Genomic DNA, 144,179 nt, shown 5'->3' with positions numbered 1-144,179 from the left:
ATACCTAAAGTACAAGAACTTATTATAGAAAATGTAAGCTTTGTTGACAGAAAATGTTCAAACAAATTCTTAAGAGACTGTTTAATACATCAATGTTTCCCAGGACCAGTATTAAGAAATTACATTTTTCGTCATTATGAGAAGAAAGAAGTGTGTAAAATTAGGACCAATTTTCTTTCATTTCCTGTTAATCCTAAATGTAAAGAGGTGCACTTTAAAATTCTGAATCATATATATCCAACAACAAAGAATTTTTAAGAACGAGATTTAATGTTGGGGATTCAAATTTATGTCAAATATGTAAGGTAGAGATAGAAACGGTTGAACACTTGTTTTTTCAATGCAGTTTGGTAAAACAAATTTTGGAATGATGCATTGAGATGGATGCAACAAAGAATACCTGTAAGGTTGATACTGTCGTGGGGAATTTATTAAATTTGGGCTATTAATAAAGGATAAAAAGGTATCCTATGTAATTAATAATGTGTTGCTTTTGCTGAAATTTTATATACACAAATGTAAATTTTTCAAAATCCCTCCAAAATTAGTGGTTTTTAAGGAGGAGTTGTAAAGTATATTTGGAGACCGTGAGAAGGATGAAAAGTCCTAAAGCAGTGTATTTGTACTCCTTATTGGAAGACTTTGATTTTTATAAATTGAATATTGTCCAACTCCCCTACTTTATATATTTATTTGTTCATTTAATTTTATTTGTATTTTATTTTAAATTTTTTCTTTTTCTTTTAGTTTTATTTTCACCTAGGCTTCAACTTTTCTTGCCTGCTGATGTGAATATGTATATTGTTTTGTAATATTTGTATGTACGCTCAGGTTTGATTGTAAATCTGAAACTTCGAATGACTTTTTTTTTGTTAAGGTTCAATAAATGTTAAAAAAAAAAAAAAAAAAAAAAAAAAAAAAAAAAAAACAATGTTTAAATCCATTAAATTTAAATATATGGGCACATGCAAACTCAGAAACATTTATCTTGAAATTGCGATGTACAATAAACGGCATATTTAGAAATATGATGCATTCTCCTGTGTTGGCAAAGGTTTATAAATGATTTATGTTACAAATCTATTGAGAAAATGCAGTTTTCCAATTCCATTTTTCCACAGTTAAGCAATTCAAATTCAATGCATATGCAGAGGAAGAGTTTAGCCACTTTCACATATACAGTCTTCACTGGTAAATTGCCAGTAAATTACCATTAAGAGATCATGTGTGAACAGGACCTTTTAAAAAATCCCTGTAAATTTGTTCTGGCGATCATATCGCTCTTAAGGAGATGACATGATTACTCTGAGCTGTTTACAAAGCTCTGCTGTTTTTTAATTAGTTTTTCTATGTAAATATGCGCTAGATGGACATCTTTGACCATTGCACCTTCAACATTGCTTTTTCAACGTGTCACGCTTCTCCATTCATCAGTGCAGCGCGTCTGGCGTTTATAAGAGCAACAAATTCTGATTGGCTAGTAATGTTAGTTTGGTTGAGAGTGAAAGCTGTGCTGCTCTCATACCATTGGTAGGTGAACTCATGGACTCGAAAGTGATATCAACAAGGTTTTTTTAAATGTAGGATTATTTTTTTCTGCAGCCAAACGCTGCACGCCGGAGATCCGCCACAGTGCCGGAGAACTTTAAGCCCTGAAAATGTTTAAATTTGATTAAGGTTCTTTAAAACCTAACAGACGTAGGTACAGAACTCTATAATGGTTAATAGTGTAAGAACGGCTGTCTGTAACGGTTATCACACTTACATTTAGACATTTTGCAGACGCTTTTATCCAAAGCGACTTACAATTGGGGAATACATAAAGCGATTCTTCTTAAAGAGGCAAACAGACACAGGAAGTGCTCATAATACCAAGTTTCAGGAATTGTTCAAATAAGTACAAACTAGAAAGGGAATGAATAATTAAAGAGAAGCATCGAAAGAGATGAGTTTTCAGCTGTTGCTTAAAAAAATTGTTAGGGATTCAGCATTCTGGATAGGGTTTGTGGGAAGATCATTCCACCAGCCAGGAATGGTGAATGAGAATGTTCTGGAAAGTGATTTTGAGCCTCTCTATGATGGTACCACGAGGCGTCGCTCACTAGCGGATCACAGACTTCTGGAGGGGATGTAGATTCGTAGTAGTGAGTGGAAGCTGGCGGGTGCTGAGCCTGTGGCTGTTCTATATGCAAGTATCAATGTCTTGAACTTGAAGTGAGCGGAAACTTGACTTAACTGTTTAAATGAACCATATTAGAGCATGGTTCCCTTAAACAGTTAAGTTCTCTAGCGTTATTATAGTTCACTGAAGCAGTTAATATTATAAGTATGGTTCTTTAATATAACAGTCTCAAGTACACCTCTCTGAAATGGTTAATAGTTTGAATATATGTATGTTTATGTGGTTAACAGTTTGAGTACAGTTCTCTACAATGGTTAAATGTAGAGTATGCCTATATGGTTCATTTAAACAGTTAAGTTCTCTAGCACTTTTACGGTTCTCCAAAGCAGTAAATATTGTAATATAGTTAACAATAGGCTAAATACATCTCTCTAAAACATTTTGTTCTTGTTAACAATAATAATAATAATAATAATAATAATAATAATAATAATAATAATAATAATAATAATAGTTAACAGTATTAAGTTTGGCTGTCTAAAACTGTTCATTGTGTGATAGGCTACAGTTGTCTACAACGGTTGATGAAATAGTTCTCTAACAGTTGCTCTCTAAACAGTTTATAGTGCTAGTATACAGTTCTCTGAAACTGTTAATTATGTGATTAGGTTTCTTTAAATAGTTAACAGTCTTAAGTGTGCATCTCTAAAGGGGTTAGTCTATATGAGTCTTTAAGCAGTGCGAACATGATCTAAAACAGCTGTGCAATTCTGTAAAGTTTAACAGTTTTAGAGAACCATACATTATTGAACAGTTCAGAGTGTGAATCTGCATGTTTCCCTTTAACTCAGTGCAGTAACGCGATACGGTTCTCTAACTAAAACAGTTTAGAGTGTGAGTATGATTCTCCCGTAAAACTTTCCATTACCCCCCTCCGCCTTCACAAACACACATTCCTGACAAATCCTGAACCGAAACTCACCGGAATTCTCGGCCAAACTGGACAAGCCGGACACCGCCAGCAGCAGCAACCCCATGAAGCACATCTGTCCTCCGAACAACTCCTTACGCTTTTTCCTCCGCGCTTTGATCTTCTTCTGCTGGAGCATCACTTGCAGCGGTCGAGTCCACACGCGAACACACGCATCCCCATCCATCACCACAGCTCAACACAGCTACAAATGTCACAGATATGGTGCGATTGAGAGTTTTAAGCCGGAAGATGAAACGCCGAACGACTCTAGTGTGTGTTTGCTGCGTTGACGTGAATTTTTACCCTATATGACTTCAAATTGTAATGTGGTGAAATAAAGATGCAGCGCGCGCCCCATGGATGCGTCAGTTTGGTGCCAGTTCTCTCAGGACACAAACTGCTGCTGCTGAGAGATCGAGGATGTAGAGGAGGAGAGAACTCGAGAGGGAGGGAGGGGTGAAAGTAAGGAAGTGAACGCAGTCAGAGAGAGAGAGAGAGACGGAGAAACTGGAACGCATCTGTTCTAATGGTGCACTAGGATGAAGTCCATGCAATGAGAGAGAAAGAGAGAGAGATAGGTGGGCTGGAACGAGGGGCAGTTGTTGGTGGATTTCAAAGGAGGAGCTATAGTCCGATTTACCGCAAACAAAACCCTCTGCTCATCGCCACCCTCTATTGGTAGCATTTTTGCTGGTTTAATAGCAGACACATGCGATAAGATACGCTGAATTCACATTTGTATTTCTGTCAAAACAAGAATTCTTCAAAAATGTTATTTTGTTGATATGCCCCACAAATAGTAGTATAGGCTATAGTTTATACCGGGCCTAGTTGTCAGTGTTAGTAAATATAAGTTTTTTTTGTCAAATGTCCAAAATATATAAATAACAACAACAACAACAATAATAATACATATTCGATTTTTTTTTTTAAATTCTGTCCTCAAAAAATAATAAAATCAATTGAAATTTTTATTTAATTTATGTCTTGATATAAATTCAAATAAAATTGAAATATTATACTACTATATTTATGCTACAGCTTATATGCATACAGACTTGCCTTTAGTTATTCAGTCAGCTACAGTCAAACCAAACATTATTTAGACACCAGATCTATCTATCTATCTATATATATATATATATATATATATATATATATATATATATATATATATCAAAAATTACATCTGGTGTCTAAATAATATATGTATATGTGTATGTGTATGTATATATATATATATATTTACTAGTGGGTGCAGGACACTATATTTCATTTAAATAAGTGAGGATAGCAAAATAAAGTAAACTCTGACATATTATACTCAAAAATTCTTCATACAGTGGACTACCAGTAAAACTGATACAAATTTGAGACCAAAAATTATTCAGACACTCTGACCTGAGCATGTTTTGCTTAAGTGTTTTTCTTTAATTGCGAATGTGATCTTTTTACACCACAGACTGAACAAAATTAACCATTGCTTGGTAACTGGTTGACCTAAATTTGTATTATCTAACTATGTACTTAAATTTAATAGCTGACAGCTATTCAACCTAATTCATTACCAAAGTTATCTGACATTATCAAGATGAATTTGAACTCACACAGTTTAACTAGAGTTCTTGTCATATTTTTTTACCATTTTTTTTAACAAAAGCAAATAAACTGTGATTATGTGAAAAATGTTGAAGGTGTCCGAATACATTTTGGTTTGACTATATATAATGAAATTAATTTTCATCCAAAAGGTTGAACTGTGCTCCAAGGAGAAGGCTATTTTGCATAAATGTCAGGTTGGGGCAAGTTGTCACAATTTTTTTTTTTCATTGGTCATTTTTGATTCAAATGTTATACATTATACAATTTACTAATAATAGAATAATCAGTACCAGTGAAAATGTTTAATAGCTTTTTACAGCTTATACTTCAAGGTACAGAATACAAAATAAGTTATATGATTAAATATTATATAAATTATTAAATATTCACTATAAAAGGTGTGACAGCTTGACTCAGACTCCCCTATATCTTCTCTCAGCTGTTCAGTTTGAGAATCACAGCAGTTCCATGCACCTGATCAGAATTTTCTCATCATGCACCATGAGTTTGTTTCAAAACCACACAGCTGCAGATCTTGTATATACTTTAAAGGTTCAAATAACAGAAACGTTTTTTTCCCCTCCCTGAAATATGTTAAACACTGCAGGGATAAAGCTGCTTGGTGCTCTGTGTTTCCTTCGTCAAATACTGAGCACTGTTCCAGCCAGCACTGTGTCAGCAGCTGGGTCGGCTCCAACTGACCGCATGGCTTGCTTGCCTAATGCCACTGCTAGGACAACAATGCACTTTTTATGGAGAGAAGCAAAGAGTGGGTGATGAGCCTACTGGATTATACTGGACCGAGTTGCAATGGACACATACTGACAGATTGGGTGTAATCTCTGTCTATAACCCAAGACTTTAGAGTCTCAGATTCTCCAGTGGGAGATGGAGAATGATGAGTTAGCTGTTGAAGTGGGGTTTTTTCAATTTGCTTGCATCAGCAAAGAGGCCTGAGTCAGATTGACAAAGTGTGAAAATATTGTTTGGTTATTTTTACCTAACATTTACACAGGATGGTAGATTAAAACAAGGTAGTGTAAGCTCTTTAGCCACTGTTTACCCAGCCCATGTGACATTGGTCCTTGTCTAGCCCCCCTTCTACTTTCATCTATAGCTTGTGATCTGTGCTTCACCTGTTTCTCTCCCCCTCTCTCTTTCTCTCTGCTATGAATCTATGAGTAATTCAGTTTGTCTTTTGATGTGCTATTAGCCTCATATTGTCTTGATGCTCCATATACATCTGTGTAGTAATTGTTTACCAATAAAATATTTTTTCAACACCTTTGTTCACCACAGTTGGTTCTTTAATATGCATTTTAAAAAAAGGTCTGAATGCAGCAGGCAGAATCACTATGCAAATATCACATGTGTTTCATGTGGAACGTTAGATGCCTTAGGTGAATTTCCATAATGACATGAGTGACTCACCATTTTGATACGTTTCAAGTCATCTGCTCTTGTCAACCTGACTATAATGTCTTTGGTGGAAAACCCCTTGATCAATGGTCATACACTTATTATTATTATTATTATTATTATTTTTTTTACAGTGCAGTGTCATAGTTACCTCCCATGCCCTAAACCAAATTCAAAGTTATAGATGTGCATTTATTCTGCCCATTCATGCTGCCAAGTCACATACTGTATGGTCAGTTTCCTGTTACTTAAAAGAATAGCTCACCCAGAGATTAAAACTTTGCTTAATATTTACTCACCCTCAGGCCATCCAAGATGTAGGTGAGAATGTTTCTTCAGCAGAACAGATTTTGAGAAATTTAACATGATATCACTTGATCCACTGCAGTGAATGGGTGCCGTCAGAATGAGATTTTAAACAGCTGATAAAAACATGAAAATAATCCACAAGTAATCCACACAACTCCAGTCCATCAATCAATGTCTTGTGAAGTGAAAAGCTGTGTGCCTGTAAGAGACAAATCAATCATTAAGGCATTTTAACTTAAAAATGTTGCTTCTGACCAAAAAACAAAACAAAACAAAACAAAAACATAACACTTCAGTGAAAAGTCCATCTTCTGTTGTCCTCTCACATCTAAATCCACCAACATATGTTTAGAACTGTTTACACTTATAAACAGTGTTTGATCTGTGCATATTTCTCACCTGATAACTTTGTCACTGGAGAAATTAATATTATGGATTGAGGAGAGAAGTTAAAAAAAAAAAGTCTTATTAGATTTGTTTATTACAAACACAATGCTTTTATCAGCAGTTTGTAAGCAAATTTTCATTTCTGGGTCAACTATTTCTTTAAGTGTCTAAATACCTCTTAAAGTATTCCAGCATTAATGGAATAAATGGTTCATAGCAGTTTTCCTTTCACCATTAGTTGGCTAGAAAGAGAATGGAAAGAAATGTAAAGAAATTCACAGAGGATGTTAAAATATGAATATAGTGTGAAATGGAGAGTAACAGAAGAACAAAGTATGCCTGGTGAAAGGAGGTTAAAATAAGAGACAGATGAGTGTAGATGTTTTGTGCAGTGGCTCAAACACAGACACACACTTAATGCCATATCTACAATGTGATGGAAGAATAGAAACAGGACACATACTAAATGATGCAAACTGTTGTGAACATGTGGTAACAGACAAGGTGACTGATATGAAAGGTTTTAAGTTTTCACACATGCATTTTGCCATTCATCCAATAGGTGACATCTCTTTCTTTCCTCTCACCTCTTTTCTTATTTATTTTAAATTACTTTGATTTAATAGAAATAAGTGCTTCATTATACAAAATTACTTAAAGCAGTCATTTCAATGAGAATCCTGAATTTTTTTTCTCCCTTCCCAGAAGTTTTTCAATTACTTTCCATCATAGTCAGATGGTGACATCCATTAGAAGTCAACATTATTAATGCATTTAATCATTTCTCTGCTCTCAGTTCAGCGAAATATATCAAACTGTGTGATGTTATAAATACATTTTACAGTTCACTCACATGCTTCAGGTCAGGATTTGGACTTTAACAATTTGCATTGCTTCACAGTAATAAACTCTGCTTAGAGCCTAGCAGCAAATTATATCAATTTGTAGATGCAGCAAAAAAAAAAAAAAAAAAAAAAAAAAAAATATTTCTATCAATAAAACAAGACTATCTTTGTGAATTAGAATTTAAAAGATCTCAGTGACACAGACATTTTTTCACCTGTAGCATTTCACAGCCGTCATTTCATGAAGTTATGCTCATCAATAGCTGAAAAAAAGAGACTGGTTCTCTTAGCCCACATACTTTAACTGAAAACATTGGAACATTAGAACATTAGAATTGGAGTTTAAAAAAAATTAAAATAAAATAAAAAGCCAAGCATATGGCTGTCTTTATCTATATTTCACATGTTCCACTGACAACAACAACAATTAATTTAATTAAAATGTGTTTTAATAAATGATTTATTATTATTATTATTATTATTATTATTATTATTATTATTATTATTATTAGATCCAATGGCAATACATACATTTTTATTATTATTGTTGTCATTTGTAGACCTAATATTGATACGATTCTTCCACACATATGTCCTTCGGCACCGAATGAAGCAGTCGAACAGGAAGTGTGTTTCCTAGGATGAAAGAGATACGGTTGAAAAGGAACCACACATGACTGATCAAGCCCAAAGTGAAACACTATGATTTAGAGCAGGGATAGGCAACTCCGGTCCTGGAGGGCCACTGTCCTGCAGAGTTTAGCTCCAACCCTAATTAAACACACCTGAACAAGGCAATCAGTGTTTTCGGAATTACTAGATATATACAAGCAGGTGAGTTTTTATGAGGGCTGAAGCTAAACTCTGCAGGATAGTGGCCCTCCAGGACCGGAGTTGCCTATCCCTGATTTAGAGGGACCAGAGGCATAATTTAGAGAAGGATTGAATTAAAAATTGTGGCATCCACATAATTGCAAACAAAGAGTTTATTAGTGGTCAAATTTCCAATTTGTATGGCACCTTGCTCTCTGCGTCTAGATAGATACACTCTCAGAAAACAAAAGCTGCAAAAGCTGTCACTGGGGTGGTACCTTTTCAAAAGGGTCACCTTTGTACCTAAACAGTCGATGTTAGTACCTTAAAGGTACACGTTAGTACCTACAGTGTACATATTAGTACCTAAAAGGTACAAAAGTGTGCATTTTGAAAAGGTACTGCCCCAGTCACAGCTTTTGTACCTTTTTTTCTGAGAGTGTATAGACAGACTCAAGCAAAGGCTTTGACTGAGAGCAGGTAATTTTACTCAAGGACAAAGAGGTGCTATGATTTGCCATCGACACTGTTTATTCTCTTAGATATAATTCCATTATCTAACAATGCTTCCAATTAATTGGTACATGTTATTCCAAATATATGCATGGGGGAAATCAAGAAACTGTGTGAAAACTAAATTTAATTCAGCAATCTCCCTCCTTGATGTTCACTCTTAATGTTTTTGCTTTGGCATTTAAAAGAACAAATACTTCAAATAAATTTTATTGATTTCCACTATGATGTCCACAGAAAGTGCCCATTTCTTTTTATCTTTGATGTTGTTTGATAGCCCATCCTTTGATATAACCAGTTACAGATTGCTTCATCTGTGTCTTTACAATTCACATTACGTATTAAACTTATACTTGTGATACGTCAGATCACATTCATCTTAAATTCTATCTTAGTCAATGGCAGATGTTTCTGACTGAGAAAGATGAAAGTTCCCTTCAAATGTTTCAGGAAGCACCTGCCTCTGATCCGATGCCCAGTGGTGGAACTGACTTTTGGTTCATGAAACAAAAACAGCAACCATGCTGATCAAAAACAAGAGGTAAACACAAGGGTATACATATACACGGTTAATGAGGAACTAACTAGACCAGAACCAGGTGTGCACAGTTGAGGACCAGGTGTGCAATATTATCATGAGAAGGAATCAACAAAGAAGGTGTGCAATATCAGGGAGAAACCTTTACATTAGCTTTCCCATTCATCTCAAAAGCAATTGTTCATCTATGGATACTTCAAGGCTTCCTAAAATAAAATCAATCTATCTATCTATCTATCTATCTATCTATCTATCTATCTATCTATCTATCTATCTATCTATCTATCTATCTATCTATCTATCTATCTATCTATCTATCTATCTATCTATCTATCTATCTATCTATCTAAAAATCTATCAAAATCTAACCACAACAAAAACAAATATTATAAATGAAAAGTCAAAAGAATACAGACAAATACTGTTAGCTACAATAATTAAAAAATTTAATTATTGTTGCACATGCAGCATTTTTGTCTGTCTCTATTTCTTCTTTCTTAAAGCTAATCTACTGCTGCTATTTGCACTTGTTCAGAAATGGACACTTTTTGCTCTCCTCCTACTGTGCTGAAATTAGTGAGAGGTGGTTTCTGGGTAGTTGACCTGAGGTTAAAAACATCTCTCTGTAATATGGCGTGATGCTCTCTGGATGCTTAATCCTCCTGGGCTTTGAGGGATTATTCTCTCTTTTTCTCTCTCTGGCGCTTTCTCGTCAACTCAGTCCTCCTGTTATATAGCACATTCATCCTTCCGTTGTCTCACCTCACATGTTTCATTCAAAACATGCAAGCATTATATCCGTTTTTTTGTAAATTTATTGTTAAAAACATCCATTCTCAGACACACACACAATCAAAGCTTTAGCCATTAACAAGCGATTCATTTCGACTTTTCCAAAATGATCAATATTAACCAATCCACACCGATCTTAAAACGGCTCTCATCTCTGTTAAACTTGATCTTAATAGCCCTAATTGAGATCTTATCCTCCCCAGTTCAATCTCAAATACTGTCATCTAAATCCTCTCATCATCTGCCAAACCACTTCAAGTTTTCACTGTCAAGTTTATTTACAATTCTTTTTCTTCAAGAGTGCATTAAAGTATTCTGTTTCGGAAAAAGAGCCCCTTTTTTCTTTTAAACAAGCCTCCATTTTCCACCAGCAAGTTATCAATTCCCTCATCACGTCAAAGATCTGTGGTGATTACTGTAACTCATGCCTGTCTCCCCAGTGGAGGACAAAAGACACCTATTGACACACATCATTCACAATGTCAATATGGATGGAAGGAAAGAAAGAAAGAAAGAAAGAAAGAAAGAAAGAAAGAAAGAAAGAAAGAAAGAAAGCAATTGATGAATCACGGTCTGAATTTAATATTTTAATAATATTTTTACAAATGTACAAATTTTAACTTTAACATTTAAACATTCACTACCGGTTTAAAGTTTGGGGTCAGAAATTTATATTATTGGAAATTAATACTTTTTTTTTTTTTTTAGCAAGGATGCATTAAATTGGTCAAAAGTGGAAGAAAAAGTTTTTTTGATGTTTCCACAAAAATAAGGAGCGTCATCATTATACTAAATTCATTGTTATTCAATATTTATATGAACACTAAAAATTTCAAAAACAAATACCTTATTTAGAAAGTCACAAGTAGTGACTTCAAAACTAATAATAATAATGTATTAAAAAAATAATGATAAAAATAATAATAATAAAAAACTTATTTAAAAAAATAGTAGCAAAACAAAATATTTGTTAGACTGATTATCTAAGCACATTATGCAGTGGTTAGTGGAGTCTATGAAATCAATGAGTAAAATAAAAGCTTTTTTATCATTTGTGGTGAGGGATCGGCAGTTTCTGACCAAAAAATTCTTTTTTTTTTTCTAAAACAAAGCAAACAGCCAAATTTAATGAAAAAGCTCAGACAATTGTGCCATTAAGAAGTCTAACTGCTGTTTAACCGATTGATTGATTGATTGATTGATATGTTTCTTTCTTACTTTTTTGACAATTTTTCTGAGTTATACAAGACATAGCAACTTGTCATTACAACAGGAGATAATGGTTTCACTGTACACCTTTAATACATATAGATGGAAACCACACATGTTATGAGAACATATACAAAGTTACACACAAGAGTTAGTGGAGACACTACTGCACTAAAGTGCTTTTCCACAAACCAGCACAGATACTCGTCCGTGGGGACTCCACAATCCAGGCTCTATTCTAAGAGTGTCTTATTGTCTTTGGTTTCTCTATATTAGGAAAGGATACATTACCTCTGACCAAAGTCAAGCCAAGGACAGACAGCGGGCGGCAGAGGACTAGCAGGAACAGAAACCAGCATTTGCCCCCCAGAAAAGAAAGGGATGGTGGGGGAGCTGCCCCTTGACGGCTCTCAAATAGACAGTTCACCTGGAGGAAAGACAAGTAGGACAGACAGATGGAAATAGAAAGGTAAGGGAAATGCACAGGGGCGATGTCACTTGCTAGAGTCGAATAGGTGACCTGTTTCGGGGAAATACAATAGTGACCGGCATGTGAAGGTTTCTGTATAGAACACTGAGAACAAAATCAATTGCATTAGCACATTTTATGATGACATATCTCTAAAAATACTCCAGATAACTGCAGAGTGAATCATTTTCAATATCTAAATTTGAATGTGACCTTTGTTTTTTTTTTGTTTTTTTTACTGTTCACAGAAAGTTCAGATAATAGGCTGATGATACTAATCTCACGTGACTTCTGCTTTCTTTACACACAGACCTGTGCTATATTGATTTTTCAAAAGTGTACGCTAGTCTATATTTTTATCATTATATCTTGTAGCAGGCAGATTGAGACACTTGTGGCCATTTAAACTTTGCCCTAGGCTCAGACAGAGGACAAACAGCCCTGAAGGAGAGGATGCCGGGGAAGAACAAGTCTAGCATAATAAATTACAGTGAGGTACATTGTGCAGCAAGCACTCTGTCTTAAATATAACACCTCAAAAAGGATATGATTAATAAATGAAGAGCCTGGTGCTGTTTCCATACTTTTTGACATCATTTGACAGAATGATGAACATTACAAGAAGTCTTAGTTGCTAACACACATTTTCCTTATTGTTTTTATACTGAGCCAATGATATTTTCCCACTTAATTTTTAAAACTAAGTTGTACAGAAACCTTTTAGCTTTGTACTTTACATTATGCATTATTTAATCTGTTTAATAGGGACCACAATGTCATCACACAGACAGCTAACAAAATGACAGCTAAAAAATGCCTTACAATATACATTTGCTTAGGCATAAAATAATAAAAATACACCAAATAAATTCATCATAAATAAATATAGTAAAATAAATTATAAACTAACTTTAGACCTTTTTAAACAGATTAAACTTCTATAATTGCTTTCATCATCACATGGTCTTGTAGGAACAAATAATGGTCCAGTTTTCAAAATAACAATAAAAGATGTACGAAGAATGAAAGCAAATGTCATGCAACAGTCTTTTTAGTCTATCACACAAACCAATATCCCTATATTACTCAATTTCATATGCTCTTAAAAAACACAAAGCACTCGCCTAAGGAGAATTCCTGAAATAGAAATAAACATTCACAGAAACACTATGTTCATTTAAATGTTTATATGTATTACAATGACATGCTGTTGTAAAATCCTGGAGGAAGTAATGAATGATAATCTTAATATGCCTGCAATATTCAATCTGCACAATCTGTTTATGTTATTGCATTTTTGGCCAGCATCCTCCTCATGTCAAACTAAAAGTTCAGAGAAACCGAGAGGGATGAACCAGTCCATACGTAACATTTGGGCTGATCTAGTCAGAATTTTCTGAGAATTATTAATCTCTTATTCAGCTCCATTATAAAAAGTAAGCAGAGGATATGTAATATTGTATTGCCTAATGTTACAATCACAAGTTTAAACACACAGTGAAACATTCACACTATTAATGCATCTGATGTATTTACAATTCATACAATACTGCCAGTTCTTTGTGCAATTTATATAGAAATTATATAATAGTTACAATCTCTCAGTCTATTAAATATTCATATTCAGTCACCAATTATATATGTTTCATCTGTACAGCCATTAAAAATTCATTGACAGCTGTCAGGAGTTGGTTTGAATCATAGCACGCCTCCTGTTACCACACTGGCTACATAGGTTTACTGTGTTTTGTTTACTCAGCGACAAGTCTCAAATCCCAGTATTAACCAATCCAATCTATCATAAGTCTTTAATAAAAGTGGCACACTGGAGCACAGCTTTCACAGCCTCAGCATGACTGTTAGTTATGATGGAGCCAGGTGGATACTGGAAGCGGAGTCTGGAGTCTTCTGACATTTGTCCCAAAGTCTCTCTAATCCTCAACCAAGTCACACTATGAGAAAACTCATCATTTAATCCCTGCTGCCGGAAATAACTGTGACCTCACTGCAGAACCTTGCATTATCTGGCAAAAAAATATGAGATGGGTTTCAAAAGTAGCTACATCTCTAAGGGCATCACATCTTTACAGTAGGGTATGCAAATGATTTGGTCTATTGTTTTAATAAAAGGTAATGGATAAAATACACCACATATTTGATTCTTTGGTAACACTTTACAATAGGATTCAATTAATTAACATTATTTACTGAATTAGGCATCATGATTAAACTTTGAGGTGCCTTTCTAGGTTTGTGCAATTGGAAAATCTAAAGCTGAATTCTAGTCTTTAAAAACATGCATGCATCAGCCAAAATGGGCCAGAAACTTGAAATTCAAGCCATGCACCATTGCATCAGTACAATATAGTAAAATGCAATTTCCCTTTAATAAATCCACTGTAAATTGGTTGTGGATTTTTCACTCTGGTCTTAGATACAGCCAGAGTCCAACCAATCAGAAGGACTAGCAAAGCCGGGTGCTGATAAATCCAAAGAATACCTCTCTTCCACCATTGCCACTTTTCTCTACACACCAAACTTGACTGGACAAGTAGAGGCCCTGCAGGCAGACAATGGGTTTTTATGTGTTTGGACAGTCCTCTGTCCTCTAAGAAAATCACTGTACTCTGGAGTTGCATTGGGTGGAAAGAAAGAAAGAGACAGAGAGAGAGAGAAATGTGCCATCATACAAAGTCTGTTTGTAATGCATGCAAACTGAGTGTGCAGTCACAAATAATAATGTGATGTCACAGTAAACACTATTTGTGCACAGGCCTACTGAGGTGACATTCAAAATGCAGTTTTTGCATAAAAAGAAAGAAAGACGGAAAGCATTCACATGACCATGTCTCCAAAACTGATCAACATTTAGCTTACACTGTAAAAAAAATCAGACCTCTCCAACTCAAATTTTTCTTTTGACTGATCACATCTAAATTTTCCAATTGGCCTATCTGAATTTGTGTGAATTAGTGATCACATCTAAATGTTTCAATTGGCCAAAATGAATTAGTGTGAATTTAATTTTATAAATTCAATTAGGCCAATTGAAAATTTTAGATGAAACCAGTGACTATAGAAAATTTTGAGTTGGAGAGGTTTTTATTTTTTACAGTGTAGGGTGAAATACTGAAGAGTAACAATTCAGAGATGTTCTGATGTTGTAAGTATTGTTTTCTCTAAGTGATCTGGGGTTTTTCAGCTGCACACAGATGGTGATGTCAGAATAACAGCCAAACTGATTCAGAATGTCATAAGGTATTGTTTTTTCTATGTTATCTGGGTTTTTAAAAAGAACTTGCAGTCCTAAAAGCACAGGGGATCCATAATTTGTGCAAATAATCTCTTCTAAACCACTTCTAATGCAGGTGATTACACAATTTCAAAATAATTTGAAATATTATTAATATTATCATTAATATATTGATATTAATATTACAAATTTAATAGGTATATTAATGACTACTTGCAATGGCAATCTTTCAAATTTGAATTTTATTGTTTATATGTTTTTTTTTTCATAATATTATACTGTTATGATATGTCATTTTATTAATTTTTTTTTAGAACATTTACAAAAACATTTACAAAACTTCAACAATTTTGAATCCGAAATTTTTATTGAGGTCTCAGATATTGTAAGAAAGAAATAAAATACACTAACATACATTAACATAAATGAAAGTTAATGACGGGACCAATTCTCACTATAAACTGCTTATTAGCATGCAGATTACTAGCATATAGGCTATTATTAGTATTAAAAAGCACATATTCTGCATGACCATATTCTACATCCCTAATCCAAAGCAGTAATACCTTAAGCAGTAATTGGGAGTTTAAGGCAAAAGTTGTAGTTACTGTAATTAATAGCGAGAACTAGACCTTAAATAAAGTGTGACTATGAATCTTTACAAACGACAATAGAAACGTTGAGAGTAGAAAGAGATAGCAATAATAAAGCAAATAAATACATAAGTGACTGTGAACAACTAAAGTACATCACAAGTGGGGGATATTCTGCAGATAAAATATTTATAATTTAAAGATATAATTCATTATTAGTGCTGTCAAATGATTAATCGCGATTAATCACATCCAAAATAAAAGTTTTTGTTTACATACTATATGTATGTGTACTGTGTATATTTATAATGTATATATAAATACATACACATACAGTGAATATTTTGAAAATATTTACATGTATATACATTTATATATTTATATTCTTATATTTTATATTATATATAAATATATTTAATATATAAACATAACATATTTTTCTTAAATGTATACATGCATGTGTTTGTAATTATATATACATAATAAATATACACAGCATACACGCATATATTATGTAAACAAAAACTTTTATTTTGGATGTGATTAATCGTGATTAATCATTTGACAGCACTATTCATTATATTTAAATTGTAAACAAAGTCAAACTTTAAGTGTGACTGGTATTTCAGTGCTCTTGTATTGTGACAAAAGCCTCTGAACATTTTAGGTACAAGTCAAGCAAAAACTCAATTCTTAAATTTTAATGAAAGCTGAGTGCTTACGACCAAAGAAAAAAAAAAAGTTACAATAAATTCCCCAGCATTCTTTTTGGAAAAACTCAAATCTATAATTCATTACCCCAAACTCTGAGATTCACAAATGGGAGAGGCTTCCAAACTTGCTGAGCGATCAAGTTGAGGGGAAAAGATTTAAAAGATTTAAAGCTGTACCTCAGGAGATCCAAGGGTTGCTATGAGCTCTTCTGTCCTACATGATGACATCCATTATGCTGCAGGAGCACAACAGACATAACAGCACTTCCTCTTAAGCACTGTAATAGACGAAGTGTGAGCCTAGTGATCACTTTATCACAAACATCTGACAGCACTTCCAAGAAGCAAGAATGTGACCAGATGAACAGTTCACATACTCAATCACAAACATGCCTTTTCGATTAGTGCCCTAGAATTAGTGCAGATTTTTATACATATATAACAATAATAATAATGCACCGTGTTTTAAATGATATTTTGCTAAAACTTTTATCAAAGATGTGAGTTTGTTTGTTCATCAGAATAGCATTACATGCTCATCAAGCAAATAGCTTTTCACTTAACAAGACATTAACTGATGGACTAGAGTGGATTACTTGTGATGTTTTTATGAGTTATTTAGACTCTCTTTCTGGCAGAACCCATGTACTGCAGCGGATTCACCGGTGAGCAATGTTATACATATATACTCCATATATCACAGGCCAAGCATTATGTATGCTGCATTGACTGTTAAAACTAATTGCAAATCCATCGAGACCAAACTTTAGTAGAAATTTGCTGCTCTCAGCATCTGAGTTTCAGTGACAGCCATGAGTTCTCTTTGTGGTTTGTGTCCTCGTGTTCAGCACATCATCAATTATAAACAGTGTGAGGTAATCTTGAGGGACATTTTAATATGAAACATCATTTAAAGAAAAAAAAAAAAACGTTGTTCTTGGCCACAAAAAATGAAACCAACTCATGGGAGAAGCAGAGAGTAGTTGACAAAGTTTTTTGGACCTCAAAACCGAGTGAAAGCTGACAGATCATGCAACAGATGGACACACATATCACACGGCTCGGCTGGCATAAACATTCTACATGGTTAAAACTCTCTAAAAATGCACAACTGCTCTTGCATTCCTACATTGCCTTATCTGACAGCATAGAGCTCCAGCTATATTGTCAGGAAACTGGCACGTCTCTGATAAGATTAATTCCCATGAGCCAGTCCAAACAGGCTCTTGGCTGGGGCCTCCAAACCAAGAACATCGTCCAAAACAGGGCAGATTAAAACTCACAAACCCGCAAACATATGCTGACATAACCTGCCAAGTCAGACGGGCTTTTATTGGACACTGTGGTGGCACATACGAGCCCAGATAAAATTTCAAAATGAAAATGTGCCGATAAATGAGATAATTAGCTTGTTCCAAGATATCACAACTACACAGTTCTGGTGAATGGCTGAACATCTCCTATCCTCCACAAACACTAGCCGAATATGCGCTAATTTCAGAGCGTACGACCTTATATGACCTAATAAGCTCCCCGTGTTAAATGAACTGCAGAACACAACAGTCCTGAGGCCTGCTGATGAAAATATCACTAGTCACGGCAAGTTGTCTATGACTCATAAAAACACATCTAGGGGTTATTACAGATCTGACTTCATTGAAGCATAATTATGTTTTTGACGAACATGGCTGGCTTCTTGCTATAGAAATGTAACCATGGAAACTGTGAATGTGTGTTGAGGGGCATTGAGTGTCCAGCTTCCCATGGTGAGTGCTGAGGCATGCTGGGTAGCGGGTTTTGTTCCGACATTGCTTGTGATGAACTGCCCACACGTTCTTCTAGCTCAGATTTCTTCAAGATACAACAGCTTATTTAGAGCTAAAGCAAATGGGTTACTAAATTAAATTTTTTTCATGAAAACTGGAGATGCACAATTAGAGTAGACTAATTTGATGCCATATGTGATGTTGAAGAGGATAGAGAAACATCACAAGTCGATGCTGCCACCTAGTGTACAATAACGTAACTTTGAATCTTAGCATGTAGTTATTAAACATGGGAGTGTGTATTTGCTCTCAGTGACCACACTGAGTCAGTATTTTATTACATTTGGACAAGTTTAATCAAAGATGAGATCATTTTTTACTTGCTTTCAATGTTGGTTTGCTAACTGGTGTATGCTATTTAACCAGCAGGGAGAGTTAGTGAGTTAAGACTACAATCAGAGAGACTACAATATTTGCTCTCTCTCAGGTGAGGTTGCTGGCCCATTTTGTGGAGGAACTGTGGCGCAGAACTGCAGAAGTGGGAAAATGCAGCTTCATCACATTTCCTGGCTCTGCTAGAGAAGATGTGACTAATTAGAATGACTCCAGATCAGTCACCATGACAAAATGTCTCAGGTGGGCTGACCCATTTTTCCTCTCAGCTAGTACACTCCCATGTTATACACAAGAGGGAAACCCCCATCAGCAAACAATCACATAGTGCTGCAGGCCTATGAATTCAGCACCATACAACCGTGCTGCGAAACAACTCACTATTTACGTATTTTAAGGCCACTGAATAAGCACCAAACTGCAAATGACAAAAAACATTGTCTGAAGTCACATGCTTTATTACAGATTCAAACTGGAATGACAAGTTGGAAGATTCACAAGCTGGAAGATTCACATTCAACTTCACATTTCTTTAGTATCTATTACTTAATGTTGTGCTATTTTAATCAAATAGTTTCATTAACAGCTTAAGGCAGTAGTTTTCAAACCGGTCCTGCAAGCACCCCCCGCACTGCACATTTTCTGTCTCCCTTATCTAATACACCTGATTCAACTCATCAGCTCATTAGTAGAGACTGCAAGACCTGAAATGAGTGAGACAGATATAAGGAGACATACAAAATGCGAGGTGCTAGGGGTGCTTGCAGGACCGGTTTGAAAACCACTGGCTTAAGGGAAGCTTTAAATCACTAGCTTGACCAGTTTAGTGGGCGAAGCTTCTTGTAACATGAACAAAAGCTGATGAGAAACCTGATAACCTAAAAATCACATTATTCCCATTCAGATCATTCCTAAATCTGTTTCTCCTTTGTATTTTGGAAGCTTGCTGTATTTTGTGTATCAGGTTTCTGTGTCTTTTCTAGGGTTTAATATTTATCTTCTTCTTATTGGAATCCATTAATTTTATGCAGCTTTCAATCATTTGATCAGTTGATAAAAGTGTGTGAATTCATTTCATAGAATGTTTTAGATTGAAAAATAGAATGACTTCCATAGAATGTATAATGAAAAAGAACAACAATTTTTTTTGAATAAAGAGGTCAAATTTTTTGTTGTTAAAGCTATTAGATTTCAGTAGATTTTACTGCATTTTCAGTTGGAATCTATCTGAACCTTCAGAGGTAGATGATAGTCATAACATTCCTAAAACCAGTTTATAACCCTGTCAAGCAACTTCAAAGTACTTCCACATTTGTATTGCACAAAATGAAACATTAATCCAGTGGTTAAGACAGAAACATGAACACTAAACTATTAATCCGTCATATGATTTACATGAAAATCTTCAATAGACTGGAACTTCAAAGTAAAAAGACGTTACACCATAGGAATGAGGAACAGAACTTTCTTGATCTGCGAGTCCTCAGAGTGCACGAACCCAAACTTCATTGTGCCTGTTGAACAAATCCCATGGTGCATCATATCCAGCTGCATCAAACCTGTTTTCAACAAACACCTTTCCTGCAGCTCTGAGGTCCTCCCTAAGCTGCTGCACATTTTCCAAGGCATCTTCATCAGATGCAAAACCACCAAACGACCTGTAATGACCAGCAGACAGAGAATGTTTAAATGAAAAAGAGTCAAAAAGACAGTTTTTGACTGTCATGCTTTCCTGAAATAACTAACCTGATGTAGACAGTACCGCCTTGTATGACTGTTTTTCTGATGGTATTATCATTGGGCTCAGGAATGTCCGTGTCAGACTGAAAGACGGAAATGGACACCTGTTGCTCCCCCGTACCATCAGCTTCCTTCACTGAGACCAGCACAGGCCTGCTCATAGCAATCTCCTTATCTGAGAAGTCACATTATGATACACTATGAGTTTAAAATGACTTGATTGAAATGTGGTAACCATACTTGAATGTTTATAAAAAATCAAATATGATCTGATAAAAACCATGAATTTAAAAATACTTTAAAAATAGGGTTTCATTAGATAACATTAGTTAATATGAACTAACAATGAACAACACTTCTACAGCATCTATTAATCTAAATGTTAATTTTTTACATCTACTTAAACACTTTTAAATCAAAAGTTTAAGTATCTGTTTATGCATTGTGAACTAACATGAAGAAAGGTTAATAAACTCTCTATGAATGTGCAGTATTAACCATAGTTAGTTCATGTTAACTAATGCATTAGCTAGTTTTAACAAATAAGAGCTTATTGCAAAGTGTTACCAGTGTAGCTTACTTACTTTCACTGTTTTGACCATGATTGAAATAATACAGTTTCCAAAATCCATCCTTTAAATCACTCTCACTGGTACTCGCAACATCTGTTGTAATCCAATGGCTCACTTCGTAGTTACGCTCCTCAAATCCCTTTTTATGTATTATTAACACAATGATATAAATATTTTATATAGAAAAGACCATATTTAAAATATCCCAAATGACAAAACAAAAAGCGTTGGCCTACCTCATACTGTTGTACCACAGTATACACGGGACACTCATATCCATGACAGAACCAAGGTGCTTCCCAACATTCTGTACTTGGGAAACATACCAGTCCAATCAGGAGACACGAAGCGGAAAGCAGAGTCCTCGCCATTGCACTGCAAAATGAAAAATGTTGTCACAGCTTGTTTGTGTACGGTGTGCTCCACATCCTGTAGACACACCCATCAACACTTCACAGAACTCTCCCTCCCATCGCCAATAAACTTCCATCTAGTATGACACCAGGAAAACAATTTACCAGCTACATTACAATACAGGTTTTCTTTCTTCCACGAAACACAAAGCAGAAATGTGAAAAAAGATCCAGGGAAGCATTATAAAGCACTATGACAGATATTTAATGAATAATGACTCACATTTGTATGTTTAAACCCAGCAGCACTGATCTATTAACTATCAGCATTGTGTCCTTGAGAAAAGCATTTCATCATTAGTAACACCAGTAATAGAGTACTGTAAATTGCTTTGAATAAAAGTGTCAGTTAAATGACTAATGAGTCATTATTAAATTGATGGCAAAGTTAGGGGTTGCTTAATGTCTGGTGTCCGCTGGAATCACCGGAGTTATATAAATGAAGGAAAAAAGTGGAATATTTGCACATGAATAATTTGGCACTTTAATGCAAAATAAAACTGGTAGGCTGAACAGGAGCTCAACTGGTACAAGCATATAATTCACTTGAAAGTGATCCATGCAGAGTCCCTTCAGAACTAATCATAAAACAACACAGATTTCTAGTGGAAGCAGCTCAGCACACTCACATATCCCTTCATAAATCATAAGCTATCATGACATTTAAATGTTGGCTGCGGCTCAGGTGAGATGTCTAAATTGCTTTCATTTTCACTTTTAGAGGACGCTTTACAAGAAATAGATGTTCAAAATGTGCACGGATGCCATTTATTAACAGGTAAGTAAAGTTTGAGTGAGGTATAAGTAAACGTGAATTGTCCTTACAAAGATGCCTCTGCTTGCAGAACCAATTAATCTGAATTATCTAAGACGACAACCTGTCTTTTGACCCACATCTTAGACAATACCTGTTCAAATTAGCAACTCATTTTCCAAAACAGTGTTATGTTCTGTAAACTGACCTCTTTGTTGTGACACTTGCTTGACAGACCCACCTACACAGATCTTCATAGATGCATACTGTCATTCCAAACAGTTTATCCAAAACTGCTTTTTGCTGTTTCACAAAAAATGAATTGCCAGTGTGCACTACATTAAAGAGTACTATAGTGTACTAAAACATTTTTTTTTAATCAATAATATTATATTATAAATACATAACACATTTTAACAAAGTTTATCCTTAAATTATAACATTTTAATAGCCCTCTTCAGGACTATTCCTCCAGTGTGATATTTCAAATGTAATAATAATAATAATAATAATAATAATAATAATAATAATAATAATAAAGTGACATTTACATGCTTTATGTACCAAAGGCCACCTATGTAACAAATATAATTCACAAATTCATCAATAACACCACATTATCACAGTTGTTTTTCTCTTTTTTTTTTTTAGTTAGTTAAATTTATTTATTTTATATTTATTTATTTTTTTATTTTAATTGGCAGATGACTTACAGTTTTTTCTTACTGGCTTTGGTACATTTCTCAGATCAGAATTGAAATTCTAAAAACTACTTGTTCAACCTCCACATCATCTAGTCATCTAGTGCACGCCATAAAAGCAATTTCTCATTCTTTTGGTAAATTGTGAATGCTTTTGTACGTTCATGCATTTATTTGCCGTTTCCTACATCAGGAGTTGCTTATATCATGTTGATCAAAATATATTATACGGGTCCAGTATTGAATAGTTTTTCTCCTAAAACATCTAGCCATTAGTTCATTGCTTAAGTCATTCAGTGCAAAATGGTTGAGCTAGTTGTCATAATCTGTCAAGTATATTTTCCATACAACCGTGTCCTCAATCAGTCAATGTAATCAAACAATGTGCACTGTACTGTATACTGTAATGCTTCATGTTAAAAATAGTCCACTTGCATTTTACATACAGTAAATATACACATACACATGTATGTATATATATATATATATATATATATACAGAACAGGTCAAAAGTTTGGAAACATTACTATTTTTAATGTTTTTGAAAGAAGTTTCTTCTGCTCATCAAGCCTGCATTTATTTGATCAAAAATACAGAAAAAAAAATAATATTGTGATATATTATTACAATTTAAAATAATTGTTTTTAAATTTATTATACTTTAAATTATCATTTATTTCTGTGATGCAAAGCTGAATTTTTAGGATCATTATCACATGATCCTTTAGAAATCATTCTAATATGATGATTCATTATCAAAGTTGGAACACGGTTCTGCTGCTTAATATTTTTTCAGAACATGTGATACTTTTTTAGGATACTTTGATGAATAAAAAGTAAAAAAAAAAAGAAGAAGCTATGTTTTTAAAATATAAATATTTTGTAATAACAATATACACTACTGGTCAGTAATTTGGGGTCAGTAATTTTTTTTTTCTTTCTTTTTTTAAAATAAAATCAATACTTTTATTCAGCAAGGATATGTTAAATTGATAAAAAGTGATAGTAAAGAAAATATATTATTAGAATATATATTATTAGAATTTTTTATTTTTATTTTGAATAAATGCAAGTTCTTTTTAACCTTTTATTCATCAAAATATATTAGACAGCAGAACTGTTTTTCCAACACTCATAATAAATCAGAATATTAGAATGATTTCTAAATGATCATGTGATAGACTGGATGTTACATGTGACACTGAAGGCTGGAGTAATGATGCTGAAAATTCAGCTTTGCATCACAGGAATAAATTATTTTTTTTTAAAAGTATATTTAAATAGAAAACTATTATTTTAAGTTGTAATATATTTGATCAAATAAATGCAGTTGTAATATATTTGATCAAATAAATGCAGGCTTGATGAGCAGAAGAGACTTCTTTCAAAAACATTAAAAATAGTAATGTTTCCAAACATTATATATATATATATATATATATATATATATATATATATATATATATATATATATATATAGAAAATGTAGTTAGCAGAATTATTTTTCCTGTAAATTGCATAAAACTGATAAAAATATTTTTAAAATACCATTCACTTAAGCATACTGTATTAGTGATTCTTATTTCAAACACAGAAATTAGATATTTTATGTTTAATTTTAAAAATTAAAAATCTATTTAAAAAACCCTTAACTGTCACACACATTTTTGAACATAGACTTGAAAGTGCACTTTCCAAGCTAAAATTTTTATAATTCATGAACAAAAACATTTTATAACATGATATTGATGTACCATTTTCATGGTAATGCAATGTCTGATTTTAAAATGGGTTTTAAATGATGAATTTTGAGATTTTAAGTTTTCAGTTGATATATGATTTCTGATTTTTTCTAAAGTGTGACAGAGAAAAAGGCAACGAAGAAGCCTTTTTTTTTGACAAGGTCAGAACTCCTGTTATGATGCCCTTTTTTGAGGGTGCACTCTTGTCATAAATTAATCTTCCTATTAAAATAGTACTTAAAATAATTAAAGTAATTAAAATTACTTTTCCTACATAATTTTTAACAAAAAACATTGGTAAAATATCTATTTAGGAGTCTTAGACCTTTCCAATGATATATAGTTTGTCATGATTAGATAAGTATTTAGTGACGTAAACGTAGGCGTCCCGTATACGGGACAGGGTGACAGTTAACAGGTTAAAGAGACGTGAGTGAAAAGTGCAGCACATGTATTATCTGCAGGCATTCCTTTAGCCCCAGTTATTTCTGAATCTTGGCTGCTCAATTGACCCTTTGCCGGGAGTTTGATTAACAGGCGATCTGACCAATTACGACACAGAATCCGTAATTTTTTTTGTCAGAAAAACAAACCAGCCAGGAGAGTAGATTAACGTTGTGGACTTGAACTTGAAAAATGGTGTGTATTGATGTCTTTTCATGGTTGAAAAAATATGCATCAAGATATATTATATATATATTATATATGATCAATGACACAAGGACATGTCACTCTGATGGCACTTAAATCTTCACAGGCATAAATAATTACTTTTGAGAGATGAACTAAGGATTTTGTTTTGAGATATGCACATTATTGTTAGCAAATATTAAGATTGTTTAAGAAATGAAATGGTCAGGTTGATGTATGCTTGATACAACACCACCAGGTGGCGCCCAATATCAAAAAGTTAGCCGTCTCAAAGAGAAGGGGGCGTGTGGCGGAACAGAGAGCGAAAGAGAGAGAGAGAGAAATATCACAGCTCAGCCAGTCGAGCAATCTGGGAGGCTACTGTCACGCACCCTGCGCACAGAAGCGACCAGCCGTGCGCCTTCTTCATGCGCGGGTTCAGCACCGCACTGAGCTGGACAGGATACTCACGGACAGATGGAAACACACCGAGTCTCTGCCATAGAGACAGAGGGTCCACCCGTACAGCAAGTGCATAAGGAGGAGAAGTATTCGCCGGTACTCTAGGGCTGCATTCCTATCTTCAGAGGGGACAGCATGGACAGAACAGTTATCGTTAAAATGGTAGTCTCAAAAATTCGATCCTAACAAGAGGGAATTTGCAGGAAAGTGCGAACGAAGGATTTGACCGGCTTGTCGGCGATTTGTATTATAGCCTAGCACTTCAGTAAGTTGCTCGGGAGAATGGAAAAGCCCACCCAGCCTCAGCTGCAGTCGAGCATATCCAAGAGCGCAGAAGGTCCCTCAGAGGACCTTTCCAAACTTACGGATGAGGAGCTTCTGAAATGGAGCAAGGAGGAGCTGGTTCGCCGGCTCCGCAGAGCCGAAGCTGAGAAGATGAGCGTCATAGTGGACCACAGCAATCTTATTCGAGAGGTGAACCGCAGGCTTCAGCAGCATCTCAACGAAATACGGGGGCTGAAGGTAAGGCGAGCCTGTGTTCAGGTGAATGGAAAAATGAGTGCATTAATCCTTCTTCACTTAGTTCACTTTTGATTATAAATACCACATCGCTTTTGGTACCAAACAAACAAAGGTTATTTATTTATTTATTTATTTATTTATTTATTTATTTATTTATTTATTTATTTATTTAAATGTTCGTATAAAATAACTATTTTTAAAGCGTCCTGTGGCCTTGACAGAAGCAGCAGTTAAAGCTTTTCACCTCTGACCTTTCATGTTTTGTAGCACTAGCTTTAAATAGTTTTTCTTTTTATCTCCACATTTTCTTATATGTAGCTCCTTGCACAGTTCTTTATGATGAGGTATAATGGGGCTAAAGGTCCCCAGGGCGCCTCTTAAATGTCATTTTGTGATAGAACAGTATGTGGCAACACTTGTCTTATGGGGGGAAAAAATAAAAAATAATTGTTTGTAGCCAGATGTGTAAAGTAGGCCCTGTGTAAAGTAAAACCTGACAAGTCAAGTTACAGCCATTACAATAGCATTAAAATATATGTAATAATAATAACTAATAGGCTATATTATTTTAATATTAAATTTTAAAAATGCTCCTGTGTGTGTAAACAGAAGCATTTTTAAAATATATATAATAAAAAATATTTATAAATTAACATTTGTATTTAAAATATTAATTCATTTTGAATATTAATTTACATTATTATTATGAATATTATTTGTTATTATTAGTGTTAATACATATATTTTTATTTTTTCATACATTTTTTTCATACTAATATTGAAAAACTTGACTAGAATACTCTACTAGAATATCTGTTGTCTCTGTTCTTCATACTCTGTCTTCTCTTGTGCTGCACTGATGCCAGCATTTGTTTAACTTCACTTTCATCAGTCAAACTGGCTTTGCTTAGACATCAGTGTTGAGTCATAGATTTTATTGTTCCAGGAGGTGAATCAGAAGCTGCAAGAGGACAACCAGGAGCTGCGGGACCTCTGCTGCTTTCTGGATGATGACCGGCAGAAAGGGAAAAAGGTGTCGAGGGAGTGGCAGCGCCTGGGCCGCTACAGCGCAGGGATCATGCGTAAGGAGGTGACGCTTTACCTGCAGAAGCTGAAAGAGCTGGAGCAGAGGCAGGAGGAAGTGGTGAGGGAGAACCTTGAACTGAGAGAGCTGTGCCTCATGTTGGATGAGGAGAAGGGCTCTGGAGGTACCGGCGGGTCAGCGGGTACCGGACCAATCGGCTGCAGGAGTTCAATCGATAGTCAGAGCAGCCTGTCTCATGCTAGTGGCCCTGGGCCTGGCCTACTAAGGGATGTGGGTGACGGGAGCAGTACCTCCAGCGCGGGCAGCACCGACAGCCCTGACCATCTCACACATAAGCAGCAGCTGTTGGGCGGCCCGGTTGGAGGCAGTCCTGACCACCTACATAAGCCAGGCTCAGGGGAGGAGGCAAAGGGTCTTGAGCAAGCAAGCCGAAGACATAGCACCAGCCAGGAGTACACAGCACATACCTTTCCCCAGGTGTGCCGGTCTCGCTGCGGGTCCTTCTCCAGTCCGGACCATAAGGGCCTGCGGGGTCTCAGTCCAGAGAAACTTGCCAAGAGAGGCAGCCCAGAGCAGTTCTCAAAACACTTACTGGTGTCCTCTCAGCCGCCTGGCAGCCCAGACCTTTTCCAGAAGCACAGAGGTAGCATGGGTAGTGTGTGTGGGAGTCCAGAGCCCAAACAGATTCTATCAGGGACACCGGAGCACCTACAGAAGGGCCGTGTCATATCTGGGAGCCCTGAGTTGTTGAGGCATCAGCATGGCAAGTTTGGCAGCCCCGGCCGAGAGGTGGTACAGAAGAGGCCGGGCGTAGAGGAGATGTCCCCTCATCACCGGAGCATCTATAGCGGTATGAACGGTGGGTCCGATTGGAGCCTGCTGTAGCACCCACAATGAGATATACGGAGTCCCATTTGAGTACACCACATGCAGAGGGGATGGTCATTCTTCATCCTGGAGCCAGCAAAGCCCCAATTCCCAGCCAGGCACTAAACCATCCCATTCAGCCAGCCATGATCTGCATTTAGTTTAGTTTTGCTTTGTTCAGTTCAGGAGAGGCCATGGCCAGATAGAGCAGGGGCTTTAGTGTCTGGCTAGAGCAGAACATCTCATCTCTGGTAAAGGTCGGTGGTGTCCAGTCTTGGTCCTCTTGGGCCATGATTTTAGCAGGCTTTAGCTGCTTCCTATCAATCAGCCTCTGTACCTGTGCCTCCGAAGCCATTTTTAATGCTCTGGAACCCAGCTGAGGGAACACTGTAATCAATCAATGAAAGACCAAAAAGCTCAGAGGCCCAACAAAAGCCAGAAGACAGTGCTGCCCAGGAGGACCAGGAGTGGACACCATTGTACTTGCCATATGCATGCAGGTGAGTGGAGTGGCAAAGTATGAGTCAGCAACACTTGAGAAGGAGCAGGATTAAGAAAAGCCCTTTCTTCCCCCCTTTTCTTATGTTCCTACACTTTCCTCTATTGTAACTTCCAAAAAAGGATTTCCTTTTTTCAAAACTTAGTTTTTCTAGTTTAAATAAATCAGAAAAGTTTCTTTCAATTTCAATAAGTTTAAATTTTACTTGAATTCAAATTTGAATTGCAATTCTACCTTCTGTTTGCCATCTCATTTCAAATTTAGGATTTTAATTGGAATTTTAAAGGCATTCTCAGTTATTTTTTTAAATAGTAACCACCCTGGTGCATATGCTGAATGTTGCAACCCACAAATGTTCTTGAATTACACACACAGATATATACTTTGCATATGCACACAACACCCAGAATAGTTTCAACTCCTACAGTATACTACATTCGCCTCCATATACCCAGCATAAGGCTCATAAACACCTCAGCAGTAGAAAAAAAAAAACCTTCACACACACACACCACAAGGTGCTGGTACAGATCTCAGCTGGGTCTTGTCACGCTTGTTCATTTTTGTAGCATCATTTTGATGATCGCGCTTGTAGTTTCTGACTTTATGAGTTCAAATCAATGGCTTTGGGCTACCTAATGCTCATCTAAGTTATTGTATCATGTCAGAATTACACTTTACTGGATTAAAGAAAAAATGGTGTGTATCCTCTTTGAGTGAATTATAAATTAAAAATGAATTTGCTTCGAATAGATACTTCATAACTTTGTGAACAGATGCTGACAAATCAGAAAATCTGCAGTGAACATTTTTGGAGGACAACCCATGTGAATGTGTGCAGAACAAAAGGGAGGAATATCAGACTCTCCTCCTGATGTGTAGCATTCTCTCCAACTATATTCTGCTAATGATTTCTTGGAGGAGAAAAGTGCTGTGTTGTGTGGCTTGCCAAGGCTGTGGGATTCTTCCTGAAGCTGCGTGCTGTTTACCTTGCACTGCATTTAATAGGAAAATAACAGCTGCTAATTAACACCTGAGTTCACTGACCTAAATGGATGCTCTGCAGATCTCAAACTAGAAATATTGTAGTGCTGCTATTCTGATGAAGGATGATTTCAAATGTGATGTTTTGATTTATAGATTGTACATAAACATTATGATGAAATGGTAGGGTTATTGAAGTATCCTTCCTGGCAGATGAATGGTTGATTTAGAAGCTACTTCTATCTTATATCCTGCAGTTTATTTCTTCTTTGAGTGCACAAAGGCCTTGTATGCAAGCTTGGTACCAGACAGTCAGTACTGAGATCCATCTTGCTGCTGATTTATGTCTTTTGACACCACAAGCTAACAGAGAAAGAATTGTTTCCCTTCTTTCAATCATTCACTTTTCTTGAAATACACTTGTGTTCTTATTAATATTATTTCTTCAGACTAAAACTGTTTTTTCCTAATAGTGCAGATCCAATTAAATTTTTCCACTGATGCTCTGGGTTGGTGCAGATCCTCACTTTTCAATCTGCTTACTTCTCCAGATCCCTCAGAACTCGCATTTCAGTATAGACTAACAATCCCCAGTGTGTCTAATTAGTCACAAATACACATAAAAAAAACCCTTAATTTTTTTGGTTAATCAGTAAAAAAATTATTTACACTCTTCATGGAACCACATGCTCACATTCTGAGCAGGGAATTACAGTTTATCCCTGTTGGCCGTGGCCAGCCAGCCTGGATTATCCCTTAAGAAGGTTTTGACAGTCGGATTTCTCTTTTCTCCTCCCTCTCTGGGGTGTGTCTTGCAGTCCACGGTAACTCTGATGGTTTTTGGCTTTGACTAAACCAGCTGCTGTATAGTTGACATGAGGTGGTTAGTATATGTTCATAGAGGTTCTGGTGTAGGCCAGTTTAATATTCTGTGAATTACAGAACAAATAGAACCAAAAGAGTTTTGTGAATGTTTAAAAAGCATATTTTATTTCTCCTGGTGCAATTCAAACCCATAGTTACATAAAAAAAAATTTTTTTTTCCAGATTTACCAAGGAAACTCTTTATATGGTTTGTCATTCTGTCAATTTTTAAACAAGAGTTGTGATGAAAGCAGAAATGAAGGAATGTCATTTCCCTTTTGTCACCTTCTAATGATTTTTTGATAACTAGGCATAATAAACTTATATCAGTAAAATAACAGCTGCAAGCAGTCTGATATAAGGGTTTAAAGAGAAACTTTTAAGTTTTCTGTGAAGGACTTCAAATGTTATTTGCTTTTAAAGATGTTTAGAACTCAGAACTTCAAGTAAAATGTTTGGGGCACTTTGACAGTTACTTAACAAATAATAAATTCTCATAAGAACTATATCTCATAAGAGCCATAATTGCTTAACTTAATTGGATTACAGAAGTTACTTTGAGTTCAGGGAAAGTTATAAACAAGATTTAAAGGTTAGTTTACCCCAAACTGAACCCAAAGTTCTGTCATCATTGACTCACACTTGTGTCGTTCCAAATCTTTATGACTTTCACTGAATGTAGAGAAAAAAAATGTTTTTCCACTGAAGAAAGTCAGGTTTGGACTGACACCATAAATGATTACAGAACTCTCGGTTTTGGGTAAACTGTCCCTTCAAGTTTGTTTTCTGAGCCCTTTCTACTCCAGTAGCATCTTTTCTATGCAGTTTGTAAAGCCTGAAGACTCAAAACAATGAAGTGCATTCAAAAACTTCCCACCCTGACCTGACCCAACCCACAGAAGACCTTGTGTTTGACCTTAACCAACCTCTCCCTAAATATAGCTCTACATCTGCTTTAAATGGGGTCTCCAACTACTGTAAATGTTCCTCAGGGCCCAGTGTTGAGAAATCATACCATCCATCAATCAGATCGTCCGTCAATGCATTGTGTAAATAATGAATAATGCTGTAACTCCGCTGCATTTGCATTGGTAATGTGACACAGAACAAGCACTGCTGGCTGTTCATGCTTCACGCTTTGTGAGCTTTCGTCATAGTTCCAGGCTGATGTGGTGGTACGAGGCTTTGGCCCTTTGCAGTAATTTAATTTGCAATCTGTGGAATACATATCTAATTGCTTGCCTTGACATTTAAGTGGAATTTAATTTCTTTTCCTTTCATTTCTCAAGAGATAAAGGCCTTGGCGATCACGGCTGGCATCAGACGGCTGTTTTTTGCTCTCTTGCTGGGGAGCCAGGGGTTGCATAACAGTTAGGAAACAGTTCTCAGAAGCCTGGTACTAAATTAAATCTACTCAGCTCTTTGCGACCTGGCCAATGACTGATCTTGAATACTCAGCCATAATTAATGACTGTCTGCTTGTTTTATGGTTTAATGAAAAATTCTAATCCTGCTAAGCTGTGTCCTAAACAGACAGCAATTTAGTCCCCCTGTGATCGCAGTGTGCGGTTGCTAATTCCATAATCTATTCGTTGTCATGCAAACTTTGGTACGCAGTTATTTCGATGTGCTACATGTGGTGTAGAAAACAAAGCTGATGAGACGGTTTCTGGGGAAAATAGGTGAACATTCGTGGAAGTGGAGAGCTGCAGTGTTTATTGATCTCTCATTAGCGCACAAGTGAGCAATTGATTTAGGCTTTCTGCTACTGCAACAAAGAGGAGAAACATTGAATTTAAGATATGCAGAATAGACAGTGGAAAGGAATTTAGTACGAAATAAATGCAGCATTGACCACTACAATATTTTAGTTCATAGAAAAGCAATGCAGGTGGTGTTAAACTTTCAATAACTGCTTATCAATGGGTACACAATAATATAGGTTCACTGAAATATCTGCATATTTTTACCCTAAGGAAAAAACTCTGAACCAGTTGGAATGAAGGTTTTCCACTGATGTAAAAAGTGAACAAGTTTGTGTATGCCTCTGTTAATCTGTATGTGGATTGCCATCATAATGCTTGAAATGTCATACCCCTTGACCTAGAAACAATGAATAATTCAAGGGGGCAAAAAATTGTGAAAATATTAGAATCTATCATCCTTAAATCAGCCTTAGCAACAGCCTGATCTGACATGGACTGCCCCTGTATATATATCAATATGTACATGTTCATGTCAAGCAACTCAAAAAGCAGAGCATAACACTAACAATGCTCAGTTCATGGATTTGATTCCAAAGAAATGCATAAACGTATAAAATGTATACCTTGAATGCAAAGTAGCTCGCTTTGGATAAAGGTGTCTGCCAAATGCATAAATGAAACTAAAATGAGTGTTGAATTACTCCTTTTTCATAAACTGCAGCTCACAAAGCAATGCATATACCTCTTACAGTTTGAAAAAACTTCTCGGTTTCTAATAGTTTGGTATTTGCTGCTAGATGAATCATTTGGACATTTTTTTCTTTTTTTTATCAGCAGAGTATTTTTCACATACACAGTGTCCTTCAGGCTTTCCTTTTGTCCATTCCCCTCAAGAATAAGCTAACTTGTGTATTAATCTTAAGATCTGAAAGGAAAAATAAGCTGCCTTCTCATAATGAAATTATAAACCATGTGGAACAATTTTAAAGCAGTAATGAAATCTAAACTCAATGCAGTCATGTATACACAGAATGCTCACTTACTGCTTTGCTGTTATGCAAACAGGGGCCTCTGTAAGAGACAAAGACTGTACAAGACAGTCAGTGTCTTTGTTCAGAATGCTTTGTCAACCCCAATTATTGGCTACTGGCCCATATTTTACAATAATTGTTTATTTAATTTCAGTGAAAATTATACATATTATTCATCTCATATTTAGCCCTTGATCTCTCCAGTTCCCTGGAAGACGTTCAAGTGTGCCAACAAAAGCCCTGTGTTCCTAATGAAACCCAGTGCCATCTCTACCAATACTAGCTTCTGTGCTGTCCGGCAACATGGAGAGATTATGTAAGATATTAGAAATTCATGCTAAGAGGGCCAGAGCCAGCCTGCTCTCTACCTAGAACCCCTGTTTATCTTCCTGCTGGCTCAAGGCGTAAGGTAGAAACCATTGATTGCTACCTCAGAAAGAGGGAACATGAGGGCTTGCAGTGGTCAGGGTCCCTGCAGAGCTGTTACCCAATCTACAGATCTCTTTCAAGGGCTCATACAGTAGCCTGAAGGAGAGTATTTAACCTAACATTATGTGTGTTCTATAGAAGCAGAAGAAAAATATACACAGACATTAAGAGGATTACTTTCATTGGAAAGGCTGAAGATCTCATTCTAGGAAAAATCAATGTCCTGTTAATGGGAAGGAGTTCACACACATCTTTATGAAAGTGTGTTGACCTTTGCTAGTCACAAGTATGTACTAGTGGCTGGTGTTTGTGTGTTGTGGTGAATTAGTGGTTCAAGTCACTGCAAGTATTGAGATTTCAGTTTAAAAGTTTAAGTAGGTTAATAGTTAACCCTGCAAAAAAGCATTCTGACATTATAGTGACTTGATGTTTTTATTGGAAAACAAGACTGTTAAACATTAAAATAAATACTTGAATTATCACAGTTTCCAAATATATTAAACAGCACAACTGCTGGTAAAATTGATAATAATAAGAGTAAATAACAAATGTTTCCTAAGCACCAAATCAGCATATTAGAGTAATTACTTAAGGATCATGTGAAAATTCAGCTTCAAATTCAGCTGCTGAAAATGTTCCAAAATATATAAAAACTGAAAATATTTAATTAAGATTGTAATAATATTTTACAATATTGCTATTAATACCACTAGGTAAGCATAAAAGATTTCTTTTAAAAACATTTAAAAATCATACTGAATCTCAAATCCCAAACTTTTGCTCTACCAGTTAAAAAAAAAAAATGAATAAAGAAACACTGTTCCCCCTGTGAACTGCTCAGAAGGATGAGGCCAGGAGACCAGACGATATAAAATAAACTTTAGTAGGATGGTATTAGCAAACTAGGAAAAAATTACTGTCAACTTATAACTGCATTATGCATGATGACCTGCTCATAGATAGAACCTTTTCAGTTTTCAGTATTAGCATGAATACTTTAGGTGCAAGACAAGGAAGTCTATAACCATTAATTTTAACGGCCAGATACATGCTGAATATCCACTATGTGTGTAGCTGTATATTAGCTCTGTTCTACTCTGCTCTCATTAAATCTTATTCATTGTATCTTGCTGTGTCACCGTGTCGGCAGCTCTCTCCTCACACTGATGGTGTGGAGCTGTGACAATAGTGCGGTCAGGAAAGAGCATTCAGTGCTCAACTTCACAAATCCCTACCTTCTCAGAGCCACACACTCAAAGCTAAGCAAAAACAGCAAAAACATAGCAACACATTGTAAATTCTGGTGATCAATTTAATATGTCATACATATCTGCAACAACACTGGGTCTTTCCTCAGCCTGGGCATCTGGGCTTAAGCCCAGGTAAGAGTGTGCATTAGTGGTCGACCGATATTGGTTTTTTGACAGATGATGCCGATGCTGATATCTTGCAAAGCAGGGTAGCCGATAGCCGATACAAAGCCGATATAATTTTTTTATTATTATTACTGTTTAATAAAATTGAAATAATTTGACAATGGATTAAAAAATAAATGTGTAAAATAAACATACTTTAGATGACAAAGTGTTTTCACAAATGAATAATTATTTAATAAAAATATAATTACAAAGGAAGTAAACACTGTAACCAACAGGGCACAGGGTATTCTGGGAAGTTTGTGTGCATTGGGAATCATATTTTTAAAATAAAACCATTTTAAATACAGCACACAGAGAAAATTACATGAATATGTCAGTGGGCAAATGCATTAAGCGCAGCATAATTTGAAATCACGAGTTTTGGGTTTATGGAATTCAATTAATGGACCGACCGTCACACAGAGAACACGCAATCATGCTGGATAAAAATGCACACTTCACAAGATCTCACAGCTGGATTCAACTAAGTTTGCAAGGTTTGTGAAATTAAATGTTCATTAGCCATTCAAAGATTTGCATTTACTTAATGCTGACAGCAAATGAGAAAGTATTATAATGTTTGCCTTTCTATTACTAATAATATAAAAGCAATCGTTATAATACATTTTGAATACATTAATTCCTTTGTTTAACCATTCTATCTGATTATTAGACAGACTTCTATCCGTATTTAGACAGAACTGTTAACAATGACAGTAAACAAGAGGGAGCACTGTGTGCTCGGGCGCTGCTGCTCTCAGCGCCGTCAAAATACAAGCCCAGCCTCGAACACATCGGCCAAGCAGAAAAACTTATCGGCCTTGGCGATATATCGGTCGACCAATAGTGTGCATTAATTCAACTTTGCTAGTGACTATCTAGAGCTGTTATGTGAAAGACAGCAGAATGTAAGCCCTTCTAAAAAAAAATATAGTATTTTTGGTTTATATTTAAAATCTTAAGGAATAGGGTTAGGGTTAGGGTTGGGAATAGACTGCTGTGCTATATAAGTGAAAAGTGAGAGATGGACTGAGAGAGAAACAGAGACAGCGGGACAGGGAATGAAGTGAAACTCTTTTTCATGGTGAAAGCACTGCACTTTTGCTCTTGGCTCCTACAGTCGGGTCACATTTCTAGGCATAGGCAGAAAAAGACTGTAGGACACTCATGTATCAGCTTCAGAAAGCAGCATGCTGTGTATGCTTTCAATGTGGAAAAGAATAACTTAGCTCTTGTGCTAACCCCCAACCCCAACCCCTCCCGCGAATTTTGTAGACATCGCCCAACCCTAATACATATGAATGTAAAAACTATTTAAGTAATATTTCACAGCAATTTTGTCGAAGTGTGGTTTTAGTAATAAAACACTAAACCAAATTTTTCCATCTTATTTAAGGTCTTTGTTCTTATTGTGATGCACAAGCAGCAGTCTATCTCAGCTTGTGACTCATATTACGCAACCATCTTGCATTATGAGTGCAATATTAGTGTACTGTGTTTTTTGCTTCTCCTCCTGGCACACTGCAATGTGGCAAGGCTACACTTTGTTTCCAGTCTTTAGAAAACCCACTCAGATGAAATCAATCACTGTGATTCAACTACTTTTTCGAGTGGACAGCTATTTACACAAGTGCACACACATGCAGTTAGTAATAGAAGCAATGGAAGCTAGAAGAGTCCGGCTAGCTCAGAGGCAGACCCTCGCTTTCCATCTCCCCATCTACACAGACAATAAAAGAAGCTTTAAACAAAATGAAATTGGGCAACAGAGCCAGGTAATTGGTAAGGCCATTAAAATTTATGAAATTTCTATGCAGATGAGATAGGTAATACTCAGGGAGGAACCTCAAACCATGCAGTGCTCTCTGTGGGAGGAGGGCAGTGTGCAGGCAGCTAACTGTGGGTATTTATGGACTCCCTTCAGCATAAACAGTGCTATTGCGCTCTTTATAAATCATCTCAATGCATGACCTGACATGCATTTTGAAATTCATAATGTGCTGACGGAGTTTGGAAAATACAGCCACACTAAATGACCCCTTTTTCAATTTATGCTCATAAATATTTCATCATATCAGGGAATTACAATCTTCAGAACCAGAGGAAAAGATGGATGGATGGAGATATACATACAAAACAGTGCTGTGTGAGAAGTACTGAAGGGTAATTTAGACTCAATTTCAGAACCTAGTGAGGTGCCTACAGACGCTGCATTATAAGGCGTCATCAGTGAAATCCCAGAATGCACTGCGATGAGTTCACAGGAGGAAAACAAAATCAATATGGCTGATGACAAAGGAGAAATTGAAGTTATATTTCATTCAATTCCGAAAAATTTTGAAAAATAGTTTGGTGTAATTAAGTTTAGATTATTTTACACTATTTTGTATTATTATGCTGAGTATTGTGTTATGCTGCCACCTATACTTTCCAAATCAATCACTTACTAGATTTATTGGTCATTGGCAGTAGGCAGCTCACTAAAGTTTTAGATGAGGACAATGATATGTCTAAATTCATACAATTTCTAAGTACAATGTACTTAAAAAAAAATCATAACTTACTTTCTAACTGTTAATAAATTGTGTAAAATGTAGTGTTGTCAAAGAAAAAGTAAATAATTTCACATTCTTTATGAAATGGATCACAATTAATTGCAGTTAATCCCACCTAACATTAAAGTTTTTAAATATACTTTAACATTGCAATAATTTTACATTCAATCTTCAAATTAATGTAGAAACAACATAAAGACAGTATAATTTTAATATTTGTTTAATGGCATCTTTTTTATGACTTAAGGTGAGTATTACTGATACCAATACTACTAATGTCTCTATAAAATTGTTTTTTATCCTAAAAGCTACAAAAGATATAGATTTGATTAACAGACATTGCAGCAGCTGGATCATTTAGGTTATTTTGGCATCTTTAAGAGCTACCGCTGCTGAACGTGATGCGGATCTGACATGCATCGTATTTTCTCACAACTCTTGACCTTTTCTGGCATGCTTCAGGTCTTAAAGTCCCTAATGATCTGACAAGTTGAATCAGGTGTGTTACGTAGATGAGGGAGACAGTTTTGCTTGAGGACAATTTTAAAAACCACTGCATTTCAGAAACATTTAAATGTGACTCATTTATAACAAATTTGTTGGACAAAATTGCAGATTTGGTGTTATGATTGGTCAGACCACCTTTCAATCAAACTCCATGCGGTGAACTGAACTGGTGACTGGAGCATTCAATCATTAAAACAACATACTGTAGATATAAAAAAGTGATCCATATGATTTATGTACTACTGTCTTCAGAATAATTTTTTGAGTCAGATTTTTTAGCAAATTGCTTGAAGCAGTTCACAAAATGGTCAGAGTGAATGGCAGAATTTTTAGTAAATAATCCATTTAATATTACAGTTAATCGTTTTTGGTAACTTCATCTCTTAACTGACGACATAGGCTAACTATGACATTGCATGCTTGTAGTTTAATTTGTGCTATAATATGAAATTTAAACAGTGTGCGCCACTGCATTTGTTTGTACAGTTGAAGAGCATGTGCTATGAGCTCAGTATAAGGGCAGACATGACATGAAAATGACCCGTGACACACTATTGTTGACAATAACCACAAGGCTATTAATAAAACTCCTCCAAAAACAATTTAACAGACAGCAAACTTCTATTTGAACACTGACAGTAGATGTAGTTAGTCATCCATGTATTGTTTTCCTACTGCATTTCAGAAACATATGTATCCAAGATGGCGCCGAGCATGGCGGCCGTGTTGCGAGCTCCGAGTAAACTTTGCAGTTTTTCGTCTGTTTTTACTTGTTTTTTTGTTGTTCTACGTGTTGGATGTTGTTTGTATAACTGTCTACGATAGACACACGCTTCTGAACATCGGTTCCTACGTCGCGGAACGCAAACCGGACTTTGAGTTCTTGAACGCCGGCGCTTTGTTTACAGAGACACCGCATCAGAGCCCTTTGTCTGGGCTGCGCGGGCGCGACCGAGGAAACGCCGCCGGAAAAGAGGAAAGAGAGCCGGCGTCCTCGTCAGACTCAGACGTCGTCCCCCTCCGACCTCCTCTCCCATCCATTTTGCTGGCTAACGTTCAGTCACTGGACAACAAACTTTGCGAACTGCGGGCACGTATCTCATACCAACGAGAAACAAGGGACTGCTGCATTATTTGCCTCACAGAAACCTGGATGTCTGCAGTGGTTCCAGACTCAGCCCATCGAGCTTACGGGGTTCTCCGTGCACCGCTCGGACAGAACGAAAGAGCTCACAGGGAAAAGCAGAGGTCGGGGGGGGCGTTTGTTTCTTTATCAACAACTCTTGGTGTGATGAAAGGAACCTACACTCTATTAAATCCTTCTGCTCCCCTGATCTGGAATTTCATATGCTTCTGTGTCGACCATTCTGGCTACCGAGGGAATTCACAGCGGTCATAATCACCGCTGTTTACATTCCCCCTCAAGCCAACACAGACCAGGCACTCAAGGAACTGTATGGGAATATAAGTGAGCAGGAAACCGCGTACCCAGATGCAGCGTTTATTGTTATGGGGGACTTTAACAAAGCCAACTTCAGAACAATAGCTCCGAAATATTTTCAACACATCACCATCAACACGCGTGGTGATCGTGTACTGGACCACTGCTACTCTCCTTTCCGGGACGCCTACAAATCTCTCCCACGCCCACCTTTCGGCAAATCGGATCACTCTTCCATTCTGCTGCTGCCTGCTTATAGGCAGAAACTGAAACGGGAAGCACCCGCCCTCAGGACAATTCAGTGCTGGTCGGACCAATCAGACGCTATACTACAAGACTGTTTTGATCACGTGGACTGGGACATGTTCGGGCAGCGTCTGATGACGACATAGAGGCGTACTCAGAAACTGTAACGTGTTTAATCAGGAAGTGTGTAGAAGATGTAGTGCCGACAAAAACAATCCGCATCTACCCCAACCAAAAACCGTGGATTAATAGTGATGTTCGATCAGCCTTGTCAGCGCGGACATCCGATTTTAAACCTGGAAACGCTGATGATTGCAAACAAGCCAGTTACGATCTCAGGAAATTCATCAAAGCCACAAAAAGACAATATAAAAACAAAGTTGAAGAAAAATTCAACACCAACGATGCAAGAGGCATGTGGCAGGGAATCAATAAAATCACAGACTTTAAAGGGAACAAACCAGCTACTGTGAACATTGCCGCCTCTCTACCGGACGAGCTGAATAACTTTTATGCTCGTTTCGAGGCTCACAACACCGCCCACACAGAGAGCGCTCCCGCAGCTGCTGCAGAAGAGTTTAGTGCACTCTCCGTCTCTGTCGCGGATGTAACCCGATCCTTCCGACGGGGGAATATCCGCAAGGCAGCGGGTCCTGATGGCATCCCAGGCCGTGTGCTCCGAGCATGCGCATTCCAGCTAGCCGGTGTTTTTACAGACATTTTCAACCTCTCCCTCTCTCTCTCTGTGGTTCCCTCGTGCTTCAAAAAATCCACCATTGTGCCCATACCAAAGAAAAATAAAATCACATGCTTGAATGACTGGAGGCCTGTTGCTCTCACACCCATCTTCAGTAAGTGTTTTGAGAGACTCGTCAGAGACTACATCTGCTCTGTGCTGCCTGCCTCACTGGATCCGCTACAATTTGCATATCGTAGCAACCGTTCTACAGACGATGCTATTGCTTTCACTCTACACACTGCTCTCTCCCACCTGGAAAATAAGAACACCTATGTGAGAATGCTGTTTGTGGACTACAGCTCAGCATTTAACACCATAGTGCCTGCCACACTTGTTGCGAAGCTCCAGACTCTGGGACTAAACAGATCTCTGTGCAGCTGGATCCTGGACTTCCTAACAGGCAGAAGCCAGGTGGTCAGAATGGGCAAAAACACTTCATCCCCGCTGACCCTCAACACTGGTGCTCCTCAGGGCTGTGTCCTCAGCCCGCTCCTGTACTCCCTGTACACACATGACTGTACAGCCACACACAGCTCCAACGTCATCATCAAATTCGCTGATGACACAACGGTGATAGGCCTGATCACCGACAACGATGAGACGGCCTACAGAGAGGAGGTGAGCACCCTGACTAAATGGTGTCAGGAGAACCACCTCTCACTCAACATCGACTAGACCAAGGAGCTGGTGGTGGATTTCAGGAAACAGAGCAGAAAACACAAACCCATCACCATCGACAAGACACCTGTGGAGCGGGTAAGCAGCTTCAAGTTCCTCGGTGTAAACATCAGTGAGGATCTCACCTGGTCTACACACACTGATGCAGTGCTGAAGAAGGCACATCAACGCCTCTTCTTCCTGAGACGGCTGAGGAAGTTTGGAATGAGCCCCAGCATCCTCAGATCGTTCTACACCTGCACTATTAGAGAGCATCCTGACGGGCTGCATCACTGCCTGGTTTGGAAACAGCACAGCTGAGCAATGGAATGAGCCCCAGATTGGTCGTGTGGTTTTACAGCCGCATTGTTGGAGGTGAGCTTCCCTCCCTCCAGGACATCTACACCAGGCGGTGTATAAGGAAATCCCGGAGGATCATCAGTGACTCCAGCCATCCTTCCCACAGACTGCTCTCTCTGCTGCCCTCAGGAAGACGTCTCCGCAGCATCCGATCCCGCACTAGCCGACTGAGGGATAGCTTTTTCCCTCAGGCTATCCGACTTATGAACAGTCTGAACTAATACACCCTACAGCATACTCCACAATATGGTATGCCACACACTGCACTTTAACTTTGACAGTTCAACACCGAACTATTTAACACAATAATCTACCTGCTACCACTGGATTCCATCCAATGCACATCCATAACATTTCTGTATCCAGCCCACGTACACTTAGCATATTTTCATGCGTATATATGTCTACATAATCTAGAATGTGTACATTCTGTGTATAGTGTATAATGTGTAGTGCTAACTGTATGTATGTACATATTGCGTAAAATGTGTAGTGCTAACTGTAAGTATGTCCAATAGTACACTGTGTGTACTGACTATATGTATGTGCATATTGCATATTTTCACCTGTTGAAGTCTGTATGGTTATATGTTAACTGTTTCTGCAATTTCTGGTGCACGCTCCCAAGAATTTCACTCACCAAGGCACATGTGCTGTGGTGATGTGACAATAAAGTGACTTGACTTGACTTGACTTGACTTGTATCCCGAATACTAATAATTTGGACATCCTGCTCATTTTACAGTACATGCGAGTTGGAAAAAGGGTAATTTCTCTGAGGCAAGAGACTCAGGCTGTTTGTGGTTATTTATAGGGCTGACAGGGATGTGTGTGGAAGCTACTCACAGATTCGTCACAGGGAGGACATGATGTCATCTGTACAGCTGAATCCAGCGGCACACGTCAATCACACAACCTTTAGATCTTTAAGTTAAAACCGTTAAATTGTCTTCCTTCCACTCTCATTCTTGCCATAATCCATACACACAGGCAAAAAGTTTTCTGTGCTTAATAAATGCAAAACTGAAAATTCTGTCATCGTTTACTTACTCCCATGTTGTTGTTGTTTTATTTGTCGAATACAAAAATTCAAAAACCCACCCCCATTAGTTACTGCTGCTACATCTGACAAGCCATGCAGCGCTCCCACGCCACACGTTCTCACACAGTGAAATTTGCATTGCATAGCAATGACAGCATGCCAACAGACAAGACAGAACAGGTTACTTTTGTAATGAAACAAAATCTCAGCTTTCAAATGTTGTCTTTTAAGTAATTCAAACAATAAATACTGTTTTGTGGCTCTTTAATGTATCATGAAAGATCACTGTAGTGGCGCGTGAACCAATCATCTCTTCATATTTACTAGTTATAGCATGAAATAAACATGAATGAACATCCGAAAGTATCTTGTAGATGTCGCTTCACACCATTTTTCAAGTTCAAGTCCACCGACCTTAATCTGATCTCTTAGTTCTTTGTTTGTTGGACAAAATTGCAGATTTGGTGTTATGATTGGTCAGACCACCTTTCAATCAAACTCCATGCGGTGAACTGAACTGGTGACTGGAGCATTCAATCATTAAAACAACATACTGTAGATATAAAAAAGTGATCCATATGATTTATGTACTACTGTTTTCAGAATAATTTTTTGAGTCAGATTTTTCAGCAAATTGCTTGAAGCAGTTCACAAAATGGTCAGAGTGAATGGCAGAATTTTTAGTAAATAATCCATTTAATATTACAGTTATCCATCTTTTCTCAACAGATAATATTAGAAAGCACACTAAACAGCCCTAAACAGCTTTTTTAAAATGGTTTCCACTTGATTTCAAAATAACCATAAAAGCCATTGCGTAAATGTGGCACTTGAACATGTATAGAAGATGTCATCTTGTGTGTTTTTGTCTGTGCAGGTGGTCTCAAATGACAAAGAGACTCAGATTTTCGGTTATCATAGGTGTCATTTTTTAAAAGTACAGTATGTGCTTAAGCTCTATTGGGGACACACATAGCATTTATGGAAAATTTGAAGCACTGCTGTGTTTTGGGATGAACACTGGTGCTTCAGGGAAATTGCTTCTAGAAGCTGGGTCAGTAGAGCAGCCCACCCTCCACCAGTGTGTGAGCGTGTATATGTTAGAATATATGTTCGTTCTCTTATTAAGACTTGCTTTTCACCATTTAAACCTGCATTTTAAACTGTTTGCCATCTATAGGGGAATTCTATGCCTTATCTTCTTTTCAATAAGGGCTTTGTACACCTCTGAGAAAAGGTTCTCCTTAGGGAAGACACTCTTCTGTGTTTGTTAGGATAGTGTGTCCCTGTGTGCTGCAGAGACAGACTGTCTTCACTCTGAATAGTGATTATTGTATAATTTACCCTGAGGGAAAGTACATTGCGTAAACTATTTGAGCTCCCCATTTTTTAGTTTTTTTTCCAAATAGTGATTTAATCTCTTAACTGACCTGGTTTCCTTGATGGCTTCCCATTGTTTCATGCTCCATGATGGCACAAACACAGTGTGGAGGGCATCACGATATTAAAAAACAGTCACGCAGATGTGCTTATAAAAATAGTTCTCTTTTGACTGTAGGAAATCAGTGAGGTCAGCAGGGTCCAGATTTCAGATTTATTTGCAAAGAAGCTCATGAAGGGTTGACCTTGTCCAGTGGGGAATATAGGATGACCGGAGGATCCCGGCAGAGGTGGGAAGTTTTGGCTCATTGACATTCATTCCTCATAAGGGCAGCAGGGAGCACAGTGCTTTTAAGATAGCGATCAGGTTTTCTCCCAGAACATCCTGTTAAGTAGGCCAACGAGCTATTCCTCCTCGTCTCATTAGCTTTCACTTTGAAGTCAATCCCCTCCCATTATGTTTTGTTTTAGAGTGTTCAAAACATTAATATGTATGTGCTCCTGAACTTCTGACCGTTTCTATTGCAGCTGACATAAAAGACCCACAAATTATTACCTGCTTTGGTATTATATAGTCTACAATTTTGCAAACGATTTTAAACCAATGTTCAAAAATGGTCTGTACAAATATAAATAGCAATGAGAATACTAATGAAATAAATGTGAAATATTGTAACACTTAAATCTGTTAACTGGCAGCCGTACAAAGGAATAATATTCTCTGCAAATCACGTTAATCTGTAATTATTAGCACATCAAATCTCTAACCTGGAACATCAGATCACTAAAATGCACATTTCAGTTCTTAAAGCATTGCTAGAGTTTAATACACACTGATATAGCTAGAGCAGCAAGGTTTGTGATGCACTTATTGATGCATCAATAATCTGAATGTGCACTTAACATATATACTAGGAATAACTGAATCATGAGTGCTTCATACTGTAAGTTTGTCGCCCTTCATCCATGAAATTTGGCCCTGGGCCTCTTGAATTCAGGTGACAGACCTTAATATATTGATAAATGTATCCCGAAAGTCACCTTGGGCTATTTTTTGGATTACAGTGTCTCTCTGATAACGATACTGCACATAATATGCAGAGAACTAAGTGTGTGTGTTGATAGATTCGGATCCTCTGAGCTGTCTACTTGTAATTGCTGAATGGTCTCTACAAAAATGTGGTTACCATGTGTGTGTGTAAAAGAGAGAGAGAGTTCTTTGAACAACAGAATAGCGTGTCTGCTCAGAGGACATCAAAGACAGTCACTTCTCTTTTCGCTTCTGTTTTATCATCTCTCCATTCAACCACTAACAAACAGGCCAAAGGTCCAGTGGACTGATGCGAAAAATATTGTTCCTGTATGCTTATTGACTCACAAGGCTACTTTATCCTTTCTGACATCCTCCACTCTGCTTCCAAACACTGATCTGAAAGGTTTAGGCTTTTCTATGGCAGCAGGAAGCATAAGCCTTGAACCAGTATGACACTGAAAAAATTATAAAACTATATTGGATATTAATTAGCAAAGAGAGGAATATTATATAAAAAAAAAATAATAATTGCATCCATTGTCTAATATAGCTCAAAATTCAACTTTTTGCTTATGTCACTGGTGTTCATACAAAGAAAATACATGGTGGTCATTAGATTTCATGTTTAAAAATTGTTTAGAGTTCATGTTTCTCTGGCATGCTGAACAAAAGTTATGCTACTGTCACATCTTACACTTGAAGCCTCTAGCTGTCAACATGGAAATGTGAGAAAATTTATACATGACGGCCTGAAACTGGAGCAAGTATGTCCCATGCTTCTTTCTAAGAGACTGAGAGGTATTGATTTGTGTCTGCTACACTGCTTCTTGTAGGGATATTCATTCTGTTCTCATTTTAACCTGAAAGGCCGGACTGCAGTGTGAACTGGCGCAGATGATGAGAGAGTTAGAGAGATGGCTGATGGGACTGTTTAATGAGAGGCCCAGCAGCTGACCTTGTGAAGGACTGCAGGGAAGCCCTATACTGACTGATTGGGGAAAAACAGAAGAGGAAGATAGAGAAAGAAGCAGAGTCAGTGACGTGGGTTGGTTATAAAGGAAGAAGATAGCATACATCACTGAATCAGCCTCTTGTCTCCTCATCACTTTAACATGCATTTAAACACAGTAGATACACAAAAACGGCCACATAGAGCCTGAGAAATTGAGTATCATTGTCCTGTCTGCATCTCCTGCTGGAGCACACCACATTCTACTGCAGTGCTGCTCAGACACTTCCAATACATTCCCAGAACAGCACTGCACTGCTCATTACTTTGCTACAAAGAGCCATTGTATTGAAATTCTTCTTATTCCTGTGTTTTCTCCTTTATCTTCTCTATGGTTTTCAGCACAGACCACTTAACTGTATTCAGACTAAGTTTAGTACAATAGATCCACAGTGGTACCCAATGGGTCCACCAAGTATTTAATCTCAAACTTATTTTTGTGAGAAAAAAAAAAAAAAAACCTACACAAAATAGTTAGGTTTGACCAAAGGGAATAGTTTATCCAAAAATTACAATTCGCTACATATGTACTTTCCCCAGAACCACCAAGATAAAGATGATTTTGTTTTATCAGAACAGATTTGGATACATTTAGCATGACTTGGTATGGGTGCCGTCAGCATCAGAATGAGAGTACAAACAGTGGATAGAAACATAACATTCTAAGTAATCCACATGACTCCAGTCCATCAATTAAGATCTTGTAGAGTGAAAAACTGCATGTTTGTAAGAAACAACATTAAACGGTATCTTTTAGCCAAAACATAAGTCTATAATTTATAATAATGTGGAAAAAAGCCCATTCCCTGTTGTCCTCTCGCATCAAAATTCACCAACATTTGGTTTAAAACTGGACTGTTTTTCAGCAAATGGAAATGTATTTTATATGCAAGCACCATGCCTGAGAACACATTTTAGTTTATGTTTACATCTTAATGCCTTAATTGAAGAACAAGGTCACAAACAAGCTAAAAAGGCAGTTGTATCAATAAAAAGAAACTTGTTGCTGCCTGAAGAAAATTTCCTACTCCATACACATTGAACTGAAGTAAGTACTTACACGTTTTATGGACTTTTTTCTTTCTTGAGATCTTTAACAGCTTCAAGCCACTGCAATTATTTTAGACATGATGTTTTACATTCTCAAATAACATTTGCACCATAAAATATCTCTACTTACTACCAGTATTAGTGTGTGTGTGTCTCAGGGCAGGGTAAGTTTATGTGTTTGTGAGTGTACAATTTATTGTAGTCATTTGAAGCTACAGAGGGCAGAGACAATTTGAACTCAGGGGTGTTTATTAAAGATATTGACAAATGCAACATGTACAGATGTGGGTCAAGAGGTTTAAGCACCTTCATTCATCTCCTGTACCACTGTTCTACTCCCTTCAGCACCATTATAATGTTATTACCTTACATTGATGGAGCTCTGCAAACAATAGGCTTTAAATATACCAGGTATTTGAGAGTTTTTGACTAGCAGTGCTCTGGCATAATTTGGCCACATAACAGCATCTTTCTGCAGTAAAATAATTCACTTTCCACATTTGTTCCCAAATACATACAGTACTTATTTTAACCATATAGTTTTAGAAGAGGATCACACAGAAAAATTAATTAAAGGTCTAGAACATTTTACTGAACTGAAAGCTGTATTTTTGAGGCATTGGTAGTTCCTTGATTTGATTATTCTTATTGATTCTCACTTTAGGTTTGAAAATTATTTTATGTTTATGATTATGGCTATCCCTCAAAGCAATATACTGTATAACACACCGTTTTAAGGTGGATATGCAAAACAGGCTTGGAGAAACCTCCTTTTTCTTTTTCCTTCAAATAACAATTAAAACAAAAACAAAACCCTGCTTACAATTTAAATTGGCCCTTAGTTCAATGTGATGTCAGAGCATTTCGAAAGTGTTTCAAAAGGCAATAATGCTTAAGGACATATGTACAAGACCAGTATTATTAGTATAATTTTCCATCATAATTCACAGACTACTACAAATCTAGCTGCAACCCTTAAGTATAAAAACATTAGGATAGATAAAACACTAAAAACACTGATGACGTTTCAGGAAATCCTTAATATGGATAAAGGCATCGCTGTAGCCTAGCTGTAACTGAATAAAAAGAAAATATAACCTTGAATGTTTTGAATGATGACATGTAAGGACAATGAACACTCTCTTGCAACAATATATAGTTTATCTTTGTTCTTTAAGCCATCTAAGGTATTTTCATAATGATTAAGTATATTTGTAAGCTATTTCTAATCGTCATAGCCTTTATTTCATTATATAAAATATTTTTGCGTCATTCTGTGATAAGAACCCACACCAGACCACAAAAGGAAATTATTTCAAACACTCGACTGATGTTGTGAAGTAAAAACAAGTTATAATGTTCTCTTTTGTTGGACAACAGGTTTAGAAAGGCTTTTCATTGCATGTCATTACAAGGGAAGATGCTCGGCGTGTGTTGCTTTTTCAAATATAAGCAGGGAGGCGTTTCCTCATCTCAGCCAGTGAATTCAGGGGCAAACACACACACACATAGCCAAATCTGAGAGAAATAAAACACGGAAATGATTTAAACGCAAAACCGCGATTCAGGAGCGTGTACTGAACTGTGGATGTCTTACCGAACGGTTCAGTAGATAGATAGATAGATAGATAGATAGATAGATAGATAGATAGATAGATAGATAGATTGAATAATAGAACAGCAGTTAAAATTAAATAGTATGATAAATCGAATGAATGACATAACGATATAACACTAGATAGAACAATGGATGGATAGATGAGATTGAAGTGTGTGTAGTGTCTCTCTGGATGCAAGTCTTCTTGGCTTAAGTGAAGTATTACTGTAATAAGCCTCAAGCAAAGTAAATCAGTAGAGAAACAGATTGCTTCTGTTTTGGCTCTGAAGAACCTCTTAACCTATTTCTATAGTCTGTTTATGAATAAGGATTCTTTAAGAGATAGTTGCCCAAATTTTTTTGTTTGGTCATCATTTACACAAACTTAAGTGATTCCAAACTGTATGAATTTCTTTGTTCTGTTGAATACAAAAGAAGATATTTTGAAGAATGTGGGTAACCCATAGACTGTATAAAAACATGGCCGTAGTGTCTGTGACGTCACCCGTAGACTCCTGAAGAGCGTTTTTGAAGCTCAAAGTGTGCAGAGCGGGCCATCGACATCTTGGCAGTGCATCACCGCGCGACTGTCTTGGATAATTGAAAATGAGCAAAAAGGCGGGAGCTGGTTGCTGAAGCCACACCCACCTTGCTTGACGGCAGTGTAAGCAGTGGCAATCCACCTGTCACTCAAGTGGCCACGCCCTTAATTATGCAGAACTTAAAGGCTTAATATAATTTAAACAGATGAGTTATAAAAAAATTCATCCCCCTCATGAAGGGCAAAATTAGCTATATAGACAAAAATAATTTTTTGAACCATGCTGTAAACATGTTTCTGCTGTAAAGTCGGGCATTTTAACATGGGGAGTCTATAGGACTGACTCCCTTTAGCAGCCAGCCTCAAGCGGCCAGTCGATGAATTGCAGTTTTAGTCACTTCCTTGTTGGCTTCACGAGAGAGAGAGCGGGAGGTTGCCGCTCGGGGTAACCAAACAGTTGCTGATAGCCATTGACTGGCACAGTATGGAAGTCAACGGGGACCAGAAACTGTTGCTACCCACATTCTTCAAAAGAAATTCATACACATTTGCAACAACATGAGGGTGAGTAAATCAACACATTTTAATTTTTGGGTGAACTATCCCTTTAAAGCTTTATGTGTGTGTATGTGTGTGTGTGTGTGTGTGTGTGTGAATGAGCACATGAGGGACAGAGAGAGTCCTGCAGCGACTCTGTACTGGAAGAAGTAACACTTGACTTAGACAGAAGGTACTTTTCATCAGCAGACACTTAGGGTCACACCTCCTGCTGGTGCAATCACACTGTATGTAGCACGGATTAGAGCAGGCTTTTCTCTCGCTCACGCCATTTCTCTTTCTCTCCCCCTTTATTTTTGTCCTCGCTCTTGGTGTGTGCGCATGTACGCTTGTAAACAGCAGTTTACAGTTCAATAAGACAAAAACATGCATGTTATTTGTTAAGCCTACCATTTTACATCCTTATATATTCTTCAAAAATATGGCTAAACGCACCCATCCACAATTAATGTGGCCATATGTATACATCTATGCATCCAGCTAATGCTGTGTTTTAAAGTGACTTGAAGCTAGGAGTGGATCAATATCAAACCTTGGATTTAGTAAGATACCAGCCTCTGAAACCTTAGAATCAATATTAAATCAATATCTTTGCAACAAATAAACAGCCTTGGTCAACTGATCAAAGGAACCTAGAGCTGTCAAAGCATTCAATAATAAATGTCAATAACAATAGTATTTCATGATTAACTTCATTGTTTTAGCACATTTGCATCCTTTTTAAGGAAGAGAAACAAAAAGTGTTCATTTATTTAACACCTAACTGGTGTTGTTATTGTTATCTAAAAGTATTAAAAATGGTTTTCGTTAACTGAAATAAAGCTTCAGAAAAGACACAATATATATATAAAAAACTGAAGATCTAAAAGTAAAGCTGAAATAAAATAACGCTAAAATGAATAGAAAGGACAAAAGCACATAAAGTTATTCAAACTTTAAAATTGGAATGAAAACTGAAAATGCAAAAATCAAATCTGGTTTGAAATACTAATAAACACTATAAATAGTACTAAAATTATACTGCACATAAGCAAAGACACAACCGAGAAAGATTTCTACAACAGTGCTCACACACTCAAAATACCTCAAAATGCATCAATGCATCAAAACACACATATCTGGAACAAGAACTTCCCATACATTTTATTTATAAAATAAATAAATAAAAATAAACACACACACACACACACACACACACACACACACACACACACACACACACACACACACACACACACACACACACTTTCATTCCAGTCTGATTCATTAAAGGGATACTCCACCCCAAAATGAAAATTTTGTCATTAATCACTTACCCCCATGTCATTCCAAACCTGTAAAAGCTTCGTTCATCTTCTGAACACAATTTAAGATATTTTGGATGAAAACCGGGAGGCTTGAGACTGTCCCTTAGACTGCCAAGTAAAATACACTGTCAAGGTCCAGAAACATATGAAAAGCATAATCAGAATAGTCCAACTGCCATCAGTGGTTCAACCGTAATGTTATGAAGAAACAAGAATATTTTTTGTACACAAAGAAAACATAAATAACTTTATTCAACAATTCCTCTTCTCTGTCTCTCCCCACATCACCGTAGCGCCATTTTGGAGTTTATGAGCTGGACGCAGGGGGCGTAGGCTCTTCTATGTCAGCCACGCTGCACTGATGCGCTGTTTTCTTTCAAACCAAAATGTAAATGTTTATAGAAAACGTATCCTTGTGGCGCAGCTGACACAGAAGAGTGTACGTCGCCTGCGTAGGACCTTGTGTGCACTGTAGGATTTCAGTCCATTGCGGCGTACTGTGTTACCAATGTTTTGCTTGGTAACTTTGGTCCCAACTGCCTTAGCTCGTCCCGTGTAGTTCGGGGCTTATCCCTCACCCTTCTCATGATCATCCTTACCCCATGAGGCAATATTTTGCTCCTTCTCACCAAGCTTCTTGCTGATGGTCTTGAAGCCCATTCCAGCCTTGTGCAGATCTACAATCTTGTCTCGGACATCCTTTGACAGCTCTTTGGTCTTGCTTTGACAGGTGAGTGGTGTTGGAGTGGTTGGAATGGATTGTTTGGATTGTTTTGTTTTGTGTATTTTATGAGCTGACATTAGGAGTAACTTCTTAAAGTGACAGGACTAATCTGTGTTCCACATGGGCACATAACCAATCTGTGGGAGCCAGAATTCTTGCTGGTTGGTAGGGGATCAAATACTTATTTCACTCACTGAAATGCAAATCAGTCTCTAACCTTTATATAATATAATTTTTTTGGTCATTATTCTGTCTCTATCTGTTAAAATAAACCTACCATAAAAATTACAGACCCTTTCCTCTCCTTTCCTTTTCCATTTCTTTGCAAGTAGGCAAACTTACAAAATCAGCATAATATAGTTTTGTTTTGTTTATTTTTAATACTGTTATATTTGTGTTTGTGTGTGTTTACACTTAGCATAGTGTAGTACACCAACATTCAAAATGTTTGTTTGTTTTTATGATTTTTATTGTTTTTTTATTTGTGTTTGTGTGTTTTTGGGTCAGTATTTTTTATTTTTTTTTGGACAAATGAATACTTCTACACACACACACACACACACACACACACACACATACCTACTTAACCCCCCAATGAGGACCTATGACTGAACACCCTACCTTTGGGTACATCCCTTTCTGAATGGTCTAGAGACTTGAAGGCCTTCAGTACAAATATCACTTATTTCAATTAAAACCTTCTTTACAGACCTGACTTTTTACCTCACTTTGGGGACAGTATTTTTTATGTCCAATTTGAGGACAAACACAAACTCTTATCAAGTGAAACTTTGAGGACTATGTTGATACACAATCTCTGGTTGTGATATACTTTAAGGACTTTTTAGAAGATACATATAATTTATGCTAATTAGAAACAGAAGTACAATTCCAAGTTCAAATATTGGAAGATGACGTAAACGTTGATACATGGTAAAGTTGTTTTTTCCTATTTGATGGTTATGGATTGGTAAGCTTTTCCTGTATAACTGTCTTAAGAGAATTGAAAATGTTTTTTTCCTACTCATTTATGATTGGTTACTTTGGTTAACAATTAGGCCATCACACCTGCATTGTCATTAATAGGAGCACAAGATGTAGGCCACTGCCAATAAACAATAAAAAAAAAGGGATCCTGTTCATGATTTCAACAAAAATATAAAACATTTCAGCCCCAGGGAAATGCCTAATGAAGATCACGGAACAGTAATATTTATTACTTTAAAAACAAGTGTCTCTATGGCAAAGAATCATGCCATGACAACTGCCTGCACCTCTCTAGTTCAATTTGTATTTATTTTCAAAAAATACTATCCATAAAACATTTAAGACATGACCTTCTGATGATTGCAAAAAGTTCTATACAAATAAAAATTACTTGAATGACTTCAATGTTTGGAATACAGTGGTGACACAAACTCCAATTTAATGTGACTTTGTAGACTCTAGTGATACACAAACTCCAATCTAATGTGACTGTAGACTCTAGTGATACACAAACTCCAATTTAATGTGACTTTGTAGACTCTAGTGATACACAAACTCCAATTTAATGTGACTTTGTAGACTCTAGTGATACACAAACTCCAATTTAATGTGACTTTGTAGACTCTAGTGATACACAAACTCCATTTTAATGTCACTTTGGTGACTAGTGATACACAAACTCCAATTTAATGTTTGGTACACAACTCCAATTTTAATGTCACTTTTTGTAGACTCTAGTGATACACAAACTCCATTTTAATGTCACCTTTGGGGACTCTAGTGATACACAAACTCCAATTTAATGTGACTTTTGAGACTCTATTGACACAAACTTGTAATGACTCTGGAGACTCTAGTGATACACAAACTCCAATTTAATGTCACTTTGTAGACTCTATGATACACAAACTCCAATTTAATGTCACTTTTTGTAGTGACTCTAGTGATACACAAACTCCAATTTAATGTCACTTTGGGGACTCTAGTGATACACAAACTCCAATTTTTAATGTCACTATTCCAATTTATAATGTCACTTTGACACAAACTCCAATTTAATAAGTCTTTGTAGACTTTAATGATACACAAACTTGAATTTAGCGTGACTTTGTAAACTCTAGTGATACACAAACTCCAATTTAATGTCACTTTGGGGACTCTAGTGATACACAAACGCCAATTTAATGTGCCTTGTTAGACTCTAGTGATACACAAACTCCAATTTAATGTCACTTTGTAGACTCTAGTAATACACAAACTCCAATTTAATATGACTTTGTAGACTTTAATGATACAAAAACTCCAATTTAATGTGACTTTGGGGAGTCTAGTGATACACAAACTCCAATTTAATATCACTTTGTAGACTTTAATGACACACAAACTCGAATTTAGCGTGACTTTGTAAACTCTAGTGATACACAAACTCCAATTTAATGTCACTTTGGGGACTCTAGTGATACACAAACTCCAATTTAATGTCACTTTGTGGACTCTAGTGATACACAAACTCCAATTTAATATGACTTTGTAGACTTTAATGATACAAAAAATCCAATTTAATGTCACTTTGGGGACTCTAGTGATACACAAACTCCAATTTAATGTGACTTTGTAGACTCTAGTGATACACAAACTCCAATTTAATGTCACTTTGGGGACTCTAGTGATACACAAACTCCAATTTAATGTCACTTTGGGGACTAGTTATACACAAACTCCAATTTAATGTCACTTTGGAGACTCTAGTGATACACAAACTCCAATTTAATAAGTCTTTGTAGACTTTAATGATACACAAACTCCAATTTAATAAGTCTTTGTAGACTTTAATGATACACAAACTCCAATTTAATGTCACTTTGGGGACTCTAGTGATACACAAACGCCAATTTAATGTGCCTTGTTAGACTCTAGTGATACACAAACTCCAATTTAATGTCACTTTGTAGACTCTAGTAATACACAAACTCCAATTTAATATGACTTTGTAGACTTTAATGATACAAAAACTCCAATTTAATGTGACTTTGGGGACTCTAGTGATACACAAACTCCAATTTAATATCACTTTGTAGACTTTAATGATACACAAACTCGAATTTAGTGTGACTTTGTACACAAAACTCTAGTGATACACAAACTCCAATTTAATGTCACTTTGGGGACTCTAGTGATACACAAACTCCAATTTAATGTCACTTTGTAGACTCTAGTAATACACCAAACTCCAATTTAATATGACTTTGTAGACTTTAATGATACAAAAACTCCAATTTAATGTGGCTTTTGGGACTCTAGTGATACACAAACTCCAATTTAATGTCACTTTGGAGACTCTAGTGATACACAAACTCCAATTTAATGTGACTTTGTAAACTCTAGTGATACACAAACTCCAATTTAATGTCACTTTGGGGACTCTAGTGATACACAAACTCCAATTTAATGTCACTTTGTAGACTCTAGTAATACACAAACTCCAATTTAATGTGACTTTGTAGACTTTAATGATACACAAAACTCCAATTTAAATGTCACTTTGGGGACTCTGATACACAAACTCCAATTTAATGTGACTTTGTAGACTCTAGTGATACACAAACTCCAATTTAATGTCGCTTTGTAGACTTTAGACTTTAATGATACACAAACTCGAATTAATCTCGAATTTAATGTGATTTTGTAGACTCTAGTGATACACAAACTCCAATTTAATGTCACTTTGGGGACTCTGATACACAAACTCCAATTTAGTAGACTCTAGTGATACACAAACTCCAATTTAATGTGACTTTGTAGACTAGTGATACACAAACTCCAATTTAATGTGACTTTGGGGACTCTAGTGATACACAAACTCCAATTTAATGTCACTTTGGGGACTCTAGTGATACACAAACTCCAATTTAATATGACTTTGTAGACTTTAATGATACACAAACTCCAATTTAATGTGACTTTGTAGACTCTAGTAATACACAAACTCCAATTTAATGTCACTTTGTAGACTCTTGATACACAAACTCCAATTTAGACTCTAGTGATACACAAACTCCAAATTTAAATTTAATGTCACTTTAATGGTACTCTAGTGATACACAAACTCCAATTTAATGTCACTTTGGGGACTCTAGTGATACACAAACTCCAATTTAATGTCACTTTGGGGACTCTAGTGATACACAAACTCCAATTTAATGTCACTTTGGGGACTCTAGTGATACACAAACTCCAATTTAATGTCACTTTGGGGACTCTAGTGATACACAAACTCCAATTTAATGTCACTTTGGGGACTCTAGTGATACACAAACTCCAATTTAATGTCACTTTGTAGACTCTAGTAATACACAAACTCCAATTTAATATGACTTTGTAGACTTTAATGATACACAAACTCCAATTTAATGTGACTTTGTAGACTCTAGTAATACACAAACTCCAATTTAATGTGACTTTGGAGACTCTAGTGATACACAAACTCCAACTGCTTGCACAGCTGATTTGAGGGCAGCATCAGCGTCTGATCTGGGTAGTTGGTCTCGTCTTGCTTTTGCTGTAGTTTGATGGCACATGTGATCACAAGACGGCTGCAACTCCAATCAAAGTCAAAGTCCAATCAAAATGTTCTAACCTAAAAGCGTTTGTTAGGAGGCAGTCGGTCTGCCTGGTAACATGCCCGGTCTGCCTCTGGAATCGATTAACGCGTATACGCGTTTTGGGGTATTTTCTCCTGATAACCCCAAAAAGAACTTAAATTACACTTTCAGTTTTGATCGTACAGATAAGAGCAATACATCAATCGAATCTGTAAAGGGTCTACTTTTTTTTGTATACAGACATAATAACAACAAAACTTTGTGCACTTATAAAATAAAGATAACAAACCAGGAGTTCTGTCTGCAGCCTTTGTCTGTGCTGATCTTCATTTACAAACGCGTCATTAAAATGAACTGTAACTCAGTGAATACTCAACACAGAGACATGAGAGAGATATCTATAGAAAGCTTGACATGTCTACTTTTAAACTGTGCAAGTGCTGCCAAAAACAAATATTCTGTGATAAAGTAATCCATATGAAAACAACGCGATGTCCGTTTTTCATGTCTCCCTTCATTATCTTCTAAAGTGACCACGCCCCCGCGCCGAGCGCGCTTTTGAGATTCAAATGTTTCACTGAAGCGCGCGGCTTTTGAATACGCCCACACAACAGAAGACAACGCAGCGAGACTGTTCTTCAAGTTTTTTTTATTTTACTGTTTACTTCGCGGTGAGAGGAATAAGACATAATTCACCCCAAAAAGATGTGATGTGGTTGATGATTTGAGATTTGGATTTCCTCAGAAAAAAAGAATGAAGCACTTTATCCAGCAGAGATCGTAAACATGAGTTAGTCTCTTTTTATTTATTTATATACTTGTACTAGTTTTCACATAACGTGTAAACATTTTACTAGTTAGACTTTTTCCAAAGACTTTTTCCAAACTATAATTCCTGACTAAATGTACAATCAAGTGAAATATCATGAAGTTTCAATAACAATATACACTACTATACCATTCAAAAGCTTGATGTAAATAATATAAATGTGCCAATAAATGTAACTGTAACAAATGTAACAAACATTGCTGTTCTTTCAATTTATCCCCCCTAAAAGACCTGAAAAAATATTCTCAGCTCTTTTCAACATTAATAATAATAATAATATTAATAATAATAATTTCCAGAGAAATAATTATATGTTTTTTTTTGTAGAAAATATGATTGTTTTAAAGGATTTCTGAAGGATTGTGTGACTGGAGTAATGATGCAAAAAATTCAGTTTGAAAGTCAGCTTTGATTGTTCCTAATAAACTGTTTAACTGCACTCACAAGTGAATATTAAATTATGTTGTGTATAATTAAATATATTCTAAATAAACTACAAACATAAAATTATATACATTTATTTTGTCCTCACATTCTTTCTTGTAACTCATCCCTCTCAGTGACACAGCTGACTGAATGGCTCATTATGCAGCTCATTATGCAGGCCTTTTTTCATGATAGTTGACGCCTACTCGCATATGACTTTTACCAACAAAAAGTGTCTTAGAAAATTTAAATCAATATATTGTTTTCTGTAAGTGAGTAAACAAGATGATTTTCACATCATTTAGAAAGAAAAATTCTAGGCTACAAGCTCCAGTTCTCAAAAGTCCCGGGAACCAATTTTCTGTATGTGTTTTATTGCCCTTATTCAAGTGATTTAACATTTTTAGTTTTTCACTAACCACGCATAACATTTTTTTTTTCTCAAAAACACAATCATGTACATACATGCTGCTCACATATTATTATAGCCCAGTTTGTGCTGATTACAGTGAGATTGGACTTTAGCAATTTAGATATTTATAAGAAACTGAAAAAAGCACAAATGTCAGGGCATGACAAAACTTCTCCAGGCCCCAAAAATACCCTTAGACTCCAGAGGGTTAAGCCAAACATACCAAGGAACTTGGAAATGATGCCCAACAATCCTTCCCAATACCTCTATCCATCAATTCTCACACACTTTCCCCTCTTTTCCATCCCTTAACCTTCACTCCTCCATCTTTTCTTCCTCTTTACCTTTGCCCCTCCTCTATTCTTATCCTTGTGTTTGGCTTAATATGTAGTCGGGCAGACCGACTGCCTCCTAACAAACGCTTTTAGGTTAGAACATTTTGATTGGACTTTGACTTTGATTGGAGTTGCAGCCGTCTTGTGATCACATGTGCCATCAAACTACAGCAAGAGCAAGACGAGACCAACTACCCAGATCAGACGCTGATGCTGCCCTCAAATCAGCTGTGCCTGGCTTCATGACAACACTTCATTCTCACTGGCCGTGACTCTCCACAATAACCATGAAGTGTGTTGTATTGTGTTTTGATACATTTAGTTCTACGTACTCACTTTGGTGTTCATTGTACTGATCTGCATGCAGAAACACAGCTAGAAGGCTACTATAGTTCAACTCAAACACACCTCTTTACCTACACTCCTCCCTCTTTATTCTGCTTTACCTTGGCTCCTCCTTTTCTTCACCTTTACCTACACTCCTCCCTCTTTCATCCCTTTACTTCTGCTGATCCATGTGATCTTCTAACTATATTAAACAGTTGTGATTACTGAACAAATAGGGGAAGTCATGGCCTAGTGGTTAGAGAGTTTGACTCCTAACCCTAAGGTTGGTGGTTCGAGTCTCGGGCTGGCAATACCATGACTGAGGTGTCCTTGAGCAAGGCACCGAACCCCCAACTGCTCCCCGGGCGCCGCAGCATAAATGGCTGCCCACTGCTCCGGTGTGTGTTCACTGCTGTGTGTGTGCACTTTGGATGGGTTAAATGCAGAGCACCAATTCTGAGTATGGGTCATCATTCTTGGCTGTATGTCACGTCACTTTCATTTTCACTTTCACTTTCAAATAAACAATATTCAAACATTGTGAAAGTGCACATCTGAAATAGCAAAGGCAACATGCTAAAATGAGTTGAACAATAAAAACAATGAAAAGTTTGTCAGTGCAGTGTCTTTTTCTAGACTCTTCGTCCTTTCTCATAATCCATCACTTCAATATTACGTTTACTCCGCTCTCTTCTCCTGTCTAGTTTACTTCGTTAACATTGTGTTTCCTTCTGTCCTCAAACAAATTCTCCCCCTTTATACATCTCTCTACTTAAACTTTTATCTAATTTCTTTAAATTGATGAGCATGGTGTGGAAAGTGTTAAAACGGGGTATAACAGGGCCTTACAGAAGTTATTAAAGTTTGATATGGTGTAAATGGCATTGATGCTTTTAACATTTTCCTCACCATGTTCTTCACTTTACAGTAAAAGGCAATGTAGCCTCTAAAATCCACCTCAAGTTGTGATCCTGTTCCGCACATAATTTTTCACACCAGTCCATGTTCGTTCCTTTAAGGCTTCTGACTCTGCTTTAATGCATCTCTCACAGTCTTGCTTACCAGGAACTCTGCAGGTCTTTATGAACTTCATCATATGTTTTTCAACTGCTTTTACCTCAGAGTCCTCCCATTTTCTTTTTGAAGGGATTGATGAACCTATAAAATGTAAAAAAGCATCATCATTACAACTAAACTCAGTGAGTTATAACCAAATTAACACTGTTTCACTGTATAGACTTTAATAATTTTGAAAAACTGGTTATTGATGCCTGCATAAAATGTTTTCAGTAAATCATGATTATTTCATTGTTGTTAATATGGTTTTCAGATCTTTCTACCTTGATCTTTCTGTGAAACAGATTGTTGATCAGCAGCAGACATACTAATACTCTAATGACTGCTAGTTGATATGTAGTTGCAGAGTTACTTATCAACAGCTGTCTAAAGGGTACCATCAAATTAATCTAACTAATATTACAATAAAAATAGTTCAAAGTAAATGTGTCATATTACAGATTCATCTTATCGGTTTTCTGATCTTATGGCTGTTTGAGAGAAATTGTATTATTTTTATTATTATTATTATTATTACTACCATACTTATAAGTGGTCTTTGACTGCTTTTAAGTAAAGATATGACACTTATATTACATTATAACTATGAAAAGTATTATCCATTGTAAAAGTTGATGCAACGTGTTCATTGTGTTATAAATCATCATACTCTTAAGCTATAACCACAAATAAGTAAATATTATATTATATATTAAAACTGTTCTTATGAATATTCATGAGATGATACAACATATTATAAGATTTTTTATAATGCGTTATGCATTCATTATAATGCCTTAAGAAAACCCTTATAATGTATTATAAATACAGGCTTCATAGAAAGTGTTACCAGAGATCCTTTACTAATTTTATTTACACACCTCCCTTATTGAGAGTCTCTGGGACACCTGTGATGGAGAGATCACAGAAGTGGATGCATCACAGGGCAAAGGGGCAGGTGATGATGGGGAGGATGAAGATGATGTGCCCATCACAGGGGCAGCTGATGATGATGATGATGAAGGGAGTGAAGAAGGGCGAGAGGGTGGTGATGCCTTTACAGAGGTACACATAGCACATGGTGCATCAGAAGACTCGAATACCTTCAAAACATAAAGGAGAAAAATAAGTGGAAAGCTTGAAATGACAAAGGAAACTGGTTAATGACCGTTAGCAGTTGAGAGGGGTCATATTATGTCCTTTTGTGAAGTCTTTATATTGTTTTTGGAGGTGTTCTAGAATAGGTTTTCATGTTTAATTGTAAAAAAAAACACGACTATATATAAGACTATAATTTTTTTATATAACACTACTAATAATTTACATTATTGCAGGACCAATCTCCTGAGCTCTGCCAAACCCTCAGATTTCTTCTGGTCTCTATAAAGCACCCGCCTCCAAATAATTTTTATTAATTTTTTTTTTTTTGCAGTAAGAAACTGCCACTAACACAAAAGCAAAAAATAGTAATAAAACACTGTCAGGCTTACTGAAGGCAATTAAACACTAAGTATTACTTACAAGCTAAATGATATATGAATATATTACTCACAAATACAAATTAAATAGTTTTCTTTTCAGATAGTAGCCAAGTAAAGGCTTCTAAAAATAGCCTACTACAGACATTTTTATGAAGTAATAAATTTAAAAATAATCTTCACTCTATACATTAAATATAGATGATTCTTATTTAAGTTAATAAGTGATTCAGTCAAGAGCAGTTTTCCTTTCTTTTGTTTGGGGGGGGGCAATGACAACAATACTCCACTACAACAGCAGCTCCCTCTCGACTGACGAAAACCTAGAGCTGCAAAAGTGAAAACGCAGAATATGACCCCTTTAAATACACTGAGGTGTTAAAGTAATGTGATGATCATGTTTACACTTTACTCACAACGCAATCCTCACGTATGGCAGTCTTTTTTGTTCTGTTGGTTTTTTCAACTTCTGCTCTATTGAAGCGCTTGGAGCAATTGTTATGATGTTCCCGTAGTTTGACCAATCTTGACTGAAACCTCTCCTGCTGACATATAAGGACATATTTAAATTACAACAAGTATGAGATCTAACAAAAACACTACAGAAGTGAACAAAAAGTAAACATAAAAATATAAAATCATTAAAAGCACTTCCAGAATATAAGAGAAATTAATGATTAATCAAATTGTTCAAAATAATTTCTTAAACCAAATGTTTTAAAACTTGTTGAATAACATTTGGTTGACTAAGGACAATATCTAAATGATTTTCAAAGATAGGTAATTATAGAGAGCATACAAAGTATACAACAATACCTGTCTTTTTCTTGATGAATGCTGCCTCACAGGTGAGGATGAGGATGAGGATGATTTAGCAGTCACAGGGGCAGGTGATGAACTTTCCCTCACAGGTGAGGATGAGGATGATGTAGCAGTCACAGGGGCAGGTGATGAACTTTTCCTCACAGGTGAGGATGAGGATGATGTAGCAGTAACAGGAGCAGGTGATGAACTTTTCCTCACAGGTGAGGATGAGGATGATGTAGCAGTCACAGGGGCAGGTGATGAACTTTTCCTCACAGGTGAGGATGAGGATGATGTAGCAGTCACAGGGGCAGGTGATGAACTTTTCCTCACAGGTGAGGATGAGAATGATGTAGCAGTAACAGGGGCAGGTGATGAACTTTTCCTCACAGGCGAGGATGAGGATGATGTAGCAGTCACAGGGGCAGGTGATGAACTTTTCCTCACAGGTGAGGATGAGGATGAGGATGATGTAGCAGTAACAGGGGCAGGTGATGACCTTTTCCTCACAGGTGAGGATGAGGATGATGTAGCAGTCACAGGGGCAGGTGATGAACTTTTCCTCACAGGTGAGGATGAGGATGATGTAGCAGTCACAGGGGCAGGTGATGAACTTTTCCTCACAGGTGAGGATGAGGATGATGTAGCAGTCACAGGGGCAGGTGATGAACTTTTCCTCACAGGTGAGGATGAGGATGATGTAGCAGTCACAGGGGCAGGTGATGAACTTTTTACTCACAGGTGAGGATGAGGATGATGTAGCAGTCACAGGGGCAGGTGATGAACTTTTCCTCACAGGTGAGGATGAGGATGATGTAGCAGTCACAGGGGCAGGTGATGAACTTTTCCTCACAGGTGAGGATGAGGATGATGTAGCAGTCACAGGGGCAGGTGATGAACTTTCCTCACAGGTGAGGATGAGGGATGATGATGTAGCAGTAACAGGGGCAGGTGATGAACTTTTCCTCACAGGTGAGGATGAGGATGATGTAGCAGTCACAGGGGCAGGTGATGAACTTTTCCTCACAGGTGAGGATGAGGATGATGTAGCAGTCACAGGGGCAGGTGATGAACTTTTCCTCACAGGTGAGGATGAGGATGATGTAGCAGTCACAGGGGCAGGTGATGAACTTTTCCTCACAGGTAAAGATGAGGATGATGTAGCAGTAACAGGGGCAGGTGATGAACTTTTCCTCACAGGTGAGGATGAGGATGATGTAGCAGTCACAGGGGCAGGTGATGAACGTTTCCTCACAGGTGAGGATGAGGATGATGTAGCAGTCACAGGGGCAGGTGATGAACTTTTTCCTCAAAGGTGAGGATGAGGATGATGTAGCAGTAACAGGGGCAGATGATGAACGTTTCCTCACAGGTGAGGATGAGGATGATGTAGCAGTCACAGGGGCAGGTGATGAACTTTTCCTCACAGGTGAGGATGAGGATGAGCAGTAGCAGTCACAGGGGCAGGTGATGAACTTTTCCTCACAGGTGAGGATGAGGATGATGTAGCAGTCACAGGGGCAGAGTGATGAACTTTCCTCACAGGTGAGGATGAGGATGATGTAGCAGTCACAGGGATGGCAGGATGATGACTTTTCCTCACAGGTGAGGATGAGGATGATGTGTAGCAGTCACAGGGGCAGGTGATGAGGTTTCCTCACAGGTGAGGATGAATGATGAGTGTAGCAGTAACAGGGGCAGGTGGTGATGAACTTTTCCTCACAGGTGAGGATGAGGATGATGGTAGCATGATGACGCTTTCTCACAGTAGGGACAGGGGCAGGTGATGAACTTTTCCTCACAGGTGAGGATGAGGATGATGTAGCAGTCACAGGAGCAGGTGATGAATGAACTTTTCAAGACCACAAAGACACAAAAGGGCAATACCACCGGGTGAGATGTAAACAAAAGTAAATATAAATGCTTGCTTAATTCAAAGTGCATTGATTTAGTTTAAGGGCAAGACAAATGCATTTGGACACAAATAATGTTTACCAAACACAAAAGGGAGGAGAAAATGCAATGTAGAACAAATAATCTTTTGAAACAACTGATAATAATCTTATTTTAAATCTTTTAGTTACCAAACAACTATACAAAGCTTTTGCAAAAAAAAGCTTGAAAAGCTTGAAGAGTTCTATGTACAGAACATACAGAAAGACAGTCAGATATCATATACGACAACCAGATTTGAGAAATGAGAAGTACCTTGGCTTGCCAATCCCCAGTCTCCATAGCTGTAAGTAATCTCTTCTCCTGGTTTAATGTCTCGGACAGCAAAAAGACAAAGATGTGGTTGCTGCAGATATCAAGGTTATATTTTCACACAATGTTCTTTACATTATGTAAGATGATTTTATGTATTAAAAAAAAAAGAAAAAAAAAAGTATATCAGAAAGAAATGACTTTAGCTGAATTTGTACATGCGTGTTCACATTTCATACATAAATATATTTGGATTCTGTGCATCTATGGTTTAAATATACAAACACTATAAAATATGTCCCCAAATTTCCCCACTAGGGAATATCTGCGATAATAATAAGTGATCCAACCATTAAACAACGAAAATTAATTAATTACAGTCTATTACAGCTAATTAACAGAATATTACAATACTTTACAACACCATATTTTTGTAGATAATCATAATTTATACTTAAATCGTTTATTGACAAGATTATATTACACAACACGTGACCCGTGAGGAAACCCATTAACTCAACTTGACTCAATCCTATTAATATGTCATCTGACCCAATTATATACTACTATCACAAATGATATCCATAAAGAAACAATATCTGTACAACAAAGCTTGAATATTAACGACGAGCCCAGAGAACCTGTCTATGGAGAGCAGATCATACAGCTTGTACTTTATCAATCTTACAGTTACACATGAGAAGAAAATCAAAACAAGATTGGGAATAAAGTTCCACAGAGACACTGGGTTCTTTCTAAACTGTTTAAGCCAATTGATCATGAAATTGTAACTTAAAGTACTGTACTCCAAAAGATGAAGCCCCCCTTTATCATGTGTTCATTAACAGATGTTCAATATAATGTGGATCAGACTGAGAGACATAAATAATCCTCAAAAGGCCTTCTGCTTTTGTGACCTCTCACAGATAGATCTGTGTAGCCACTGGTTATATCTTTTTTCTGTTTTATCAATAAGGCATTGGTAATTAAAATTACATCTTTTTTTTTAGGATCTTTAGTTATTATTAGCACACGTAGATAACAATATTTTTTTTTCTTTCACTGGGATATTTATGGACAAAGGATTCATTACAGTTTTTAATGGCATCAAACTGCTAATGCACCATTAGTAATCGTCTGTATTCGTCTTCATGCAGACTGATTGGTTTAGGACTGTATAAAATTTATTGTATGCGTTCAATCCGCTCTCGCGCTCCGCTGCTTCATAACTGCATCCGGACTCTTCGCGTGAGATAAGGCGGGGGAGGGGCTGCACGCGCTGCCGTACTGACGCGCGAGCAAAACTGCGAGTTTACGATTCAAAGTCGGAAAACACGCCACGAGAGCACCTGCTACTCAGTGTAGGTTAGTCAGTCTTTATTTAAAATAAAAATAATGTAAACTTGTTTTAAACAACTGTATTATCGGTTTATTCGTTCATGTGCAACTTCCGCAGTCTAATAATGATGACGTAATTGACTTTGTGATTGGTCAAATTTATAAACGATTCAAAAGGTGCAATTCCTACAATGGCCCATAGGAGCGCCATAGAGCCCTGATTCTCCCTGGCCTCTGATTGGTCAGAATCCCCAAAGTGTGTATCTTTCCGGAAGTGCAGTTCCTCCTAGAGGGCGCTGCATTATACACAAATCAGTGGGGGGGGCATACACACTATACACACTTAATCACTTAAAAGTGCATTTTTGGGACAAATGAGATTTTAAGGCAAGACACCATTTTAGTGCATGCTAAATGCTATTATATAGTCAAACAAATGAGGACATAAAAAAAGTCCTAAATTGTCAAGGTGGTCCTCAGTTTACTGGTGTGTATCCTGGTGAATGTCCCCAAAAGTGACATAAGTAGGTACACACACACACACACACACACACACACACACATACACATAAAGACATTTTCTTTATTTTAGACTATAATCAATCAGTTACAAATGCATCTGGTATATGCATGTGTTGTCTGTATGTTTCCCTATTACACTAGTCTAGTTACTGTTTATTTGTATTAGTTAAGCTCTAAATGCTAATATTCATGTGTATGAATGTATCTCTGGTTTAATATCCTCTAGATGTTTCATCCTTGGTATCAAAATGATCTACTCTTTATTCCTCAAACCATGATGTACTCTATGTGATTGTGAAATGCATCATACTATTTGTACTATATTTTGGGTAAAACTACACAAACTCGTCAGGATGGTCATAAAGCATGCAAATGAGGTGTCACTGGGACAAAGAAACACTTTCCCGCTGAAACTATATGCCTTGTTACTGGTCAATCTAACCAAAATGGGTGTTACAGGGAAACCAGATAAAACCTCTCCCACACCCAAAAAGTGGGTTTTCTCTTCAGTTGCGGATCCCTGGAGACAGCCATCACCTGGGAAACCCCGCGACTCCCCTTCCGGGAGGAGTCCAATCTTCTGGCAGTTTTCAGCAACTTTGTTGATTCACTTCGGAGCAGTCAACCCATGGATGAAACGACGAAGCTTTTACTCCTAACAGGATTTCACCAGGAATCTACGCATTATACATGCACCAGGACACTTTACTCAGCACCTACAGAACCAATGCAAGTAACCACTTGTTAACTATTTAGTTGCGCTTCTAGGCTTTGACCCCTTTTAATTAAGGTGATATGATTGTTTGATGGTTCTTAACAGGTTGTGATTAGTTGATGAGTAAATACTACTATTATTCTCTTGTGCACGAGAGCTACCTCGTTCTACAGTGCACGCTCTCTTTCTTTCTCTCTATCTCTACAGTGCACGCTCTCTCTCTCGCGCTCTCTCTCTCTCTCTTTCTCTATCCATGCCTTCCTTGCGTTGGCATCTATGTTTAATGTGTGTATGTTTGTGTTTAGTCTGATGTTGCATGTTCCCCTGTAGTGTATTTTAATAAACATCCATATGTATTCACAATTGGTTGTCTGTGTTTGCTGTTCACAGGACGAGATCACTTTAATATTCCAGTTTTGTTACATGCTCTGGGAGCAATGTATTGGTAGTAAAATTGTTTTTCGTGGCCAGACAAATAATTTTACTTATAGTCAATAAACGATTAACACTGTCCGTCATGCGGACAAACAAATCATTTTATTGTACTATTAATGCTATAATGCAAGTCATTATAATAAAGTAATAATAAAGTAATGCTATAATAAAGTAATTCCTGAAGATGAATATAGTTAATAATAACCCGTTATGATTAATTATGTTCATCTCACTTTGAGCTAAAATTTGATACAACTATTTTAAAACTGTTAGAGACCACAGAATTAAGAAGCCATTCATAGGAATTACACAGCAGAGGTGGAATATAACACTATAAGAAAAACAGAAAATGAAATAAATATGCAGAAGTAGAAATATAGAGAAAAAATAATCAAATTAAATAAAATTTAATTAAAACGTAATTGTTTAAACAATTGTACAGATTTTATTTTATTTATTTTTTATTTATTTTTTACAGGTGTGCAGTTTGCAAATGTACAGTTTTCAGATTCTATGTATAAATGAGTCAGTTATGATGGCCAATGTATAGTTATGAATGTTTTAATTGTTCGGGCTGAATATAGCCTGTGGGCTATATAAACTGTTCTTGTGCCTTGCTGTTCTGGTGGTTGGTGATCTGTAGCACCGACTGGAAGGCAACAGATCGAAGAGAGAGTGAGCTGGGTGTGTGGGGTCCAAAGTTATTTTCTTTGCCATTTTCTTCACTCTGGAGGTGCAAAGATCTTGGAGGTTGGGCAGGGGAGCACCAATAATCCTCTCAGCAGTCCTGACTGTCCGTTGTAGTCTCTTGATATCTGATTTTGTAGTTGAACCAAACCAGACAGTTATGGATGTACACAGGACAGACTCAGTGATGGTTGAGTAGAACTATGTGAGCAGCTCCTGTGGTAGGTTGAATTTCCTCGGTTGGTGAAGGAAATACAACCTCTGCTGGGCCTTTTTAGCAATAGAGTCTATGTGAGTGTCCCACTTCAGTGCCTGAAAGATGGTGCTGCCCAGGAATCTGAATGACTCCACTGCAGCCACAGTACTGTTCATTATGGTGAGTCGGGAGAGTACTGGGGGTTTCTCCTGAAGTCCACAATCATCTCCACTGTTTTGTGCATGTTGAGCTCCAAGTTGTTATAACTGCACCAGACAGCCAGCTCTTTAACCTCCTGTATGTAAGCAGACTTGTCTCCATTGTGTATGAAGCAGATAATAGTAGGGTCACTTGCAAATTTCAGGAGTGGTCCTTTGCAATGCATTCGTTCATATACAGAGAGAAGAGCGGTGGGGAAAGAACATATCCCTGAGGGGCGCAAGTGCTGATCGTGAGAGTCCTGGATGTTAGTTTGACCAGCCTCAATGCTGCTGCCTGTCTGTCAGGAAGCTGGTGATCCACTGACAGATGGAGTTGGGTACAGAGATGTGGGTCAGTTTGTCTGAGAGAAGATCAGGCATGATGGTATTAAAAGCCGAACTGAAGTTTACAAATAAGATCTTTGCGTAGGTCCCAGGTCTATCAAGATGTTGCAGAATATAATGCAGTCCCATGTTGACTGCATCATCCACAGACCTGTTTGCTCTGTACGCAAACTGAAGAGGATCCAGCAAGGGTCCAGTGATGTCCTTCAGGTAGGCCAGGACCAGTCTTTCAAATGACTTCATGACCACAGATGTGAGAGCAACATGCATCATGCAGAAGCATCATGAGTAGACACGCCCCTTACTGCTGATTGGCTATAAGTTTATAAAAAAATATACATACCCCATCTTTAAGTGAGTTATGTTACGTTTGTTAAAAGAAAACAAAAAACCATTACATTACAAAATCATTTTACTGTCTGGTTTGTAAGCTAGTTGGAAAGAAAAAGGAATGTTGTTGCCCTATGTGCAATAACATAGTGTAACATAAGAGATAGGGTAGAGAGGGGGAAAATGCCCCATTGAGGTAAAACGCCCTCTACTGTTTTTCCTAAGATAACCACTAGATAAAGACAATATACATTTTTGTTGTAACTATGGACTACTTGACAAGAAGGATGCAGAAGTATTTACCATGAAGCTTACACTGGTGATGTACCTGAGAGCAAACAGATTTCACAGTAAGTGATCTAATTTTAAGCAGTAAGATTTTTTTTTAAAAGCTTGTTGTTTTGTAGAACATCACAGTTATATATGATATGAGAATAGTAAGGCTTGTAGATAGGGAGTACATGTTATTTAAGAAAAATATAATTATATTTTCAGAATTACATTTTTTTTTTTTTCAAACCTAGTCTGTTGGGTAAAACACCCTCAGCCACATGGGGCATGGCTTAATTACTGTAGTTACTCTGTTCTGAAAAATCAAATCCTTCGTTTTTCCGTCAGATGTATTCTAACTAGTTGGTTGAATAAAAAGATTTGGACTTTATATTTATAAATTACCTCAAGTTAGCATCAGGTAGCTAGTTAGCTAGCTAGTTAGCATTAGCTAACAATGTTTTTCGAATGGTATTATAATTTTAAAAATTAATTATTATTGATTATATTATTTTTTATTTTAATCTAAAACTGCATGTGCTCTGATTTAACTGTAAATGTATAAACCAGATTTCTTAGTCAGATTGCTTAGTCAAATTAAATTAGTACCAAGGGGGCATTTTGCCCCACAGGTGGGGTAAAATGCCCCCTTAGTACTAATTAATTTTTTGTTAAAAATCTAATAATATGAAAACTCCAGACATTTTTCATACTTGGTTGATAATTTATGTCATTGTCACTAAAACTATGATAACTATTCTGGACCCATTTAACTTTTGTTTCACAGAGCAAAATTACACATTCCTTAAGGGGTGGGCGTTTTACCCCCACTCTACCTGTCAGACTCTGTTCTGTGTTTTGTGTATGTTTTGCTCCCCATGTGTTTCCTATTGATCCCAGATGTGTCTCATATTCCTATTATGCTGTTCTGTGTATAAATAGTGTTCCCTGTGTTTAGTCCAGTGTCTGGTATTGTTGATATCTATGCCTTGTGCTATGTGTGAGTCTCTGCAATATAAATAAATTCCTTGGTTTTGTACTCCTGGTCTCCTCGTTCCGTTTTCCCACACCGTAGCAAAACCTGACACTACACTATATTAGCCTACTTTAGCAAGATGAGTGATTTATTTATACATGTCCCCTTAGTAAAAGTGAAAGAAGTGAATATGAAATCCTCACACTGCATATTTATTTTATGAATTTCTAACCAATCACACGCTATTCTGTTGAGTTTATGAATGCATTATGGCCAATCAGAGGCATTCACCTGGAGTTTTGTGGACTGTGCGCGCTTGCTCATTGAATTCTGCACTCTCGCAAATTTTCTCATCATAAACAACAACGTTTCTCCGGACGCACACTCCGAGTCTCGACCAGGGATGCATTTTCTAACAGCAACTATGGTCGCAAGTTCCGTCGTTACCAATAGAGTTCAATGGAACTAACAACCATAGTTAGTTAACCTGATCGCGCATTATGTTTTTCTTTTTGTGCTGGTGCCCCGTGCCTCCCCCGGGATGATACCACCCTAGGGTGTTTTTCCCAAAAGCATTGTTGGCTAACTATGGTAGTTCGCTCCATTAAAATCTATTGTTAATGATGAAACTATACGATACCACACAAGACCATAGATGCTTTTGGGAAACGTGCCCATGGGGTGTGGCCCATGTCACCCATGCTTAAATCCTACGCGGAAAAATTTTTCCATTGGCAAATGCGTAAAAGATTATGCATCAGGAAGCAAAATGGCAATGCTATTGGTTGAATTTGCAGGTGTTTTATCAACAGAGAAGATCATTTGAAGAGTCTTTTACACTAAAATGTCTGCAATGTTTGCGAAAACAAATTTTGTTATCATACATCTAGGAATTGCTTGTCTCGCACATGACCTCTCTGAAGTATACTACTACCCTCCTAACATAGCTCTATAGTGTTCTTGTAGCTCAAACAGAAGAGCATGGCACCAGTAACATCAAGGTTGGATTCAAAGGAAATTCATCAACTGGTAAAAATGTACACCTTGACTGCAATACAAGTTCCTTTTGATAAAATCATCTGCCAAATACAAATACAGAATTTATAAGTGCAGCCATACTGTATATTTAACCTTAACTTGCCATTTCAGAGTCTTATTTTGCTGCATAATATTGCAGTTTTTCTTAAAGATTTTCATTAAACCAGCTATTAAAAAGGTTTAATATTCTTAAATATTTTAATGCAATTTTTGTTTTTGTCATTCGTAACGTTAGAAAATGTTATATTTTTGATACACTTAAAGGTCCATAAAACATACTGTGTACTGTGTTAATATCAGTTGTGCATTATATTGTGATGTGTTGTAGGGTTAAAGGAAATATCTTAAACTTAGCGGATAACATCCCGAAATTTACCAGTTCACCAAATTTCCAGTACCTTTTCCATTTTTCTACAGATTTTTTTCTTACAGTGTAAAAAAAGAAAAACTAAGGTATGATTCTCCTTGCAGCTTCTTTAAAACATTTTTCATTGGGAAAATCCTCTGAAAGGATTTTTGGACTTTTCTTCATCAGTGCTGCTTCCTCAAGATATTCAAAGATATTTTTTCAGGTTTCAGGTAAGGTTTATCAATGAAATTACTGTATAATTGATGCAATAGTATTTCCTGCACTTGGATGCAAAGCTTTCTGTCACTATTAGTTGAACCACTGACACAGCTTAGCCCGAAGCATCTCACACACTTTATTCCACAGCTGTCATTTTATCAAATAAGCTTAATTAATCATTTATATTCAGCCCAGAGATTTGCATTGTTCTTTTGCATGGGAAAATTATTTTTACCCATTATGTATACATTTTATTTTGACACTCACAAAACAGTTTTTAGCATAATAAAAACATGCACAGTTTTATGCAGTTTGGTAGACTATATGGCGACACATTTTACCCCACTCTCTGTCTCCTGATGAAGATTTTAGTGACGGATATTGTGAAATATCTTCTTTTGTGTTCTGCAGAAGAAAGTAAGTCATACAGGTTTGGAACGATATGAGGGTGATTCAAAGATGACTATTTTAATTTTAGATTAAGTATGACTTTAAAAACTATATTGAAATAAATGTAATATTATACAATTAATTGTAATAAATTACTATGAATCATGTACAATATATATATATATAAATACAGTTCTGCAAGCATTGTTCCAGTCCTCATAATATCTTCACATTTTAGTGTATTTTTAAATCCAAATTTACATATACTTTGTGAATTCTCTATCACACAAAAAGTGACAAAATGTACAATATAAATAGACATTAGGTTTAACTTGGTATGTTTGTAGGTCAACGAATACAACACCTTTAAAAAGTCACAGACAGCAACCACAGTCATTCGCTGATCTTTAGATCATAATAACCCTTTGATTTATCAGAAATAAAAGAACAGTCCACTGTTTCGTTTGCTGACTTGAACCTGTCTGAAGTCCTATGACTGTTGTCAGTTTAAGGTCAGTTGACCGGATTCTTGGCAGCGTTGTGCGTCAATCACGTTCAAATGAATTCCAGTATGTGCGTCATCCAGGTTTTGCTTGCTGCCTCCACTGTATCCATGTAGTTTTCCAGCGTTCGAGATAACAGGCGAGGATATGCGCCAAAAGAAACCATGTAACAATTTCCTAAATTCCCTTCGCATTAAACAATACAAAACTGGGTTTAAACAACTATTGGTATGAGCAAGACAAACAGTCACGGGGAAAACATAAGTGTGCACCATGTAGTATGTTTTGTCCCAGTGCACCGCGTTCAATTTCACCAGCACGCCCCAAAGGGTGATCGCATGGTTTGGCATCCAGCAAATGAAGAAAGAGAGGACCACCACCGTTACAGACTTTGCTACTTTAGATCGTCTTCTTTGGCGGGTATTAATGCCCCTCTTTCTGATAAACCTCAAAAGTAATAGATAAAATACTGAGAGAATAAACATGGGCAAGATAAACGCAATGACAATTTTCTGAAGGTGATACAGAGCGAGCCAATCCTGTCCATCTGGAAACTTGAGGAGGCAGAGTTTTTCACCTGCCACAACTGTCACGGTGGAGAAAATGGAAGTTGGAGCTGTTGCCACAGTCGCCAGGATCCACAATACAGCACAGATCCACTTCACAGACACGGACTTCTTTCGAGAAGGGATCTTTAAAGCAGATGCGACAGACCAGTAGCGCGTAATGCTCATCGCGGTGAGGAAAAAGACGCTGGCGTACATGTTCATCACAGTGACTGATAAAATGATCTTGCACATGGCGTTACCAAACGGCCAGCTGAAATCCAACGCCGTATCTACTGCCCAGAAAGGCAAGGTCAGAACAAACTGAAAGTCGGTGACAGCTAAATTGATGACATAGAAATTAATGATGGATTTTTTCCGACCTTGTCTAATCTTCATAAGGAAAAACACCAAAAGGTTTCCGACCAAACCCACGGCGCACACCGCGGAATAAACCACCGAGATGATAATCCGCAGGACAAGGCTGCCGTCAGCAGTCACATCGATGTCTTCCAGACTGCTGAATTTATGCTGATCCGTTAAACTTCTGTTCAAAGTTCCCCATCCGCTTTGGTTGAGAATGCCTCCCATTATTTCTGAAAGAAACTCTCCAACAGGTGCCTGGTGGACAAGGCTGTCTACTGATCGCATATCAGTTAGTCTTACTTTGTTTCACACAGAACATAAGCGGTTTTAGATAGCAGTGGGCTTCCATAGATATAACTGATGTGTTTTGAACACGCAATGCACCTGGCAGTCAGCGTTTTATGCAGAAGAGCGCGGGGAGCACCCGCCTGTGAAGCGCGCGCACTGGATAACGCCGATGACTGACTTACAGCCGTACTCTTGACGTAATGTAACGCTAAAACGCATCTGAACAAATTTATGGGAGGATGACGAAATAACATAAGATGAAATACATAAGATCGAAAAATAAAGGCTAAGCAAACGGATAACAAATGTAAGTCATAGTTATTTAAATGCAATATCAGATGGTTTAACATTTAATTCTAGTAATATATTATATGTTATGTTAATGTTTGCATTTCAGTTCCTGTTGATAGCTACTCCTAAAGTTAATAAAGTCTTATCTTATCATATATCATCTTAAGCTTCCACAATTTACAATGCTAGATGGGTTTTTGACTTTGACTTCCTAAATTGAAATAAAATGTTTCCTACTACTGTGTCCACTAGAGGGGGCACCTGATGGACACTCTTAAACATCAGCAGCTCAGTTAGCTCAGTTTACTCTCTTAAAAATCAACAGATTTTCAATTTTCAGCCTTTGAAACCAGGAAGGAATGTCAGTATAGAGAATTTACTGACTTGCACAGAAATATACGTTCATTAGTCCAACACAACAATGGACAATAGTAGGTGTTAAAGGTATAATTAACCCCAAAATGAAAACTCTATCACCATTTACCTTCATGTTGTATTCAGTCTTGAATGACTTTCTTCTGCGGAGCAAAAAAAAAAACAAAAAGTTCCTTTCTTTGTCCAAGTGGAAATAAACAAATGTTAATAGGTAGCCTAATAATAATAATTAAAAGACGATAATGATGATGATGATGATGCACCTTGAAGTTAAAGGACAGATGTAGGCCTATATGCCAAATATCATGAATGAATTCCATTATAGAACAACGGTGATTATTGTGATTATTTTTAATGGCATCAACAGGAATACATCACTATGCGTTCTTGCATTCAAAAACAGAATGTAATGCTGCAATGACAAATGAATAAAAAGCAATGCTCATGACGCGAGACGCGACATTAAAAGATGACCGCCTGTGTTCATAAACCAAAATTTAAAATTGCACAGACTGAACTCAAGAACGCGTCCTGTGTTTGTGTTCCTTGACAAACGTTTAAAACGTATTGTTTAAATTATGAGATTTGATTATAGACACGTTACAGAATGGGTTCAGTCTCACACACTGAAGACAAAGGGTCCTCCTACTACCAGAGGACTGAGAGGGCGGAACTTTTACAAAGTTTTACTGAAACACAGTTCGCTGCTCATCTGTAGTAAGTGCAGTCGTCCCAGTTGAATTAACGGAGCCCAAAATCGCCCATGCACCGGATTCACAGACTTTATCATGCTTCATCATTTATCTCGGACTGATGACCATTGCAGATCTCTGGCTTAATAAATGCAGTACCGTTCTTTTGTGTGATGGGTCCAAACTACCGATGCATAAGGCTGAGGCAGAAGTTACTATTCAAACTATCACAATTTAAATGGACTGTAGATGTACCAGGAGTGATCTGTCTTCTCCTCTGTGCAGTTTGACATGATGGTTCAGTTGGACTGTGGTATTAAAGTTTTGGGGCCAGCAAGTTTCTCTCTCTGCTTTGTGATAACAGCTGGACTTCTGTTCACTTTCATCACAACAGTTAGAGGATATAATCACGACACAGGTGAGTGTTGAGCTCTTGTCTAATTATAGTCCTCCTCTATGATTTTTAGCATTTTTTGCCTCTTTGTCAGTTGATGTGCGCACAATGGAGTTTGTGTTTAACAGTGGCCCAAAAAGTATTTATGGGCACTTATTTATTTTTTAAAAATGGCATTTAGTTTAAAGAAATGTAGCCCAAACACACATTGCAAGCAAAATGTTTCATAAAGAGAATTTTGCTTGCCTTCTGATTTTAAAACGGCATATATTCTGTTTATTAAGGCAAAAAGTATTTTGATATTGTGGTTGTTAAACATTAAGCGGAATGAAACGTTTCAAGTAAATGTGATGAAATACACCTTTATTCTCTTGAGGACTTGTGAGAAACTGACTTCATACAGTACATCCACTAAAAACCACTGCAAAACCGATCATTTCCAAAAGGGCTCAGAAAAGTGAAGTAGGTCTGGAAAAAGCCCTACTAAAATTTGTCTACAGATGCAAACTGTTAATTGATGTGTCTTGATTAGATTATTTGAATGGAAATGAGAATTTTGGGTTAGTTTCATTGTAATTTTTATTGCTGTTGTGAGTAAATATATTAAAGTGTAAGGTAAAAAGGATTCTGCAATGTGAATTGTTTCTATTAGCATCACATCACTTTCATTTGGCATTTGTGTGCTTTTGACTTATGTTTGCACTGATGGCATATATATCCCCCACTCCATATCCCGTTTCTTGGCGGACACTACCCCATGCTGTTTCCCTCTGCTTCCACAATCATGCAGGTCAAAGCAACAGGGCTGCCGATGAACAGACGTCACATAACAAAGACTATTCAAATGTTTGTACTACAGAGTCTCTAGGGAAATATTGGAATATGGAGAATGCAGACTTGAGAAGTTATTTTAGTTTTTACTCTACCACATTATTGCTATAAATATCTCTGTAAGTGTATTATTCGGGTCTGTTGTTTGAATAGAATGACTGACCTCAACTGGCTGTTATTATGATAATTCATGGATTTGTTTCACGAATTAGCTATTCAATGTACGATTCAGTTGGTTTGCAAGTCATAGGAATTTATGATTATTAAAACCTATGCAAGCACAAAATAAAGACAGCAGAAAGGTTAGTGTTCCAGTTGCAAAATTGCAGTCATACTGTCACACAATCCCGAAAAATCAGTGCATTTAGTAAAATCTTTGGGGACTTTGCAGACTCTTCTTTTAAAGTTTGATTCTAATAAACTGTCTGTGCTGTTTGGTCATATCTGTAGTGCATTGTTAGCTATAAGTAAATAGTTAATCATATAAAACTTAATAATTTAGTTGTTTGTAAAATTCATACATAAGACACATACATAGATTTTGACATTTTCTGGGTGGAAATGTGCGGTTCCAGGGTAGAGTGGTTACCAGAGTGTTGTTTTCTGATTTTTAAGATGTTCAGATTGGTTGTTAGCTAGTATGCTAAGATGCTAACATGATATTGGTAGTTTATGTTTACTTACTAGATTAAGCCAAAGGAACCCACCCATCTCTGTGATATTTTAGGACTGATACACCAGCTGGAAGCCTAGTTGTAAATGGGCACTAAGTTTATGCACTTCTAAATATCTGAGCATTTGCACCATTAATCTTAGTTGAAGCATAACTCTATGTATAACTAAATATTTACAGAAGCCTCCAAACAGCAGTAATGACTATAATAATGAGCTCATGTCTTGCCTGATAGATATTAATCCTTTAATTCATTTACACTTGAGAGAATATTATGTGAATAGCTGATTAGTTTGGAGCGCTTCATCATAATACCAATTTAAACAATGCACTTTCCTGTGTATGCCATTTGTGCATACAGGGCTTAAAATTTTTCCAGGTTGTTGTATTAGTATTTATTTACTGCTTTTATCAATTTGATACACTATTCTTAAAGATGTATTATTTACTAGTTACTCATTTCATTATTATTACTTACCATTGACAGTTTTGTAAGGAAGAATAAGGCTGCTTGTTAGATCAATAAACGTCATATTAATCAGCTGCAAATTACTTTACAGAGAGCTTCTTAATCTACTTGAGGTAACCAAACTGATAGTAGTTGCAAGCTAAGTAGTCCCTCTGTGAACTTTACATCCCATTTTAAGTAAGACCTCCAGAATGGAACCCAATCCAGACTGGTCAGGTTTATTATAAATTTTTTTTTTTTTTTACCTGTTTTGTGTATTAGCACCCAACTATTTAACTATTGCACTTCATGTGTGTGACAGTTTTTATCCTAATGGTTACCCTGCTGTTTTTGTAGATAGTTCTATTGATGGACTTCCCAACTATGAAGTTGTTCATCCTGTCAGAGTGGATTCATTAGGACATATTTTGTCCAATCTTGTGTCCCACCGCGTGAGACGAATTCAAAGGAGAGGGACAGTACAAAACAAAAAGAGCCTGGCCCAGGTTTTTTACCATCTGCAGTATGGTGGTCAAAACCTGCACTTTAACCTCACCCTAAACCCTCATCTACTAGCACCTGGATTCCTCACAGAGTGGAGATACGGTGGTCTGCAAGGGTCTACATTACATAGCCATGGCCACTCTCTCTGCTACTTCCTGGGAGATGTCTGGAGCAGTACACTGAAGTGGGGTCAAGCAGCTCTGAGCACTTGCAATGGCCTGGTGAGTTTGTATTTTGTTCCTATGTAGATATGTAAAAATATGGAATAATATATTATTTAATAATAGTTCTTGATACTGAACAACATCCTTGCCTATTTATAATGTAATTTACCATATATTTAAGGGGTAGGAAGGAATTTGCTTGAATTCACAGAGCCTGTGGCATTCTTGTTTTTTGGTGGACTCTACCATAGAGTGACCCCTTCATAACAGTGCCTGGGCAACATTCCTGAAAATCTCCCATGGTGACAGCCTTGGGAAAAGGTTAAGGTTAGAGGTTAGAGTAAGGGTTAAGGTAACTTATGATTGTTTGGAAGAAACATTGTTTCAGGCCAAACAAAGGATGTTGATACAGGTGATCCATGTAATCCAGAAAAATGTCCTACTTGGGTAAATCGCATCATGTCACTTACACAAACAGCTGACCCTGTCTTTTTTACATAAATAGAGAGCAAACTGATTTAGGATCATTGGCATAACACTTGTTTTCTGTCATGGTCAGTTTATTTATTATAAACTGTATTTATTTTAAAATACATACATTCATTTCTTGTATAATCTGTATGTAATTTATGGATTAAATTAATACATTATGATGGAAAGGTGGGTTTGATTTTGACAGTGGTGAGGACATAGTAAACCCCGACCCCACCTTGATATATGTTTTGCAGTGACAGTGACGTAAATTACAGCCAAGTATGGTGACACTGTTAACACACCCATAGCAGTGGGCAGCCATTTATGCTGCAGAGCCCGGGGAGCAGTTGGGGGTTTGGTGCCTTGCTCGAGGGCACCTCAGTCGTGGTATTGAAGGTGGAGAGAGCACTGTACATTCACTCTCTCTCCACCATCAACACCAGAATTTCATGTAATGTAATGGAAGTTGTGGCCTAGTGGTTAGAGAGTTTGACTCCTAACCCTAAGGTTGTGGGTTCGAGTCTCAGGCTGGCAATACCACGACTGAGGTGCCCTTGAGCAAGGTACCGAACCCCCAACTGCTCCCCGGGCGCCACAGCATAAATGTGTGTTCACTGCTGTGTGTGTGCACTTTGGATGGGTTAAATGCAGAGCACGAATTCTGAGTATGGGTTGGCTGTATGTCACTTCACTCATTCACTAAATAGTCAAAACACTCACAAAGGGATATTATGTCAGTATGTTCCTCAGACAATAATTGCACATAATTATAATTCCAGTTCTGTACTTTATGATATTTGCTCATAAAGATATATACATCACTTAATTTTAAATTAAAAAATTATTTGCTTCAGTGACAAACACAGCTTTCACATTCATCTGATTAACAGATGAACAATGCTGTTATTTTGCTATTGTTCATTTTGTGGATATTTCAGGGAACAGTTCGCTTTATACAATTAGTTTAACAGCATTGATTTAAAAAGGGTAAACTTTATTCTGTGCAAATGCATTTTAAACACGTATGTTATATTCTTTCTCTGTTCATGCAATAAATCATAATCCTGAAATAAGCAGGGTTTTCCAGCATGTTTACTTTAACTTCTCAGGTGCCACCAAGTCTTATTAGCCTTATATCATGACATATTTAGGGGGGTCGATAGTGAACAGTCTATATATGAATATATTATAATTGTTTTATAAAATTATTGCAAGGGACAATTCAGTAGTCGCTGAAAAAAAAATTCAAGGTGATGCAACTTTCCTAATTATGAAGAAAAAAGCTATCAGAAAGAAAAAAAACTGTCAGAAAGAAAAGTGTTTATTTAAAAAACAAAACAAAAAAAAAAACCTTTTCTCTGCCAAATCAAAGTCATGTGATCCGATCAGAAAGGTCATGTGGTTCACCAAGCATGCAAAAGCGTGCAGGGAATAAAATTTTTCACAAGGTCAGTAAGTCTTCTTCTTACATCTCTTCAAACACCAGAAATGTGACTTTTTTTAAACAAAGGTAAGGTTGTTTCATGTTATAAAATGTAAGTGTGACTCTCCCCAAAAAACATAATGCTATTTAATAATTAATAATTCATGATATTTAAAAAATACATTTTACCATGAAATTTTAATTTAAAAACCTTATTAAAAATCATTTTAAAATATATATATATTTTGTAGTTGATCACTGAACCTTTGACAGCAAATAATACACAGTGTTTTATATTAAAGTTGTACCTGTCTGAATAAATTTCTGTTAAGATGTTGTAATAAGTAGTAGGTGCCCTGCGGCAAAACATACAACTGCAGTGAAATGAGTCAGTGAATGTGGATTGCATGGGTATAAGCTGTTTAATTTTATGTCACGTTACTTTGACCTTGTATTCTCTCTAGACAGGGCTGTTCAAGCTCTCAGAAGAGGAATTCTTCATTAGTCCACTGGAGTCGGCACAAGAAGAATCAGCCCCTCGCGCTCACGCAATCTATAAGCGACATGCTGTCCAATCAGAACACCAGCTGGTGCAGCCTCTGTTTAGGGAGCACACAGCTAACGCAACCTGTGGGGTCAGAGGTAAGACCTTGGGGCGTAGGACTCAATGGGGCTAAATAATTTATGAACAGATGTCTTTCATGATTAAAGCACATCATTCACTTATAATCCAAGGTCATTTTAAATAATCTTTAGATCCTTTAGGAGGGGCAAAGCAGGTGGAGAAGCAAAGAGAGCGCTGGGAGAGACGGCAACATCGCAGACGGATTAGACAGCGCTCCATAAGCACTGAGAAGTGGGTAGAGACTCTTGTTGTGGCTGATCCAAAAATGGTGGAGTACTATGGGAGCAAAGGAGTTGTGAACTATGTGCTCTCTGTCATGAATATTGTGAGTAACAGTCCTATCTATAAATAATTCATTTTTTTGTTCATAGGCTGAAAGTCAGTGGGGTTCAATGATGTTTTGGAACACTGACATTCTCTATATACACAAAAACAATAACTAAAAGCAAAACTGATTATTTTTTATTTCACAAATAATTAAGGTGATTCAATTAATTAAATTTTTTTGGAAGAACTGGCCCTTTAACACTTAAAGGTGTTTAAAACTAAAACGATGGAAACCTGTTTCTGCCACAGAATAAAAAAAAAAAAAAAAAGTAATTGCTAATTTTGATCTCACAATTTGATGAAATATGAACCAAATTCCCAAATATGAGATGTGAACTCGGAACTGTGAGAAAAAAGTCAGAAATCTCAGTTTACATCTCACAATTTTTTTTTTTTTTTTTTTTTTTTTTTAATACCATAAAATTAAAAACTAATTGCAATTTATTTTATCTCACAATTTGGATTTTTGTTTTTTCGCAATTCTGAGAAAAAATAAAATCCTAATTAATAGATAACTTTAGAATTTATTTTTTCCCACCATGGAACAAAAAATTTAATTGCAACTTTTTATCTCACAATTCTTAGATATAAACTCTGAAAAGAAGTTGGAATTGTGTCTTTTTTATGTTTTATTCTGAGGCCAGAATCAGGCTTCCACATAAAACTGCAAGGATGGAGGATTTTTTGTTTTTTTTATTACCAAGTTCTTTAGCCCAGATGAATATGATGGTTTGCATGTTTTTTTTTATGTACCTGTCAATAATTGTTTTTTGTTAATTTTTAACCAAAAAAAAAAAAAAAAAAACTTCTATACTGCAACTTATGCATATATCTCATCATGTGACACTTTGTGCTATGGTGTTCTATTACATTTCAAAGTGAACTGATTTATGAATTTCATCTGGAGAATGATTAGATAGTTGAAAATTGTCAATCCCTTCCCTCCACCTCGTCAAGAACATCCAAAGAAAGAATTCCAAAAGTTTTCAAATCCGCATTTTTCTTTTTTCATTTTAAACTCTGATGTGTTGTTTCAAACTATCCTCATTTCATCCCTTCAACTTTCACCTCGCTGACTCTTTTATTCTCAAATAGCTACAGTGTGCCTTCAGGCAGCACTCATTCTGCCAGTTGCTTCTGAGCTGGATCCAAGTCAGCTGACCGTGTTACTGATTCAGTCTGTTAGGTATATTTTCCAAAATATACCCTGAATGCTTCGTCTGGCTTCTGTTTTGAGGAGGGAAAAGCCTTCAGGGAAAAAAGTTTTCCATTCCAGACACTTGGTTGGTGTTGAAGTACATTCTGTAAAGGGGAAACATTCCATTATCATCAGTTCCCTGCCAGACAGCTTCTCTTGTAGATCTATTCTGCTACTTACAACGTGAGTTGGCAGGAGTTTAGGTCTGGCTATACAGCCTGCAGTATTTTACTTGTTTTTATGTATTGTTGAGCAGGCTAAAGAGGGCAATAAACCAATTCAGAACCAATTTTCAAAGTGAGGAAAAGAGCTACAGTAAGTAAAAGAGGCTGTTGCATAAATGATTTAGACACAAAGCCTGTTTAACTATGTTTAGCTCTGTTCCACATTTTAATAAGCTACCTTGCTGTCTACTACTGACATACTGTAAGAAGGAACATTCTGAAAGTGCGGTCACATTTACCATTTTTCAGCAGAAGTTGCTTCACCTCAAAAAGACAGAACGGCTTCAAAGTTGCCTCATTAATTCACTGGAACAATTTGTAATAAGCACCACAGAAGGATAGAAAATGCCCAATCGCATTTCAGACCACATTTACCTCAAGGAGAGCTTTGATATGAGAGCAGAACTTGTAAGCATCTCACCAGCAGAAAATCAGTTTGTGCTGAACTCCTTAGTTCAATATCAGTAAGTTAGTCATATCAAGTGTTCTTGGGCACTTTATGTGACTTAGTTTAGCTACTGCTCTAAATAGGAATTCCTAGACCATATTTAGGGGGACTTCAGTTCCCCTGTCTTTCATCCAAGCTCCTGTAAAGATCTGCGATTAACTCTGCTGTCATCACCCCTAAAAATGTGTCATTATGTGATCTCTCCTCAGGCTTGCTGAAAACAGCGGTTGCAGTAAGCTATCTGAGGTTACTTCACTCTAAATCCTCCCCATACCGGTCATTAAAAATGCTACAACATTAAGTATTATCGTTCCCTTTAGTCAGTGGCCAGATCATAGGCAACATAAGGCTCTGCACACAGCTGTCACAGATACGCTATCCATTTCTAGAGCTTTCATCCAAATGTTTTCCATTCCAGGGGAATCAAAACAAACATGCCGTTACTGGCTATTTTAACAACGATTTTGACCTAGAATGTATAAATTACTGCAGTAGAACAGTTGTGATGTTAGATTAGCTTCATATCTAGAGGACATTATAGATAATATTTGAATTATTTACAATTTCAGATGTGAGAATGCTGTGTTTTATAGGTAGCAGGGTTATTTCGGGATGCCAGCATTGGAAATGCCATCAACATCGCTGTCGTGCGCCTCATTCTGCTGGAAAAGGATGAGGTAAGTGAAATGACAAAGCAGTCATGCAAACCCTTGCTCTAAAATTACATGGCAGACATTATGAGCAAAAACATTGCTGCAAAACAGACCAGGTACACTATGACCACGTATGCACTGCAAGGTTTTGGTGGTGACGGCTGCATTTAAATGTGGGAATGAATCACGTAATCACTGTTCATCAATCACTGTTCCTTACCTTTTACTTTGTTGGTTTAATCTGAGGAATATTCCCCAAATGTGTCACCACATGGGGTTCTGAAGAGAAAAAGAAGAAGAAGAAAAAGCTGTCAAAAAAGCAATTTTTAAACTTGGTATATTGGAGTTGCAGCTGGTAGAAAACAAATCACAGAAGATGCAGTCTTTATTAAGTGTACTTGATTTGAATCATGCACATCACATTATCATTCTTACAATGTGGCTGAAATTTCAACTTAAATGTATTGATTTGTTTACTGGAATTTTGACTTGCATTTGCTGCTTGGTGAGTTAGGGCTTGGTGATAAACAAGAAAAAAAAATCTAATAAAATTGCTAAAAAATATATTATTATTATAGCAGCAATACTGTTCAGTTAAATAATATTACTCACTCTCTCATGCTAGTATCTAACCCTTTTGCATACATGCCTTACTTAGGCTGCTCCTGAAATTTGTTTATTTTTCATAGTGATAACCATAGCATTTGTTTGGATTCGTGACTACAAACAAGAAACATAAATAAAAACAGTTTATGTCACTGGGTATTAGTTTCTTATGCATGAAGTAATTTTAATATTAACCACTGGACAACACTGGTGAGAACACTGAACCACTGGTGAGAGGAACACAGAGAGCAACTCAGTAAAGAAATAGAGACTTGGAAAAACTGTCAAAACATCACATTGTGATTTGATTCCTCCACATCTGGAGAACAGAAACACGTTTGATAAGCTATTTTGTTTGTTTATTTCAGACTTTAAGGAAATATGGTTGTCATTCCTGTAAATAACTAAATTCTGTGTGTGGAAAGTTAAAAAAGAAGAAGAGTGACAACAGTATTTTAGCTGTTTAGTGTGAATCTTGTTACAAGAATTTTATCAATGGATGTTGTTTGGGGTATTAACTTAAACCCCCTTTTCAGGTACGTTTTCAGGTACAGAGACAATTTATTTCATATATTCATTTATTTTGTCATAAACTAATAACAATGCAAAATTAATGTGCAAATTAGCATGGGCATAAATCCCAAAGTCTGAGGCCAAGGGTCATTTTGAGGTGGTTTTTTTTCTCCTAGTGATTAATGCATTAAAGCAGTGCTTCTCAACTCTTGCCCTCAAGGTCCACTTTCCTGCAGAGTTTAGCTCTAACCTTGATCAAACTCACCTGCCTGTAGCTTTCTAGTAATCCTGAAGACCTATAAGCAGTGGCGGTTCTACATTGAATTACACCCTGGGCGAGACCCCCTTTAAAAAAATGATATTTTATTCATATGTAATGGTATGTCCTCTGAAGTGGACACTAGGACTCAGTTGTTTAAAAAATAAAATGACATGATATTATATATAGGCAAAAACAATGGGATCTTTTTTTCAATCACCAATAACTTTTTGGGTTTATTTTTTTTTTTAATCTAAAATTTGTATAAAGATGATTCTCAACTATGTTATGAAAGATATAGTCAAGTCAAATCATCTTTATTTATATAGCGCTTTAAACAAAAAAGATTGCGTCAAAGCAACTGAACAACATTAATTAGGAAAACAGTGTGTCAATAATGCAAAATGACAGTTAAAGGCAGTTCATCATTGAATTCAGTGATGTCATCATGCAGCTCAGTTCAGTTTAAATAGTATCTGTGCAATAATTTGCAATCAAGTCAACGATATCACTGTAAATGAAGTGTCCCCAACTAAGCAAGCCAGAGGCGACAGCGGCAAGGAACCAAAACTCCATCAGTGACAGAATGGAGAAGAAACCTTGGGAGAAACCAGGCTCAGTTGGGGGGCCAATTCTCCTCTGGCCAGACGAAACCAGCAGTTCAATTCCAGGCTGCAGCAAAGTCAGATTGTGCAGAAGAATCATCTGTTCCCTTTCGAAAGGGAACTCCACGCTGCGTCCTCTAGAGGGCGCTAGGGGAACGCCTCCAGCGTGACGGGTGTATGAAGCATGAATGAAAAAACGACAATGAACATGACATTGGCAGGTGGTAGCCCATGACGTAAACAATAATGCGACTGCGGGTATAAAAAGGGCACCGTGGAACACATCATCCTCTTCTTTGTCTTCAGGAGATCCGTTTGTTTGAAGCGTGAGTAATGGCATCCTCTGGCAAGCACTTTAGGAAGTGTGTTTCCCCGTGTCCGCGTTTTTTGACACCGGATGATTCACACGATATGTGCGTTTTTTGTCTCGGAGAGGATCATGCGCGTTCTGCTCTCGAGGGAGCGGAATGCGCGGCTTGCGAGAGCTTTTCGATGAAAAAGCTCTGTTCACGCTTGTCCCTTTTCTCGAGGGAATTAGGACAAGCGTCGGCGCCCCGTGGTTCAGGACCTGCTGCAGCCGAGGCACAGCGGAGACTGAGATCGTGGGGCTCACAGGTCGAGCTGGCGGAGGATTTCGAACGAGGTATTTCTCTTTCTCAATCTTCTGCCGCCGACGAGGGCGATCAGTTGGATGTAGATGTTCTTTCTTTAGGATCATCTGATCCAGCTGATAGTGCTCGGACAAATGCAAGCCTAGAAGAGCAGGATGTGGTTGATGAGGATGAAGATAAAGCATTTGAACCCTCTCAGCCTGCCTGCCCTGCATATGCTGAATTGTTGGAGGTCATGACTCGTGCAACTGAGAGATTAAGTCTCTCTTGGAAGCACGAAAAGCCAAAGCCCGCTCGCGGCAGATTAGATGAGCGTTTTTTGGCTGGCCATGATCTCCCAATTCCGACGAGTCTTCCGTTTTTGCCAGACCTGCACACCGAGGTGGAAAGGTCTTGGAAAAACCCATATTCGGCTCGTGTTCATCTTTTTCACCGTGCAAATTATGCGAACGTGGAGGGATTGAGCGAGCACGGATATGCATCGATGGCTCCCATAGAAGAGACGTTGGCAAACTATCTTTCAATGGGAGAAACATCGATGTTAAAGACTCCGACCTTGCCGTCTAAGCCTCTGAGAATGACATCTAAGCTGAACGGCAGGGCATATGCAGCTGCGGGTCAGGCTGGTGGTGCTCTGCACACAATGGCTGTGTTGCAAGCCTACCAGGCTGATCTGCTTAAAGCCCTGGACGATGGAAAGGGCCTGTCCCCTGAAGCGGTGATCGAGCTGCGCCGCACTACAGATCTTTCTCTCCGTGCCACTAAACAAACAGCTGCCGCTATTGGTCGTGCAATGGCGGCAATGGTGGCCACGGAGAGACATCTGTGGGTTAATTTGGCTGACATCGGGGAGAAGGAGAAACATTTTCTTCTTGATTCGCCAGTCTCGCCCTCTGAATTATTTGGCACATCAGTTGAGGCTGTGGTCAATAAATTTAAAGAGGCGAGGGCACGGTCAGCTGCATATAGGAAATTGATACCGCGCCGTCCTGGGTTTGTGCCTAAAGCCTCGGGGGACCCTGGGCCGTCTGCATCTGTGGATTACAGGCAGGCTCAGCGGCGAAGTGTGGCAACTCGGGCTCCTCCTCCTCCCCCTGCTGGCAGGAGCAGGACTCAAAAAAGGAGAGACATGAGGAGGAAGAGGAAGGACTTGAGGGAGGTTATTGAAGCCAAACGCGTGGGTGGAACAGATCTGCCTCACGTTAAAGGAAAGAGATAATTTTCCTTTCTCCTTCCTATCCTAGCCCCCCCCCCCCACACACACACCATTGGGTTCTGAGGTATTCACCACGCTTCACATCGGGCCCTGAACTGAACCTATGATGTTTTAGCAGATTTGTGTAGCTTACACTTTCTGTTATACTGAGGTTCGGTGAAAGCCTGTATCTGGTAGTGTGGTAGTATAAGTTCTATGCAGTGACATTTGGTTTCGGCCCTTTGGTGGGCCACCTTGGTAAACTGTCATATAGCTGAGTAGGTTTGGTCTCCTCTCACTTAAGAGAGTCTTTCTGCTGAGGCCTCCGCTCATCAGAGCTCCAGTTAGGCAGTGTAATCAAGTGTTCGGCCCTCTGTGAGGCCGCCTTGATGAACAGTCTTATGTTGAGTAGGTTTGGCCTCCTCTCGCTTAAGAGAGTCATTCTGCTGAGGCCTCTGCTCATCAGAGCTCCAACTAGACTCAGAATCAAGCGTTCGGCCCTCTTTGAGGCCGCCTTGATAAACAGTCTTATGTTGAGTAGGTTTGGTCTCCTCTCGCTTAGAGAGTCATTCTGTTGAGGCCTCCGCTCACCTGAGCTCCAGCTAGACTTGGAATCAAGTGTTCGGCCCTCTGTGAGGCTGCCTTGATAAACAGTCTTATGTTGAGTAGGTTTGGCCTCCTCTCGCTTAAGAGAGTCATTCTGCTGAGGCTGCCGCTCATCAGAGCTCCAGTTAGCTTGAGTAGGTTTGGCCTCCTCTCGCTTAGAGAGTCATTCTGCTGAGGCCTCAGCTCACCTGAGCTCCAGCTAGACTTGGAATCAAGTGTTCGGCCCTCTGTGAGGCCGCCTTGATAAACAGTCTTATGTTGAGTAGGTTTGGCCTCTTCTCGCTTAAGAGAGTCATTCTGCTGAGGCCTCCACTCTTCAGAGCTCCAGCTAGATTTAGAATCAAGTGTTCGGCCCTCTTTGAGGCCGCCTTGATAAGCAGTCTTATGTTGAGTAGGTTTGGCCTCCTCTCGCTTAAGAGAGTCGTTCTGCTGAGGCCTCCACTCACCTGAGCTCCAGCTAGACTTGGAATCAAGTGTTCGGCCCTCTGTGAGGCCGCCTTGATAGACAGTGTTTATGTGGGGTAGGTTTGGCCTCCTCTCACTTAAGAGAGTCATTCTGCTGAGGCCTCCGCTCATCAGAGCTCCAGTTAGGTTGAGTAGGTTTGGCTTCCTCTCGCTTAGAGAGTCAATCTGCTGAGGCCTCCGCTCACCTGAGCTCCAGCTAGACTTGGAATCAAGTGTTCGGCCCTCTGTGAGGCCGCCTTGATAAACAGTCTTATGTCGAGTAGGTTTGGCCTCCTCTCGCTTGAGAGAGTCATTCTGCTGAGGCCTCCGCTCATCAGACCTCCAGTTACAGTAGGTAGAAACGACGTTTTGGATGTAGGTTGAGTAGGTTTGGCTTCCTCTCGCTTAGAGAGTCTTTCTGCTGAGGCCTCCGCTCATCTAAGCTCTAGTTAGTGTAATCAAGTGTTCGGCCCTCTTTGAGGCCGCCTTGATAAACAGTCTTAGTCTTATTTGGTTTGGGTTTTTCTTGCTTTAGATTGTGGTTGTGGTTAGGCCTCCACTCACCTGAGCTCCAGCTAGACTTGGAATCAAGTGTTCGGCCCTCTGTGAGGCCGCCTTGATAGACAGTCTTTATGTTGGGTAGGTTTGGCCTCCTCTCGCTTAAGAGAGTCATTCTGCTGAGGCCTCCGCTCATCAGAGCTCCAGTTAGGTTGAGTAGGTTTGGCTTCCTCTCGCTTAGAGAGTCAATCTGCTGAGGCCTCCGCTCACCTGAGCTCCAGCTAGACTTGGAATCAAGTGTTCGGCCCTCTGTGAGGCTGCCTTGATAAACAGTCTTATGTCGAGTAGGTTTGGAGTGCTCTAGTTTGGTAGAGTCATTCTGCTGAGGCCTCCGCTCATCAGAGCTCCAGTTAGGTTGAGCAGGTTTGGCTTCCTCTCACTTAGAGAGTCTTTCTGCTGAGGCCTCCGCTCATATAAGCTCTAGTTAGTGTAATCAAGTGTTCGGCCCTCTTTGAGGCCGCCTTGATAAACAGTCTTATGTTGAGTAGGTTTGGCCTCCTCTCATGTAAGAGAGTCGTTCTGCTGAAGCCTCCACTCTCCAGAGCTCCGCATAGGCAGTTTAAAGGTGCAGACTCTTTCCTCTGAGCCTTACTAATTGTCTAGTGTTGAGTGTAGCCAGGTCTCCTTTCGTTCCGAGAGTTGTTTGCTTGACCTCCACTCTGGAGCTCCAGACTTTGGTGGGTGAGCTAGTCTATGACGTTCCTTTGAGTCTGACTCAGGGAATCCAGTTGTTTGAGCTCGTCCCTCAGCATGGCGGCGTTGAGATATCGTTCCCCTAGCGCCCTCTAGAGGACGCAGCGTGGAGTTCCCTTTCGAAAGGGAACGTCTCAGGTTACACATGTAACCATGGTTCCCTGAGAATAGGGAACGAGACGCTGCGTCTCTCGGCCATGCTTCGGACACTCCCGCTTCCTTCAGACAAATAAGTGGATGATGTGTTCCACGGTGCCCTTTTTATACCCGCAGTCACATTGTTTACGTCATGGGCTACCACTTGCCAATGTCAAGTTCATTGTCGTTTTTTCATTCATACTTCAGACACGGGTCACGCTGAGGCGTTCCCCTAGCGCCCTCTAGAGGACGCAGCGTCTCGTTCCCTATTCTCAGGGAACCATGGTTACATGTGTAACCTGAGACGTTTCCTGTGGTCTTGTCCCAGTGGTCGTCTGAAACAAGGTCTTTACAGGGGATCTGTCTCTGGGGCTCTAGTCCTGGTCTCTGCTGTCTTTCAGGGCTGTAGAGGTCCTTTCTAGGTGCTGATCCACCATCTGGGCTGGATACATACTGGATCCGGGTGACTGCAGGGACCCTCTGACTTGGATACAGACTGGATCTAGTGGCTACGGTGACCTTGGAATAAGAGAGAAACAGACTAATATGAGCGTAGATGCCATTCTTCTTACGATGTAGCAAGTACACCGGGTGTTATGGGAAGTGTTCCCGGTTCCGGTTTACCTAATTAATGCAGCCTAAAAATCCTTTAATGGATTTGGATATTAGACGTGTATTAGTATGTTATGTGTAAGCCAGGTTAAAGAGATGGGTCTATAATCTAGATTTAAACTGCAAGAGTGTGTCTGCCTTCCGAACAATGTTAGGTAGGTTTTTCCAGAGTTTGGGCACTAAATAGGAGAAGGATCTGCCACCCGCAGTTGACTTTGATATTCTAGGTATTATCAAATTGCCAGAATTTTGAGAACGGAGCGGACGTGGAGGACTATAATATAACAAGAGGTCGTTCAAATACTGAGGTGCTAAACCATTCAGGGCTTTATAAGTAATAAGCAAGATTTTAAAATCTATACAATGTTTGATAGGGAGCCAGTGCAGTGTTGACAGGACCGGGCTAATATGATCATACTTCCTGGTTCTAGTAAGAACTCTAGCTGCTGCTTTTTGGACTAACGGGAGTTTGTTTACTAAGCGTGCAGAACAACCACCCAATAGAGCATTACAATAGTCTAACCTTGAGGTCATAAATGCATGGATTAACATTTCTGCATTTGACATTGAGAGCATAGGCCGTAATTTAGATATATTTTTGAGATGGAAAAATGCAGTTTTACAAATGCTAGAAACGTGGCTTTCTAAGGAAAGGTTGCTATCAAATAGCACACCTAGGTTCCTAACTGATGACGAAGAATTGACAGAGCAGCCATCAAGTCTTAGACAGCGTTCTAGGTTATTACATGCAGAGCTTTTAGGCCCTATAATTAACACCTCTGTTTTTTCAGAATTTAGCAGTAAGAAATTGCTCGTCATCCAGTTTTTTATATCGACTATGCAGTTATTTTTTCAAATTGGTATGTTTCGCCGGGCCGCGAAGAAATATAGAGCTGAGTATCATCAGCATAACAGTGAAAGCTAACATCATGTTTCCTGATGATATTTCCCACATGTAAAGTATCACATCAAAGTGTGAAGAGTAATGGCCCTAGTACTGAGCCTTGCGGTACTCCATATTGCACTTGTTAACGATATGATACCTCTTCATTCACTGCTACGAATTGATGGCGGTCATATAAGTACGATTTAAACCATGCTAATGCACTTCCATTAATGCCAACAAAGTGTTCTAATCTATGCAAAAGAATAGTGTGGTCAATAGTGTCGAACGCAGCACTAAGATCCAATAGCACTAATAGAGAGATACAACCACGATCAGATGATAAGAGCAGGTCATTTGTAACTCTAAGGAGAGCAGTCTCAGTACTATGATACGGTCTAAATCCTGACTGGAAATCCTCACAGATGCCAATTTTTCTCTAAGAAGGAATATATTTGTGAGGATACTACCTTTTCTAGTATCTTGGAAAGAAAAGGGAGATTCGAGATCGGTCTATAATTAACAAGTTCTTTGGGGTCAAGTTGTGGTTTTTTGATGAGAGGCTTAATAACAGCCAGTTTGAAGGTTTTGGGGACATACCCTAATAACAGTGAGGAATTAATAATAGTCAGAAGAGGATCTATGACTTCTGGAAGCACCTTTTAGGAGCTTAGATGGAATAGGGTCTAACATACATGTTGTTGGTTTAGATGATTTAACAAGTTTATACAATTCTTCCTCTCCTATAGTAGAGAATGAGTGGGAACTGTTCCTCAGGTGATCTATAGTGCACTGTCTGATGTGATACTGTAGCTGATGGCTGCATGGTTACAATTTTATCTCTAATAGTATCGACTTTAGAAGTAAAGTAGTTCATAAAGTCATTACTGCTGTGATGTTGAGAAATGTCAACACTTGTTAATGCTTTATTTTTCGTTAATTTAGCCACTGTATTGAATAAATCCCTGGGGTTATGTTTGTTTTCTTCTAAAAGAGACGAAAAGTAATCAGATTTAGCAGTTTTTAATGCTTTTCTGTAAGATAGGTTACTTTCCCTCCAAGCAATACGAAATACCTCCAGTTTTGTTTTCCTCCAGCTGCGCTCCATTTTCCAGGCTGCTCTCTTTAGGGTGCGAGTGTGCTCATTATACAACGGTTTCAGACTGTTTTCCTTAACCTTGCTTAAGCGTAAAGGAGAAACTGTATTTAGAATGCTAGAAAAGAGAGAGTCCATAGTTTCTGTTACATCGTCAAGTTGTTCTGAGGTTTTGGATATGCTAAGGAATTGGGATACATCAGGAAGATTACTTACAAAGCAGTCTTTTGTGGCAGAAGTGATGGTTCTACCATACTTGTAACAAGAAGTAGAATTTACAGTTTTAGCTTTATGAAGAATCACCAACAATTAAAACTTTATCTGCAGCCAGCACTAACTCGGATGTAAAATCAGCAAACTCTTTAATAAAGTCTGTATGGTGCCCTGGTGGCCTGTATACAGTAGCCAGCACAAACATCACAGGGGATTTATCATTAACATTTGTTTCTCTGGATAATGTTATATTAAGCACCAATACTTCAAACGAGTTATACTTGAAGCCTGCCCTCTGAGAAATCCTGAAAACATTGTTATAAATTGAAGCAAACACCTCCCCCTTTACCTTTTGGACGTGGCTCATGTTTATAACAGTAATCTTGGGGTGTAGACTCATTTAAAATAATGTAATCATCAGGTTTTAGCCAAGTTTCTGTCAAACAGAGTGCATCTAGATTATAATCAGTGATCATATTATTTACAAAAAGTGCTTTCATAGAAAGGGACCTGATATTCAATAAGCCAAGCTTTATCATTTGTTTATCCGTATTGCATCTGTTTTTTATTTGTTGAACCTCAATTAAATTGTTGCTCTTAAATTGGTTTGGACGTTTTTTGTATTTTCTAGCCCAGGAAACATACACAGTCTCTATAGTGTGATATCTAGGTGAAAGAGTCACTGTGTGCTGAGAATTAACTGACTTCTGTGACTGGAGGCGGCTAGCAGATGGTCGGTTTAGCCAGTCTGTCTGCTTCCTGACCTGGGCCCCAGTTAGTCAAGTACAAACTCTAAGACTATGTGCCATATTTCTAGAAAGAAGAGCGGCACCACCCCAGGAGAGATGAAGACCATCTCTTTTCAACAGGTCAGGTCTGCCCCAAAAGCTTGTCCAATTGTCTATGAAACCTATGTTATTCTGCGGGCACCACTTAGACATCCAGCCATTGAGTGATGACAATCTGCTATGTATCTCATCACCACAGTAAGCAGGGAGGGGACCACAGCATATTACAGTGTCTGACATAGTGCTTGCAAGTTCACACACCTCTTTAATGCTATTTTTAGTGATCTCCGACTGGCGAAGTCGAACATCATTAGCGCCGGCGTGAATAACAATCTTACTGTATTTATGTTTAGCATTAGCCAGCACTTTTAAATTTGCTAAGATGTCAGGCGCTCTGGCTCCCAGTAAACATTGGACTATGGTGGCTGGTGTCTCTATTTTCACATTCCGTACAATAGAATCGCCAATAACTAGAGCACTTTCATCAGGTTTCTCAGTGGGTGCATCACTGAGTGGGGAGAACCTGTTTAATATTTTGATCGGAACAGGAGAGTGGTGTTTAGACCCACGACTATGCCGCCTCACAGTCACCCAGTTGCCCTGCTGCAAAGGCACTGTTACCGGAACCAAACAATGTACAGGACTCCCTATAATGGAATTAATTGATACACCATTTTACTTTATGCAATATGTGGGTAAAATGGCCATAAATTAATATTCCCATTCAATGCAATGTATCTATACACTGTATCTAATTTGCATATTAATGTGTTCTTGGAGCAACATTTAGTGTAGAAGTGTAATAATTGGAGTAATAATTGGCAACATTTTAGTAATAATATCTAATATTACATAGGGATTTTGGTGTATAATTTATTTCCATATTCACTTGTTGTGTCTCCCAAAATGCCTGATAAACATGATTTAGGTCCTGATGTCATCTACAGTGGACATGTATGAAATCAATGCCCTGTTCTGTAACAGAAAGTCATTTTTTTTATTTGAAACCCCATAATGTTTTGACATAATGTCTGAGATGTTGGTTTATGAAATACAATTTGAAAATTATTCCAATTTAAATTATAATTACACAGATTTGAAAATTCCATTGGCTAATTACAGGGCCTAACGTTAACCCAACTGATGGAAATAATAATAACTAAACTTGTAACAGTTTTGTTGCAAAGCACAATATTATGGTGAAACTGTCCCCTGCGCCGCGCAGCGTTCTGCTCCCCTTGCCCCTTCTTACACAGCTTCTGTGCACAGCACCTTCTCAGCAAGCAGGGGCGCCAATTTGCCAATTCCCCACACAGTGAAATGATAGATAATAGAAAACTGCTTCGCGGAGGCGGCGCAGAGGATTATAATTTTTTTTTTTTAACTGCTTGTGGTGTGGCCCCCATGTATCATGAAAAACATGATAATGGCTGCCTGGTTCGCCCGTGACAAAAACCGCTACTGCCTATTAGCTTGTTCAGGTGTGTTTGATTACAGTTGGAGCTTAACTCTGCTGGAAAGTGGACCTCAAGGGCTAAAGTTGAGAACCTCTGCAGTATAGTTCAGCCAAAAAAGAAAATTCTGTCATCAGTTACTTACCCTCATGTAGTTCTAAACCCCTAAGACCGGGCCTTTATTCACATATAAAAACTGACTATGCACGTGCATAGAGCACATCAAAAATGGTAAACGACAGCTCAGCTGTGCTTGCTTGATGTATGAGAACGTCTCGGTTACGTATGGTAACCCTCATTCCCTGAAAGAGGGAACAGAGACGCCACGTCGGATGACCGACGAGTTAGGATATCACTAAGATAGGCCAATCTACTTCGAGTAGGGCTGCACGATTAATCGCATGCATTTGTCATGCGTGTCTCATCAGTAAAGCCGGTTCCGTGATTAGCGGTAAATGTCTGTCAGCTGTTTTCAAACGGGAGCGGCAGTTAATACACAGAGCCGTAGTTCACTGACAAGCTACGCAATATTCTGTTCATAATTGAGATTAATCGCATTTGATTATGAACACGATATTGTGTAGCTTGTTAGTGAACTACGGCTCTGTGTATTAACTGCCACTCCCGTTTGAAAACAGGTGACAGACATTTACCGCTAATCACGGAACCGGCTTTACTGATGAGACACGCATGACAAATGCATGCGATTAATTGTGCAGCCCTAACTTCGAGTGTAAACGAAATGAGCAAATGCACATTGGCATGTGATTATTGCATCCAGCTGCTGTTGATCACAGCGTGAGTATAAGTAGGCAGCAGGTGCACCGCATATTCAGGTTTTCGCTGAGGAGCTGAGCCGGTGACCCAGCCGCACAGTGGTGGTAAAGAAGCTGTGGCGACGGGATGTGACGTCAAGAGTGACCTCCGTCAGGGAACGAGGGTTACCATACGTAACCGAGATGTTCCCTTTCAGTCGGTCACTCTCGATGTCACGTCGGATCACCAACGAATTGGTATCCCTACCAAAGGGCCACAGCGACTGCCCCTTCCAGTGCCCTGTGAAAGCCACCTGCGCCCCTATTTTCTGGTGCAGGCCAGGGCTCAGGACAAGAAGACCAGCTACCGCTACAATGGCACTACCTACTCAGTAAGACTGAATAACACTGGGGAAACATACCCGCTCCACTTAAAACAGGGCTCTGTGGTAGCCCCAGCCTTCCCGAAGGAGGTTTCGGAAGCAATTACACATATGAACAACCGTTAGGTGCATATGGAAGATTGGAGGTGATTGTAACCATCTTAGAATTGGCAGAAGTCTGCTGGGGAAACACGGGCTCTGAGGCTATACCGTGGACTTTACACATATGGGATCCACTTAGGTCTCTACATATGGAACCCAGCCCTCTACCGGTTCTCGCAGATTTATAGAGTAATGGGCCTGGCGCCAGACGTGCCATTGGGTACAATGGGTACAATGAAGTAGGGTCTGTAAAATCTCCTCCTCATATCGGCTGGAGGAACCGACTCTATCACATCCTTCGCCAGCAGGACTGCAATCTCTGCACTCAAGACAGGGGCATCTGCTGCTTTCACTGAAGTAAATTGGACGCCCCTGAACTTGGGAGGGCGCTGGGCGAACTGAATCACATAGCCAAGCCTGATAGTTAGAAGAAGCCAACGAGACAGGCTGGGTAGAGCTTGCCAGGCTCCCAGATCCCACGCAAGTGGCACCAACGGAACTACAGGCGTACACACAGTGGGGCAGCGAGGAAGAATGCAGGCACTCGGCCCGGGCATCTCATTGCCGGTCTGAGGTGGAGGGTTCGTGGGTAGTACATTGGTTCGTCGTCCCGATCAGCCCACTGCTGCTCACTGGCAAGAGAGGAGGGTGAGTGTGATACGACACTGGATCGTCCACAACCCCCATTCCCTCTGGGGACCCAGAGATAGAGGAAATTGCTCTTTTGTCGAGTAAGTGAGTACCACTGATCACGACGTCAGTGGCAGGGAAAAAAGAAACAAAAGATTCTCCGCCCGGCCCTCCTCTGGGGGAGGGAGTGATGCGTTCACCATCGCCCGAAGAGCAGGTCCCTCCATCTCTGTGTTGCCCTTCTCAGGGCCGCTTGCTCTTGCGCTTGCTACCAGGTTTGGTGGGGGCCTGGACGGGTGGGGCGGTTGCCCTGCGGCGGGCTCCACTGCATTGCTTTGCTGGAGGCTGCTGCATTTGCTGCGTGGCAACAGGGGGCCACCCTCGGCAACGAGCAGGCTGAGGCGCTGCCACCAGCAGCCCGCCCTTATTACATGCCATTGGGACAAGATTGACTCAGTGATGGCCTCAGTCTGCTTTTGGGCAGCGGAGAACTGCTGGGCAAATTTTCCACCGTGACACCGAAAAGGCCGGTCTGGGACACGGGGGTGTTCAAGAATCGTGTCTTTGTCAGTTTCCCCCATGTCGTCCAGACACAGCCAGAGATGACGCTCCTGGAACACCATAGTGGACATTGCATGACCCAGAGACTGCGCCGTAACCTTCGTTGCTTGTAGTGCGAGGTCCATAGCAGTACAGAGTTTTTTTGGACACAATTGCATAGCATGATTAGTCCGCAAAAGCCACCTCAGCGTGCTTAATGCCCAGACATGTGAGGCAGCGATCGTGACCATCACCTGGCACCAGGTAACGACTGCATCCAGAAACGCACGGATGGAAAGGCATATTTAAAAAGATTTGTCTTTAAAAACATGTTCCACCCGTGAATGCTCTTTTAGAGAAATTGCTCTTTTAGTGTGCTGAAGCGCACAGGGGAGAAGGCTGCCTGCAACACACACAGTGGATAGTTCCACCTGCTGTGTGCATTGACTCATTTAGTTTACACTCGAAGTAGATTTGTCTATGTATGCGATATCCCAATTCGTCGGTCATCCGACATGATGTCGAGAGTGACCGACTGAAAGGGAGCTATAGTTTCAGTAAACACTGAATCATTGAACTATAATTGGTAATAACAGAACTTGAAATGATAGTTTTGCTATCAGTGCTTTTGGGAAAAGTACCCAAGATTGGTTTGAAATGCCATGTGCTTAAATATGCCTCATTAAATTGAGCACACAATCATCATTTTATAAACTGGATTAGCTGAGGCCGTTAAATCCACAAATCACCAAATATGGAATGCTCTTTGCCAAATTATTATTATAATTTTTTTGCCATTGTAGTTACAGTGTGTAACCACATTTTATTTATATGCATTTATTAATTCATAGTGTTTACCACCATCTAAATGTTAACGCATTTTAGAGTTGTGTCATTACTTTCATACATTCTCATTCCTCAACACGATACCATCAATAAATACATTTTTGGTTACCTTTCAAGTTTAATATTAAAATGGTAATTCTTCTTTAGACTCAATAATTATGTCATACTTCATACATACAAACTTTACATATAATATTACAATCTTTCCATTTTATGTATTTAATTATTTCATCTGTTATTAGGAGGATTTGAAAATCACCCATCATGCAGACAACAGCCTGAACAGCTTCTGTAAGTGGCAGAAAGGCATCAATATGAAGGATGATGATCATCCAGTCCATCATGATGTGGCTGTCCTCATTACTAGGTACACATGGCCTAATTGTCCCCAAAATTACATTGCTTTAAATATATATAATACATGTGTTAACCCTTTTCTATGACACAGAAAAGACATTTGTGCTGCCATCAATAAGCCTTGTGAGACATTGGGATTATCTCATGTGGCTGGAATGTGCCAACCTCATCGCAGCTGCAGCATCAATGAAGATACAGGCCTACCCCTCGCATTTACAATTGCACATGAGCTTGGCCACAAGTAAGTCCTATTAACACACATTATATATATACTGTAGAGCCAGTCTTGGTTTTTTAATGTTTCAGATTATTATAAATTAGCTATTACTTTTTAAACATTATTGATGGAATTGTATAGATTTATAATGATTATTAATGGAATTTCTGTGTATATACCTTTAGATTAAAAGTTTTAAGATCACAAGAAGCAAAAATGGACTCAAGTGTCCAAACATTTGGCTGTTTTGTACACATTTTGGTCACATTTTAGTTTGGGGACCAATTCTCAGTATTAACTAACTATTAGCTATGACTTTTGCCTCAAACTCCTAATTTCCTGCTGATTAATAGTAAGTAAAGTAGTTGTTAAGTTTAGGTATGGGGTAAGTCTAAGATATCTAAAATATGGTCATGCAAAATAACGCATCAATATGTGCTTTATAAGTACTAAGAAACTATATGCTAGGAATATGCATGCTAATAAGCAACTTAATAGTGAGAATTGGTCCTTAAAATAAAGTGTTACCAACATTTCTAGACCGCTCCCTCCTTCCTCAAATTTTTTGATAAAATTAAAAAAAAAAAAAAAAGTATTACAATTTAAAATTTTTCGTATTTGAATATTTCGTAAAATGTGATTTATTCCTGTGATGCAAAGCTGAATTTTCAGCAGTCATTACTCCAGTCTTCAGTGTCACATGATCCTTCTGAAATCATCAAACATTAATCTCTGGTTTAGATATAATACACACCCGTGCAACACACTTGACTGATTGAACCAAACTGATCACCTATGTTTTTTTTCTTGACCAAATTTTGAAAGTAATACAGATTCCTTCCTCAGCTAAAACTAGACACAGTGTTGAATATGTAAATTGCTAATTTTGTGTTGCTCTCACATCCAAGGTGTCTTTGATTAAACATGCATTAGTTCTGTGGAGTAACACACTCTTTACTGGAGGCAGTATAAGGTCATCACATACTGAATATTCTCTCTCATTATTCTTCAGTAGAAAGCTAAACTTTTTTGACAGAAGAATTGTGGAGATAGGGACTCTTTCTGGTACCAATTTATGACTATAAAGTTTTTTGCCAGCATCTCTCCAGTTATATTTTGTTCAGATCTGTGTGATTCATTGTGTATAGTTCCCTTCAAGATAATATGGAATCGTTTTTAAGAAATCAGTGTTTGTTCCAGACCATTATGTAAATGAAAGCAGCATGAATGTGACTTGTAAAGCCTAATGGATGGCTAGTGGTGCAGAAATGGGATTTTTTTTTCTTCACAGGAGCATACTATTAAATGACAGTCTGTTTGTTAGAAACCTTATTAGAGTCTTACTTAGACTTAGAGTTTGTTTGATCTCATGCCATTTGGTCTGCCGCACATGCCTTTTATAAATGTTTGTGGTCACACCACTTAGAAATATAAACAATTATATCCTGATAAACAGTCAAACACAGCGGGACTCAAAAAGGAAGCTTGACAGCTCAGTAAGGGTCTCTAGTGAGCTGTGTTTCTGAGACAGTCTTTGTAATATATTTGTAAATATTTATTTCCCCATTGAACATTTTAATAAATATTCTAAACAAGCTCTATCATCTGTTACACACTGTCTAAAAAGAAAATTAGTTTGATATGCCCGGCCACTCCTTTTGTAAGAATATGTGGAAAGTAATGCACTTATAATGCACACCTATTGAGCAAGCTGTGGTTTAAACCAGAAATGCAAAGTTCATAATTTTGTTCAAAATTCAGTTCATTTTTCATTTCATTTTCATTTCTCTGTGAATAGACTGTACTGTATGTGTTTCCATTTCTGTTTGTGGAATTTGTTCCATGTAAAGTTAACAGTAACACTTTATTTAATAACACTCTACAGTTACAACATTGAATACATTTAAACTACACTCTGACATCACACTGGAGACTTGTGAGGACACACAGGGACAAGGACATAGTGATGAATATGTAATAAGCTACTATATTAAGTTAAGATATTAAGCTAAACATAAATAAATTCTAGTTTTACTCTCTTACTCAACCACTACTCCTACCCTACATTTTTTTAGCCACAGATTGATTTGCTAGCTTTTGAGCCAATGTGAAACAGTCCAGCAGTGTCTTCTCATCCTCTCTCTGTCTGATTTGCTCTTATTCCACAGCTTTGGGATTCAGCATGATGGGAACGGCAATGACTGCGAGCCCATTGGGAAAAGACCTTTCGTCATGTCTCCACAGCTCCTGTATGGAACCCCTCCACCCAACTGGTCACGCTGCAGCCGTGAATACATCACCCGCTTCCTCGAGTGAGTAAAAAACTCATTCACTGATTTTTCTATTTTTTTTTTTAAATAGAGAGATGACAGGAAATGCTGTAAAGCAGGGGTTGTCAGTCCTAATCCTGGAGGGCCAACATTCTGGAGAGTTTAGTTCCAACCAGCTCCAACACACTTGCCTGGAAGTTTCTGGTCAGTCTGAAGATCTTGATTAGCTGGTTCAGTTGTCTTTAATAAGGGTTTGAGCTAAACTCTGCAGGACGGTGGCCCTCTAGGAGCAGGTTTGGACACCCTTGGTTAGGGTTGGGAATCATTAGAAATTTTCTGGTTGGATTTGATTTTAGTTTCATTAAAATAATTTTAAAAATTTTTGGTAAGTAGTGGTGAGGAATAATGAACTATACTCAACTACTCAATGTTTAATACTGTTTATTTTTTACTTTCAAAGGTTGGCAATGTCAAAATTCAACATATATAACAGTATACAGATCTTCATAAGTAGGGTTGGGTATAGTTAGAAATTTTCCAGTTCAGATTCTGGTTCCATTTAAATTATTTATGTTTTTTTTACTATTTTACTTTCATTGAATGTATTTACTTTCTGGAAGGTAGTAAGTAATGTTGAGTAATGCAAGTCTATCAATCAGCATAGTCTTCAAAGTTGATGTTTTTTTACACAATCAATTACATTTTGCTTTTCAAGCAGGAATAAGATGGTTGGCCAAATACTCCCTTGAGGGCTAATACACTTGTTCATTTCCCTAAATCAATGAAATATAAACTGTTATACTTATAACCATGTATACACACACTCCATAAAGCCCCTATTTTATAAATAATAATGCAGTCAGGACATGGTCAGTCCACATTTTTCCACCTGCAGACTAAATAATCTAACCCTCATACTTGCTTAACAATAGCAGTCTATTTATTTAATGGTCCAAGTTGAAGTCAGTATGTGTATTATTGACAATATGGGACAAATATAATGTAATTTAGTGGTGCCAGGTGCTGCGCGCTGCAGGTACATGTACAGTCAGACAAAAAATTGTGCAGTTGGTCGGTGCTCGTACAGTCGTGGAAAATGATGTGTTCGGCAGATAAAGACGCGACACAATGCACAAGACAATGTGCTCAGTAATTAAAGAGGCAGGGCGGCGTTTCTGTTATTTGGTTTGTGACATCCTTTACGGGAAACACCGGTGCAAGGCTGCTCACAGCACTTGGTCACGTGTTGCACCAGAACCGTTTTCGGAACCGAAACGTAGAAATTGCTCTCAGTTCCGGTTCTTTTCAAAAAACAGAACAGGTTCTGAACAAGAATCGGTTTTCGGTTCCTAACCCTACTCTTGGTAGAGAAAAAAAAATAAAAATAAATACATTTCAAAAAGTTGTGGAATTATTTGGAAAGTGTCTGTAGTCTGTATTTTTCTAGTTATGCTTGAGTAAATCTAAATTGCTCTTTGTAAGTTCCATCTTTTTATCTCTCTCTCTCTCTCTCTATATATATATATATATTGTGGCGTGGGGAAGAATCACTCGACAAGTTTTGGCTTAGTGCACAACAAAAGGCCCCGGAGGGTGGATTTTATTTACAAAAAAATGACAGGTGCAGGATGGCAAGCCGGTGCGTGGAGGCTGGTGCTCACGGTGCTCTTCAGTGCTCAGTCCAAGTGAAAGTGGGTGTCCAAACGTGCTCCAAAGGGGGTGGGCTGTCGGTCACTCACTGCTTTCTGGAGAGAAATGAGAGAAAGGGTTAGTCCCGCGTGCATTCGGCTCGAGATCAGTCTCTCCTCGTCTGCTCAGCATCTGCTGCTTAAGAGCAGTGTTCTAATGAGCTGCAGCGGTGGCCGATCAGCCGGCGGTGAGGACGTGCAGGTGTATGTTGTTGGTTGCCAGGGCGACGCTGATTCCTCCTAGGACGCTCGTCACATTCCCCCCCCCCCAAGCGTCGTTCTGGTCCTGTGAACAAACGGAGAAAGTAGGGTTGAAGTTAGGGGAGGGTGGGGAATGACCCCCGACAGACCTGCATAAAATGTCCAGATTCGTGAGAGGCCATCCGCATTTGCGTTGGCGGCCCCGGCCCGATGGCGCACTTCAAAGTGGAACTCCTGGAGCGCTAAGAACCAGCAAGTGACCCTGGCATTGGTGTCCTTGGCGCGGGCCATCCACTGTAGGGGCGCATGGTCGGTTACCAGGGTGCACTTGCATCCAAGGAGGTAGTACCGCAGCTCCAGGACTGCCCACTTGATGGCCAGGGCCTCCTTCTTCACCACAGCGTAGTTCCTCTCGGCCGGGGACAGCTTCCTGCTGATGTAGATGACCGGATGCTCCTCGCCTTCCTGGATTTGGGATAGGACTGCTCCCAGTCCTGTGTCGGAGGCATCCGTCTGCAACAGGAAGGGGCAGCTGAAGTCCGGAGCGCGAAGGACAGGAGCGGACGTGAGCGATGTCTTGACCTGGCCGAAGGCCTCTTCCGCCGATGGTGTCCAGGATACTTTCTCCGGCTGCCCCTTCCTGGTCAGGTCTGTCAGGGGGGGGGCTAAAGAGGAGAAGTTGGGGATAAAACATCGGTAATAACCCGCCAACCCCAAGAAGGCTCGTACCTGGGTCTTTGTCCGGGGCCTCGGGGCGGAGTGGATGGCCTCTACCTTTTTCTCCTGTGGCCGGATGAGACATTGGCCGACTTGGAAGCCCAGGTACTTGGCCTCAGAGAGGTCTAGGTGGCATTTTCAGGGGTTGGCGGTGAGTCCAGCCCGCCGGAGCTCCGAGAGCACCCTCCGCAGATGATCCAGATGTTCTTCCCATGCCTCGGAGTGGATCACGACGTCATCCAGGTAGCCAGCCGCGTATGCCTGGTGGGGCCGCAGGAGGATGTCCATCATTCGCTGGAATGTTGCGGGGGCCCCGTGTAGGCCGAAGGGAAGGGTACTGCCAATGGCCACTGGGGATTGAGAAGGCAGTCTTCGGCTTGGCGGCCTCGGAGAGCGGTACCTGCCAATAGCCCTTGGTAAGGTCCAGGGTACGGATGTACCGGGCCCTTCCTAGGCGGTCCAGCAGTTCGTCGACCCGAGGCATGGGGTCCCCGTCGAATTCGGAGACTTCGTTCAGGCGGCGGAAGTCGTTACAAAAGCGGAGGGTGCCATCCGGCTTTGGGACCATCAAAATGGGGCTGGACCATGGACTCCGGGATGGTTCTATTACCCCCAACTTCAGCATTTGTTGGACCTATTCCTCAATAGCCTGCCGAGCTTCCGGGACACGGTAGGGCCGTTGCCTGATGACGACTCCTGGGGGTGTCCTAATGTCGTGCTGTAGCACGTTGGTCTGCCCGGGCTGGGAGGAGAACACATCCTGGAACTGACTGACCAGGTGCTGCAGCTCCGTCTTCTGGGCCGCCGAGAGATGGGGATTGACATCCACAACCACAGGTTCGGTGAGGCTCAGGGCAGCTACTTGGTCCTGGGTCCCCACCCACTTCTTCAGGAGGTTGATGTGATAGAGTTGCTCCATCTGCCGCCGTCCCGGCTGTCTCAGCCGGTATGTGACTGGTCCCACCCTCTCCACCACCGAGTAGGGCCCTTTCCAGGAGGCCAGGAACTTGCAGGCGGAGCTGGGGACCAGGACCATGGTCTCCGGGTTGGAACTCCCGTGGTTGGGCTGCCCGGTTGTAGTGACGTTGCTGCGCTTGCTGGGCCCTGGTGAGGTGTTCCCGGACTAACGGCATCACTCGGTCGATCCGTTCCCTCATTTGTCGGACGTGCTCGATGATGGTGCGATGAGGGGCAGGCTGCTGCTCCCACGCTTCCCAGGCCACGTCCAAGAGCCCCCTTGGTTGATGGCCGAACAGGAGCTCGAAGGGGGTGAAGCCAGTTGAGGCCTGAGGAACTTTGCGGATCCATAAGAGCACGTAGGGGATCATGAGGTCCCAATCCCGCTTGTCCTCTGCTGCCATGCATCTGAGCATTTGCTTAAGGGTTTGGTTAAATCTCTCCACGAGCCCATCCGTCTGAGGGTGATAGACTGTGGTCCTCAACTGCTTCACCCGCAGCAGGCTGCAGAGGTCCGCCATTAGCCGGGACATGAACGGGGTCCCCTGGTCAGTCAGGATCTCCGAGGGGAGGCCGACTCGGCTGGCCAGCAGAAACAGCTCCTGGGCGATGGACTTCGCGGTGGCCTTCTGCAGGGGGACTGCTTCTGGGTACCGGGTGGCGTAGTCGACGATGACCAGGATGTGCTCATGCCCACGGGCAGACTTCGGCAATGGCCCTACTATGTCCATTCCAATCCGCTCGAAGGGCACCTCAATAAAAGGCAGCGGGATGAGCGGGCTGGGGGGGGAGGGGTCCTGGGCTACGTGGCCTGGCAGGTCGGGCAGGCTTGGCAGAACCGCTTTACTTCGGCCTCCAGGCCCGGCCAGTGGAAGCGGTCGCGGATGCGTTGGGTGGTGTTGGCTGCCGCGAGGTGACCTGCCATAGGGTGGGAATGGCCCAGCTCCAGGATGGTCTCGGTCTTGGCTCGAGGCACGACTAGCATTACTTTTTCTCCTCCCCCCTTCGCTGGGCGACACAGTACAGCAGGCCTTTCTCCACGACAAAATGTGGGAGAGGGTGGGGCCGGGGAAGGACGTCCTCTCCATCCACGACTCGCACTTGTGCCCAACAGTGCTTGAGTCGGTCGTCCTCCCGCTGTTCCCTGGCAAACGAGCCCCCTCCAGCCGCCTGTTGGTACACATCATAAAATAAGTTAGTAGGCTGGGAGGGGGACTCACCTTCTCTCCCACTGTCGGAGGCGAGCAGCGCCGGATGGCGGTGGGGTGCCCGAGGCCGTCTCCATCTTCGACGGTTCCCCTCGAGGCTGGCAGGCTGAGTAGCGGCAGTGAGCAGTCTGTCGAAGCCGGGCCAATCCCTCCCCAGCAGTACGGCCACCGGCAGGTCCTTCACCAGGCCAACCTCCACCGGCCAGGCGCCTTGGGGTGACGAAATGGTGATTCTTTGGGCCGGTACTTGGCGAGTGTCTCCATGTACACAGGTAATCGGGAGGAAGCTTTTCTGGCCGCTTCAAGGGGGGCACAACCGCGACTGGATGAGGGTGACCGCACTGCCTGAGTCCAGCAGGGCCCAGAAACGTTTCCCTTCCACCGTCACCTCTGCTTCGGGGGCTCCCGACGGTACGTGCTGGTGGACGATGCAGCCTGCCAGCCACGCTCGCGGGGGTGATGGTGATTCAGTGCTGGGCATGAGTTCATCCCGCGGTGGGGGAACCGTCGGCCTACTGACCAGTCGGGGTGCACCTTTGAGCGGGCGTCGCGCCTGGACCACCCTCCGGGGAAATGGCGGCGCTCGGTCTCCGGCCTCGCGGTGATGGACGGCATCCTCCAGCTCGTTCGCCTCCACGAGTTCCTGGATGTTGGCAGGGTTCCTCATTCCAACCGCTTGCCGATGGTTGCGGGGTAAAGCGCGGAGGAGGCGACCGACCACCACTCGCTCCGCTACCTGTGCTGCAGTGGGGCTTCCTTCCAGCAGCCAGTGTTGAGTGATGCGACTGAGCTCGGCTGCCTGGGCACGGGCTGGCACCTGGGCCTTGAATTCCCATTCCTGGAACTGTTGGGCCGCGCAGACGGGTGAGAGGCCGAGCCTCGCTAGGATCTCTCGCTTGACCTCGTTATAGTCTTCGGTGGCCGCAAAGGGAAGGGAGAAGTAAGCCCGTTGGGCTTCTCCGGAGAGGAGGGGTGCCAGCGCACGTGCCCACTCGTCCTCGGGCCACGCCTCGCGCTGAGCGGTATTTTCAAAGACCTGTAGGAAGGCTTCCACATCGTCATCCGCGGTCATTTTCGGTAACAGGCGGGTGGCTTGGGCGCGGGGATCAGGTAGCGGAACGCGCTGGGCGGCGGCGGTACCCTGCCCTGGCGAGTGGCGAGGTGTTCTACAATCTGCTGCTGGCGGATGCTCACTTCTGCGAGGCGCTGTAGAACCTCTTCCATCGTGGGGCCGAGCGTGCCTCCTTCCACGGGGGTGGGGCGTGCAAACATGGAAGAGGGAAAAAAAAAAAGGAAAAATTAAGGGCTGGGGCGGTGAACTTGCCGGTGATTTTTCACCGATCTGCCCGCATTCTCCACCACTGTGGTGTGGGGAAGAATCACTCGACAAGTTTTGGCTTAGTGCACAACAAAAGGCCCCGGAGGGTGGATTTTATTTACAAAAAAATGACAGGTGCAGGATGGCAAGCCGGTGCGTGGAGGCTGGTGCTCACGGTGCTCTTCAGTGCTCAGTCCAAGTGAAAGTGGGTGTCCAAACGTGCTCCAAAGGGGGTGGGCTGTCGGTCACTCGCTGCTTTCTGGAGAGAAATGAGAGAAAGGGTTAGTCCCGCGTGCATTCGGCTCGAGATCAGTCTCTCCTCATCTGCTCAGCATCTGCTGCTTAAGAGCAGTGTTCTAATGAGCTGCAGCGGTGGCCGATCAGCCGGCGGTGAGGACGTGCAGGTGTATGTCGTTGGTTGCCAGGGCGACGCTGATTCCTCCTATGACGCTCGTCAAAATATATATATATATATATATATATATATATATATATATATATATATATATATATATATATATATATATATATATTAAATCCTTATATAATAAAATCAACCACTGCAAAATTCATGGAAATTCATTTGTCAAAACCTGTTAAAATCCCTGTAGAGAAGAACTTGCCCAAAATCTGATTCAAACTTGAGTTGCCTGAATGAACAGCATAGCTCTATGTCAGTCAGAGCACATGTGCTAACCGCTAGGCCCCATCTCTCATTTATCAGCTCTGTTTTTTTATATATAATATTTTTGTTATTTCATTTTTACCTTTTGCATAAAATGGACTGATGGCCAATTTCGCCTGAATGCATAAATTGGTGTAATCTTTGTACTCTGTGATTTTTACGCTTAAGGGGAGTTAATGGAGTTCATTGGAAAGCTTCTTGGCAGCAACTGCCACTGGGCACTTTATCAGTCTCTTACCCTCTCAACAAGCTGACTCTATCCTTCTTGACCTTTGCATGTGTGTGTTTGCCAAATGCAGTGTGAATGGCAGAGATTTCCCAAGAAGGAACAAAGCTGTGTTGATTCTTCTGTCATAGTTAAAGTAGTTTTGTTGCCTGCCATATGGAGCCCATTAGACAAGGCTTGCTTGCTGCAGCTTGTCCTGAAATGTGGGGAAATGTTAAACACAACTGGCAGGGCCCAAACACAGGATGGGGCTATGTTGCGATATCTAGGCCAAGCAGATTAATCAGGAAGTAATTAGTCTATCTTAATGTCTTTGATGTTTCAATTGTTAGGCCTACTCTTCTACCATTAATCTGTGTTTAAAACTCTTTGGCAGATGAGAGACATTTCTTTGTATACTGTATGTCTCTGATATCACCGTTTGAATAGCTGGAGTGGCAGCAAGATGTAAAAGGACTAAATGTTACCAGCTAAATGTGATTGGCCAATTTATTGCATTTTGACAGTTGCTATACACTGAAAAAAACAAGTCAATACTGATATATTTTGAAATATGAATATTCATGAATAAGACTGCCTTTCTGCAAATGCTCAAGCTTATATAATATGATTTACTCAAGTATTTACTGAAACTTACATTGAACCAGAATACAATCTTCCTTTAATTAATATAGTAAAATATTCAGATGTTCTGCCTTAAGGTTTATATGTTAGTTTTTGTGTTTTAAAATTCATGAAACATTAAATTGCACTTGTCCTCTTTGCCTGGAGGGTTTTGCACCGTTCAGAACTATCCAATTTCTGAATTTGAATCATGGTGGCAAAAACGGATGCATAAATGTAAGGGCACAGAATTTAAATAAATGAATAAAACTGATTTTTTTTTACTAGAAAATTAATATTTGTTAAACTTGAATGTTGAATTAAAACTAAATAGAATTATTAAAAATGAAAGCTTTTTATTGGATTTGTAGGCCTTATACACAGAAGTCTATAAACACTTTGTTTACCAGAATGCCTTTACCTGTGTTAAATTCAGTAAATTCCGCATCTTGTCATTGCAATTCAAACTCTGCAACCTGTTAGTCCCTTTCATGTAAGTTTTGGAAGGGCCTGTAAATGTTTTCGACTTTTAGATGTAAAAGTCAATAGACACTGCTGCTCAGCCTGGTTGTTTTTTAAATATGGACAGTGTTACAGAGAATTTGTGTAATGTTCGGAGAGAGCTAACTAGGAACTAAGTGCAAGGAGTAGTTTAATCAAGAAACAGATTAACATCCACAGAAACACAGGGAACAAGGCAAACAAGGAACTCCAAGACACATTGACTGACACAGCACAAGTGAAACACTAGGACTATATATACAGCACACAGGGACTAACAAGCTTAATTAGATAACAGTGGGTGTGGTTAGTTAGTGAACTGTCATTACAACTACTGAGAGTAACTATGGCAACTAACAAGGGCAAGGCACACACACACACACACACACACACAGGGACTAGACATGGGGAGTGAACACACACGTGGAACAAATAGCAAACATGGAATCCATACAGGAATGTGACAGTTTGAGGGAAGGATAATGTGGTTTGGGAGGCTTAAAGATAGATGGCATGTGTCCAGAAAGGACCTATCCTTGTAGTTTGAACAGTTTAGTCTTATTCACCCAGACCAAAACAATCGTGGCCTTTTAAAGGGATATCTGCAGTCGCATGTATCCAATTTCCCTGTGTCAGTTTTAGCTGCTGAGTGTTTTCAGCTGAATTATTTGAGCTACATTGCATAAACTGAATCAAAGCCTTAAATGCTGTTCGCTTTGACATGGTGATTTGTTGCTTAGAATTAAGTTGAAATTGGACCACAATTGCATCGTTATATTTTGGCTGAAAGGTTTCCTGTATAGTTAAGTTGTTATTTTCTTGTACTTCATAGAACGGCCTCTGACAAAAATGAAATTAAAGACATATTTAGTATGGCTAACTTTCCCTTAATGGAAAGTTTTTGGGAGCATTTTCAGCAATCTGCACTGCAGGTTTTGAAGGCTTATATAATAATTTCAGATTGGTCAAATTAAATGGCACTCAGTTTCTTAGGTGGAATTGTTTCCACTATTAAATCTGCAACCTATGCATATTAATGTGAAAAATGTTTTACTTTTCCAGGAATGCCAGCTGTTGAACAGGCCTGCAGTGAAATTAAGCAATATCAAATTATTACTGTCTGACCAACTGAGATTTTGATATGGAGACAAAGGTTGATTTCTCAAAGTATTAAAGCATACAGTGAGTCTAGATAAGCACTGTTTGTAGTCTGCTTTTGCGTTCTGATAAAGCTCTTGGACCTAGAAACAGTAATGCATGATGTCAGACTTGAAAGCAGATAGTGTTATTGAAGCTCAATTAGTTCTACCTAAAGAAAATCGAAGTTTATATACTTTAAACCTGAAAATTATATCATTGGACAAACTTAAGGACATTTTGTCTCTGTATACCAAATACTATTTGATATAAAGAAGAACTTTCCACCCACACTGTGAAATTACATTCATGCAAATATATGCACTATTTTATAAGAGTGCTGACCCAAAGGCACAATGAAATCAGAATAACAAAGAAACAGTGTTATCAAAGGAATCAAACTGTTTGCTGAGTGCTTTTCAGGAAGTTCCTGTAGGGTATCCTATATCTCTTCTACATTGCTGGCTCTTTTATTACTGGGGAAGTCCTAACAATAATGTGTTTTTGAGGTAGCCTAAATTTGCCTTACATATTACATACATACATTAGATACATATTACAGTATGCTACAGTGGGTTTAGAAAATAACCCCCACCCTTAAAATAATCATTTTTGTTGCTTTGCAGCCTGAAATGAAGATGGACACAGTTTTTGTTTTATCCAGCTGTATTTAATAACAATAACATCCAAGTAAAAAAGATATAACACCAACATGTCAGAAAAAAAAGAAAGAAAAAAACAACAACAACAGAATCACTGAGTTGGAAAAAGGATCACCCCCTTCTGTCAGTATTTTGTTGAACCAACTTTTGCTTTAATTACAGCCTTTAGTTTGCTGGGATATGTCTCTACTAACTTTGCACATCTAGACTTTGCAATGTTTGCCCACTCTTCTTTGCAGAACTGCTCAAGTTCAGTTAAATTTGATGGTGTACGTTTGTGGACTGCAGTCTTGCAGTCAAGTCATTCCGCAGATTTTCAGTGGGGTTTAAGTCTGGGCTCTGACTAGGCAATGCAAGGACATTCACCTTTTCCTCCTTCAACCACTGTGTGGTCAGTTTTGCTGTGTGCTTCTGTGTTGTACCAAATACCTTCCACTTCTTAATAATAGACTTCACTGTGCTTCTAGGCATTGATAAAGCCTTTGAATTTTTTTTGTATCCATCTCCTGACTTGTGCCTGTCCACAACTTTATCCCGGATATGCTCCAGGAAAGCTCTTTTCATCCTGAGCTTCTGACATGTTGGTGTTATATCTTTCAGTTGGATGTTATAAGTTGCTCTGGGTAAATCTAGCTGGATAAAACAAAAACTGTGTCTGCCTTCATCTCAGGCTGCAAAGCAACAAAATGTGTTTATTTTAAAGGGGGGTGATTCTTTTCTATACCCACTGTACACTACCTGGCCAAAAAAAAGGTCGCCATTTGGATTTAGATAATTAAATACTGAAGAGTCTAGGATTGGATCATTGTTACAGTGACTAATATGTTATATATATATATATATATATATATATATATATATATATATATATATATATATATATTGCAACAATTTTTTAACCCTAACTAATGCAGTGTGTAGCTTTTTATTTCTTTATTTATTTCATATTCCAGGATAACAATGCTGAGATGCACTAGGCTCAATTTGTGAAATAGTAGTTCAATAAGCATGAGGAATCATTTTCCCACATGAATTGGCCACCACAAATACCAACTCACTGATTACCACAAACCTTAGAAAATCATGTTGATTAATTTAAATACTCTCCCATAAATTTTGCGTCTGAAAGGGAAACTCCTTTAAATGCATGCAATAAGGTTGGCCACAAAATCCACGTCATTTCATTGCTAATTTTTATTTCACGTCTTTAGTAAATCCTGAAATAGTTTTTTTTTTATAGATTTTTTTTTATGCCAAAGGACAGTTTGTAATGGTGCAAACTTAATAAATCCAACATCTAAACTGTAAGTAATATACAACAAGATCTAAAAGGCTGTCCAGTTATGATACTTTAATATTGCAACCTTTTTTTAAGTACTAATCTGAGAATGAATTGCACCAAAATCAGAAACCTTTGACTGAGTATTTCTTGCATGTGGTGTGTTTTTGTCATGTTCCTCACAGTCGAGGCTGGGGCTGGTGTCTGGATGACCCTCCTGTCAGAAACGATCTGGAGATGGACTCTGCTCCCCCTGGCGTCCTGTACAGTGCTGCTCATCAATGCAAGTTCCAGTACGGATCCAGCTCACTGCTCTGTGACGATGTAGATGTAAGATTTTCCATTGAACCCCAGAATACCTCAATTCAACATAATTTAAAGGTTATTTTAAAGTGACCAAATTAAGTTGTCAAAGTGATTTTATATGGTTTGCATATTTATGTTCTATTATATTTTAATATAGTTGCCATGTGTGTGATTAGTGTGTTCACACTGAAAATTCTAAAAAGAAAATGTGTACTTCAAATGCCAAGATGATGCACAACACATTTTTTTGTGTGTGTAAATAATAAATAACTTGATAGAATAAATCAGACAATCAATGTTTTCCCATTTTTTCAGCGTGCTTAATCAGTATATTTAATTGGCAATGCCTGCACCCCAGCTTCCAAAACACAACAGTCAGCCATGCTGGTCTTTTCAACAAAGAGATTGGGTGAGATGCTGTTCTGAATTGTATCTAATTAGGAAACTAATCCATTAAGCAATTAATGTAATTCCAGCCCCATGGGCTGCTTTAAATTTCTCACTGTTAAATTGTGAACAGTACAACAAAAACCTCTATTAGTTCAAGTGTCTGGTAAGACATAGACCACACACACACTTTTCCATCACAGAGGAAGTCTCAATTTCTACTTAAATCAGTACCATCTGATTCCCAGCTGTTTTAGTGGGAAAATCACATTATTAGTATGTATAGCAGGGTTTATGTTCCAACTAAAAGAACTACTTTGTAAACCATTTAACATAAAGAGCTATTTACCTTGAAATCGCAATTTTTCACCTAAGCTAGCTGAACAATGAAGGTAAAAGCCATCATATCCCATTAATATTTGGCATCCTGCAGAATTAAAATAGGGAAAATGGCATCAGATTGCAGAATTGTTGTTGGTGATATCAAATCACATCAGTAATGTGCTCTGTGCTTTCTGCAGCAGCTGTTGGCAGATACTGAGCATCTTTCAATTACTGGCCAAATGTCACAGACACAGCAAAAGAGTTGGCACTCTGTCGTTCGGACACAGATAAAGCCAGACTTCGCTTTCCTTATCAGAGCTGTTACAGTTCAAGAAATGACACACCAGAAGAAATTGCAGAGGTTTAGAAATGCAGTGAATGTTTGTATTTGGTGCACAACACACAAGCTTTGCCATTTCCCAAAAGTTTAGGAGAACATTAAACAATTTACAGGACACAACTCCATGCATTTCAAGATTCCAGAGGAGACCTCAAATAAAGCACATGTAGTTTCCTAACTTCTCAATGTGTCATTTAGAATGTCAGTGATGTGAAATTCATTTGTTATGTCCATATCTATTTATATATTTAAAAAGCACATTAAAATATAATAATAATAATATGTTCTGTGATGAAAATATTTTCCATCTTTGGACAGCATTTAAAAAAGAGCTAAAAGTCTTGAAAAAAATATTATACTTTTAAAAGTATATTGTCTTTAAAAATGACTTCTATTTAAATATTACTTATACTTTTGTCTGTCAAATACATTTCCTCAAATGTACATCATTCTCAATAGCATAAACCCAGCCCATCATCTCTGGACTCTCAGATTTAGCTCCAATATTTAAATGCAAAAATACTAATTGGCCATATTTTTCTGTATTCAGATCATGAAAGTATTAAGCATGCAGCCAAATCAATAATTTTTGTTTATCTATGAAATAACTTCTAAATTGATTACCTAATTAATTTTGTTATTATATGAAATTCCTAAACGCAGTTTGAAATTGAATTCTAATCTTTGAATTTACTGCTGGAGCTTGAGCAGCACTCACCTTGCTCCAACATCAGCTGCTTCAACATCCTGCTGCCTCACCAGCACCACCAACATAATTTAAGTATCCATCCAAACTTAATTTTCAAGCACTAGCATTCCCTGGGGGTATCAAAACTCAAGTTGAAGCTGCTTTCTTAAGCCCCTCCACTGCAAACAGTAAGCCAAATAAGTTTAACATCAACAGCTTAAAAATTGCCTACTGGAAACATAATTTTCTTATGATACGTAGAGATATAGTGAGTATTTTTGCCTAAAATAAAAAAATGTTTTGTTTTTTTATACACCTTTTTTTTCGTGTAAACTAATATTTTGAAAATACGAACACTTGTTTCCGAAAATGTTATTTAACAGTTACACCACTTGATGCTTAACATAACTTTTATTTAAAAGGTGTAAAACAATTTAACACAACATAAATACAGATAAGTTGATGTCTTACAGTTCAGACTTTTTTATCTTTCATTTCTGAGAAAAAGTCAGAATTGAGAGATATGAACTCGCAGTTGCGTGAAAGAAAGTCCAAATTCTCAGTTTAGATTTCACATTTTTTACTCAAAATTGTAAGTTTCTATAAAGTTTTTTTCCTCAGAATTACAATAAAAAAGGTCCAAACTTTGAAATATAAGACTGAATTGTGAGATTAAAAAAAATCACATTTACCATTTTTATTTTTTTCATTCAGTGACAAAAATGGGCTTCCATAGATAAGGACTAAAGACACTTCTAAAACATTTATAATATTATTTTATGTAGCTTTGAACTATTCTGAATTATTATTAAATGTTTCTACCCTTCAGAATATCTGCAGCACCCTGTGGTGCACAGTGGGCTCAACCTGCCACTCGAGGCTGGATGGCGCTGTGGATGGGACCAAGTGCGGTGAGGGCAAGGCAAGCCAAGCTTTCTGTGGGCTTTTTATTTCACATCTCAGTTCTCCTTTATAATGCCTTGTACTCTGACCAACTAAAAGTCTTGGTTGGAATTTTTTTTTCTTCTTCTTTTTTGGTCAGTGGTGTTTTGACGGGGAGTGTGTAGAGATGGGCTTCCAGCCTAAAAGCATAAATGGTGGCTGGGATACATGGAGCGAGTGGTCCGAGTGCACCAGGACATGCGGTGTAGGCGTTCAGAATGCCCAGAGGGACTGCGTCAACCCTGTGTGAGCTTCCAGGTTTCCTCCATTTCCAGTTTCAGAAAATCAAATACTGTACACACAAAAAATTTGTGCTCACTCTCTTACCATAACAAACCACAAACCATGAGAATAGCTATTTTTATCGTAGTTTGTATGGGAAAAGACTAGCAGGTTTATGGTTGATAAGAAAATTAATGCATTTATTTCTCACCAGCATGTCGGAATAAAAAATAAAATCTTACAAAAAAAATTATTGGGATACCTGTCTAGACACAATCATCAGTGGTGAATGCATGGCAGTGGGTTCTTTTGATGAGCAACTATCTAGAAACCCTTAGCAACTGCATAGCAACAGTAGTCTCCAGTGGGGTCCGCAAATTAACAAAACTCCAAGGTAGTGTAAAAAGAATCTTTACAGCTACAGTAGTTTAATCTGGTTTACTTTGATAAACACAAACCATGAGAATAGCTTCTTTTTTATCATAGATTGTAGGCTAGCATTTGATGAGGAAGTGATTGCATTTATTTCTCACCACCATGTCAACATAATGTGTTTGGGGTTTTTATACATGTAATTATCATTTATTTTATATTTTCAATCATTCTAATGGCATTCTAGGGTCTCTGTGGTTCCAACTAATTTTTAAATGGTGAGAAATTCAGAACCCATACAATATCAGAGAGCCTCACTAGACCAATAAAAAAGTCATTGTCTCTAGTCCAAATGTTCAGAGTTTATGAAGTATAATAACCATTTCATTATATTTGGCTTGGACTATGATTCTCTATCCTGGCAGATGGTTTGCACCCCAAGCAAGTTTTCGACGATGGAAATGGTTATAGAACCAGGTTGTGGCCCACTTGTGAATGCTTCTCTAAGATGTTGTAATTGATGGAAAACATGTGCAACATCTGTGTCATATTTCAGAAGAACTTTTTATGGATGTGGGAAAAAAGATCTACCACTATTTGATTCTACTCCACTTCCACTATGTACTTAGTAAATAGCGTTTTTTTCCTAGAGTTTTTCAACTGAAACCCAAACATTCTATCAAATTCATACATGTTGTAAAAGCACCATTTGTTTACCCATGTTTTACCCCGTTGCCTGTTTCTGCCTTATTATGGCAAGTCTTGCAGTCAAGTCAATTTTGGCTAGCACTTCTGTTACTGAATCTGAATTATTTTCCTATGTAACAAGTCAGCCATGATCCCACACCGGTTAAACACCCTCTGGCTCAGCCTGCTATAGTACACATCAAACTCCCGCTATTGGTTCAGCTGGAAAGAGATTGATGGATCTGAGCGGACTGCTCTAAATGCATTGATGGTGCCTGGGAATCTCCATGTTTACACTTTTGAAGAAGATAAACCCACAAATGGCATACTTCTAGTAGTCAGTGAACAATAAACTGGGTTAAGAGAATGTATTTTGACAAAAAATTATCTTACAAACTTCACTTTTAACTGTGTGATTTGATGCTAAAAAGTACTTTCTCTTGTCCCACTTGAATGTACAGGGACAGCTACTATATGAGTTAGCCATTTGTGGGTGGATTTTGCCAAGAAGGTAACCAAGTCATGCTTTAAAAACACATATCAATTTCAGGCTCAACCAATGGTATGAGTTTGGGACATGACAAAACAAAACAAAATAAAATAAAAATAGCATAACTTAATTGCATTTGGAGCCAGTAGCTGCTTTGTCAAGGTGATCTAGTCATGGCAAAGATTTCTTTCTATACCAGTTTTTAAGCTTAAGACTTGCTAGTGGATAATATTTGTATTATTATTAATTGTATTATTATTTTTGTGCTTATGTATACATAAACATGTTGTATATACAGATTTTAAGGGACTTAAGGACATTTTAAATATTTCATGCATTTGTTTTTTAGACCCAAGTATGGAGGTAAATACTGTCTCGGAGAGCGCCGCAGATATCGAACCTGTAACCGTGACCCCTGCCCTGCGGACCACAGCTTCAGACACATCCAGTGCAGCCGCTTTAACACAATCCCTTATAAGGGAAAGTTTTATAAATGGATACATGTGAATAACAGAGGTGTGCATAATGGCACTACATGTGCCACTCACGTAGTGTGCTGGGGCAAGAATGAGAGTTTTAGTGTCCTAGCACTCTTTAAATATAGATGTCACAGAAGGGTTATGTTTGTGTCATTTCAGTTCATCCGTGTGAGCTGCACTGTAGACCTGTGAATGAGCACTTTTCTGAGAGGATGCTGGACACTGTCGTAGATGGAACACAGTGCTATGAGGGAAGTGAGAGCCGCGACATTTGCATTAACGGAATTTGTAAGGTTGGTAATGGCTTTGACCTCTTTGGTTAGTCTCAGACAGTCTGTGTTAATTTCTACTTGTCATTTTTCATTGATGGTCTGTCAGCTTGAGGGTCAGTTTATTGTGAAATAATTCCACAAGAGTCTCACAAAAACAGTGGGGTGTGAATTCATGAGAATGTCTCCAAAAACAATCTTGCACTCTCTTCTTCTCAAACTTAATCCAAATAAATATTTGAATGAGTCCTTGTATGACCCCAGGCTGAAACTTACACAAAGTATTGTTAAATGCAGAGGATGAAGCTATTGTTTTGAATGCAGTTTTGTTCTTTCATACAATAATTAAGTTAAATATTTAGTAGACTACAAACATTTTCAGTTTCACTGAACCAACCCATAACCCTGTGAAACTACTGTAGACAGTAAAACTGTGGAAATTTCTTGAGGAGAATTGTTACTTTTCTAAGCAGTTAAAATTACTTACATTGATCACCTAACAGATGATACAAAAGGGAAAACCATCATACATTGTAATGGAGGGAGGGAATATCGTAGACACTTTGTGGTTAGTTCTTTTGACTTGGAATAGTACGTTCCCCTATGGCATCAGTGAGCTCCAGACACCACACGTTTGGATGACAGTTCATTGTTTGGCCATTCATTTTAACCATCCAAGTGCATACACACAGTAATGAGTAGTGGGACACACACACCATGATCACACACCCGGAGCAGTGGGCAGCCATTTTTGCTGAGGCACCCGGGAGCACTTGGGGGTTCAGTGCCTTGCGGGTGTATGTATTATTATTATTATTTATTTATTTATTTTCTTTACCCACTGCCACCACCATTTTGACTTGAATGACTGTGGTGAGGGTAGAAGAGGGTACTGAATTGTGGATAATGAGGGTGGAAGAAAGCACTATTCATTCACTAGCCTCATTTACATTTCCTGCCGGTAGTGAGATTCGAACCATTGACCTTCAAGTTGCAAGTCCAACACTCTATCCATTAGGCCACAACTGCCATGTGCCCTAGAGTACATGTATCAAGCGCTCTTGTTTGCAATGATCTTCTTCCTTAGGTTATGCCTCAGCTTCTGGTCTGCCTCAACCACCTGCAGAGTATTCTGATAATGCTGTTCTGATCTGGCTGCATCAAGGTAATCAGCACTCAGCTTGACGCCATGCTCTCCACAGTAATTCACAACAAAATGGGCAGACTGGATACCCAAGATGTGGTATTCAAGAAATTTGAAGAATCAGGAGGGCTCAAGGACAGAAAAAGGACTGGAAAGGCCAAGAAAACTGTAAAAATCTAATGAGAATTTTCTTAGAGTTTCTTCTTTGAAAGAGTGGTAGAAGACCATCAAGGACCTTGCTCAGCATCTGGCAGTTTCATTTGGATGCCAGATTGACCCTTCTACAGTCTGAAGAAGCTTGATCAGGAATGGTCTTTATGAAAGGGTAGCAGCAAAGAAACCACTTTTTCGGAAGAGGGGTGAAAAGGCTAAGATATTCTAAAGCTCACAAAGATTGGAATGAAGATGACTGGAAAAAAAATTATTATGAAGTGACAAATCCAAGTTTGATATTTTTAGACCTAATCGTCAACAGTATGTGAGAAGAAGAGTTGGAGAGAGATGGAAGAATGAGTGCTTGCAACCATCTATATATAGGGCTGGGTATCGTTCAAAAAATGTTAATATCGGTACCGATACCTTGACTTCAATATTGGTTCCTGAACGATACTTTTTCTTTACCAATTTTATGAAATCCATTTTAACAAGATTACATTACACATTACCTCATAAAACTTTTTTTTTTCAGTTTGTTGAGGTTTTTACAGACTAAAAGACTCATCTCCTGAGCCACTGCACAAAGGAACAAATTGTAACCAACACAATAAATCAGTGTAAATAGTTTTAATAAAGCTCAAATGGTTTTCAGTGCAAAATGAACAGTTTTAAGTCAGCATGTGAGGAGCACTGCTGCATGCTGAAGATCTTTAGATCACTCAGCAGTTCTTCAAAAAATGAGCACATTCGCTTTTTCAGGAGACAGACAAGCCCTCTCTTCACTGATGATGTCCTCATGACTAATTTCCCTAGGCTACATTTACACTAGTGCGTTTTAATTTTAAAACACATAGCTTATACGCAATCATCTTTCTATTCACTTTCCACTGATTAAGATCGCAATCAGAGGTTATTACAAACACTCAATGGTAGTTTAAAGTGAATTTTGAGTAAAAGCGTAGTATAAATCTTATGAATTGTCTTATGTACAGTAGCATGATGCTACATTGTGAATGGTCACGTAACACGCATTTTCCTTGATGTCTCACCAGAGCCAATCATTAGCACATGATTTAGGCACACCACACATGCTGAATGCTTACTGGCTCACTGATGTTGACGAGATTAACCCCTTAGGTATCGAAATTTGGTCCCGGACGACAAGACATTTTTCGATACTACATAGTATCAATGCAATTCGGTTGGCGCCAAAAAAAAATATAAAACACGATACCCAGCCCTATCTGTATAACATGGAGGAGGATCTGTTTGGGGTTGCATTTCTGCTTGTGGTGTTGGTGATATTGTACTGACTTCTGCCTGAGAAAGCCATTTTGTTATGAAAATGTCTTGGTTACTTGGGTAACCCTTGTTCCCTGAAGGAGGAAACAGAGACGTCACGTCGGGACTGATGAATTGGGAACCCTGCCAGAGAGACCAATCTACTTTGAGTATAACTAAACGAGCCTATGCAAATTGGCATGTGATATTTGCATCTGACTGCCATGCACTGCAACGTGAGTAAAAATAGGCAGCAGGTGCAATGCATATTCAGGTTTTCGCTGAGGAGCCCAGACGGCAACCTGGCCGCTCAGTGGTGGTACAACAACTGTGGCGACAGGATGTGAAGTCTCCATTCCCTTCTTCAGGGAATGAGGGTTACCCAAGGAACCCAAGACGCTCCATTTCAGTCAGTCACTTCTAACATCACGTTGGGATTCTGCCCCTTCTAGTGACCTGCATAAACCTCCCGATCTCTTGCTATTAGCAGAAGAAGGGACAGGGCTTTATGCAAAGAAGGACGATCACTGCTGTTCCTGCACAACCCACAACAAGTGACACTTGGATAACACTAGGAAAGCGTGCCCTTTCCAGTGGAAAACAAATGCTGCGAAAGCCACATCCTCTACAGGGAGGTTCTAAGTGGGATTTACATATATGGAATAACCCCATAGGGCCTTATTGCATATAGAAGTCTCTGGGGTAGCTTAAAGAGGCTACACCTTTACAGAGATGGCTGAGCGGGCTCTGCCAAGGGAAAGACAAAGGCTTAGAAGCTATACCATGGAAGAATACACATAGGGGATCCCCTCAGGGTCAGTACATATGGGCACCAAGCCTATCACTGGTTTTCAAGAATATAGCGAGTGAAGGCCTGGTGCCAGACACTCCGCCACGTCCAGCTGCCGAAGGTGGTGGAGGAACTCAACAGGGTTTGCCCAATAGGGAACTCTCTAAAATAGCACACTATGATGCAGCAAGCCGACACCATACCAGCTCAACACGAAAGCTATAGAATCTAGCATATGTGTTGGGTGTCACCCTGCCCACAGCTCTACAAAAATCTATCAGCGAGGTGCCATGTGCCAATGCCCAGGAGGATGCAACACTCATGGTAGAGTGCGCTCGCAACCTGAGCAGGCAGAGCATGTCCTGTGTGTGGTAAGCCAAGGTGATGGCATCCAGTAGGCCATCCTCTGCTTGGAGACAGCCTTTCCCTTCTGCTGGCCTCTGTAAAAGACAAAGAGCTGCTCTGAGTTCCTGAAGCTTTGTGTTTGGCCCATATACAGCCATATAGCATGAACAGGACAGAGCAAAGCTAAGGCTGGGTTTGCTTCCTCCAGGAGCAGCACTTGCAGGTTCACCACCTGGTCCTTGAAGGGAGTTGTAGGAACCTTAGACATGTAGCCACGCCGAGGTCTCAAGAATACATGGGAGTCATTCAGCCCAAACTCCAGGCACGATTTGTTGACCGAAAATGCCTGCAGGTCCTCTACCCTCTTGATCGAAGCCAGTGCAACCAGGAGCAAAGTTTTAGTTGATAGAATCGTTAGCTCTACTGACTGCAAAGGCTTGAATGGGACAGACTGAAGTGCTCTAAGCACCAGAGCCAAGTCCCAAGAAAGTATGGAGGGGTGACGAGGAGGATTCAATTTTCTCGCCACCCTAATGAACCTGACGACCAGGTCATGCTTCTGTACTTACCTACCTCCTTAGGGGTCATGATAAACAGAAATTGCAGCAGTAAAAACTTTGAGGGGTGAGGGAAACAGGCTTTGCTCCAACCCCTGCTGCAGGAAGAAAAGGAAGGCCATGATCAAACATTTTTAGGGATCCTCTCGGTGAGAAGAACACCACTCGAAGAACAGGTTCCAATTCAAGACGTAAGCTTTTATCATAGACAGTCAAGTCACCTTTATTTATAAAGTGCTTTAAACAAAACAGATTGTGTCAAAGCAACTGAACAACATTTATTAGGAAAACAGTGTGTCAATAATGCAAAATGACAGTTAAAGGCAGATCATCATTGAATTCAGTGATGTCATCATGCAGCTCAGTTTAGTTTAAATAGTATGTGTGCAATCATTTGCAATCAAGTCTACGATATCGCTGTAAATGAAGTGTCCCCAACTAAGCAAGCCAGTGGTGACAGCAAGGAACCAAAACTCCATCTGTGACAGAATGGAGAAAAAATCTTGGGAGAAACCAGGCTCAGTCGGGGTACCAGTTCTCCTCTGGCCAGCACTGTTTAGATGTTCAATTCCAGGCTGCAGCAAAGTCAGATTGTGCAGAGGACTCAACTGGTTCCTGTGGTCTTTTCCCGGTGGTCGTCTGAGACAAGGTCTTTACAGGGGATCTGTATCTGGGGCTCATTTAGTTTTCCTGGTCTCCGCTGACATTCAGGGCTGTAGAGGTCCTTTCTAGGTGCTGATCCACCATCTGGGCTGGATACGTACTGGATCCGGGTGACTGCAGTGACCATCTGACCTGGATACAGACTGGATCTGGTAGCTACGGTGACCTCGGAATAAGAGAGAAACTGACTAATATAAGCACAGATGCCATTCTTCTAATGATGTAGCAAGTACATTGGGTGTTATGGGAAGTGTTCCCGGTTCCAGTTTACCTAATTAATGCAGCCTAAAAATCCTTTAACGGATTTGGATGTTAGAAGCGTATTAGTGTGTTATGTGCAAGCCAGGTTAAAGAGATGGGTCTTTAATCTAGATTTAAACTGCAAGAGTGTGTCTGCCTCCCGAACAATGTTAGGGAGGTTATTCCAGAGTTTAAGCACTAAATAGGAAAAGGATCTGCTGCCCGCAGTTGACTTTGATATTCTAGGTATTATCAAATTGCCAGAGCTTGCGAATGCAGCGGACGTGGAGGACTATAATGTAACAAGAGCTCATTCAAATACTGAGGTGCTAAACCATTCAGGGCTTTATAAGTAATAAGCAAGATTTTAAATTCTGTGCTCATGTCGAAGTGATGGTATCCACTACCTCCTGAGGTAGGTCACCTAAACCCTCCATGTCCCATCCAGGGACCAGGCATGGAGTTTCCAGAGGTTCGGGTGCAAGTGGCATAAGGTGCCCCATCTCTGAGAAAGTAGATCCACCAGGGAGGGGCTGTTGCCAGGAGCATGAATTCTGAGAACCAGGTCCTGTTGGGCCAATAGAGCGCAACTAGCAACAACTGCTCCTCGTCCACCCTGTCTTCGCAAAGTGTCTTTGCAAGCAGACTCACTGAGGGGAATGCATATTTGCGCAGACCCTGTTGCCAGCTGCCTATGACTGGCTCCACAACGCCGCTTGGGTGGAGGCTGCTGCTGCTTGGGGGTGAGGGCAGATGCAGGGGCAACGAGCAAGCGCTGGGGCCAGCAGTCGGGTGTATGAAGCAGCTTTCTGCTGGAGCAGGATATCTAATGGCCTCCGTCTGCTTCTGTGCAGCCACAACTGGCTCTTGTAGCAACACTGTCGGCTTCTTGGTTAGAGCAGAGAAATAAACCGCTCTGCTCTGAAGTGATATGCATTGCACCGGCTGCCTATACCAGCGCTATAGGGTGTGGCAATCAGGATGCAAATATCGCATGCCAGTGAGCAATGGCTCCTTTAGTTACACTCTATGTAGATTGGTCTCTCTGGCGAGATTTCCGATTTGTTGGTCCCAACGTGATTCAGAAGTGACCGACTGAAAGGGAATTGTGTTTTTTAGGTTTTATGTTCATATTTTCAGTTTCTTAATAAAGATACAGAAAAATTTTAATGTATGGTTATTAAAACTTTGCTAAAAGAACAGAGCTGGTGGTGGCCTAAGACTTTTGCACAGTACTAGACTTTATATACAGTATATATGAAAAGAAAATCTGCTGAAAATTAACACACCCTCAGGCCATCCAAGATATAGATGAGTTTGATTCTTCATCTGAACAGATTTGGAGAAATTTAACATTACATCACTTTTTCACCAAAGGATCCTCTGCAGTGAGTGGGTGCAGTCAGAATGAGAGTCCATACAGTTGATAAACATCACAATAATCCACACAGCTCTAGTCTAGTCCTGTGTAGTAAAAAGCCGCATGTTTGTTATAAACAAGTCATTTTTAACTTTAAACCACTGCTTGCCGCTAAAATGCGAGTCTTTTATCTGTAAAGTCATCTCATCTTAATCAGGAGAGAAATATGCACAGATCAATCACCGTTTGGAAGTGAAAACAGTTTTAAAACAAACTCATCTACATCTTGGATGGAATAAGGGTGAAAAGTTTAAGCAAATTTTCATTTGGGTGAAATAGTCCTTTCATTCAGCACCTTTCTCCATAGCTAAATTTCTCAAAAATGCTGCTATAAAAAGCATTGTATCTAAGGACTACTGTACTTCACAGTTTCTTTTTTTCCCCTTCATCATTCTGCTTTATTTGATCTTTGGTTGATTGTGGGTTCCCTCTTGTGCCATAATAAGTAAGTATGTAAGTAAGTAAGTAAGTAAGTAATCAGTAATCAGTGGTTCCCTGTGCACATGTGCAGCACTCTGTTGGAATGCTAAAATAGTTTGAAATGTGTATATTTAAATAGAATGAAGGTTATGAAATGTGTATATATTTAAATGGAATGAAAGTTAAAGAATGTACTACGTTATGCTCTGTCTTTTCATGTCAGTACTTAGGCTGTGATTATGAGATTGACTCAGATGCCATTGAGGATCAATGTGGAGTGTGCCATGGAAATGGATCTACATGCGAGACAGTGAGGAAGACCTTTGAGGACAGTGAAGGGCACGGTTTGTAAAATGAGACTCGGTTTATATTTTACTGAAAGCAGCATTCAAATTATAAATATAACATTACACATTTGTTTTCTTTCTAGTTTACTTGTTTGAATAAGCCAAGGTATTTTTTTGTCTTCCAGGCTATGTAGATATAGGTCTAATTCCGGAAGGAGCACGGGACATCATTATTGAGGAAGTCGCAGAGGCTGGGAACTACTTGGCATTACGTAGTAATGACCCTGAAAAATATTTCCTGAACGGTGGCTGGACAATCCAGTGGAATGGCGAGTATAAAGCAGCAGGAACAGTATTCACTTACGAAAGGACCGGGCAGCTGGAAAACCTATCTTCCCCCGGACCAACCATGGAGCCAGTATGGATTCAGGTACAGTCAGTCAGTTCCATGCTATAGTCTCAGATACTGCATATGAGCAGAATCTAGCATGTGATGTTTGTGGCCTGTCTCTTTTCAGAGACACCTGAGGTGCTCTGCTAAACTAGGTCACAGTTGAGTGAATTGATGCCTGAAATATTGTTTAGAGTTTAAATATTGACTTAAAATGATAAACATTATAATTTAATGTCTCACGTGGAAAGATATACAAACAACTTCTTTCACGACAAAAGAGACGACTGTATTATCCAGGGAAATATTTACAGCTTCAAATACTATAATGGATGACAGGCCTATACTTTATGAATAATTAAATCTGCAAATTTCTCAGAACAGAGCCTTCTCTGTTTATGCAAAGACTTCTAAAAAGAAATATACCCATAAATGTATGGAATTCTGCTTTTTTGTTATCTCATTCAACAGTAAATATTTGAACTGAGATAACAAAACAGTTTTATCTGACAGGGAAAGTGAAATCAAAGGCTTAACCCAAAGGATTTGCATAAAGTTTTACTCAGCAGCAAGTAGCTTTATGATCTTTTTTAGTAACAAAAGATGAATGTATGATTTTTTTTCTCCATTCCTTATTTAAAAAGCAAAATATGTTTGAAGATTAATTGGATTTAATGATTGAATTTATTGCGTAAAAGGCTTATTCCCAAATTTAATCATTAGCGGACTGGGTTTTATTAACACAGTAGCCATGGATTTTCATGTTTTAGCACCATGAAAGTGAAGATACTGTTTATTAGGGATTTAGGCTAGTATGTGTAGAAGAGGGGCCTTCTAGATAAAGGATCTCCTCCCACAGAGCGATTCGAGGCCTTTGACTCGCAGCCTTTATGCAGGTGGAAAAAGAGGGATATCTACATCAGCGGGAGGCAGACAAATTGCATAATCTCTTATCACTCTCCATATCCTTTAATCCCATGTGAAAGAAAGCAGTTTATAACCTCTTATTTTTGGTTTTACTGTTCTGCTGTGCAAACACAAAAAAAAAATCTGTCATAATTATATGCCGGTTAATCTGTTATAAATATCTTTTCCTACTTTGTACCACCAATCACATTTCACATTCAAATCTTTTACAATAGTTGCTGGTCTCAACTCCAGAATATTTAACAATTTACATTATGGGCTGGCAACTGCCTCACAATATAATATGTTCATACAGTCACAATTAGGTGAGCTGCAATGTATCACAATATTGTAATTGAAACGTATGCTAAAAATAATGTTTCTATATCCGATATTCTATACTTTCAAATGTACTGTATTCAGTGAAGAACTTCTCGATTGTTGATAATATTTTGACATATTACCAATAACTTTTGACAGTGATTGTAATGTACATGGGTGAAATTAAATGATAAAATTAACCCCAGAGAACAACTTTCCTGGTACTCATAGCCCTTGACTCACAGTTTTCTTTTTTTTCTTTTTTTCACAACTTTCCAAATCTGCTCATTTGTAGACATTGCATCTTTATTAATTGGACCTGTATCAATACAGTGTCACAGAATCCTGATATAGTGATCTGTTTGGTATGGGCATTGCCCTAGATTCTAGGTCTGAGATTTGTGGGTTTGTATGTTGTTTGTGTGTTCTTGTGTCAAAATTTCTCTTTAATCTGCCCTCATTGTTCTCCAGCTGCTTTTTCAAGAGACCAATCCAGGGGTGAGGTATGAGTACACCATAAGCAGAGACACTCTTGTCGACTCCAACAATGGCACTGCTGTCTCTTATTTCCAGTGGATTTATGGGGCTTGGACTGAGTGTAGTGCCACATGTGGAACTGGTAAGGAGTCATCTTATTGCATGCTTCTGCTTTCAACCTATGCCCATACACAAGTAGAGCCAATCCTGACTGATTTGCCTATTTACTTTAGGTTACTGTAGGTTTGCTTTTTTATAGTTTCATATTATACAAATATAGAAATGGTGAAAAGTGCAGGAAATACTGTAGCTGAGTTGATCTTTTTGTTCAGTCTAGCTCTATAGACTATAAATTAGCTCTCTGGCAGACATTGCTTTCACAAAAACATTGGACCAGCTCATGCTACATGAACTCAAATTTAACGTGACTGGAAGCAGGACTTCCTGTGGAATATCTCACTGGACTATCTAATAAGAAATGTAGTCACATTTTCTGTTGCTCTGTGAAATTTTGTGTGTGGAATCTGCATGTAAGGGACCTTAGTGTGAGGGCAAAAAAGTTTTCTCATATTCAATTTGGTCATGCAAATTCCCTGGGATTGAAATTGGCTTCTGTGTGAGCTGGCTTCATGCATTGCTACATTATTGACAATAGACAATAGACCCTTTTTTGCCAGCAAAATTTTGCCATAATTTTGCTTATGTGACCACACCTTAAGACTGTGGACAGACTTGGTGCTCAGGACATTCCTAATGTTTATTGTTCACACACAATTTTAATGAATACTGTGTTTGTAGCTTAAAGGTATACTCCACCCCAAAATGAAAATTTTGTCATTAATCACTTACCCCCATGTCGTTCCAAACCTGTAAAAGCTCTGTTCATCTTCGGAACACAATTTAAGATATTTTGGATGAAAACCTGGAGGCTTGAGACTGTCCCATAGACTGCCAAATAAATAACAGTGTCAAGGTCCATAAAAGGTATGAAATCATCATCAGAATACTCCATCTGCCATCAGACGTGCAACCTGGGTTATATGAAGCGACGGGAACACTTTTTGTTAGCGAAGAAAACAAAAATAACGACTTTATTCACTAATTCCTTTATCAACGGTCTCCTCTGTGTCTTTGCATATCACCGTATGCTGTGTATGCTCTTCTGTATCTCAGCACCATAAGGATGCACTGTTTCTACATGTATTTAGCTTTGATTTGAAATAAAACAGCTCATCCTTGTGGCACGGATGACAGAAGAGAATGTTACTTTTTTCCATACTACTTTAGTATGGAAAAGACACATATTTGGACCGTAATATGTGTATTTGCTTTAGACATGTAAAACATCCACGTTTCACATCAATTTTGGATGCTTTAATAATATAAAGTGTATACATTACATCATTGCATGATAAGGTAAAAGAACAAGTGAACTGAACCTTTTCAATGAAATGAACTGTCCGAAAGAACCAGTGTGCAGAAAATAATCATATTTCCCTGTTGCCTGAGGCTATGGATTACAGATAATAATTTTGTAAATAATAATCAGTATCTTGCACAGACCAATTCTTTCACTTCATAAGACCTCAGTATATCATCAGGAACCATGGGTATTAATTTTGTATACCTTGATATACAGTACTTTTATTCTCAAAAACGTACAGCCACAGAGTTGCATCTTATAAATCACCAGGGTCCACGATTTCAGCTAAAAATCATCTTTTCTTTTCTACTTCTTTTCTTTTCTTTTCTTTTTTTATGGGGGGGGGGGGGGTTGCTTCTTGTTTAGGTTTTCATGTCATTTATTTTGTATTTTCTTGTCTTGGTTCCTACCCTTGATCCTGCCATGTGGTCCTTGATTCTTCTGTCTTGTTCTCATTGGTTCCTTTGTTGTATGTATCAGATTTTCTTTGGTTGGTTTATGTCATGTGACCTCAAATGTTTGATACAGTATAAATAGCCAGTACTGATACAGTATAAATGTTCTCATTGACACTTGTCTGGCTTTGTTAATTTTACCTGGTGTTGGTGAGTGTTTCAAGGTTTATGTTCAAGTCTGTGCCAAGTTATGTCAAGTTACTGTCTGATTTGGTTGTTGGACCTACAATTGCGACATTTTGAACTGCTCCATTGAGAATTGCTATAGTAACTCACATCATCGTTCAGGGAGAAAAATGCAATACGTTTTCTCACCTTTTCTAAGTTAAGCAGGTTGGAGGTGACAAGAAGATGCGTGATAGCAAATCTTTTAATAATGTCACTGACTAATCCACGTCCTATCACTCAATAAAATAATCGCATTGCACACATAGCATTACCTTTGCCAGTATGACTCTCACAGTTTGCTGGTTTGTGAATTAGCAGAACTTGCATGCAGCCACTACAGAACTGTTCACAAGCTTCTAGGGATTTGATTGTGGTTGTATGTTGAAATAATTATAGATATGTATTGGTGTCTTTTCAAGCAGGGCCCCCAGGTACAACCTGCATCGGAGCCCTTCATACTAAGGCCCTGGATGTGTTTGAAAATAAAAAAGAGTTATTGAAAGAACATTAAGTGGCAAACAAGTATGTGGCTTTCTGTGCGTGCTCCAGGACGGAGCAGAACAAGTACACCTGGTTGCAGCCTGCAGAACGAGACAGGGTTGCACCTGGGGTGGGACTGCACCTGTCACTCCGCCCCATGCCTACTCTGCTTGATTCAATCCACTTTTATAGGTATACATTATAGGAAATGTTTTCGTAGTCATAGTAGGAGGGAATATATGTTGTTTAAATCTATTTGAAACCATCGATATGAGAAGGATTTTCTAAAATCAAGGACCACAATGGAAATAAGTTAATGCCACTTTATTGTTTTATCCTTGACAAAGAAGTTGTAACGCAGTTGATTGCTACTTTTTATGTCAAATAAACTCAAATTCAATTGGAAAAGCTGTGCAGTTTTGCAAAGCCTTCATTATAATGCACAGATGAAAAAAACAACAACATTAGCCTGTGTCTTAGTCTGTATGTCCCTGAAACGATTGTTGCTAAATTAAGCTTGTCTTTAGGATAACCCACGAACAACCCCACAACATTTAAACAAAAATGTATTAGTTGATCGTCCTCAGCAGGAGGGTCAGGTCTTCAGATAAAGGAATGAATTATGAATTAAATGGTCTATGAAATGAGATTACTTCATATCACCATAGTATGAGAAAGGAAATGAAAAAGATGTATCAGTAACGTTTTTCATTTAAATAACAAAGCAAGACACACTTAAAGTTACACAAGATGTTATTGGTTTCTGTAAGCCATGTCGGGTGCAGTTGTATAATAATAATTGTCTGGTGTCTTAATTTAGTTTTTATGAAACGTTCTTTTTCTTCACTACATTCCAAATCATAAAATCAGACTTTTCCCTCTACTTCATTTCAGGAAAAAATGCTGCTCCTTGTAATTTTAAATGAAAGAAATCAAAATCTTCTCCAATGGTAATGTGCATTTTGTTAGTGAATCTTTTGAATTGTTTCTTTTTCGAACAACTGGTTCCAAAAAAAAAAAAAAAAAACAATGAATGGTTCATTTGTGAATTCAATAGGCTAATGTTGTATTGTCTGTGCATTATACTGAAGACAACTCCAAAAACATTTCCTATTATGTGTGCCTGTGAAAGATGAGCAAGCCAATCAGAGTAGGTATGAGACGGAGTGACACCTGTAGCCTCGCCCTGTTCTGCATGCTGCAGCCAGGTCCTTCTCAAGCAGAACACAAACAATCAAAGTACACACACACTAAACGGTCAAATACACACAAATATGTCGAAATGACCAGCTTGGCGAATATTCACTTAAGCACAGTCATTTATGTCTTACTGTAAATGCACGTAAACAGTAGGGAGAAATCTGGCTAATGTGTGTCTGTAAAGCGGATCCGTGCATTAATTCTTAAAGTAACAACAGCCTAATAAACTTGCAGCTGTCTGTCTCATTAATGTTATTCAAACAAACAACAAAAAAGAAAAAGCACTCCCTGCTTTTGACTGAATAATTTTAATAGCTTTAATAAGCATAAATCTGTCAATTTATACAGTGAAAACTATTCAGTGTTATTTCACATACAGTACTGGTGCATTTACAAATAAGAAAGTACAGATTTAAAGATGCTTTATATTCATTTTTTTTTATAATGAATTGTTCAAACATTGTTTCTTGTTTCAGTAAAGAATACACTATAAATCCCACTTTATTTTGGTGTTAAAAAGGCACAAAGGCAAAGTGACTGTCAAGAAAAATAATAACAGCACTTTTTCAATGTTTTCACTCATAAAATTCACTGAAAAAAGTCCTTATATGTAAAGAACAAAATATGGCCTTTTAGCATTTTCAGCAACAAATTGGGACTTGACTTCTTGTTCTCTAATCGAATTCAGAGAATATTTCATGGTTTTTAAAATGTCTAATTTGATCTAAGGATCACAGGTGGGTCCAGTCTCTTTGGTCAGTGGGTGGCTTAATCTGCCAGTCCTTTCCAGTTAGTGATGCTGAAGGCCATTTGAATCCAGTGCTGCTGTTAAAAATGTAATTAGGTCACTGTCTTCAGTGTTTGAGTGCACTGTAACTTCTAAAGTTTTTACAGTGTCCTTCATAGTCTTTGAAACTTACTGCTAAGTGTAATTATTGAATACAAGCTGTTATGTAAATTTCTCCTCATATCTGACCCTCATCTGCTTATGAAAGGATGACTATAAGAACAACTACTTCTGATATTGCTGCATATCGTGTTTCTTGTATTTAAGTCACCAACATTTAATCTGAGAAAATTAAACATTTTTCGAACATAACAATGTAGCTCAAATCAGAGGCTTAAGGATTTGGATGCAATTTGACTCTGCAGGAAGTGGCCCTATGATCTTTTTTGGTAGTACAAAAGATAAATGTCTAATTGAAATCCTTGTTTCATACGTTCATAAGAATGGGATTTACTAGAAGAGGCTGACAATGTATGAACATTCCTTTTGGCTGTGTGATAGAGTGGGTAGAAATTATTTGGAGAAAATGTAGTTATGTAGCTGAACCAATCACACAACAATTTGTTTGTTAATCAATTAAGGATTGACAGAGGAAATAAGTAAGAATAGGATGAAAATGTGTTTATATCTACCATAGCACCAGTCTCAATAGTGTTGAAGAGTATGAGTGAGTATGATTATTTTTAGATGCAATTACCCGCTGCTCATCTTTAATTTGACTGAAGTGCTCAAACAAATGACATCATTTAATTGGTCTTGCACAGAAGGTAAATCAATTATTCTATATCATAGCAGCAGAATTAAATTCAAATTAAGGGCTTCGACTACATCAAATATTATATTTATTTTTATGAAATGAGCAATGTATTTATGCTCAAATACTAAAGATTTTTTATTTATTTTTTTAATCATAAAATCTGTCTAAATAGACAATATGACATAGCAGGTTTTGGGATTTTAATAACAATAGACTGATAACAATAGTATCTACAAATAAATAAACATGCGACAGTGTTCTGCAAACTTTAGCTATGGGACTAGCCACCTAATGTCCATGTATGTCTTTTGAGGTTCACACCAATCAGTGCAGACTGACAACTGGGCCCCAGGGCCCTTTATCCCATCTGTTTGAGAGTTTATCTGATAACATTCTTCAAACACCTGTGAAGTCTGTGAAGCCTCCGGACTGTGGGTCCCTTCATCTCTCTGTTGGAGACTCTGATTCTCAAAGCTGTCAAATAAAGGTCAAAATCAGCCCAAGGACGTGACTCTAGCAGACGAGAGTACACAAGAAGGACTATCCTTCCTCCTCCTGGAGTGATTTCAGTTCCTAAGGGACAGTAGCAAGATGTAATTGAAGTAGATTTGCTGCTTTCTCTGTTTCAGAAGTACAGGACTGCTGAGATTTTTTTTTATTGTGTTCAGCATAGTTGTCTTCTCACATTCATTTCCACAGTTTATTAAATAGGACAAACACAAAAAGATCATTGGCTGCTGTTCTTAAGGAAAACTGCATTATTAAATACACTGCTGCTCTCTAAATGCCAGCCAAATTAAAATCTGAAGATATATTACTTATCTTGAAGGAAAATGTTCTAAAGTTTAGTGTTAGTAGCATTTTACTCACTCTTCCACATATCTTTGTGTGAAAATAGATTGAAATGCTGCTAACACTAAACTTCAGTGCCATAATTCTTTCTTTCATGCAAACTGAATGAATGTAAAATCTTTTGACTAAATTGTATAGAAATTTAAATACCGTTCATTCATTTATTTATTTGACATTTATTTTGTGTAGTATACATATTTATATATTATTTTTTGGAGATGTTGTCTTTTGCCTGTGAAGAAGGGCAGGCTGTGGTACAGTTGTCAGCTGTCTCTGTTTAATTGCCTGAAAATTGCCAGATGTTGAATGCATACTTTTGTGCAATGGTAAATGTGCATTTTTTTTGTAAACAGCTGCTCTTCAATATTTCTTATTTTTTCTTTTTTTTCAGGTGTGCAGAGGCAAGTTGTGCACTGTGTGGAGAGAACATCTGGAATTGTTGAGGAACATTACTGTGATCCATCATCTAGGCCGGATGACAAGCAAACTAACTGCAATAAGGGGGCATGTCCTGCCATGTGAGTTTTACTGCTGGACAGTCATGTACTTCACACACCCTTCAGCAGCAGTCCACTAGTTGGCTTTTAAATACAATCATCAGAGCAGTAAATGTGCAGTATATTCCTGTGATGTTTTTGTGTCCTCAGGTGGTGGGTTGGAGAGTGGCAAAAGTGTTCGTCTAGCTGTGGGGACATTGGGCTTAGTAAGAGAACAGTGCTGTGTATACGGAGCCTAGGGCTGGATGAGCAACGAGCGCTTCAACCGGCTGAGTGTCATCACTTGCCTAAGCCTGAGTCAATTGTCCGTTGCAACACACATGTGTCCTGTCCTGCTGACTGGACCACTGGAAGCTGGTCAGAGGTGATTATATATCAGCGACAAGTAACATCACTTGCAGTTCAGAAAGTGACCAGGCTATATATGATTATGATTCATATAGTTCATAAAGCATACAGAATGATTTGTAAAGAAAGGTTTTACTGAGATTGTCTATGCAGCCTTAGCATTTTAGCAGCACTATCAAAACATACCGTAGTATTATCGTATTTTCCGGACATACAACATCAGTGTACTATGGTCCATGAATATGATCCTTCAGTTACATGGTATATATCATTGTACCATGGTATTACCTGCTACTTTACACTGAAAAAAAGTAAAACGACGATGTCATTTATTATAAGTGCATTTTTATATCAGTCTAATCGAAAATCATGGTTTCTGGTTTGAACAACTCATAGAAAAAAAATTTATGCAATTTTTAAATATAGTGTTGATGTGCAGAACACTGCAGAAATCATGTTTTGATTAATTATTCTTTTTTTTAATTCTGTTTGTTTTTTTTCTTTGCATATCACAACACAAACATTAAAGACTTTTAAAGTTGTATTCATTTACAGTAAGTCAATTTTGACTGACAATGTTTTTAGTTTTATCTTAAGTAAAAATTCTATTTTCATATTATAGCCAGTTTAGCTTTTGTTTATGGTGAAATTAAATTGTAAAAAGCCAATATATAGATCAACTTTATGTAACATTTTGGCTTATGTCTAAGGAAATTTATTGATAATATAATGTATGGTCTTAATATTAAATCATCTCTGTATTAATGTTTTTGTCTTTCAGAAAATTAAATACTTTAGATTAATATTAAACCAAATGTAATGTTTTAATGAAACTGTAAATATAATTTAAGGGTGGAAAGAAGGCTTTAACAAATTATTATTATTTTTTTTAGTATCTTTTTTTTTAACATACATGCTATTGTACTACTACAGTACTATATTTGAAAAATGAAAACATTCATCTTCACATTCATCTTATGCTGTCCACACTACAAACACTATACATGATGATTATTCCTTGCTTTCTCATAAAACAAACATCAGATTTTGCTTTATGGGACAACAATATACAAAACTGTTTTGATAAATCATTGCTATACAAAACGGTCTAATTTTATTTTTAAATCATTGTGAGACAGTTTTCTGACTTTGACAGCTCTTACGAACTGCTCCTTCCACAGTGTTCAGTGAGCTGTGGAGCTGGTTCCCAGGCACGTGACGTGACCTGCAGCTGGAATACTGGTGTGGACTGTGATCCGAAAGCCAAGCCTAATTCAACTATGCCATGCTATCTTCAGGACTGCCCCATAAACTTAGATACCTTTGGCAACAACTGGTCAGGAAGTGGAGCATCCAGCAAAGAAGTTTTCAATGAAATAAAAGTTATAGCCCACTTCAGTACTACTAGAAATCAGGCCAGGGGCAATGCTGACCCCAATGACATTATAGAAGACGATTTCTCACATTATAGTCATGTTGAAAAGTCCTCTGACAATTCTATTGTGAAAAATCTTCAAGTTGATGATTTTTATTATGACTATAATTTTATAAGGTTCCATGAGGATCTGTCGTATGACCTTGATAAAGCTGAAAATTATATGTTTGATAACTCAGGAATAAAACATGGAGACATTTCTCTGACAGAGGCAGATGTCCCTATAACTACCTCATCGCCATCCACCACTGCGGACGAACACAGTACCACCACTATGCGCTCTGACAGCATTACAAACAAGGGTACTGAAAGTCATGAACCTCAAAAGAAAGACGTACTCGATGAAAATAATAATGAGCTGTTTGCTGAGGACTATTTCCTTCCTGTCATTACAACAACTGAAACATCCTCTGCAGCAACCAAGTTATTTAGCACATGGAAAAACATTGATATTGGCTTAAGTCAGGACATCAGTGTTACAAGGAACCCGCCATTAACTGCAGATGTGTTCACTCAGGACAAGCAGACATTATCATATGAAATTGTTCCAAACATCTTTTTAACTCCTGAACCACATATAGATTTGAACAGAAATTCAAATAACCATGACCATTACAAAGGCAATCAAAAAGACAAAACCAAAATGCCAATAACTGAAGATGAAAATGAAGAGGAGTTTGGTGAAGGTGATCCTGGAGGTGAAAGTGAACCACACCATGGCACTCAAAATTATAAACCTCATTTAGATTATGTGTTTAAATTTGAAACATATGAGAACAGACATGTTAATAATCCCACTACTCCATTACAATGGAGTACAGCCTCACCAACAGTCTTACTGAGTGCAACTTCTCACCCATTGGAGCTTCTCAGCAGTGCTACCAGTGATGACTTTGCAAAATATAAGGTTTTGACCGAACCAGCAATTTACACTAAGGCTAGTGAACCATGGGTTATCGTAAGAGAGTTCATTACAACCTCAGATAGCCTTTCTCAAGAGTATGTTCCTTCTCCAACTTCTTCTGTCCCAGCCAAACATTACAGTAGCATGACCTCAGCAGCTGGAACAACAGCTCTACGTCCTACAGAAATGGAAAGTGATTTTAAGCCGGACACTACAATTGCAGCAGAGACTCAAAGTTGGTATTCTAAAGCCATTGCACCAACAAAGACTAATGGGCCTAGAAAAGAGCCTTGGGGAACTCCGGTCCCCTTACCTCATTGGACAGAGATTGACAACAATAAGATTGTTATTGCCAAAATGCTGAGACCTGCTAGGCTGAATAACACTCTCTCAACTCTTACTGAGCAGCCATCTCAGGGCACTAGCAATGAGCATTCAGTGCATACTAACCCACTGATGCCCACTGGGCTGGTCATGCCTTCCCTTTCCACATCAGCCTCCCCTGCACCCTGGAAAAAAGGCAACTGGAGTGCTGTGAGTAGTTAATTATGCATTCCTATCATTCACTAGATATGAAACCAGCATGGGCTGAGAAACAGCAGTTGGGCCCAATGATAAAAGTCCTTGAATTATGCTGACACCAAAGCATTAGACTTTAACACACACATAACCTTAACTTTCAGGTAATGCAATTTGTTTCATGTTATTCTAGCAACAAAAATGGATATGAATTTAAATAGTTAAAGAGAGAGTTTATCCAGGAACATGTCCTACTTGGATAAATCACTTTAAGCACTTTATGCATGCATATTTGAATGTGAACAGTACTTTATACTGCAAATGATTTTGTATGATAGTGCTCAACAAGTTGCGGGCTTGGTGCCATCTGGAGGTCAGTGTCCTGCAGCACTGGTGATGAATCAGAATGTGACTTAGCTACTAGGCCAGTGCCAGCACGTCGCTGCTACCTTCGACCCTGCTCCGCATGGAAAATTGGAGAGTGGAGTAAAGTAAGTCTGCATACATGCAGCCAAACCTAATGAATTCAATGCATTTTCAATGAATAAAAAAGCTATGGAAGTTGCTATTCCTGATATATCTTTTGGCAGTGTTCGAAGAATTGTGGTGTAGGAGTGAAGGTCAGAGAGATTCAGTGTTATGACACACGAGATCAGAGGTTGCTGCGGCCATTTCATTGCCAGGCCACCTCCCCCAGACCTTCTGTCCGAATTCCCTGTAACATCCACAACTGTTTAGAGTGGTACACATCCTCTTGGGGGCAGGTAAGTAAGTTTAAAATTCAGGGGTTGGTTAATAGGGGTGTAACGATACACCAATGGCACAGTTCGGTTTACGGTTTTGGAGCCACGGTCCGGTTCGGTTCGGTTTGCTGGGTTTGCTGGCAGGGTTCATGTCATTTTACCAGCAATGCTAAGGAACAATAGATTCACTTAACTTAATATTAACAACAAAAATAACTTGACTTTTACTTTATTAACTTTGGCTTCACATTTTTAGTGCAGTCAGCATACCTGAGTAAACAAAAATGAAATAAATACTTCCAATGTAGACTAGTCAGAATAAAACATTTATCTCTTTAGTGCAGTCAGCTTACCTGAGTAAACTATAATTAAATATATTACTCCAAGTCCAAGACTAGTCAAAAATAAACACTGGCTCTCGTTGTCCTTCCACCATGCAAGTGGATTTGACTCCACTGGAAGATATGGCACTTGGCTATGACGCTCAATTAATCAATTAATTATGTCTGTGAGGCATGTTTTCACTGAGTGTCGGTTCATTTTCGTATGAGTTATGAATGATCCGTCATTCGCAACAACGGAAAACAGCTGCATATAGTGCCATGAAAACACCTATTGCCTTTGTAATTGTTTGAGCACGGTCAGAGTTAGCTTGTAGCTTCATTCTGAAGGCAGTGGGAAAAGTTTCCTGTTTTTGATGCTTCTTACGTGTGCCGCTAATATCAGTGTCGGGGTGATGTCTCCGGAGATGCGCTTATTAGACGTGTTTCCTGTCGTATAAGTGAGTTTTGAAAAAACAGTTATGACGGATTGTGTGTGCTTTGTCTACAACACAAATTCCATTCCTGTACTCCACTGGAAAACCAAAGAGTTCCCACACAATAGACTTAAATGTGTCTGGGGGATCTGCAATCTCAGGCGGAGCAGCCATCCTGCGTATACAGTAGTAACCGAGTGTGACGCTCACAACGCTCACTCCCAAATCACGTGACATAACTGTCAATACGAGACTTGGACTCAGTTGCAGGTGCCCAAAAGGTCAGTTTATTTAACAGGCTTGAATTTCAAAAAAAGGGGAAAAAAAGTAAACAAAAAACTATCCAGGTACAGGGCAGCCCGGAGCAGATCACGAAGTGCCTCCTGGACGAATTCCACTAAGAAAATCCACAGCAAGGCCGAGATAAACTGACAGAGAGGCGGGGGCGCTGTTGAGGCGGGGAACTGGTGGCGCACCGGCAGCGAGGAGAAGAAGAGCACTGACGGCGATCGGTGATCGTGAGCAAGGGAAGGGTAGGAGAATAAGCGCTGCCTAAAAGCAGGAGGAAGAGGGAGAAAACAAAACTAGCACGATCTCTGTGCAGGCAAAACATGAGCTGTGGATGGAGCTGAGACATAAACGAGCACAACACGACGATCTGACAACAGACAGCACACGAGAGGAGACTAAATAGAGAAGGAGTGATTAACATAATGCAGAGCAGGTGATTGTGGCCAATAACAAAATAATAATGAAACAAGAGGGCGGAGACGGGCACCACGATGACACAGAAGCACATGGTAAGTGTAAACAACCACAAGCACACACCCACACCATAAGAGAAAAACAGACAAATCAGCCCGGGGACGTGACATTACCCCCCTCCCCAGGAGCGTCCCCTGGCGCTCCAGGGAGGGAACCTCCACGCTGCCGGTAGAAGTCCTCGATCAGTGACCGATCAAGAATATACCGAGCCGGGACCAGAGTCCTCTGGTGCTGAAGGTATGGATCCTAGTCCACCAGATACTGAAATCCCCGACCTCGACGTCTGACATCCAGCAACCTTCTGACAGTGAAGACTGGGGAACCATCCACTAGACGGGGAGGGGGAGGGTTAGTAGCAGATGAGTTAAGGTGAGAATGAAACACAGGCTTGACCCGAGAAACATGAAAGACTGGGTGTACCCGACCAAGTGTGGGAGGTAACTTGAGCTTTACCGCCACCGGACTCAATACCTTGGTGATCTGATATGGCCCAATGAACCTGGGGGCTAACTTGCGAGAAGCCACCCGGAGAGGAAGGTCCTTGGTAGACAGCCATACTCTCTGACCACATACGTAGCGGGGAGCTGGAATTCGGTGACGGTCAGCCGCTGCTTTGGTTCGTCTGGAAACCCGAGCCAAGGTTTTCTCAGCCTTCCTCCAGGTGCGGCGACACCTGCAGACGAAGGCTAAGGCAGACGGAAACAGCAGCATCGGGCTCCTGTGAGGGGAACATAGGAGGTTGAAAACCAATGGAGCACTGGAATGGGGACATACCTGTGGCAGCCACTGGCAAGGAGTTATGGGCATATTCAATCCAGGATAACTGTTGGCTCCAAGAACTCGGATTATGGGACGTCAGGCAGCGGAGAGCTTGTTCCAGAACCTGGTTTGCCCGCTCGGACTGCCCATTGGTCTGAGGGTGAAAACCTGACGACAGACTCCGGGAGAACCGGGAGACAAACTGTGGCCCCCTATCAGAAACCACGTCCACCGGAATGCCATGAATCCAGAAGATGTGGTCAACCACCACTTGAGCTGTCTCCTTAGCTGAAGGCAATTTGGGAAGGGGGATGAAATGGGCTGCCTTAGAGAAGCGGCTCCACCACCGTCAATACTACGGTGTTACCCCTCGATGGTGGAAGACCAGTGACAAAGTCAAGGGCTATGTGTGACCAGGGGTGGGAGGGGATGGGTAAGGGGTGAAGCAGACCAACAGGAGGCTGATTAGAACTCTTGTTCTGGGCGCAAACTGGGCAGGCAAACACAAACTGCCTGACGTCCTGGGCCATGGATGGCCACCAGAATCCCTGGCGGATGGCAGCCAGTGATCTCCGAACCCCAGGATGGCAGACTAACTTGGATGAATGCCCCCACCGGAGGACTTCAGGGCGCAGCACAGCTGGCACGAAAAGTCTACCCTCTGGGCACCCCCTTGGCACCTCTCTCTCTCGTATGGCCTCCAGTACTCTCCTCTCCACATCCCAGGAGAGGGACCCCACCACAATTTCTTTAGGGATAATGGTTTCTATTGATGCACCGGTTCTCTTCGTATCCCTGAAAAGACGGGGGAGGGCATCAGGCTTTACATTCTTGGAGCCTGGCGATACGAGAGAGAGAAGTTGAACCGGCCAAAGAAGAGTGCCCATCGGGCTTGGCGTGAACTTACCCTCTTGGCCGAACGGACATATTCCAAATTCTTATGGTCCGTCCAAACCAAGAAGGGCTGTACTGTCCCCTCCAACCAGTGACGCCACTCACCCAAGGCCAGCCTGACCGCCAACAGCTCCTGATTTCCTACGTCATAATTCCGTTCTGCTTGGCTCAGGCCGTGAGAGTAGTAGGCACAGGGATGTACCTTCCCATCTCTGGGGGACCTCTGAGAAAGGACCGCACCTACTCCAGTCTCGGAAGCATCCACCTCCACAATAAACTGACGTTCAGGGTCTGGAAACGAAAGAACAGGAGCAGAAATGAATCGGGACTTCAGGTCATTAAAGGCCTCCTGAGCTTTTAAATTCCACCTACAGTAAATGGTACCTTGTTGGAGGTAAGAGCCGTCAAGGGTGCAGCCACCTGACTAAAGTTTCTGATGAAGCGCCTGTAGAAGTTGGCAAATCCCAGAAACCGCTGCAGTGCCTTGCGTGAGTCTGGAGGTGGCCACTCGGCTACGGCCCTTACCTTAGTGGGATCTGCTTTGATTCCCTCCGCCGAAATGATATAGCCCAGGAAAGGAACTTGGAGTGGAAAACGCACTTCTCCGCTTTAACATATAGCTGGTTTTCCAGCAGCCGTTGTAGCACCTGGCACACGTGTTGGGTGTGTACCTGAAGTGAAGGAGAAAAAATGAGAATGTCATCAAGGTACACAAAGACAAACTTGTTAACCATGTCTCTCAACACGTCATTAACCAGGGCCTGGAAGACAGCTGGGGCATTTGTCAGGCCAAAGGGTAGCACCCGGTACTCATAATGTCCCGAAGGAGTGATGAATGCTGTCTTCCACTCATCCCCCTCTCGAATCCGAAGCAGATGATAAGCATTGCGGAGGTCCAACTTACTGAAGACCTTGGCTCCCTGCAAAAGTTCAAAGGCAGATGACATTAAGGGCAGGGGGTACCTATTCTTAATGGTGATTTCATTCAAACCTCTGTAATCAATACAAGGGCACAAGGAGCCATCCTTCTTCTTAACGAAGAAAAATCCTGCACCAGCAGGAGACGAGGAGGGACGGATGAGACCGGCATCAAGGGACTCTCGAATATATTTGTCCATAGCCTCTCTTTCTGGACCAGACAGGGAATATAACCGACCCCTGGGTGGAGAAGTGCCTGGGAGGAGGTTGATGGCACAATCATATGGCTGGTGAGGAGGCAGGGACACCGCCCGGGACTTGCTGAAAACCAGCCGAAGATCACGGTACTCCTCCGGAACCCCGGGACAGATCAGCTTCATCCACCTGCACACAACAGGAAACACCGCACCAGGAAAAGAGGCAGAACCCAAACAAGACTTAAGACAAGACTGTTTCCAAGACAAAACTGAATTTCTGGCCCAATCCACGTGAGGACCGTGCTGTACCAACAACGGGTGCCCCAGAACCACTGGGGCACTTGGGGAATCAAGAAGGTACAGCTCGGTTATCTCATGGTGATTGCCCGAAACGATAAGACTTACAGGAGGGGTGATGTGAGTGATGGTGGTGATAGGAGAAAATACAGGAATTTTGGTTTAAGGTTCATAACTATATTCAAGATGTGTCAGGATGCTGCTTTTCATTTTGTCCAAGAATTTATGTCTTGGGAGACCTACTTTTATTACCTGCTGATGTTGAGATGACCGAGTGGATTCAAATAAGTATTATGATATGAAAGGGATGACAGGCAGCAGGTTCACCATCTTTCCAAGAATGGGTTACAGAATTGGGGAAGTTGGCAACGTTTGAAAAAATGTTGTACAGATTACTTGAACAATAGATGTTTACGAGAGAAGGTGGGGTAGATATTTGGTATTTCTTGAGGATTCTGAGTAAAGTCTTTGTGGTGAGACAGTGTAAGAATGTAAATCATTTATTCTGTTGTATTTTGTGCTTTATTTTTCTTTTCACTTTAACCCTCTGGGGTCCAAGGGGATTTTGGGGCGCTTGAGATGTTTTGACAGTCCCTAACATTTGTGCTTATTTCAGCTACTTATACTATTGGTCAACGTGTAATTTTTTTTTTTTTTTTTTTTTTTTTTTTGTATTCAGCACAAACTGTGCTACAATAATTTTGACTAGATTTGTGTTTATTGGATCTACTGTATGAGAGCAATCTATATATAATTGTACAAAACATTGTTTGGGTGGGTAGGGAAAGGGGTTTACAAAACATTTAATTGTTTGTAAATTGAATGTATTGTTTGCCCATTGAAGAAAATAAAAAGTATGAATCATAAAAAATTAAAAATAATAAAAATTCAGAGGCTGGTTTTCACTCTTTCCTCCTCAGCTCTTTGTGTCTGTTTCTTGATTTTCACACTACTCTCTTCAGCTCTGTGTGTCTAACACCATTATGTCCACAGTGTTCAGAGCTGTGTGGAGGTGGGGAGCAGCAGAGGCTGGTCACCTGCCCTGAAACTGAGAAATGTGATGAGGACCTACAGCCCAGCAATATCCAGGCTTGCAATGTTCATCCATGCAACCAGTGGATCAGTGGATCCTGGGGTCAGGTGAGTGACACATTCAGTTTCAAGTATTTTAAGTCAGCCAGTTTAACAATGTGTCTCTGCACTAGATACAAATCCATCTACATGTTTCTAAATGTGTGAACAAAATAACAAACAGAATCAGAATTAGAGATACATTGTGTGCTGGATTTGGCTTAGAATCTCAGAATTTTATTTATAAAACTGCCTTCAGAATTTATAAAACTGCGTTTCAGAAACGATCTTAGTTTACACTACACAACCTAAAAAGCATGTCACGTGACCATTCATGCAGGTACAGCCATAGATATGAATAGGTAGATTCCCTATTATTTAGATCGTGGACGCGTCTATGTGCTTGGAGCGATCGAATGGGGAATCTACCTATACATCTATGGGTACAACAATGCGCATGATGTTCTTGTTTACACTGTCATCAAGGATACGCAGAGCGAATGTGGGCAGCCATGACATCGTTTTCAAAAGTGTCCGTTTTGGTCCGTTTACACTGAAACACAACCCCGGGGTTTTCAAACTAAAACAGGGTCTGCAGCGTTTTCAAAAGTCTCCGTTTTCGAGGGTCGAAAACGCCAGAGTAGTGTAAACGATAGGCGTAACCATAGCAAAAGTTAGTGTAAACGGGGCCTTAATTATCAGCATAGTCTTTCATCCTTTTTTTCTGGTGAATAATAAAAC

General features: G+C 39.0%; 5 protein-coding genes across 5 annotated transcripts in view; 2 read left to right on the top strand and 3 right to left on the bottom strand.

Moving 5' to 3' along the window:
• Positions 1–3,665, bottom strand: part of LOC122139427 (sodium/potassium/calcium exchanger 3-like) — a 74,368-nt gene extending 70,703 nt beyond the window's left edge. Inside the window, exon 1 of the mRNA XM_042736990.1 lies at positions 3,105–3,665. Coding sequence (XP_042592924.1) covers positions 3,105–3,279 — 175 coding nt within the window. The 5' untranslated portion in view covers positions 3,280–3,665. The remainder of the gene's footprint in view (positions 1–3,104) is intronic.
• Positions 3,666–19,144: 15,479 nt separating this feature from the next.
• LOC109100940 (heme-binding protein 2-like) lies at positions 19,145–21,417 on the bottom strand. Its single transcript, XM_019114375.2, has 4 exons — positions 21,258–21,417; positions 21,034–21,160; positions 20,456–20,624; positions 19,145–20,367 (listed from the first exon to the last, which is right to left on the bottom strand). The coding sequence occupies exons 1-4, from the start codon at positions 21,390–21,392 to the stop codon at positions 20,193–20,195; spliced, it is 606 nt and encodes a 201-aa protein (XP_018969920.2). The 5' UTR covers positions 21,393–21,417; the 3' UTR covers positions 19,145–20,192.
• A 4,173-nt stretch (positions 21,418–25,590) lies between these two features.
• Positions 25,591–29,407, top strand: LOC109099324 (coiled-coil domain-containing protein 85A-like). The gene is made up of 2 exons (XM_042736989.1): positions 25,591–26,246; positions 27,193–29,407. Exons 1-2 carry the CDS (start codon positions 26,007–26,009, stop codon positions 28,174–28,176), a joined length of 1,224 nt encoding a protein of 407 aa, XP_042592923.1. The 5' UTR covers positions 25,591–26,006; the 3' UTR covers positions 28,177–29,407.
• Positions 29,408–72,395: 42,988 nt separating this feature from the next.
• On the bottom strand, positions 72,396–74,298 carry LOC109094406 (relaxin-3 receptor 1-like). Its single transcript, XM_042736988.1, has one exon. It carries the CDS (start codon positions 74,003–74,005, stop codon positions 72,809–72,811), a length of 1,197 nt encoding a protein of 398 aa, XP_042592922.1. The 5' UTR covers positions 74,006–74,298; the 3' UTR covers positions 72,396–72,808.
• A 732-nt stretch (positions 74,299–75,030) lies between these two features.
• LOC109087873 (A disintegrin and metalloproteinase with thrombospondin motifs 7-like) lies at positions 75,031–143,871 on the top strand. The gene is made up of 22 exons (XM_042736987.1): positions 75,031–75,784; positions 78,070–78,437; positions 80,742–80,919; positions 81,034–81,227; positions 83,693–83,776; positions 98,525–98,649; positions 98,731–98,880; positions 101,025–101,168; positions 112,494–112,638; positions 115,183–115,275; positions 115,396–115,541; positions 117,416–117,582; positions 117,705–117,838; positions 125,054–125,174; positions 125,303–125,547; positions 127,207–127,354; positions 133,726–133,852; positions 133,982–134,195; positions 135,361–137,052; positions 137,376–137,528; positions 137,628–137,801; positions 143,361–143,871. Exons 1-22 carry the CDS (start codon positions 75,658–75,660, stop codon positions 143,604–143,606), a joined length of 5,175 nt encoding a protein of 1,724 aa, XP_042592921.1. The 5' UTR covers positions 75,031–75,657; the 3' UTR covers positions 143,607–143,871.
• Positions 143,872–144,179: the final 308 nt, after the last annotated feature.

The sequence above is a fragment of the Cyprinus carpio genome, chromosome B13 (assembly GCF_018340385.1).
Source record: "Cyprinus carpio isolate SPL01 chromosome B13, ASM1834038v1, whole genome shotgun sequence".
Lineage (NCBI taxonomy): Eukaryota > Metazoa > Chordata > Actinopteri > Cypriniformes > Cyprinidae > Cyprinus > Cyprinus carpio.
This window is presented reverse-complemented; position numbering and strand designations above follow the sequence as displayed.

Excerpts from the sequence above, each read along its gene's own strand:
- LOC109087873 (XM_042736987.1), top strand. The coding sequence starts at position 75,658 with ATGATGGTTCAGTTGGACTGTGGTATTAAAGTTTTGGGGCCAGCAAGT. Across the intron at positions 125,175-125,302 it reads TGAGGACAGTGAAGGGCACG|GCTATGTAGATATAGGTCTA; the intron begins GTTTGTAAAATG and ends TTTGTCTTCCAG. Across the intron at positions 137,802-143,360 it reads ACACATCCTCTTGGGGGCAG|TGTTCAGAGCTGTGTGGAGG; the intron begins GTAAGTAAGTTT and ends TTATGTCCACAG.
- LOC109099324 (XM_042736989.1), top strand. The coding sequence starts at position 26,007 with ATGGAAAAGCCCACCCAGCCTCAGCTGCAGTCGAGCATATCCAAGAGC. Across the intron at positions 26,247-27,192 it reads ACGAAATACGGGGGCTGAAG|GAGGTGAATCAGAAGCTGCA; the intron begins GTAAGGCGAGCC and ends TTATTGTTCCAG.
- LOC109094406 (XM_042736988.1), bottom strand. The coding sequence starts at position 74,005 with ATGCGATCAGTAGACAGCCTTGTCCACCAGGCACCTGTTGGAGAGTTT.
- LOC109100940 (XM_019114375.2), bottom strand. The coding sequence starts at position 21,392 with ATGGCGAGGACTCTGCTTTCCGCTTCGTGTCTCCTGATTGGACTGGTA. Across the intron at positions 20,625-21,033 it reads TCATGGTCAAAACAGTGAAA|ATAAGGAGATTGCTATGAGC; the intron begins GTAAGTAAGCTA and ends GTGACTTCTCAG. Across the intron at positions 20,368-20,455 it reads GGCGGTACTGTCTACATCAG|GTCGTTTGGTGGTTTTGCAT; the intron begins GTTAGTTATTTC and ends TGGTCATTACAG.